Below are 122,264 nucleotides of genomic sequence, written 5' to 3' on the forward strand. Positions count from 1 at the left end.
CTCTCTGCTGTACCTCTACAGTGTAGAGGACCTAGGTCAATTAGTGATTGTGCCCAGGGGAAGAGAAAAGGAATGAAGATAATAAAAATCAACAGAGACAGAAGAAGAAAGAAGAAGAGGAAGAAGAGGAAGAAGAAGAGGAGGAAGAGGAAGAAGGAATAAGAAGAAGAGGAAGAGGAAGAAGAGGAGAAAGGAGGAGGAAGAGGAAGAAGAGGAGAAAGAAGGAAGAAGAGGAAGACGAAGAAGAAGAAGAAGAAAAAAGTGCTGTGTTTAAAAATTTTTTAGAAAATAGATTACTATTGAATACAATTATGTAAATTGCATGCCTTTTCAAAATTCAGTATGGTCTTATTTCCCATATCAACTACTTTGTACCCACCTGGATGTAACCTTTGGGAAATGTTAGTGGAGACCACTATTTCAGATCAACTTTGCCATATGATAGTCATTAGGGAAAGAATAAAAGCTTACTCATCATTACTGAACAATTCTTTCAGCAATTTTTTTTTCTTGCCATAATCAGGAAAAGCACAGTAGTTTAGTTGTGGAAGCACAATGACAGGTCTATGAAATAGACAATGCTAAAGATCTACAGTGGGCATTAGTTTCATTCCCATTCCAAGACTATTTAATAGGCAGTGTATAAAATAAAGGAATGTTCAGGTCTCTGAGTTAACATGCTTAAACTGATCTTTGTAATATGACTATTGAGCTGGGTGTATTCAAAAGGAAAAAGACAGAAGAAAACTCTTTGTGGTTGTTTACCTGGGCTATGTGCCCTATATCTGTAATTGTATTCCTCTGAATTGCATGTCTCATAAAAATTTGGTGTGGTGACTTGCCTTATGAGGTATTGGGCAAAAAATGGTTCTCTGACAAAACTTTCTGAGCCTCTCTTTTGGATTTCCTGTTTCAGAAATCATGGAACCCTAACAATCGGTGGTCTCAAAACCCTGATAGTTTAAAAGGAAACAGCTGGTGAGAGGAAAGATCCAGATCACCAAGAGGCCAAAGTATTATTTCCCTAACATGGGAAAATACACAATTTTCCCCTTCCCCATGCTCTCCCTAGTCATGGCTTCCTCTATCATCCAAATAACAGAGTCCTACTCATCAGCATTAGGACCAGCTTAATGAATAGATAATATATACAGTCAGAAGCACAGTATAATTTGAAAGACACAAAAAAGGACCTGCTGCCACAATTTAGATTGATTTTGAAATGTATTAAATGATTTTTCAACACATTTACTTCCTTAAATTATATTAAGATAATAAATTGTCCAAATTAATTGACATTTCCCTGACTGCAAAACCACAGAATCAAAATATTAGAGCTAGATATAACCTTAGATATCATCTAGTCAAATTCTGTCATTTTTTTAAAAGATGAAATTAAGAGATTGAGACTTGTCCATGAAAACATAACCAATTAATAGTAGAACTGGAACTTAGACCTATGTCTTCTCACTACACCATATTTCCAGATCACAGCAAAAACCATGCTACTGACAAGAGCAAGAAAACAGGCAGCTGAAGTTACCTGAATTAATTAGAGAATAGGAAAAGGATAAGAATAAGATAAAAATGAATTGCCTTGCCTACTAATCTAAAAAAAAAAACCCAGTAGAGAGAAATTCAGATCCAAACTACTTCCAACTCATTGTTGATGTGTATACTCAATGTAAGTGACATTAGTGGTTCAAGGGTAACTTCCTAATCATTGGATCTTTGGGAACTCAACAGTTTTTATAGAATTTGAAATTCTAACTTCTTTCATTTTTTCCCCAGCAGTTAAATTAGAACGATTCATTAAATTTAAATGTTCCCTGTATGAGCTCCTATATTTTGAGGCAAAGGCCACTCCTATGAGTGATTATATGATAAATGTACTAGGGATGTAGGAAAGGAGAAAACTGGCACACAAGACTTATGCCTTCAAAAGAGATTTGTAAAAAGGAATAATTTGTAAAGCTGACCAAAGTTTCAAGAGGCTTGGAGGAGGGTCTGGTATTCTCCAGCCTTCCCAGTCTGCATCTAGATTGGCATAATGTAGAAGCTCCAAAAATGGAATCCTACCTTTATATTCTTGAACAGGAAAAGTGCCACATTTCTAAGGTATTGAAAATGTTCTTCCTTTTCAGACATTCTGCCATGGTGATTAGTGAGGAATTAGTGGCTCTGCTTCCAGAACTATGCTCTGAGATCTTTGAGTATGGTGATTAGTTGGAGGGGTGGGGTGGTATTAGAATATGGGAATAGAATGTTTCCTAATGTACTCACTAATGTACAAACAAAGGGGATATGAGGGTCTTAGCTATCATCCCAGGTATTATGAAGATGTTTAAGCCCAAATTGACACTTACCTATGAAGGTTATAATTGAGGGAAAAGATGGAAAACTTCTTGACTGGTTTCAAGAATGAAAGCAAAAGAAATCAAATAAATCAATAAGCAATTAAAACTATATAAGTAAATAGGTTAGTAGTCAATTAATTTGGATATAGTTCATTCCAGTATTTTTGACAACTAAGTATCAGGAGAATTATCTCAAGTGAGGATAAAAGGAACACTTATGAAGTTCTACATAGTTTTCCCCTTAGGATTATACTTATGAATGTTAACAGATTTAATGAAGAACTAAGAATAAGCTTTGAGTCATAATGATCACAAGAAAGAAAGGTCTTAATTAATATGTAGCTATATTTAAGTGAGTTTATGCATGCACATTTATATTTTTCTGGTAAGAAATATCCTTTATGTCTATGTCCTCAGATCAGATGTTGGGAGGATGGGGCAGGGACCTCTCTTCTTCCCACCTCAGTGACATCATGTTTTCCAAAGAACATATAAGAAGAGCAGTGTTCCAGATAAGCAATAGTTTCTAAAATTAATATTTAGAATGAGAAATAAATGATAAAATGGTCAGAGAGCTGGTGTTCAAGCCAGGGAGGCCTGGGTTCAACCTCTACCTCTGACACCCTTGGGAAAAACAATTAATCTGCTCTATATATGCTCTAGATAATTGTATATTATTGGCAATTGTAGAGAGAGCACCAACCTGTATTATTTGGTAGCAAAAAGGAATCTGGATCTGCATCTTAAGATGTATGACTTAACAGAGAGAGTAGTCCTTGACATCAGGAAGATCTAGGTTCAGATCTTGGCTTTTAACATCTACTGGTGGAATCACAACCAGGTCAGATTTTTCACTTTTACAATAAATAGCCTTTGACTATTTAAAAACATAATGTTTTTTCATATTGTTTAAAAAAGCTTTTAAAAAATTGGAAATTGAGGGGATGCCCATTAATGGGGAAACAGTTGAACAAGTTGCAGTATATGACTGTGTTGGAATACTATTTGGCTAGAAGAAATGACAAGCATGATGCTTTCAGAAAAACTTGGTAAGAATTATATGAACTGATATCAACTCTCTAAAGCTGTAAGTTAAAGACTTCACTAGTAGCTGGTTTCCTAAATTGGACTTGCTTCCCTATATAGATGGAACAATAAGAAACAAAGGAAGAAAGGAAGGTGGAGTGGGGAAGGAAAAAAAGAGAAAAGAAAAGGAAGGGAAAAGAAAAGAAAAATCACCCTGCTTCTAATGAGCTATGGTTTTATCTGGAAAATGGTCTTGGTCTCAAAAAGTCATTGTCTGCTCAATTATTCTGTGACATTCTTTCCTTCCTTTCTAATTTAAAGCACCTCTCATCTTCTAGTAATCCCCTCACATTTTTAAGGGGTTAAGAAACTTGTCAGATGAGAAACCTCAAATTTTATGGTTCTGATGTGATTCTGTGATTTAGCTCTATTACACCCCAGTTCACAAAGAGTTTATAAAATAAAACTCTAGCAGAACAGGTAAAGGGCAATTGCAAGATAAAGTTTATCTGATCATAAAATTTATAAAGTTTAACTAGTCGGTAGGTTAATCTTTTGGTCATGATTGGATTAAGTTCTCTCCTGAGCCCTAGATGTAAAGCCTTGTTTCCTTGGGTAGGATCAACTGTCCATTTTCAACCATACTCACTTATGACTTTCTCTCTAAATAATTAATACTTTGCATCCTAGTACTTAGCAAATAAATGCATTTTATTTATCTTGCAGAGCTGCCATATTTGCTTTTGTATTAATCATGGTTGGAAGATTGCTGAGGAACAATGAAGTAGTTCTGAGTGATTGATTAAAAAAGCAAGGGAACTAAATATTAGTTTTAGAAACCATTGCTTATCTGGAACACTGCTTTTCTTATATGTTCTTTGGAAAACATGATGGCACCGAGATGGGAAGAAGAGAGGTCCCTGCCCCATCCTCTCAACATCTGATCTGAGAACATTGAGTCTAACCAGTGAGATAGAAATTGACAAATAAATACAACCACTATATCTTTTTTCTTTTTCTTTTTTTTTGGTGAGGGATTTAGTGACTTTTTTGGTGGTATTTAGTGACTTGCCCAAGGTCACATGGCTAGAAAAGTGTCAAATGTTTGAAATTGGATTGGGAGGGGGGGCTAGGTGGCACAGTGGATAGACCCTGGAGTTAGGAGTACCTGAGTTCAGATCTGACCTCAGACACTTAATTACCTAGCTGTGACCTTGGGCAAGCCACTTAACCCCATTTACCTTGCAAAAATCTAAAAAAAAAAAATTGGATTTGAATGCAGGTCCGCCTAACTCCAGAATCAATGTTCTATCTAATGTACTGTCAAACTGCCCCCACTTTGCCTTAAAAAAAAAAAAAAAAAAGTTTGGAGACCAATGACTACTATGTCTTCAGTTCCAAGAAGGAGACTATTGTTCTATTGTTTCCTCCTCCCAGGTTCTCAAGAGTTTCTTTAGATTGAATTAAAGGATCCCTGGAGGAGGGGAATCTTGAATTAAGGAATACTAAATCTTGAGTCTTGCTGTGGGCCCCAAGCCAGATTGTTGTATACTGTTTCCTGAGAAAATTGTTCAAGATCCACAGAGAGGGAAGTTTGGAATCTAGGAAATTAGGAGCTTAGAATTCAGTAGAGACAGAGTTGGAGTGGTGGGGGGTGGGGGTGGGGGGCATTTGCCTTGATTGACAACTATGAACTTTTAAAGTCAGAATATAAAATAATTCAGTCAAGCTGAAGGTCTTAATTGATTTTTTAGAATAAGTTCTTAAAAGATTTTTAAATTTAACTTTAAATTGAGACCCTCATTTTGTGTTTCAATAATCCTCCTTCTTGCACCTATTCAGGACAACAAAGGATATTTCAGACTTCAAAAATTTTAATCATATTCTTCTTTTTTATTCTGCATTAAACCCTTTGTTGAGGCAAGCAGCATCACACAAATTATGATTACCATCTAAATGCAAAGAAGCACAATAGTTAATATAAAATATATAGGTACAATAGTATAATCAAGGAATATAAAAATAGAATCAAATCAGGATTTAAATCTCAGTCTTTATCTTCATGGAGTTGTATCACCTGTCTTTTAATATAAACATATTATGAATATGTTCAGATGTTCAGGAATTTAAGTATCATCTCTCCTAATAAAGGCAGATATTCTACCATTATTAGTTAGCATGAAATTCATAACCCATCAGTTCTAGAGAACTTCTATTCTGAGAGCAACCACTTCTGTAAGTCTAAGAAATATCAAGATAAGAATGTTTCTAATTAATATCTCTAGCAAAAGGGTATGATGGGAATATATTTTTAAAATATTCTCCCTCAGAGGTTATTTTTTAATATCAAGTGAATTCCTTAAGGTAGTTGTATGTTATTGTTTTTTATGGGTTTGGACAATTATCAGTCAATAAAACTCCTATCCTTTTCAGAGTAATTTAAACTGGGAGAAAAATCTTTTAGTCAGTGTTAATTTGTTATGGTAATTAAAAGCATTCAAGTCTAAAAATATCTAAGATATAGTGACTATTAAGTTATCATCTTCTGATTCATCAAGAAACAGAAGAATTTACCCACTATTTAGGAGTCTTTTCCAAATCAAAGGGAAACATTATCATATTTGTTAACAGGATACAATGATCTTCTTGTTCAAAATATCAGTCTTATTATGAAAATGTAGAGATCAGTCTACTGAGGAATAGTTAAAAGATAAATATTGGTAACCATGTCTATTTTGTGAACTAGCTGAAGGAAGATCTTGTTCCTTGTCTAGATAAGCTTAATAACCTCCAAAGTACCTTCCAGCGCTTAATCTAACCTATAATCTCATGATTCTTTCATATTAGAAAAGAAATACCATACAAATTGCAAAATGTATAAAATACATTGTTGTTTAATCATCAAGCTACACAGAAATTATATGACTAGAATTATAAATTTTCTTTATAGAAATTGGTTGGTTCTTGTCCTTTGTTATTGAAAAAGACTAAAATGTTATCTTTATGTTGAAGACAAATGACGATGTATCTGACTATGGCTGATTTGACAATACAAGCTCAGAATGCTCTACCACAGGTTGGCACATGTGAACACCTGGGGTGGGTACTCTAAACTTTACATGTGCCACCTTTACTTTGAGCTGCTTCAATTCTGCCTTCCTCATAGAGTGCAGCACCCTCTCTGATGAGGGCATACCATGCTGGGTGGACCTGTGCCATGTCTCCCATGTTCTAAAGCTCTTCAATGAAGCCTTCAGGGTGTCTTGGTATTACTTCTTCTGACCCCCTTGTGAGCACTTGCCTTGTGTGAGTTTTACATAAAATAGTTTTTTTTGGCAAGTATACATCTGGCATTCTAACAATGTGTCCAGGCCATCTTAGTTGCACACTCTGTAGTAATGTTGGAAAGATAGGCAATTTAGTTTGAGAAAAGACCTCAGTATCTGTTATCTTCTCTTGCCAGATGATCTTCAGAATCTTGCTAAGACAATTTAAAGACCAGGTTTCACAAGCATATAGCAATGAGGTCAGCACAACAGCTCTGTAGAACTTCAGTTTGGTAGTCAGTCTAATACCTCTTCTCTCTCATACTTTCTTTTGGAGCCTTCCAAATACTGAGCTAGCTCTGGTAATGTGTGTGTGTGTGTGTGTGTGTGTGTGTGTGTGTGTGTGTGAGAGAGAGAGAGAGAGAGAGAGAGAGAGTCCTGAGGGTCTGTGGAAAATTCTGAGAAAAAAATTAATTGCCTGGAGAAGTTGGTAAGTATTATATGTCAGTTCCATGAAGGCAAGAGTACCTGGGTTCTAAATGGTGGATAATGTTCTTGAGATTTCCCAGTCACTAATGGAGTGAAATAAGGATGTGTCCTTGCTCCCATGATTTTTAGCTTGATATTTTTAGCCATGTTATCAAATGCATTCATGAGGGATGAATATGACCTCAAGGTCAGCTACTGCACTGATGACAAATTCTTCAACTTGAAAAGGCTTATGAGCCAAGACCAAAGTGGAGGGAGTGTTGGTACATTGATCTTCTGTTTGCAGATGATTGTGCACTCAATGCAACCTCTGAAGTTGAGATGCAACAAAGTATGGATCAATTTTCCACTGCTTGTGCTAATTTTGGTCTAACAATTAACACCAAGAAAACCCAGACACTCCATCAGCCAGCATCACACTATCCATTCATTGATTACAGCAAATGGAGAAGTTTTGAGTACTGTGGACAAATTCACTTACTTTGGCAGTGTCCTTTCCAAAGAGGTATACAATGAGATTATAGAAATACAGATCTAAATAAGTGGAGAGATAGTCATTGCTCTTGATTGGGTCATGCCAATAGGATAAAAATGGCAATGCTACCCAAATTAATTTCCTTATTCTGTGCCATGCCAATAAAACTACCAAAGAATTACTTTAAAGATCTTAAAAAAAACCAAAATTCTTTTGGAAGGAAAATATCAAGAATGTCAAGGAAAATACTGAAAAAATATGGGAAGGAATGATATCTACTAGTACCAAACCACAAACTATAAAATAGTGAAGTCAATCAGTACAATAGATTAGGCACACAACCTAGAGAAGCAAATAAAATCAGTAAACTAATGTTTGATAAAAACCAAAGCCACAATGGGGTGGCTAGGTGGCACAGTGGATAAAGCACCAGCCCTGGAGTCAGGAGTACCTGGGTTCAAATCTGGTCTCAGACGCTTAATAATTACCTAGCTGTGTGGCTTTGGGCAAGCCACTTAACCCCATTTGCCTTGCAAAAAACCTAAAAAAAATAATAATTTCACAAAAACCAAAGCTACTGAGGTGAAGATACTTTTTTGATGAAAACTGGCAAATCCTTAATGCTACTTAAATCCAATCTATGTACAAGTTAAGACATCACCTGTTATGCCTTTGGTCCTTTTAAAAAATGAAGGACAAATGGGGCAGATAGGTGGTGCAGTAGACAGAGCACTAGCCTTGAAGTCAGGAGGATTTGAGTTCAAACCTGACCTCAGATGGTTGATACTTACTAGCTGTGGGATTTGGGGCATGTCACTTATTCTCATTGCCTTATAAAAACCAAAAAAAAAAAAAGAAAAGAAAAGAAAATGAAGGCTAAGCAACAATAGAACAACAAAACAACAAAAAAATAGAATGGAACTAATTAATTGGTGTTAAAAAAACAAATTCCCTAAAATTCTTAATAAATAGGTTTCTGCAAAGTTATTAACAGATTCAATTGTCAAATCCAATGACCATTTCTCAATGCTCATTCTATTGACCTCTCTGTAGCCTTTGATCTATTGAACACTGATCCTTGAAACTCTTTTCTCTAAGTTTTAAGGATGCCGCTCTTTTGGTTTTCCTCTTACCTTTCTGACTACTCTTTCTTTGTGTCTTTTGAATCTTTATTCAGATCATGCCCTCTCACTATAGATGTACCTCAGGATTCTGCCTCAGGTCCCCCTTCTCTTCGCCCTCTATATTAGTTCTTTGGGGGATCAGTACGAATTCCCTTGGATTTAATTACCATTACTATGATGATGAGTCTCAAATCTACCTTTCCTACCTGAGTCTTTCTGTTGACTTCCAGTCTTGCATCTCCTCCTGGCTTTCAGACATCTCAAACTGGATGTCCAGTGGCTTTCTTAAATTCAATAAGCTCAAATTTATCTTTCCCTCAAAATCTTCCCCGTCCTACCTTTTCTGTTACTATAAAGGGCAGCACCATGCTCTCAGTATTTTAGGCTCACAACCTAGGAGACTGGAATCTTCCTTATTTCTTCTCCCCCACCCTCCCACATAAAGCAAAGCTATTTCCAAGGCCTACCAATTTCACTTTTGTATCATCTCTCAATTATGTTCCCTTCTCTCCTCTGACACTGTCACCCTTCTAGAGTAGACCCTTATCATAATAGTCCCTATCATAATAGTCTTATGGTGGATCTCTCTCTACTTCAATCTATTTGTCATTCAGCTACTAAAGTGATTTTCCTAAAATTCAAATCTGATCACATTGCCCACACTCCAGTGGCTTCCTATTAGCTACAAAAGCAAATACAAAAATGCTCTGATTGGCATTCAAAGTCCTTCATAACCCAGTCTTCTCCTACCTTTCCTATCTTCTTATACCTTGCTCCCCAACACATACTCTTTGATTCAATAATCCTGGTCTATTCCCTATTCCAGGAACAAAACACTCCATCTCTCAACTCTGGCATTCTCTCTATCTTCCATATCTTGGAATGCTCTCCTCTCTCTGTTCCAGCTGTTGACTTCCTGGCTTCCTTTATGTCCCAACCACCTTCCATAGGAAGCCTTCCCTAAACTCTTAATTCCTGTGCTTTCCTTCTTTTAATTATTTCCTATGTATCTGATAGCACTATATTGAATAATAATGAGCACCCTTGCTTTACTTCCTTGTTTTCTTTCTTATTTCTGTTATCTTTATTGTAAAAGCCCCATTGCAGATAACATTGGCTCTTGGTTTTAGGAAGAGATTACTTAATTTAAGGAAAGATTCATTTAATACTTTGCTTTCTACACAGGAATGGGTGTAAATTATAAAAAAGTTTTTTTTCTGTATCTGTAGAAACCATCATATCATCATATGCTTATAGTTTGCCTCATATAACTGGAAAAACCCCACCTGGTCATGGTGCATATATGTTGACATAGTCTCCTTGCTAACATTTTATAGTTACCCACTCACTCCATTTTGACTGTCCTTGGTTTAGATATTAAGATAATATTTTTCATAGAAGGAATTTGGTAGGATCCCTTCTTTTTCTGTTTGTGTTTTCAAATAACTTAATGTAATATTAGAATGAATTGATATAATTCACATAGAATAACATGAAGTCCTAAGTTTTTTTTTTTAATTTAGGAGTTAATTTATGGTTTATTTTTCTAGGACTCGTTTGTCCTCTGTTCTATTAATCTGGGCATTTTATATTTTTGGAAATATCTTTCATTTAGATTTTAATTTTTATTTGCATATAACTCAGCAAAATATTTCTTAAAATCTTCATTATGAGTACATATTTTTCATTTTTGACATGGGTAATTTGGTTTTTGCTTCTTTTTAAAAAATTGAGTTAGTTATCATTTATTTTATTGTTCTTTAAAAAACCAACTCCTAACCTTATTATTTTTCTTTTTAGCTTTCAATTTTGTTAGCCCCTTCTTTAATTTTCAGGGTTTCTATTTTGAATCTCTAATCATAGATTTTTAATTCATTGATTTTCCAAGTTTTTTTTTTTTTAGTTGTATGGTCAATTCACTAATCTGATTTTTCTTTCATTGATGAAATTGTGTATAGAGACATTTTCCTATAAGGATTGCTTTGACTACAGGTCCAAAATTTATATAGCACCTAGAATATACCAAACATTACACTATGTGCTTTACAAATCTTATTTGATCCACACAACAACCCTGCTTTAAGGCAAAGTTTAAATGATTTCACTAGGTTTACACAGCTAAAAGACCAGTTTGGAACTCAGGTCTTTCTGACTCCATGCTAGTATCCTATCCACTGTGACACCTTGTTGCCTCAATGAAGTTAATTTTTTCTATGATCTGTTCTTTTACCCACCCATTCTTTTTTTTTTTTTGGCAAGGCAATAGGGTTAAGTGACTTTCCCAAGGTCACACAGTCAGGTAAGTAATCATTAAGTGTCTAAGGTTGGATTTGAGCTCAGGTACCCCTGACTTCAGGGCAGGTGCTATATACACTGCACCACCTAGCTGCCCCCACCCACCCATTCTTTAGTTATTTAGTCCAAAAATAATTTTCTCAGTGGTCCTTTGTTAAATATAATTTTTTGTATCCATGTCCATTAAATATGTGTTTATCTGTTTTTCTGAATTTATTTGTGAAGTTTTAATGCCCTAATATAGGGCTGTCTAACCTTACTTTTAAAAGTTTTTATTGAAACAATAAATACTATTTTTTGATTTGCCATTTTAACAAACAAAGCTCAGTTTTTTTTACTAAAAGATTTAGTAAATCCATAGGGGGCATAAAATCACACTGTGGGTTGCATGCAGCCTGTGAACTGCCTTTTGGACAACCTTGACCTAATATATGGTCATTTTGTGAAGGCATCATATATAATGGAATATATGTATATTCCTTTTTATTTTCATTCAGTAATCTCCAGAGGTACATGATATCTAACTTTTATAAAATTCTAATCAATTTAGGGGCAGCTGGTGGTACAGCAGATAGAGCACCAACCCTGAAGTAAGGAGGACCTGAATTCAAAGTGTCTGGCCTCAGACACCTGACACTAACTGTATGACCCTGGACAAGTCACTTAACCTCATAAAAAAGTATTCAAATATTTCTCTACTTGTTTATTTTTTTCCTTATATTTATCTAGTTCTGAGAAGAATAAACTAAGGTATTGAACTCAGTGTGTATTATAGATTTCTCAATCAAGAGGAGTTGACTCCTGGGAGTGTTTGATTTACCAGGTTATCTTTAGATTGGACATCAAATTAAGTGATTAATCAAATTGAAAAGAAATATATTGGCACACAAGGAAGATACCTGATGATATGGAAACTTTTATTGTATTTTTTGAACATATCCCTGGCTGAGAAATAAGATTTGTTTATATAGAATCTCAGTACTGCAGGGAGGCAGATTCATAGATTTGTGTGAGGAGTTTTCTCTTTTTTTACACCTTTTTTTACATCTTTTACTTGGAGACTTGGAGAAGCAGACTACTTTTTCTTCAGTTCTCCCCTGCTGCTAGTCTACTTAAAAATTTTTCCAACTCTTATTTAAGAAGCCCAAAGTAGGGCAAGACTGATCTAGATGGGATCAGTCCAAATGGTGAGAACTATGTGAGTAACCTGAGGTTTCCAATGGAATATAATATTCATTCCTTAGTTTGAAATCTAGATATTGTAGGGGATTGTATGACCTTGACTCACAATTTTCACAGAGTAGGTGTCAAACTAGCCTAAAACAAACCTTATCAGCATATAAGTAGTCCTTTAAAATTTATTACCTAAGAACTCTGGGGTAATGATGCTATCTGTTAAATTTGGACATTAATACTCTGACAATTTTTGTTTTATTTTTCTCTCTCTTTTTCCCCTCCCCCTTTCCTATATGTCTTTTAACTCTCCTGTAGCCACTAGAAATAAACTGGATACCTGTGTCTGGTAGCATCCATTCTGATATCATGGTAAGTATGGTACTGTGATCCAAATACAAAAGCCCCCAATTGAACCACATGACCTGCCCTTATCCAATACTTGTGTTGTATCTTCACATATCTAATATCAAACCTACACCTATTCATTTATAATAACCCCAATTTAATGAGAGAAGCTCCAAAGAGTATTAATTAAATAAACTTTGACAGGGATTGGATGTTTATGGGCCAATATTAGTATCTCAGTAGTAGGAAACCCCTTTTTTTCTCCCACTCTACAAGGTTCTGAAGAGAGTGTTGTATCATGTCTGGTGTTATTTATATATTCTGTTACCTTGGAAGCTTTCTAAGGGCAAAATATAATAGCAATAAAAACTGCTGAAAAATACAGAAAGGAATTTTAGAATGATGTGGGAGAATAATAAAATTTAATACTAGAAACAGTTCTATCAGTTTTCTAAAATCTGAAATGGGAGATTTACTCCCACTTCAAAACTTTTAGTTTGAGATAAGGTTATATGGAATTAAAAAAAGAAAAAACTTCAAGAACTTTCAAATTTCAATCCTAGTCAGATTGAAGTTACAGAGATGTAGTTTTTTTGTTGTTTTTTTTTTCTTTTTCCTAGAAAGCAATTGAGGTTAAGTGACTGGTGCAGGGCCATATAGATACTGACTCAAATGTCTGAGGCCAGATTTGAACTCAGGTCCTCCTGACTTCAGGGCTAGTGTTCCACCCACCTGCTCCTACAGATATAAAGTTAGACAAGTAAAGAAAGGAAATCTTTTTCCTGGTTTGTAGAAATTTTTGGTATTATAAACTAATTAGAGAACAATTTTATAACTGAAATGTATTAACTGTAAATTTATAAATTATAATTTAAGTATTTTTGTAAATGCTGAAATAATTTAAGATTGAGATGAGATTGTGTAATTACCACTGTAAATCTTTTGATTTAAAGCAATGAGCTTTATAATTTGAGGTATTGGCAGCTAATGGTCCTTAGGAAATAAGATTTTGAATGAGATCATTTGTAATATTAAGTCCAGACTAATGTGAACTGTTTTAAAGTGAAATAATTGCTTCTCCCCATTCATAGATCATATTTTAATGAAAATAATTTGATATATGGCATTATAAACTGCCTGAATAAGAATTAAAAGTGAAATTACTCAAATTGATAGATGAAGTGTTTTTATATGATTCCTAAATGCATTATATTATTCCTAAATGCAAACTGATGATATTTGACTGACAATAAATTTTAAAATCTGTAATAAAGTTTATTTTATTGTTAGGCTTACAAGTTTATTTTATAAAGCATAATTTTTATGATGCTTGATTTGATAGATTTCTATTTGATAAGGTTGCTTGGCCATTAATTATTAAAATTATAAATGTGCACCTAGAATAGTATGTATTGAGATTATAATTTCTTTATTATAGCAGCTTCTGGATTTAAAGATTTTATCTCTGCCTTAGGGGTTACCTCAGGAAAGGATAATTGTCTGCCTCAAGGCTTACAGTGATTAGTGTTCTTCAGGATTTTGAGTGACTATATTCCTTATTTGTGTGCAATCACAAAATGTAATTCTTTTCTTAATTTCTAATGACTGATGTCTGCTCCAGGATGACTTTAAACTAAAAAAGGATTTTAGGTATATACATACATAAAAATATATGTGTATATGTGTATATATGACTAGCTTTCTTTTGTACTCCATAGAAGTGATATAGCACATTCCAGAAAAGTTACATAAATTACTGCATTCGTGTTGGATATGAAAACATCTAGGATAAAATTGAAGAGAACTGATGGGAATTGCCATTCCTAGTATAGCTCACTTGTACTACTATATAGATGGTAAAGGGAAGAAGTACTCCATGAGAAGAAATTAAGTAGATAGGATGCTAGAGAGGATATCAGCATCTATGTTGAAGAATTTATTATAATGGTAAGATCTGAGCAAAAGGGAAAATTGAGTCAAATACTAGCTTTTTTTGAGTAAAGGTTACTTATTTTGGGAAAAAGTGAATAACACTTGTAGTACTGCATGAAATGTTCCTAGTAAACTTTGAAATGCTACATAAATATGTACCACTTTGTCTTATTGGGAGCAAGAAAGGCAGAGCTTATAATTGATTCTTTAAACTATGCCTTGGTGTAGAAGCAACCATGATATTGAATTTGATTTCCATGAAAATCAACTGAATGTAAGCTATTCCTTAGAGAAACTTCCAATGTCTCAGGGCCACAAATCTTCTGAGTCAGAACTTCATTAATATTCATCATTAAAAGGATAATTGGTAGATTCTTTGCATCTAAAAAAGGAGAACATATATTAAAGAAATCTCTCCAACTTACTAACTCCAACAACTTTTCTCCAGCCAAACCCAACCTCCTAAAACAAACCCTTTCCCAGATTAAGAAATACAGTGTTTGTCATGATTTGTTTTCTTTAGCCCCCACATCTAAACATTGAATGAGGGCTTAGCCTCTTGACTTGGGTTCAACCAGTTTGTTCAAATAGTTTCCCTAAACAAGAAAGCATTTCTGAGTTACAAGGCAAATAAATGGGTGGTATAATAGAACTGGAGAAGGAAATGGCAAACCACTCCAATATCTTTGTCAAAATAATCCCAATAGGGTCACACAGAGTCAGACATGACTAAATTGCCTCAACAGTAAATATAATTGAATAGTAAACAGCCTAGCCCTGGAATCAGAAAACTTGGATCCAAGTTCTGACTATCTCAATCGCTGGTTGCAAGTCTATGGGCAAACTTCCATAATAAAGCTCAATTTCCTCATCTTTAAATGGGGAATAATATTTTTTGGATTACTAGTTTTACAGGGTTATTTTCAGGTTCATTTGAGTCAATGGGTAGAAAGTACTCCACAACCATAAATCACTATGTAAACATCAACTATTATCATTTAAGAAGGGTCACATAGGAAGGAGTATTTGGAAGGGTCTTACTTCAAAGATCATAGATTTAGGAAACAGAGGGGAAATTAACTCCCTTGAGTCAAACAGGCAGCAAGTGTCAGAGAGAGGAATCACAACTAAAACTTAAAACTTTAACTTCTGTGCTTTTCTCTCATCACACTGCTTGCCTCCACTATGGCTTATCTTTATCCACATCAATCTATAAAACAGGCTTTGCTCTCAGAGCATGGATGGAATTTATGTAGTGAAAGTTGTCAAACTACTATGAACCCTATTACATTCTGATTGCTTGCATAGAATCAGAATAAGAAGATATTCCAAGGGTAATCAATAATATAATATCTATTCCACCATGCAGATTCAGCTGGTCCATAAGCATTTACTACACCACTACATATGTAGAGAAAGCAATAGAAATACAAAGAAAAGCAAAAGAGAACTTCTGCCCTTAAAAGGCAAATAAATAGATAAAATATATAGGAAGTTATCAGAGGGAAGCCACTGGAATTAAGAAGAATTGAGGGGACAGCTAGGTGTCACAGTGGATAGAGCACCAGCCCTGGAATCAGAAGGACCTGAGTTCAAATCTGGCCTTAGCCACTTAGTAATTACCTAGCTGTGTGACCTTGGGCAAGTTACTTAATCCCATTGCCTTTCAAAAACAACAACAAGAAAAAAGAGGAATTGGGAAAGTCTTAAGTGAATAGGTCAGGGGAGAGGGAGTAGGTTGTGAAGGATACTACATGCCAAGCAGAGAATGTTGTATTTGCTCCTGGAGATGATAGGGAGCCACGAGGGTGTGTTAGGTGGTAGCTTAATAGAGAAAGAATTGGAATAGGAAGGAAGATGGAGTAGATTTAAGACAGACAGACTCACCAAAGGCTTGTTGCAATAGTTCAGCTATGAGGTGAGGAGGGTCTGCACCATGGTGGTGGCAGTACAGAGAAGAGAAGGCAGAAGATGTTGCAAAGCTGAAACCAACAAGCTTTGGCAATAGTTTGACTATGAGAAGCGGTGGGGTGAGAGACAGTGGGGAGTCATGGACGACACCTAAGTTGTAAGCCTTGGGGCTAGGAAGAGTAATGCCCTTGATGGTAATAGAGGAAGTTTGGAAGCGGCAAGCCTTGGGAGGGAAGACCTAAAGCATGATACATATCCAAAGATATGAATCATGCTTACTTTAATGATCATGCTTATAAAATTTCCCAGTATTCCTAGGCTAACATGCGACCAATCTCTTAAAGAGACTAAAAGGAGTCATGGGAAGAGGTGTGGAACTTCTCTGAAGCTTACTTCCTGATGAATGATAGAAGAGTACAACAATCATTATAGAAAATGGGGTTTGGGGGAAGTAACACTCAATTTTCTTTTCTTCACTTGAATGTCTTTGACTCTATTCTTTCATGATAACATTAAGGAAGTTCTAGTGCCCATCTTCACAGAATCTAGGCTTTAGGAAACCCTTCAAAGCCTACTTTGAAGACCTTAAAGATTATCTAATCCAAATCCTTCTTTTTCCAGATTTTCTAAGAAAATGTGATTCAGAAAGGTTAAGGGACTTGCTTATTGTCTCCTAACTAGACAGAGACAGAATTAGAATTTGAGTTTCTGATATAAGGTACCACTCTTTTTGTATGGGAGAAGTTTGGTTACAGAAAAAAGAAAAGAACCCTTTGTATGCCAAAAAAACAATAAAATCCATGTATGAAAATATGATTTTTCTATTAAACTATAAAAACAGAGACAAGAGGACTACATAGAGAACTGAACAGTCATGTTTATGGGAAGAGAAATGGCCAAAGTTGCAAATACCTTATTCCAATTTTACCCTTGAGCCTCAATTATTGAAGTGGCTTTTTTTAGACCTGATTCAGAATAAGTACATAGAAGGGGTTCAGAGTGCTACTTCAGATAAAATGAAGAGATTTGATAACTGTTGTAAAACATTTTACTATAAAGTTTTACAACAGTAAACTTATAACTTCTCCATGAAGGATTTGAAAAAGGACTCCTTCCTTTAAAGTATGTCCCTTCAGTCATAGATTTCTAAGATAGAACGTAAGATGCTAAAAACAAAAACTCACTCTTTAAGTGTCAGGTAGCGAAGGTTTTTGTTAAGGCCATCAATGACTTTCATGTCTTCTGGCGTTAGCTGGAAATCAAACACCTGCCAAGGAAGTGAAGATATTATAATAAAAAGGGCCTACTTAGAGATGACTTGTCTGATTGAATCAGTCACACTTTCCACTGAGACTCTTGTAACCCTATCTGATGTTGGAGGTGTTTAGGCTTGCTGAGAATTAGCTACTCCCACTTAAGTAGCCCTCATTTTCTTGTGGGTGGAGTCATCCTTCCTAACCCCTCTTTTTAACATTTGTAGACTTACTTTTTATTTTGAAGTCTCCATTTAGCTGTTCGAACCCCTTGGAGATTCAGGATATTGGTCCAAGAGATTCATGTTGAAAAAAATTTAATTCTACTTTAAGTAGCAAATAATTGCCCAAAATTTGTTGCCCAGTATTTTCTCCCCAGAGAACAAACATATATTTGAAGTAGTATAGGTTTGTTTCTGAAAAAATTCAAAACCATCAGACACACAATGACTTCTGCATCTGAGTGATGGTTATAGCAAATTGACCATCTTGGACAGTGCAGTATGTTCTTGAATTTTCTCAACCTGTCAATAAATTCTTTACAAGCAGCCATGGTCATAACAGAATTCATTTTCATTTTCTCCAAAATGACACTGATTCCAAATTTCCCAATTTCTATATAAGACACCAACAAGTCTTCAAGATTCATAATCTTGGTGTTATCCTCAACTGCTCCCTTGTCCTCACCCCACAAATACAATTAGTTGCAAAACCTTGCTGTTTCTGCCCCAACAGCTCTTATTTTTCATCCCTTCTTTCTGTTCAGACAGCTACCATCATCACTTCTCACCTTCATTATTGGTTACTCTCCAAGTTACTCTCCAGTTTAGTCCATTCTCCTCAGGGCTGACAAAATAATTTTCCTTAAACACAGATTTCACTGTATCATTCCCTTATTCAATAGAATCCTTATTGTCTTGAGGATAAAATATAAACTCCTTCACAATCTGACTTCAATCTATCATTCTTTTTTCATCTCCTGTAGCCTTCCCTTTGCACTGGTCATCCCCTTTGCCTGGAATGTATTCTCTTGTGGGAACACAGGCTATTCTAACAGCCATGACACAAATCATTTCCCAAGTAAACCACCACCTGGACAGTCTCAGGAGCTGGCCCTGAAAGATAAGCTGCACTGGAGTCGTTGGGAGCTGGACATTCTACCCCACAGACCAAGGGCACTAGATACAGCTGTGTTTTACCACCTCCCCCCCTAATGTACCCCCCCTTATCCTTTAATGCAAAATGCTGCACATACCCTGCTTGTGTAACCCCCCAATTACCTCATTATTCTTTGTTCTACCCCGGAAGACCTAACAGTATATATGTAATAGCTAAGCAGTAATAAAATTGAGCTGGAGGCATAAGGCAGTGGTGGCTTGACTCCTTATTCTCAGCTCCCCTCCAGGAGGGAGGTCATCACTGTGGGCCCCAAAGTGAAGTAAGCCACAACAAATGGTGCTGGAATCTGGATCCCCCCCCCCATTCTGAAGGATGCTTCAGAATTGCACTCATCCTTGCTGGCTAAGGTAAGGAAAAACCTCAAGATATTTTACAGGCAGCTTTAGATGCAGAAAAAGCCAGGGCAGAGAGCCCGTGCCACCTCACTGAGGTCTGCGATGAGGGCACTCAAAGTGATGAGAAATCCACTCAGCCCCCTCCTCCTATACCCTCCCTGGATCCTCCAGCCAAACCCCCCCCCCAAAGCATCCTTATCTATACCCTGAGGTGCCTTGGGAAGACAGCTGGATCCAGCCTCCCCTGAAACATCAAGATGCTCCCCCTGCCCCCTCAGCAACAGCTAATGACTTCACAGATGCCTGTCAGATGAGAGATTTTTGCAGGGTCTATTGATAACCATTACCCACCCATCCCCCTTTCTCAAGGGGATTTCAGCACTCCCTGTCAGCACGCTCCCCTTCTCATTTCCCTCCCCTCACCCCATTCCACAGGCTTATGTAGCCTTTATAGACACATACAGAAAGCACCTGGGCAATGTAATCTACAGTAATGGATCCGTTTTATTCACTCACAGGAGCCCCCACACCCAGTCTTTGCAATGGCAGAATTGCAAGCCCTAGCCTTGGTCCTTGCCCGTTTTCCTTCCTCCCCCATTCTAACACAAGGGAGAGGGTTTGCTTGTATTTTTCCACAGACACCCCCACCCCCCCCGTAGATTCCCAACTATCTGATCTGATCTGTGACTCCCCCCCCCCCCACTCTGGCTTCCAGATCTGGCTAGCTCTGTCCCTCCACCTGCACAGTAGCCATGACCAAAGGAATGCAAAGAATGTCTCGCAGAGGACTGAGGGGGAAGAGAAGATCCCCCCAACTTCCCCGGCTCCAGGACGAGCTCTTTACCTTGGCAAAAAGAGCCATGGACTTTTAACCCCAGAGAACACTTGTCTCTTCACCAACTCCTTGTTACTATGCTGTTCCTGCCGAACACCCCCAATGCATGGATCACCCCTCAGTGTGCACTTATCTACTTCCCCCAATTCTTTTACCCATGGCTCATGATGCATCTCTCTTCCTTGCTTACTGGCCCCAGAATTTCAGAACCTTGTACCCTGAACCTAAGATTACCAAACGACCCCAAACCCCACATACCCCTCCCTGCCCTTTTCTCCCTGACACTGGACACTCCCCCTGCTTCTGGTCTCCACAGATCCCCTGGACCCTGTGTAAAAGCCCCTATGCATTTCATGTAGGTTCCCTACTCAGTGTTTATTATGACTATCCAGGTCCCCCAGGCCCTAAATGAAAAACAAGGGGGGAGATATGGGTACACGGGCTATTCTAACAGCCATGACACAAATCATTTCCCAAGTAAACCACCACCTGGACAGTCTCAGGAGCTAGCAAGCCTCCCTGAGAGATAAGGTGCACTGGAGTCCTTGGAAGCTGGACATTCTGCCCCACAGACCAAGGGCGCTAGACATAGTTGTGTTTTACCACCTCCCCCCAATGTACTCCCTTATCCTGTAATGCAAGATGCAGCACCTACCCCACTTATTTATCTCCCAATTACCTCATTATTCTTTGTTCTACCCTGGAAGACCTAACAGTATATATGTAATAGCTAAGCAGTAATAAAATTGAGCTGGAGGCATAAGGAAGTGGTGGCTTGACTCCTTATTCTCAGCTCCCCTCTGGGAGGGAGGTTGTCACTGTGGGCCCCAAGGTGAAGCAAGCTATAACATTCTCTCTTCACCTCTATCTTAAGGAATCCCCTTTTTTTTTACTTTGATATAACTCAACTGTCAACTTCTATATGAAATCCTTCCTGTTTCCTTTTCCTATTAATGCTCTCCCTTCCAAACTATTATTAAACTTATGCATTTATTCTCTTTGTATTATATATGCATGATATAAAGAGTTAACTACAAAATGTGTGCTATATAAACACCACACACAAACTATCTCCTCAGAAAATTGAAATGAACAAGTGGTTTCTGGGAGATCTCTTAAGAACAGTAGAGAGTATGGATGAATTTACACTTCTATTAACCAGATTGAATGACTGAAGTTCACTAGACTCTTCAGGAGTTACCTTAAAGACCAGCTTTCAGCCTTCTACATTTTCATCATTTTTCTCCAACACTTACGCTTTTGCAGCTGTTTAAACCAACTCTGCCCATGCCTCTTTACCTGAAAGTTGTCTTTGATCCGATTTTCAGTGAAGCTCTTTGCCAAGACTACCACCCCTCGCTGAATCTGGTATCGGAGAGCAACTTGGGCTGAGGTCCGATTGTGCTTTTTGGCAATGGCTCCCAGGACAGGGTCATCGAGGAGAACAGGAGAATTTTCATCTACCCTGTAAGGGAAAGCAAATATTTTTTTAATCCATTGCAAGAAAACAGACAGAGTTCAATGTCATGTAGATAGTAATTGACCTTTCTATTAGTCTTTTTATATTTTTCTAAGCATTTCCAAAGACATCTCATTTGAACCATGAAGTGGACAAATTTTTTATCTTCTCTTTACATATAATGAAATAGGGCTTAGAAAGGTTGAATTATTTCTTCAAGATCATGCAACTAGTAAAATGCCAGAGCTAGGAGTTAAATTTACTTAATTATAACTCTATGATCAATGCTATTTCCACTACTCAATGTTGCATAATTTTCAAGCATACAAAAATTTGGTTAGTCAGCTTTATTAGTGATTAAGGAATCCATTCCAAACCCTCTTTCTTACCACCGAGGCTCTCTGTGGGATCCCAAAGCACTGTATGCTACCAATATGATATCATTTGACTTGCAGAACTCCAACAATTTGCTCTGGTTCAGGTAAGGATGGCATTCTACCTGCAGTATAATAAATACTGAAGTTTTAGCTTATAAAAATATGATGGATGCAGTTAAACATTTTAATAATTAAGAGACTTGAAAATAAAAACCCTTTCTCACATAGAATAGTTAGAACTGAAAGGAAGAAAAAAATAGTTTTATATTAAGGAAAAGACTTAAATCAATTGATAAAGGATGTAAGGTTCTGATATTGCCACTGATGAATAGTTTGATGCCTGAAAGAAGTAGGAAAAGAACTTTAGTTTAATAAACACTGTTTAGATGAGTTTTCAGTTATTAATTATTTGAGCAATTTAGAGAATTTGACTTTAGAAAATCAATTGTGTAATAAAAATAGACTCAAATGGCATTATGGAGAAAACTTTACCAATCTGTGAAAATTTTTATGGTTTAAAGGATCAAAAAAAAGTTTTATTTATTAAATAATGAGGAGTAAGTATTGAGGAGTAAGAATGTTTCAAGAACAAAAATTGAGATGTAGGGCCATGGTGAGGATAAGAATAGGAGGGAGTTATGGTTCTTCCTTTTTTTTTTCTTTAGGTTTTTCAAGACAAATGGGGTTAAGTGGCTTGCCCAAGGCCACACAGCTAGGTAATTATAATTAAGTGTCTGAGGCTGGATTTGAACCCAGGTACTCCTGACTCCAAGGCTATCCACTGGCCACCTAGCTGCACCACACTGCCCCTCCTTCCCCCCCCCCACCTTCTTCCACTTTTTTGTAAAGAAGGGGAAGGATAGGAAAGAAACTGTACTAGAAAAGGAATTATTTTACCTGATTGCAGACAGGTTTGTATTTAAGACCAGTTTTATTCAGGATCATTTCCAGTTCCCTGCGATTGAAGTTGGACACTCCTATGGACTTCACAAGGCCTGCATCCTTACATTTTTCCATGGCCTGAGTAGAGAGAGAATGTTGAACCTCTATAGAACCAAGTAGAATCCTTCCCCCACTTATAGACTAGAGTCTTGGTCTCCTTTAGATACAATTTAACCTCTGAGTGTCTGTGTCTTTGTGTGTGTGTGTGTGTGTGTGTGTGTGTGTGTGTGTGTGTGTGTGTGTGTGTGTAGGAAGCCAGAAACTAGAGAAGCAGTTATTAAATGATATACAGGCAGCAAGTGACCAAACGATGATTTAAGTTCAGATTTCTGACTTTTTTCAGAGGACAGCTCTTCACTAAGCGGATTTCTAATTTTTTTTAATTAAAGATTTTATTTATTTTGAGTTTTACAAATTTTCTCCCAATCTTACTTCCCTCCCCCATCCCCCCACAGAAAGAAATTTTTCAGTCTTAACTTTGTTTCCATGTTGTACCTTGATCCAAATTGAGTGTGATGAGAGAGAAATCATATCCTTAAGGAAGAAACAATCAGACAATAAGATATCTGGGTTTTTTTTCTAAATTAAAGGGAATAATCCTTGAACTTTGTTCAAACTCCATGGCTCTTTATCTGCAGACAGCCCAAAACTGTCCCTGATTGTTGCACTGATGGAATGAACAAGTCCATCAAGGTTGATCATTGGTCCCATGTTTTTCTGGTTCTGCTCATCTCATTCAACATCAAGTTCATGCGAATCTCTCCAGGCTTCCCTGAATTCCCATCCCTCATGGTTTCTAACAGAACAATAGTGTTCCATGACATACATATACCACAATTTGCTAAGCCATTCCCCAATTGAACTTGATTTCCAATACTTTGCCACCATCAAAACAGAGCTGTTATGAATATTTTTGTACAAGTGATGTTTTTACACTTTTTCATCATCTCTTGAGGGTATAGACCCAGTAGTGGTGTTGCTGGATCAAAGGGTATACATGTTTTTGTTGCCCTTTGGGTGTGGCTCCAAATGTCTCTCCAGAAAGGTTGGATGAGTTCACAGCTCCACCAACTTTGTAATAGTGTTCCAGATTTCCCACAACCCTTCCAATAATGATCATTATCCTTTCTGGTCATATTGGCCAGTCTGAGAGATATGAGGTGGTACCTCAGAGAAGCTTTAATTTGCATTTTATAGATTTCTAATTTTTAAAAGAAAGATATTAACTGGACTTTTATGTGACACTGAATCCTATACACCTGTTCAGTTAAAGTATGAAAAATCTTAAGGTTAGGGGACTACTTCAGAAATTGAAATTCAAAATCATATCTTGCTATCTCTTATACTTTATGTTTCTTCTTTATGGATATTATTTCTCTCTCATCACATTCAGTTTGGATCAACGTATACCATGGAAACAATGTAAAGACTGGTAAATTGCCTTCTGTGGGGGGAGAGAAGTAAGATTGGGGGAAAATTGTAAAATTCAAAACAAACAAAATCTTAACAAAAAATTCAAAATCGTAGGACCCAAAGCCAAGATATTCAGAAACATCAAATTAAATTTTCATTCTTTGAAATGGGTGACAAAATTTACATTGCCAAGAAACAAAAACAAAATTCACAGCATCTATCTACTTTCTCTTGTCTTGTCTTTTGTTTGTACTTTTTGTTATTTTCTAGCAAACCCATAACTCTCTCCCCTGTCATTCCCATTCAATTTGTCATATATATATATATATATATATATATATATATATATATATATATATATATATTTCCTTATATCTGAATCTGACAAAATGTCCAAATTTCCTGAAATTTGGAAAAAAATTCTGGAGTGTAACTATTTTTTTTTTTTTAGGATTTTGCAAGGCAAATGGGGTTAAGTGGCTTGCCCAAGACCACACAGCTAGGTAATTATTAAGTCCAGATTTGAACCCAGGTACTCCTGACTCCAGGGCTGGTGCTTTATCCACTGCGCCACCTAACCACCCCTGGAGTGTAACTCTTTAGGATCTCATTGTCACCAACAGAGACTGCTTCAACAGTATATTGAAGTACATAATGACTTACCTATCAATCCTCATTTAATCCCACTTATATAATTTTTGTTTTAATAGAGAATAATAGAGTAAACCATTGGGGCAAGAGACTTCACTGTCCTTTAGTCCAGTTGCCCACATGTTTGAAATAGTAGTTTAGAAGATTTACCCAACATCCCCAAATCAGTGCCAGAGCTAAAATTAGAAGTTTAGGGGTTCTGGTCCTGTGCTTATTCATTTAAGAAGTTTTTTTGTGCCTTTTTGTTTGATAAAATTCATTTTCAACTACTTGAGGGTCTCCTCTCCAATCATAATCACTTTTTTATTCAGTACTGTTTTGTTCTCTGATCCCACGAGTTACCTACCTCCCAAGTATCACGCAAATCCACAGACTCGATGATAATTTTCTTATTTTCATCCATTGGGATCTTATCTTTGCCAGGCTGAAATTAGAAAAAGGAAACTTGTCTTTTTGAGTGATTCTATTCAAACATTTATTAAATTCCTACTGTGTATGTAGTTTGTCATTGTGCTAGATGAAGACTTGGAAAAAACTTAGAGATCTTATCAAAATCTATCTTTTTATTATATATTTAAAACTATAAAACTAGTGTCACAAAACATTTCTCAAACATCAAATTAAACCCCATAAAGAAACATGCTTCCTGAAACAATTAAGCATAACTGCCTAATCACATAGTTCTGACTGATAGTACATGCCACTTTTTAAACTGGTAGTCTACTGATATTTTCAAAAAAGAAAACTTTAATAGTTTAGCATTTTTTAATACTGTTGGGGTCATGTATATCCATTCACTCACTGACTCATAAAATATTTATTAAGCACCAGTGATGTATAAGACCCTGAACTAGGCTGAGGCTGTGCCAAAAGTTAACAGTTTACTACTGTTTGGTTTTAATAATTCCTGTTTTGGGAACCCAGCCCAGAATCAAACTGCTAAAACTTTAATTCATTTTTATTTATTTGCTGGTTAAACTGTCTTCCATAGTTGTAGCTTGAAGATATTCTCCCTCTCCGAACACATTCATTTCTCTTCCCTTTGTGACTCCCCTCTTGTCCCTCCTTGGTCCAGTCAAGTCCCCTGTTCATTTTATCCTTTTTTTTTTGATACTTCCTATTCCCAGCATAGATAATTCCTTCATCCCACAACTCTCTGTCTAAAGGATATCTTTTTATATCCTCTGTTTCTCTTTCCTCCTCACTAACTAATAGACAAGAAGGACTTCCCTTTTTAGTATGTAAGCACCGGTTCATAACCCCAGACATTTAAAGCCACTTAAATTTGTTTACATTTTTCAATTTTTTTTGTCCCTAGCATTTTTTTGGAGGCAATTGGGGATAAGTGACTTGCCCAGGGTCACAAAGCTAGTAAGTGTTTGAAATCAGATTTGAACTCAGGTCCTCCTTAATTTAGAGTTGGTATTCTATCCACTGTGCCACCTACCTGCCCCTGTCCCTTTCATTTCAAGAACTATTAAAGAAGATGACCTCCAGAAGCAAAGGAAGGCAGCCTAGTTCCCACATACTCTAGCTAAAGTGAACTCCATGTCACATTGAATAATGAAAAGAAATTAATGAGGAACTATACTAAGTGAAATCTTCTACTCCAGAACTTCACAAAAAGCAGCCCAGAGACAAGAAAATCATACCCTTTTCCTCCCCCTCCTCCTGACAGCAAAGCATTCCAGAGGGATATGGCCTCTGTAGTGTGCAAGGCTCTGGGTCCAGGTTCAGCAAGAATGGAGGGCTCACCTGAGAAAACCCAGGATGTAGACCTTAGAAAGCCTGGGGAGGAACAGTAGCACTGATGTGCTAAGTCAGAACAGTCAAGGCCTAGGGGATCTGAACACTGTTCTGAGATGTCATAGATGGCCCTGAAAACCTTCAAAGTCCTATTTAAAAAACTGAATCTGGAGATATGTAAATCAAATACTCTAATTATAATAATAAAATTATTGAAAATCCAGCAAAAAATAAAATTTTCAGATTAAATATTTAATATTTATAGATTAAATATTCAACATACAGATGCAAATATATCTAAAGTCCTAATATGCAACAAACAAGACTCCAGTTACTGGATAGGTACTCAGTATTTAACAAAAACTGCTGGGAAAATTGAATAGTAGTATGGAAGAAATTAGATTTAGAACCATACCTCATATCTTATGCAAAAATAAGCTCCAAATGTAAATGTGGCCTAGATGTAACATCATAAATAAATTAGACTATCTTGCTGTTTCTAACATCAGCAGGTTTGTTATTCCTAAGGCAATCTGGGGGGCTCACCAGATCTTGCTGGTCTAAGCAGAAACAATGGATAGACAGCTGTTCTACTATAGGTCAGAATTCTCGACCTCAAGCAAATCACCAGCCTTAGCCTCCCCAGAATAAATATGGGGGGGGGTGGCAACAGAAATATTATGTGACATTTTGATGGACCATAAATGTAGAAATCCTCAAATCCCTGGTGGTCTTATTATTCCATCATTGTAACTTTTTCCTGTCCTTCCATAAGAGATACAGATTTTTTCTTTTTTTAAATTTATTTTTATTAAAAATATTATTTGAGTTTCACAATTTTCCCCCCAATCTTACTCCCTCCCCCATGGAAAGCAATCTGTCAGTCTTTACTTTGTTTCCATGTGGTACATTGATCCAAATTGAGTATGATGAGAGAGAAATCATATCCTTAAGGAAGAGACAAGAAGTCTAAGAGATAACAAGATCAGACAATAAGATCAGATTTTTTTTCTAAAAGGAATTCTTTTTCATAATTGTCAAAAACTAATTGTAGTGTAGTGGATAAAACACCAGCCTTGGAGTCAGGAGTACCTGGGTTCAAATCTGGTCTCAGACACTTAATAATTACCTAGCTGTGTGGCCTTGGGCAAGCCACTTAACCCCATTTGCCTTGCCAAAAAAAAAAAAAACCTAAACAAAAACTAATTGTAAACCTTTGTTCTCTTCCCTTTATCCCTTCCTCTTGAACATTTTTTAAAATTCTGTTTGTTTTGGTTTTAGTTTGGGGTTTTTTTTGCAAGGCAATGGGGTTAAGTGACTTGCCTAAGATCACACAGCTAGTAATTATTAAATGTGTAAGGCCAGATTTGACTTCAGGTCCTCCTGACTACAGGGCTAGTGCGCTCTCAATTCACTACACCAGTAAGCTTCCTTGAATTTTTTTTTTATTCTGATAATAAATCCTACCACTTGCATTCCAAATAACTCCTTTTTTTCTATTTGACTGATATCTCAGTCTTTTTCTGTGAAATGTTTTTCTTTTCCATCCTAAATTTCTATACAGTGCTGTTGATTGGCAACGTATTCTAAGCAACCTAAAGGTTATAAAAACCAAATCTATGATAAATCAAAAGTATATGAATTTGCTATCAGCAAGAGCTTCCTTAGCACTCTAATAAATCTTTAAGTTTTTCCCTCCTTTCTTTGACCCAAAGTTATTAGGCATGCTGACAGGCATGCCTCTTGAAGAAGTCAAGAGAATTCCTTACCACAGGGATTAAACCTTTACCACCATGGTCAGCTTCATCTCTTAAGGTTAAATTAAGATATCTGTTTGCTTGTGGACAACTAGTTTAAATATTAGGATACTGTCACTCAATCCTATCAACAATGGCTTTTTTCCCAGTCACAATATTAATCTGCAATTCTCTAGATAAAGCCTGAATAAGAACAAAACATTCCTTCTCTTCTTATAGAAGTAGAGCTCAAAAATGTTAAGGCAGAAAAGAGAGAAATGTGGTAAAATTGTAGATAGAGGGGATACTAGTACTTACTTTAAAAGAGACAGGCCAATGGATAATATAGAGGTCAAGGTAATCAAGCTGGAGGCTCTTCAGGGTCTCTTCCAGGGCTGGCCTGACCAATTCCGGCCGGTGGTATGTACTCCAAAGCTAAAAGGATTGATTGAAGGAATATTCAATGTAACATTGTGTATTCTTTATCAAAGCAATTACAAGAAGGACAGGTAAATTGTGTCAATATCAGGACAGCAGACTGAGTTCTCAGAATGGTCAATTTATAGAAAAATTGTGAAGCAGCTGAAGTTTGTCCTTTTCACTTAATCTCTCTGTACCTTAAAGTTTGTAAAATGAGGAAAAATAAATAAATTCAATCTATCTCCACGAGTTCTTATGAGGTTCAAAAGAGATGTCATATGCTTTGTAAATTGCAAAATTTATCCACTGAGGTATCTTCCCATTCATGTTAATGCTAGAATTTCAAATATTAATGAAATTGTGTTTTGGAAAGCTTTTGAGATTTTCTTCCACAGATGAAAGGAAACAAATAGTTTACAGAATAAATGTCAAAAGAGATGATAGGGCTGGTAGACATTGAAATTCAATACTTTCACTTTTAACATATCTTTGAATAAGTGGCTAATTTTACCTTAGTTTCCTAAGTCTGAACACAACGATGATTTTAGTAGTACACAACAGTCAATACACTAGACTTGCAACTTTCTATGCCTGTAGTTTGGGAGGAAGTTTTAGGAAGTGGTAAGCAATATTGTTATTACCATGATTCCTCATTATTTACTTTTATTTCTATTTCATTTTAGAACCTTTAATACAATTTAATTTGAACAAGGGGTTTTGATTGTTCTAATTCAAACACTTGCCCCCAATAAATTAATATAATGACTAACATCTTCTGCAGTTTTAAGGATGAAGTGCTAGAAACCAGATACCAATTGAGGACCAAAGGAAAAGAATAAGAATGAACTAAAAAAAAATGATTAAGTGTATTTTAATCCTTTTCTTGTTTAAATCCAGTTAAATATGGATGACAAGATAAGACTATGAGAAAACCTTTAAATTAAACATATAAGACTTTTTACTTATAAAGTGATAAATTAATAATTTTTCAGATGTTGCTGAATTTCTATGAAATTTGAATGCACAAATTCAGAAGCTCATGTAACCTTCCATAACAAGAAGGTGCAGTCTACTTTGTTTTTATTTTGTCTTTAAGTCATTGTTCTTTATTTGTCCCTATGATAAGGTACTTTTAAAGAATGACCAATAATCAACTACATATTTACAATTTGTATCCTTTGCATTAAATCTGGAATTTAACTTCCAGACATTTTATTTCTAATTTAGAAAAAAATACAAATTTATCAAACACTAAATTCCACAGTAAGAATATTATTTTTCCACAAATTAACTACATTTTTGATCCAATAGTAAAAAAAATCCACTAATTGATCATGTCATACATTCTTCTCATAGTTGAGTCAAAAAACTTTACATCATGGCTGAAAGTAGGAATATTTTATATTTTAGTTTAAATCTAAACTGTTAACACAATTATAAAATTGTCAGTTCAGAACTGCAAGTCCACTGAATACTAAAAAAAAATTATATTTGGTATGTCATAATGAGAGGAATAATCTCACAACCACTCATTCAGAAAATATGGTCATTGTACCCTCTTAATAATTTTTCCTGGTGGTGCTCATTTCTCTCATAATCCATGAGGTGACTTATTAATTGTTTATTTGGGAAAATAAAATGTCTAATTATATCTCCTTATAGGATTGTAAGCTGCTGAAGAGCAAACTTGTTTTTTAAGGAATATCCTTGTGCAATTATGTATTTTGCTTATTAACTGAGTGGCTGTTCTATGTTTGAAGAAATTAAATTACTGGGAGTTAAATTCTATTGTTTCTCATCAACACAAACTAGTCTTCCTCTTTTCCCTTCTGCAGCAAAATTCATTTTTGTTTTTAGATTGTCTTGGTTGGTGGAATTCCTTTTTGTTTAGGATATTGTTTATGGTTCACATTTTTTTTAATCATTGAAAAAAAACCTCACAAAACTCAATCACTAAGTTCCTCCCAAGAATACCTTTCCAGTGTAGAATATGTCTTCTCTGGTCACTGTCCCATCTGCAATCTTTGCTCGGATTGCCTGTCCGACTTCTTTTTCATTTTCATACAGGAAAGCCCCATCAATATGGCGGTAGCCCACTTCAATAGCCACCTTTGTGGCCTTCTCAGCTTCACCTTTGGGCACCTAGAGATTCAAAGGAAGAAAAGGTCAGTCTGGATAAAGTTATTTTAGGCCAAAGGACCACCTTCCCTAAACATGGCTCTTTAAATATTGCCTCTTCTTTTTTCTACTCTATCTCTCCAGCCCCCATTTTTCTCCCTTGCTTATCTTTTTCTTAGTCAAGTACAACTCAAGTTCTTCCATGCACAACTACCTTTTCTAATTTGCTTTCTTCAGATACTGATATTTTTCCAATTGGTCATTCTAAGAAGTTTAGGGCTACTGGACAACAGGGAGAATTAAACATTAATAACTAGATATCGGTCCAGGTCAACTGAATTCTTTAGCTTAGGCTTAGATCTTTAGACTCCAGATTTAGGATTTGTTCTACATTCAGCACCTTTCCCCCTCCAGCAGTCCATAGTTTAGTAAAATATTATATTCCAGTCTATTGAAAGATAGCAGAGAACTAGCCAGAAAAAAGAGCAATAATAATTCACACTGAAAAGACAATAAGGCTTTGCAGGAGGTTAAAGGAGCAGAAAAGCCATCAACAATGAAAAGCTTGTGGGAAAACTTTGGGAGAATAATGGGGGGGGGAATGAAAAAAAAGATAAACTTAAGAGTATTACCACCAATCATGGGGGAAAAAAAGAAAATTAACTTCTGCTATCTGTGACTATATATTTAAACAAGTTCTAGAATCACCTAAAGAGGCAAGACAAAAAAAGTTTAGAATAGCTGTTGGGGAGTCTATACCTATAAAATCAGTTATTTTACTATAAGGATAAGAGGGCAAAACATGGAATTTAAAAATATTGCTAATGAGGCTTTCCAGCAACCACTTTGGGTAAAATTTTGAAAGATCAAATAATCAGAAAAGAATTAGAAACATCCAACTAAAATAGGCTAAATAATGATGTTGCAGTATAACTGCCTACCTACTCAGCTCAATGTAACTTATTGTTGAATTATTTATAATGTTTTGTATTTTTTGATATGTATTGTTGTATTGCATGGTATTATATGTATACTGCTTATATATATATATATATATACATATGTATGTATTTTTTAAAATATTGCTATAATTCACCTAATTTGAAACAGCTTGTTAAATAGGACTTTGAATTGTGATCTGTATAATATATGTAGACTATGTGTATGTATGGCTTTGAGAGTTGTACTTCGAGGAAAACTAAGTACTACAAAATTGATGCTTTCAAATTGTGGTGCTGGAGAAGACTTTAGAGAGTCTCTTGAACTTCAAGAAGATCAAATCAGTCAATATTTTAAAAAATTAATTCAGGTTATTCACTTGAAGGTCAAATACTGAAGCTGAAGTTTAAATACTTTGACTAAAAATAATGAGAAGATGAGACACAATTAGAAATACCAGATCCTGGAAAAACTTGCAAGCAAAAGGAAAAAGAAACAGCAAAGACTGAGATGGATAGTGTTAAAGAAACTATGGAATTTTTACAGTCTTTGAGAAATAGTGGAGGTTAGAAGGGTCAGGTGCACTACAATCCATGGGGTGATAGTCAGACATGACTGAACAACAAATATTATATGAAAAATTGGGTGAATGTCATATAGTATTATATAGCACTAATAAGCACCAATGAAGATACTATTTCTATATTTTTTGTTAGACAATTGAAAGAAAAAAAACAAAATCCAACAATATATTGTTTATAAGCAATGTAATGGAAACCTAAGACTCACAAAGAGTAAGGAATTGATACAAAAATGTATTGACTCAACTGAACATGAAATAGCACAACCAAAAGCCAAAAGAACATTGTGAGTTGATCAACCTTGATGAATGCAACTCCTCTCAGCAGTTCAGAGACCTAGGACAGTCCTGGTATACCTGTTATGGACAATGCTATCCACAGTCATAGGAAGAAAAACAAAACAAAACAAAGAAAAACCTACAGAATCTGAATGAATACTATGCTCCCTTTTTAAAAACTTCTCTTATGATTTTCTTTCTTTTCCCTTAGTACTAATCCCATACAGAAAATGAATAATCTGTAAACATGTTAAAAACAAAAGTATATATATATACAATGTTCACCAAACTGTCAATGCTGATGGGGGTGGGGGTGGGGGGTGGGAAGGGATAATGGAAGGGAATTATGTACCTTATAAATATGCATATGCATGTGGATGAATATTGAAAAACTTTCATAACATATAATTGGAAAAATAAAATATCAATTGTGAAAAAAAAAAGAAACAATGGGAGCCAACGAGATCACCAAGTGAAAAAGAATAAAGGGAAAAGAGGACCCAGGACAGAGCTCTGAGGGACATCCATAATTAGTGGATATCATGAGCTAGATGAAGATGAGTAGAAGAGCTTAAGGAAGGGTCAGATAGGTAAGCGGAAAACCAGGAGGCAGTAGTATCATGGAAACCTAAAGAGCAGAAGATATCACCAAGAAAAGAGTGACTGATGGAAAACTATAGAAATGTCAAGAATGAGGATTGAAAAACAATTAGATTTGGCAATTAAGAAACTACTGGTAATTTAGGAGAGAAGTGTTTCGATTCAATGAACAGAAATTTGTCAAATTGTAGAAGGCTAAAAAAGAGATTGAGAAGAAAGGAACAGAGATATCTAGATGTACGTAAAGATGTATGTGGGGATAAGAGATAGGAGACAATAGTCAGTGAGAAAGGAAAGATCAAGTGAGGCTTTTTAAAAATAAAATAGATATTTAAAGACACAGCCAGTAGATAGGGAGAGATTGAAGAGAAGTGAGAGAAAAATGGAATGAAATGACTTGGGCATCCAGAGGAATAAGCTTTGGTAAGGAGAAAGATAGCCTCTTTAAATGAGGTGGGGTAAAGGAATGGCAGTTCTCTCAGAGGTAATTGACCTCAATTTTCTCAGTTAAGGACAGGGTGAGAAAAAGCCATAGGAGATTTGAGAAGGGATGAAAAGGTCTGGAAATCCACTAAAAGGATTATCTTACTGTAAGGCAGCTAGATGTCACAATGGATGGACCACCAGCCCTGAAGTCAGGAGTTCATATGTGACCTCAGATATTTACTAGCTGTGTGACTCTGGGCAAGTCATTTAACCCCAATTGCCTCTTCCAAATAAAATAAAAACATATTCTATGAAAACATCTTCCAAGTTGTAACTTATTTTATTAAAATATTGTTTATATTCTATGTAGAATATAATTGTTATTTACAAAATAAAAAATGTAATATGAAGTTTTAGAAATAATAAAAATTTGAAGCTTTGGTAGATTATAGAATATATTTTGTTTTCATAATTGTAGGCAGAATAAAATTTTGTAACTTAAAATTATAAATATAAAAGGTAAATTATAATTTGGAGGTTTGGAGGCAAAATTATTATTATTGCATACATTTAATGAATAAATCCAAAAGAATATTATGGCAAGATTATTAAATAACCACGGTAAAAACATAATGCATTTTTTTGATTTTGTTAAAGGACAGAGAACCTGTGGCTTGGTGGTATGGGAAGGCCTAATGCAGATAACCAACCCTTATACTTTTTAATAGAAAATAATTCATTATGTTCTGTGAACAAAAAATATTCATCGGCTGTTAAATCAATTTTCTGGTGTCTCTAGGTCCGAGAATGACAAACTCAATGCTTGTCACCAGGTTAATAGAAAAAGTGAGAAGAACTATCCCATGATTACTGGATTTCCCCACGTATAAGACACACCCTTTTCCAAAAAATTTGGGGTCTAAAAACTGGGAGCTAAAACAGTGGTTGTAGTTTTTTTACTTGCATTTCCTGCTTTTTTTGGCACTTGTCTTTGTGCCCATTGTTTTCCCAGTTTTTACCACTCTATTAGGTTACATTTTACCACATTCTGTCCAGAAATGGCTCAAAAGATTTTCATACAGAGTTGAATTCAAATGAAAAGTTTGTAAAAGTGAGAAAACAATAGGAGACTGACTACGGAAAGAAGAAACCCTATTGAAAACAACAAAGAAGATGGCCATGAGAGGCAAGTCAGCAAAATGGTCTGATTTAGAAAGAGAACTGAAGATATGGATTGAAGAGCAAAGGGCAATAGGAATTCCTGTGTCCACAAATATGGTTCAGCAATGAGGCAAGAAGAATTGCTGATGAAAAAAAAGATACTGATTTCAAAGGACACAACTGGTGTTTCAGGTGGATGCACCAAGTCTAGTGCAAGTCTGCCCAAAAGATGCCTGAAAGCTATGAGTAGAAGGTCCTTGAATTTCATGATGAATAAAACTTGAGTTCGATAACTTTATGTAATACATTTTTTTCCAAATTTTAGGCCCCCAAATTAAGGTGCATCTTATACGTGGAAGTGTCCTATACATCGGGAAATACAGTAGTTCTTTCCCATATTTTCTGATGTGAATACTTTTTTGGATTTCCTGTTCTAAGGACCTATGAAGGAAGGTGCTATTATTAATTCCATTTTATTATTGAGGAAAACAGCTTAAATGATTTGGCTAAGGTCACATATTTAGTGTTTGGGGGATGATTTTAACTCAAACTTTCCTGATTCGAGGTTCAAACCATTGAACCTTACAGCTTACCCCAGAAGAAAGGGTGAAAGAATTACAACCCAAGAGCAATTTTGTCCAGAAAGCCTTCCCTTATCCCTTCTTTCCCTCTGTCTACTTGGTTATTAATCACTACATAAAACTTCTGGTAATTCTTTGCATTATAACTCTCTAATTCAATTATTATATAGCATATTATTTATAGTTTTCTGTGTTATTTCTCATTTAGGTTGTGAGCTTCTTGAAATGAGGGGGGAGCTAACAAACCATTTTATGCTCTCATACTTGAAGATCTCCAAATACCACTCTGTTTTCTTTTTAGTGTAACGCTGCTTAAAAATATCCAGTCCAGGGGCAGCTAGGTGGCTTAGTGAATAAAGCACCGGCCCTGGAGTCAGGAGTACCTGGGTTCAAATCCGGTCTCAGACACTTAATAATTATAGCCGTGTGGCCTTGGGCAAGCCACTTAACCCCGTTTGCCCTACGAAAACCTAAAAAAAAAATATCCAGTCCAGATTTGCACATAAAGTACACAAGGTTGTGTGAAAACAGAACCAATCATAAAACTTTGTATCCATAACTTCACCCAACAACGCCCTTTCCTATCCTCCCACTTCAGAAATGTCCCTGTTTCAGTTCAGGACTTCAGAAAAGAGACAGACAGTGAATCCTGGGGATGGAATGGTTTCAGAACTGACTGTTTTCCAACAAACTCCAAACTACTTCAATACCTTTGCCACCCTAAATGAAGAAAGAAATAAACTGCTTGCTTTCTGGAGACCAATATAGAGAAGAAGCATGGAGAGGGATGGGACTGGAGGAAACCTATTTTTCTTGGCTGGCTCCTGGCTGTACTCAAATGTTCACAACTGGTTGTTCTTAAGAGGGTCCTTGTCTGTGACTTAGAAATACTTCAAAAAACGGTGCATGTTTATGATAACTTTAGGATTGGCATAATTATGAAAAGGCTTGTAGCTCATGCTCTCAAAGTAAAAGGAGCCCCTTGGGCAAAGTCCCTCTTTCTCCAGTATGGTTCCCATTTTGTCCTCAATCCGAAAACAAGGGACTCCTGAACAATTTTAAGGACCAAATCAACCACACGTGAAAAATATTTTAAAATAATATAAATTAAATTGTACATCATAATTATATTTCATATAATTTATAAATGATTAAAATGTTAAATCTGACAATATTCTTTAATAGAATTTTTAAAAAATTACTATGCAGAAGTAAAGGGCGGGGCAGGAGCAAGACTACGGGTTCCTCATCTGTTTTTCTCTTAGCCCTCGGGCTCCTGGACCGAACCTCCCCACACCTCTCCCTTCATCCACTTAAAACGTCAGCTCTCGTGATCTTGAAGATGGGAAAGGCAGAGACAGCAGACACCATGGGGCACAAATGATCGTCTCCTCTCCTGGACTTTTCAAACTCAGCTTAGTGAAAATCCTTCCTCCCTCCCATCTGAGGGCTGATCTCCCTGGAGTTTTCTTCTCTTAGCCCGGGAAGAAGTCCAACGCCAGGGTCTCTGTGGCCTGCTGCTGTTGTTCAATTCCAGATGTGATACGTTTACCGCAGTGTCCAGGTTTATACAGAAAACCACTATCCTGCATTTGAATTATAATCGCACATTTCTATCCCAAAGTGTCTCTGGAGTCCTACTAGGTTGAAAGGGAGAAGGGATTTGGGATTACATTTCATCTACCCTCCCCGGGATCCACCTGTGCTCACCCACAACCCCCCCCCCCCCCCCAACCTCTCTGTACTTACACTTGAAGGGGCATAAGTACCAAATCCCAGCACCGGGATGGTATTCCCATCATTCATTGTCACTCTATGAAATCTGGAAAGAGCCATTTCTTTTCACCCGACAGGTCTGGTCAATTCCGTGCAAAAACAGAAAGCCTTTTTTTTTTTTTTTTTTTTTTTTTGGTATTTATACTCCCTTGCCCAAAGAAGCTCAGTGGGAGTGGCGTGGGTTTCAAGTTGCTTGGTGGGGGGAGGGCAGTGGAGAGGAGGGAACTACAAGTCATGAATCACCACATTCCAACTTCCCCAGAAATGGAGTTGCTTTAAAAGGGCAAAGAAAGTAAACAAAGTGTCCACAGATTTAAATGTGATTGCGCTATCCTCTCTTTCTGTAGTTTTTCCTAAAGAAAGGTCAGGCTAGGGAATGGTGGAAGAGAGGAGGAGAGAGAGGAAGGAGGAGGGGGTAGAAAAGGGGAAGAAGGAGGCGGGGAGGGTAGAAGAGAGAGAGAGATAGGAAGGGGGAAGGAAGAGATGAGTTTATTTGGGCAATCCCTTTCCCCCAGAAGGCAAGACACATCAAGTTTTGAAAGGGAGCAAAGATCCCAAAGGAAAGTGAAATTGCCCAGGAAAGAAAGAGTTCTGGCTCCTGCACTGATAGCTTGATCTATCTTGCTTGCCAGAATCTCCTTGTGGTTAGATATGGGGTTAAAGAAATTCATTTTTTTTTATTATTATTGTTTGTGCTTTTAAATAGGTTTTTCCTAGTATTCTAGTAATACTTATAGTAATTTAATCACCGAAGATTTTTTTTTACTCTTAACCATTGATGCTTTTGACTTTTGAACTGAATTCACTTCAGCATTTTATTTTATTTTACCTCTATTTTTCCAACTATATGTAAGGGTAGTTTTCAACAATCATTTTTTTTTTTACATTTTTCAACCTCCCTCTCTTCCCTCCCCCTCCCCCACAGAAAGCAATGTAATGTAGGCTTTATTTAACTATGCTAAACATAGATCTATATCATTCGTGTTGTGAAAGAAGCATCACAGCCAATCACAGAAGAGACAAAAAAAGTGGGAAAAAAAGACAAAATTCACAAAATAACTTTTTAAAAATTGAAGATAGTAAACTCTAGTCTGGATTTAAATTCCACAACTCCTTCTATGGATATGGGTGACATTCTCCATCATAAGTCTTTTAGTATTGTGTTTGATTACTGTACTGCAGAAATTAACACATCAACTATGATTAGTTGATTATCACCCCATGTTGCTATTAATGTGTATAATGTACTGGTTCTCACTTCACTAAACATCAGTTCATGCAAGTCTTTCCAGTCTATTCTGATTTCTTATAGAACAATAGTGATCTATACATTCATGTTTATTTAGCCATTCCCCAATTGATGGGCATCCCCCCAATTTCCAATTCTTTGCCACTGTGAAAAGAGCTACTATAAATATTCTTGTATGTGTGGAATTTTTTTACCTTTATTTATTCATGATCTCTTTGTGATACAGACCTAGTAGTGGTATTGCTGGTTCAAAAGGTAGAAAGGGGGGGGGGTGACTAGGTGGCACAATGGATAGAGCACCAGCCCTGGAGTCAGGAGTTCAAATCCAGCCTCAGACACTTAATAATTACCTAGCTGTGTGGCCTTGGGCAAGCCACTTAACCCCATTGCCTTGCCTTAAAAAAAAGGTAGAAAGGTTGGATCAGTTCACAACTCCACCAACAATGGACTAGTTTCCCTACATCCCCCTCCAATAATGAGCAGCTGATAGGTGTGAGGTAGTACCTCAGAGTTGCTATAATTTGTATTTCTCTAATCAATAATGATTTAGAGTTTTTTTCATGACTATAGATAGCTTTAATTTCTTCATTTTAGAATTGTCTTTTCACATCCTTTGATCAGTTATCAATTGGGGAACACATCAGCATTTCTTAATTTTTTGGAAGATTTTCTTTATTTCTTTTTATAACATTTGATGTATATTTTTAAATACTTTTACTAGTTTTACAATGCAATTTTTAAAAGTTTCTAATTTGTTTTCTTTTACATTGATTTTTTTTCTAATGAGCATTTTCCTATATCAGGTTGACCTATAGGATTCATATAAATAAAAGTCTAATGTTCAATTGCTACTAAAATGCCACAAATAATATTTTTCTGAGATTATGCATTAGAATATGCATATTCTAATAAGACTAGTTTGTGTGCTATGTTGTTGAGTGGTTTCAGTCCTGTCTAACTTACTATGACCCCATATAGAGTTATCCAGAGAGTTGAGACAAAGGTGAAGTGAAATGGCTCTATCCATTTTAATTATCCACCTTAATTATATAGTTAGTCAGTTGTGGGAGGCATATGCATGTAATTTTTGATGTTATTAAATGCATTGCTATTTGATTGCTATAAGTATTTACTATATATTTCACTAACTATATAAGTGCATATTACACTGCATGTCTAAAGTGTAAAAAGTAACCAATTTTGGCCCAGGGTACTTTGGGTCATTCTCTCTCATTGTGGGGTCCCTCATCTCCAGGGACATATGAACTAGTCTTGGAGGGGCCTCATTTGTAAAGAAGGGAGAGCCGAGGGTGGCTAGGTGGCGAAGTGGATAAAGCACCAGCCTGGAGTCAGGAGTACCTGGGTTCAAATCTGATCTCAGATACTTAACAATTACCTAGCTGTGTTAGTTCTTTATATTCTCCATTCTGAATACTTGGGGGGGAAATCATTTCTGCTTTATATATGGCTCATGTCACAAAAAAAGGGATTGAAGAGGTACTCGGTATGTGTTGTAAATAAGAATAGACCTATTAATTTCCCCCTCAACCCCAACAACAAAATGTTTTAAACACAAAAGAATCATGGGTTCACACTGACAGAAATCTAAAAAGATGAAACAAATCCATAACTCTTAGAATTTTTTCTTAAGAGGTTGATACTTAGAATTTTAAACTATCTAGAAACTTGGTAGGTGGTGCATTGATAGCTTGCTGGCTCTGGAATCAGGAGGACCTGAGTTCCAAACTGTACTCAGATACTTATTAGTTGTGTAACCCTGGGCAAGTCCCTTAACCTTGATCACCTCCTCATCTGCAAAATGAGCTAGAGAAGGAAATGACAAATCACTTCAGTATTTTTGCCAAAAAACCCTAAAAGGGGTCATAAAGAATTAGACATTATTAATCAATCAAAGAACAACAAAAAGTACTTGCTAAACTGTCATTTCACCTCTATCTCTCACGGTCCTACTCCTGGCAAGCCAGGATATGGCCTGGGGCTCTGCCATCAGCTCTTTTTTTTTGTTTTTTTGTTTTTTTGTTTTTAGGTTTTTGCAAGACAAATGGGGTTAAGTGGCTTGCCCAAGGCCACACAGCTAGGTAATTATTAAGTGTCTGAGACTGGATTTGAACCCAGGGACTCCTGACTCCAAGGCTGGTGCTTTATCCACTACTCCACCTAGCCGCCCCTCTGCCATCAACTCTTACTGAGAATTTAAGGGTAACGGCATGGATACTTCTTGTTCAGTCAACAATTCTACATTGGGCCTTTTTTATTAAACTTACCAAAAGATCATACACTTCTTTCTTAAACCTGTGTCAGGATCTAACTTGATGCTGAGGTTGTCTGGGAAAGACCATGGGCAAGTCACATAATCTGATTGCCTCAATTTCCCCATTTGTCAAATGGGGATAATAGTATCTACCTTACAGAATTGTTGTAAGGATCAAATGACATAATAATTGTAAAGTACAATGAATGTGCTATATAAATGTTAGCTATTAAATAATTATTATTATCATCTGGATCTGTCAATAACCCCTTCCTAAATCCTGCAATTACCTAGGTACAAATTTTGTATTTACCTCCTCCAACCCCAACAACAACTCAGGAGGGAGGAAAGATATGCCATTTTAGGGGCAGCTAGGTGGTGCAGTGGATAGAGTACCAGCCCTGGAGTCAGGAGTCCCTGAGTTCAAATCCGGCCCCAGACAATAATTACCTAGCTGTGTGGCCTTGGGCAAGCCACTTAACCCCATTTGCCTTGCAAAAAAACCCAACAAACCATTTTAGAAATGTTGTGGGACTAAAAGGACAGCTTTGTTTCTTTCTTCTGACCAGTCCATGTCTACAAAAACTCCAAACCAGGACTAAATGACAAGAACCTAAATTTGGTCTAATAATCAGCTTTACTTAAATGGCTGAAGAATGCCCCTTTGGTTGTGTAAGCTCAATCCTGCCCAGATGGATAATAATAATAATAATAATAATAATAATAATAATAATAATAATAATAACGTTTTGGGCCTTCATTTTTGAAGAAGATCATGACATCAGGGAGATGATGACAAGACAAGTACACGAATTGGACTTGAGTGAAGGGGTACTATACTAACTCACTTCCTCCTCCAGAGCCATCTGAGTCCAGTAGCCAGATATGAATCAGAATGACTGGAGGTGGCCCTGGATGTGAGGCAATCAGGGTTAAATGACTTGCCCAAGGTCACACAGTTAAAGCGTCATGTGTCTGAGGTCAGATTTGGACTTCCATCTTTCTGAATTTAAGGTCAATCCTCTATCTATTGCACCACCTAGCTGCCTACCTAGATGGACAGGTGCATAACTAGGTACTATTTCCTGAAGAGGTGAGATTATAAATATCTTTCCCTTTCAGTTTGGTTTACTCTTTTTATTTGATTTCTATCCAGTCTAGGGACTCTGAATGGAAAAACACTTCTAGAAGAGCTTTGTCTTGGCTGACAAATTATTAAGCAAACACTATTTGTAATACATACATTTGAGTTCAATAAGCATGGCACCAAACCACTGCAATAAAACTGCACCCTCATTATTTTATTAAACATTATTTTATGCATTTCTCCACAGTGAATTAACTGAATAAGGTCAATTTAGGTACCATAGCACACAGGTTAACCTTAGCAATATAGGTCGGTATTCTAAAATCCCTCAATATCCTGTCTTCAGTCATTCAGATAGTCTAACCATTCTTCAACTCTTTATATTTCCCAACCAAAGTTGTTCCTCTATACATTTTTTTAATCAAAAAATGCTTTCTGGGGTGGGGATAGTAGAGGAAGTTATCTAGAGGTTAAGATTGATGTCCTTGTACTCGGCTGGGAAGGACACAAGAAGGCCAGTTGAGATCATCCTCAGTATTCGATGTTGAAAGGATAGTCTTTGTGATTTTCAGCACTACAAAAAGAGAGAAAAAAAGATCCTGGTATAAATTTAACAAATAAACATTTGAACTGAATTGTTTCTTTCAGAGTTAAACTCTTAGTGGTTGGCACAGGAGTTAATGATGCAGGTGTGGCAGGAAGTGGAGATCAGAAGGATGGGACTAAAATGATTTCACTGATCTAGGGAATCCCCAGGTAAGGTAACCCCCTCTACCCAATACCTGCCCTGTAATTTAGAGAGTTATAAAGTTGCTTAGAGCAGGGCCCTCTGCCTGTTTTAAAAAACAGTTTACAAATGCAAAAAAGATTATTAATTCAGGTCAAGCTAAAATAGATGGGAGGTTTCTTTTGTTCCTCAGGACCCTAGTTTACCTCCCCTCCCCACCCTGACCCTGACCCTGGCCCCCATCCCCACCTCAGTTCCCAGAGGTTAAGTGACTTGCCCCAGTTTGTGCAACTGATATTTATCTGAGCCGGGATTTGAACTCAGGTCCTCCTGGTTTTCATGTCATCACTCTATCCACTACCCAGCACTGCCTGTTAAAGCAGTTTAATCGATCCTAATCACTATATTAAAAAAAGTCTATTAAGACCTTAATTCCATGTGACAGTTTGCAAAGCTTGGTTTGGAGATGGTTACTTGAACAAAGCAACTTTGGCATACCATTTTAGATTATTTACAGACACTCCCAACCTAAGAAAAGTATAGTTATTTTTGCTGTTGTCATTAATTGATTCTGCAAGACCACAAAATTGATGCTATAACATTGTCAATCATCTGAACAATACTACAGTGAAGCATGGTTATAATTTATTACTGATTATTTTGCAGAACTAATATTTCTTAGATAATAAAATCTCATGTGGTGCATACCTACAAAAGTTTAAAGGTTAATATGAATAATTTCACCACTGAAAAGCTTTTTTAAAAGTTTTTAAAGTACAAAATGCTTACAAAAAAGGCTAGGGGACAATATGGTGTATGACAGGTAAAGTATTGGTTGGTGTCAAGAAGACACGTGAATTCTGCCTCATTACTAGTCAAATGATTTAAGGTTAATCAATTAATCAACCTCTTTAGGCAATTCTTCAATATTTATTAAGTCAGATAAGCAGATTACAGGCAGGGACAGAGGAGATCACAGATAATCTTTCTGTGTGAAATTCAGAAGTTTTTAGATTAACAGAATTAAGGCAATTAGGGTAAGAAGTGACTGTGGAAAAAACTTTGCAATAACCATCTCTGATAAAGGTTTGAAATCCTGGATAATATAGATAACCAAAGAAAAAATTTGATACCTACTAGATAAATGGGCAAAGAATATCAGCAAACATTTTGAAAGAGAATTGCAAACTATGATATGAAAGAAAAATCCAAATTACTAATAATAAGCAAAATGAAGACTTCCTCAACAGCCAGCAAATTGGCAAAGATGACAAAAATTAGAAAGACTCAATATTGTAAGGGCTTTCCCAAACAGGTATATGATGTGACCTAAGTAATAGGGAGGGGCAATAACTCCATGAATACCCAGAAAACACAAAATGTAATCAATCATTTTGTGATTAGCTCTAACTTTTATCAATGACTATTCCCTGGTCTCTTTCAAATTAAATGAAGTAAAATTACAGGTGAGTTATAGTTTTTGACCTTTGATCTGAAAGAGGACCATAACAGAGTGATGCCTGATATGCAAGTCACCAGCCTCACTTTTCCTCCAGAGTCATCTAGGTCCAGTGGTCAAATAGGAATCTGGAAAACTAGAGATGGCCCTGGATGCAGTGGGAAATTAAGCTAAGGTCTTTAGCCTGTATTAGTTTGACTGAGAATGCTCATTCAGTGATTAAAGTTAGTTAAGAAAGAAATAAAACAAAGACTGTCCTCTTTTACCTAGTCCAAAAAAAAAAAAAAAAAAACAATCTGGGAGGGCAAGACCCTCAGGTTTCTAGCCAATCAGGGCCCAAACAATGAACAAGTGGACTTGGGCTTCAAAAGGAAGAAAAAGAATGATCATTCCATTCTTTTGGAGCTCAATTGTTGCTCTCACTCATAGAGGTTGTTGTTTGTCCTTAGTTCTTGCAGAGGACCATGACATTCTACCATTCTATCTGTTTTTGCCTGATCCAGTCAGGCCATCCACCACGAAAATGTAATTGTGGAATCCTGCCTGAGGATTGGGTTAGAGTGAATCCCATTATTCTTGTCTCCAGCTAGAACTGTAACAGTCCCTGCTATGATACAATGTTTCCCCAGGATAGGATATTATGGATTATCAGAAGAGTCTGTTGATGCTTTCCCCCATACCTCACTCAAGAGAATTCCAAACATCAAAGTAGAACCTGAAGGAATATAGCATTGGACTTACTCTAAAATATCCTAACTTTTCAAAAGAACAAGAACTCAAGCTATTTCAACAGCTATAAACCCTTGTTTAACCCCATCCCATGTGTATCTACACTGACAAAGTAAAATATATTTGCATACCATCTGTTTATACACTTCTGAGATACATGTTTAGAAAATAGGCAAGGCAGTTGCTAACAAATCAATGAACAGTTGTGCATTAAGTGTTGACCTAGGTTCCAGTCATTGTGAGGTGCTGCAGTTACAAAATCAAAAGGGAAAGAACTTCTGTCCCCACAGAAAAATATAGCAATTTCCACTCTCAAAATTCTCCTAGAGCATACAAAATGCACGAAAAGAAGTACAAAGTATATACAAAATACAGATATTTGAAGAAGGGGGGCATTAATACCTGGGGGGAATTTGGGAGGGCCTTTTGAAAGAAATAACAATTGAACTGAACCTGAAGGGATCTAGTTCTGAGATGCTGAAGCAAGGAGGGAAAACATTCCAGATATCTGGACAACTTGTACAATGACAAGGAGGTAAAAGAGAAGCAGATGTTACAAGTAAGGAAAACAAAAAGTTCAGATATTTAGAAAGATCAGAAGAAAATTGCTCCTTATTGTTTAAAATGAAAGTACAAGTTATACTTTTCTCTCAGTAAAATGAAAAACTTAGGTATGAAATACTCCACATCTGGTCCCTACTATATGACTATCTGACAATGGAAATGAACCTGGTAGCATGCAAAATTCCATAAATTACCTTGCCTGACATCAGGTAATTGGATAGGATCTGTCAACATATTTGAAGTATTTCAAAGATGATCTTCAATTTAAATGGCTTTTGCTGTGGCAATGAAACCATTAATATTCTCCTCTCTGCTATAAGCAATCATGCTCAATAATTATCATTAACATAAAATGCACTGTTTAAAGCAAAATGAAGGGAAGCTAAACTTACCCAGGAAACTGAGCCAATCGAAGATTCTTATTCAGGCTGAGGAGGGCATCCATGTCTTCTTTAGCGAGTTCAAAATCAAACACCTAAACCCACAACTTATCATAAAATTTATTGCTAATAAAAGACATTACACATAATCTATAGAAAGGCAATATGGTGTAGTGGACAGACTTGAAATTAGGAAGACCTGGCTTGGAATCCTACCTCAAACCCTAGCTGTGTAACCTTAAGCAGCTCTCTGAGCCTCAGTATCCTCATTTATTTAATGGGGAAAATAATAGCTGTCTTGCCATTGAATTTCTATGACTCTGGAAGCAAAAATGAAACTGAAGACTTTGTGCCACTCTGCTTCATATAAATCTACATCATGTTTAAGGTAAGACATTACCCATGATGTTAATTGGTCCTCTTCAAAGGCTTGTTATGAGATACAACAAGAGCATGTATGTACAGGATTTCACAAACCTTAAAACATTAAAGCAATTATCATCAACAAAATCACCATTACCATCACATGGTCCAGCCTCCTCATTTTGAAAATGAGGTAAGGCAGAGAGAGACTAAGTGATTTACCAAAGATAAGTAAGATAGGAAACATCAGAACTAAGACTTAAACCCAGACTCCAGATCTGGGGCTTTTTTGACTTTACTATATATTGCTAAGAAAGGATTTAAAGCCAGAAAATGTAAAACTGGTGATAAATATTTAATGAAGACAAACTAATGAGAGCTGTTCAAAGTATATTACTCCAGGAAACCAGCCCATCCCCATCTGACAGCTCCATATACTACATATCTAGATTCTTAGAAACTTACTTTAATCCTTTAAGCTTTTCTGAAAAAAAAAAAAAAACAACCATCTGCTCTTAGTCTGAACAGTTTGTGACAATTTTTGGCCAAGAATGAACAATTTTGATCTGACCTGATCTGACTTGAACCAATCTAACATTCTTTTTCATACAGGATAGAAAAATATTCTACTACTAAAAAGAATCAGCTTGAATCTGCCTTTCACAACAGATGTCACATTGATGGCTGCTATCCAAACATCCATCATAAGTAGGGAGTAGTTTCTCCAGAGTCACCATTACATAACCAGTGTCCTAAGAGAATTTTAATATAGCTGTTATTCTGCCTGAAACAATTAGTCACAAAACAGGTTAGAGCATATGGAATTTAGCTAAGACACAAAACTTTGGCTCAGTCCAGTGATAGAAGGATTTCTGGCTCAGCTTTAATAAGTGATGCCCAGGAATAAATGCTTTAATTATAATAAATAAATAATAAATGATGCTTTAAAGTGATGCCCAGGAATAAAGATAAGTGCTTTATAAACCTTGTCATATGATCTTTGGCCTAGGAGATGGCTTAATATCTCCTAGAAGCTATTAAATTCTATTCATTTGCTTTCCTGGGTAAAAGAGTTAGCAGCCTGGGAGGAAAAAGGGAGCTGCTCCTCTTCAAAAAGCTCTCTCTCTATATATATATATTTTGGAGGGTGGGGTGGGTGGTGAAGGGAAGCTATCCAAGGTCTTTTCTTCCATTTAATTAAGGAACTACTTGACAGTAAGTTCTATCCATGCTGGTCAGTCATCAGTGAAGTTTATAGAATTAGAGCTGTCTGAGGTTAAAGTGGCTTGCCCAGGGTCTCACACACAAGAAGTTGTGAACAATGATAGATAAATAGATGTGTATTTGACTTATTTTTTAGGTCACCTTTCACAGAGATACTATAGAAGCTTCCTGATAATCAGAGACCAAATTAGCAATTGTAAAAGGTAAATCTTGTCTTTAAGAACAGATAGAAATTTAAATTTGAATATAAAAATGTCAATTTAAGAATAAAAGCTTGTCTTCTTAAATCTCACTAAGATAAGCCTCTATGGCTATTTACATGTTTTGAAGATCTTTAGGATAACCGATAGGGCACTTCCTCCTGGAAAGTCTAATGTTGGGCTCCCCTGGCTCATCCTTGGATTGCTCCTGCCTCATCCTAGGTTGAGGGGCAGTCCTCTTCTTTGTTTGGATAAACCAGAAGTGATGTTTCAGATCCCATCTTCTGATAGTCAAAACTATAAAAACCTACCCTGTGGGGCTCCATTTGGGTGCTTTGGCTCTCTAGCTAGCCAACCCCTTCCTCCACATATATTTGTATAATCTGCAACTTAGAGAAATATCAATAACCTAATTCTGTTTTGCTCTTTCTTAAGGTCAAAACTCTAATAACATTTATCCCTCATCAGGACAAACTCTGGGTTTAACATTTGTTCCTAATTAGGACAAACTCTTGGAATATTAACACATTTATTTTTAACTGTCAAAACTTAGTCCTCATTTTTGGAGGACCTCTTCACAAAATGTCATAGGAACTGAACCCAGGATTTGAAGATTCAGAAAGGGCCCAATCTGACCCTTTAGACACTTAAACCAGGCTAATTTCTATCTTTCATATATAGTCTATCAATTAGATATCTTTTGGGTTAAGAAATTATTTTTTTTAAATCCAATAATTGACCAGGTTAAACTTATCAGTTGTTCATACCCTTACTTTAACCAGATAATAATTACTCAGTCCTTAATATCTAGTTGCTTAATATCTCTGACACCTAGAGAGAAAGGGAACTTTGAATAGAAGATAAAAGGAGTAATATATACTGGAAAATGATTTTGAATACATAAAGGGACAGAGGGAACAAAGGTCTGAGACTAAAGAAAAGTGGCAACATAAAGACACTGCCAAACCCTGGTTCAAGGGGTTTGACTAGAGCTACTCAAAAGTTTTTACTATATCTAATGAATATCTTCAGCTTTCCCAACATAACTGGACCCCCCCCTCCCCCAAATTGGTTGATCTGGTTGGTCTGCCTCAGCTCTGCACAAATCACTTCTCTTTTTCTCTCTGTCACCCCAAATTTTTCTTAACAATGTAACAATGACCCCATCACAGGTTTACAGACTGAGTTGGAAGTGAACTTAAGAGATTGTCTAATTCAAACCCTTCATTTTTACAGGTCAAGATCAAGCCTGGAGGAGTTAAGTGTTCAGAGTCATACAGGTAGTAAGTGGTAGAGTCAGGATTTGAACCCAAGTCTTCTGACTACAATCAGAATACCTTCTATCTCTGGTTCCCTGGTCTAATCTAAGGAGACTGCAGAAGGCTAATTAGCTTTAAACCTTTTGGCCTGATGATCAGTGAACTGTTGACCCATCAACTATCAGTCAGCAATACTTACTTGGAAGTTCTCTTTTATTCGACTTGGTGTGACAGATTTAGGGATCACTGCCACATTTCTCTGTATGTGAAATCGGATCAAAACCTGTGGAAAAGATTCACATATGGAGACTGTATAGTATCAGCCAATTACAATTTTTTCCCTGACAAAGAGTATAATTTTGCTTACTTTAATATTTCCCCATTCCCCAAAATAATCATTCTAATAATAGGTAGTTTTTGTTATATCATCACCAAAGTCTGAAATTAATCAACAATACCCTGCCACCATGCTACACGGGAACTGCCCAGTGAGCCTCAGCACCCTAGTAATTATGACAGTAGAACAAAATGATTTTTAATAATAAATCCTATCCTCTAATATACTTCTTAGAAAGAAGAGATTACTTTGCCGGGGAATACTACAAATACCTCTCTTCTTATTCTAGTATTGAGGGAAGGGATTAAACAAGGTGTTCTAGGAACTGGTAAACCCCTGAATTTGTGAACTGTTGAACATCTGTAGGCCACCATCATCATCATCATCATTGTTAAAATCAAGTTGTTTAAAAATCTTCCTCATTCCTTGGGGAAATGAATACTCTTCTTTTGGAAAAGTTAATATATGGCATCAGGAACTAGAGTTTGTAGAAGGAGCCTATGCTAACTGACTACAAGGTTAGGGAACTGCATATTTTCCCTCTTCTCAAGGTTGGTTTTGATGAGAAAAAAAATGTTAGGCAGAGAACTGTTATGCCAACAAAAAGTTATTTTGTACCCACCTATGCTGGCCTTGTGTTGACAAAGACTGTTTTGTATATTCTGTATTTTTGTGCTGATAGAGCCATGCAAAGTTATCTTGTCCTAAGAAACATCTGGTACTGGTGACTCCAAGTCATCTTGCAGGGATGGGGGGGGGGGCCCATGAAGGATACTGAAATAATGGGATGTTGCCCAGAGGTCCAATAATGAGCAAACTGCCCTTATACAGTCCATCCTTCTATCTCTAGTTCCCTGGTCCTGAAAAAAATATAAAGAGACTGTAGAAGGATAATTTCCTTCCCTTGACTATTTCTGACATAATTCCCTAAATCACACTTACACTGAAGGCATAGAACTAGTTCCTCCCTAGTCCCTCACCCAACCGGCCAAGCTTGCCTCCCCCCCTTAGGCCTTAAAAAGCTTTCCCTTTAAGAGTCTCTACCTACCCTCTCCAAGTTGCTATCTCCCTTAAGGAGTAGTCTGCTTTTTATAGTGTAAATGAAGTTAATATGTCCTTCATATCTCTGAGAATTCCTTCACCACTGCCCCTCAAACCAGGCACCCCAGCAGTTTCAGACTCAGGGCCCTTTAAAGAGTCTTTCAAGCTCTCTATGACTTGGCTTCTAACACCTTGATAACTTCATCACATACTAATTCTGACTTTCACATATGTCATTATCTAGTCAAATTAGACCAGTTACTAATCATCACATGAAAACATCTTGTGCTTTTCCTCCTTTGTGCTTTCAAATATGAGTCTCTCTTCAAGATTTAGCACAAGGAGTCCATTTGGATCATTTGGGGCAGGATATAGAGGGCAAACTATAGCAGGAAGGGGTAATATGGACTCAGTATCTGTGAGCCATTTTGGTAATGCCTAGGGTAGGGCCAAATGGAAAGGGTTACTAAGCCATTCAATTTCATGGTATTTAATATCATAAAGTATTAGGTTTCCAGAAGAATAAAAGATATTTCTTCTCTCAAAATACCAGCTCCCTTTCCAACAACCCTGTATTACATGGGAAGAGGGCAAAATAGTACCTGACAGCTTAGAATAGACTACAGGTAGATGAACAATCATGCCAGTCTCTACAGCTATGTCTGATTTGTCACTACTGTAAAAGACAGTGTCAATCTTGCCTTTGTTCTCTATTCCTGAGGTTGAGAATCATCAGGAACCATTTGTTTTCATCTTGGAGTCTAATAAACCTTTATTGTCCTTCTCTAAGGCTATCTGAACTGTCCATATTATTATTCATATTATGCTTGGAAGAGGGCTTCCTTCCTGTAGTGGTACACTAATGCCCACCATTACATTATTGGCATGTTAACTGAACCAGAGGAGGCTACTGGGTGCTACTAGAGCTCCAAAGTCTCCAAAAGATGAGTATTTATTTCCTCATGAAATAAAGATATTAAACAAATGTGATTGTAACAATGATGCTGATGATGAAGATGAGTGGCCCTAGATCAGATGATGTTTATAGATGAGGGACAAAGAAATTAATCAATCTTAGGAAAACCCAGTCGAGTTTTGGGGGGTTTGGGGGGTATGAAACGTCCGGAAGAGTCCAGGCTCTTTTCAGAATGTGTTATGACCCTGACTTCACCATCATCTAGGAAGGAAGCCCAGAGACTTATTGGACTTTAGGTTTTAAGGGAGCCACATTCCCCACCTGGGTATCCTGTGGCTCTCCTTTACTGAGTCATCTGTGTATATGTCTGTCAAATGAGATCCATATTAGTAAAGTAGCCTGTACAACAGTTTCTGTCCTTAGGTTCTTAGGACCTTGAGAGGCCCTCAGGACTTGCCTTCACCACATGGACCAGACCAAGACTCCAGACATGGTTTTTCAGAAGGGGATAAGAAAGACTTAGGATTTCTGGTTCTTATTCTCCTCCACATTTTTGTTTTAACTTGTTTTCCCCTTTTTCCCTTAGTAATGCCTATGCTAGGAAGTGTCTAGTAAAAGCCCTATAAGCATTTAAATAAAAGGTCCACTAGAAAACCCTTAAGACCTTGCAACAAAGGGTAGTATGTAAAAGGCCAGCATTTCTCTCATGCAGCTTCTGTCCATTTAGAACATAGGAAGGTTTTACTTAAAAGAAAACAAAGCTACTTGCAGGGCTTACCTATGGTTTTACCTTTCTCTGCACCCCTCCTCCTTCAGTCAATACTGGGCAGGCCCAGCACAAAGCTGCCCCAGGACCTGACTGCTCCTGATCATATCAGGGCATAAAAAGTCCCAGTCACATAGAATCTAAACCTCTCAGACATGATGGGTGTCCAAGACCATACAAGTCACTTTGATGACCTGCCAATCATACAGATTACCATAAAGATTGATAAGGGGGACCTTGTCCAGAGCAGCTACTTGCTGCATATTCATTCTGTTTTAGGACAAAGTAAACTTCCTTGAATAAATGTTCGATAACTCACAAAGAATTAATTCCATCCCAATTAAACCTGAACTAAGAAAGTGCTGATATTAGAGCTATACCTCTGACACATGTATATCTCTTATTTCTTCTAATATACTCTGGGATCCCTGAAAGCAGGGACTGGGTCTTATTTATCTTTATCTCTCCCACAGACTCTAGTAGAATGTATTTTACATGGAAAGCATTAAATTAACATTTGTCAAATTTGCTGAATATCGTCCAGCAAATATAGAGGAACTTTTCATGTACCTGAGCTGCAGATTTATTGTATTTTTCTGCAATCTTCTTAATAATGGGCTCATTGAAGATATCACTAGAGAGAGAACACACAAGAGAGTTAAACAGAAGAGCGAATACCGATACCAAGCCCACTCCTTCCCCCCCCCCCCCCAGTATCATTCCTCTGGACTCTTGTAGTAGTCTTTTCTGGGTGCATCCACATTCCCCCTTCTCCAAATGGTTGCCAGATTAGTATTATTACATCAAGGGCTTGACATTATCACTCTCCTACGCAAAAAACTCCAATGACCTCAGGATACAAAAGTTCATGTTTTATATTGAATATTCTTTTTTTTTCTTTTTTTTTTGGTTTTCACAAGGCAATGGTGTTAAGTGACTTGACTAAGGCCACACGGCTAGGTAATTATTAGGTGTGTGAAGCTGGATTTCAACTCAGGTCCTCCTGACTCCAGGGTCAGTACTCTATCCACTGCACCACCTAGCTGCCTCCACATTGTACATTCTTATCACTGGCCTACTTGTCCTATGTCCTATGTACATGCTTATCTTCCAAATCTGTTCTGTACTCTTTCTTCAACTCCACCCTGAATAATCCCTAACTCCTTTCAAAGTTCAGCTCCATGTCACCTTCTACACAAGGCCACTCTTTTTTTTTTTTTTTTTTTTTTTTTTGGTTTTTGCAAGGCAATGGGGTTAATGGCTGTGTTAAGTGCCCTAGGTAAACAAGGTTACTCTTGAACCAGTTCTAGTGCTCCATTCCCATAGGAATTACCTCATATATAATTTGTATTTTCTCATGTGTATACATGTTATTTCCTCCAGCAGAATGAAAGCTTCCTGATAACAGAAATGAGCCAACAACACTTACTTACCTTGTGCCCCCAAGTGGACGATAGGCTGTCACAGAGATACCTTTTGAATGGCAATAATTGATCAGCTTCTCCTGAGTGAGGAATGGATGGCTCTCTATCTAGAATAAGATTCACAATTTATATTAAAAGAGAATTCACAAAGATAATTTTATTAGGTCTGATTATTTTAAAGAACTATATATTACTTTTATTCATACTTTTTGTTTTTAATGTTATATTCATTTCTGAAAATATACCTCCCAGGCAGCTAGGTCACATAGCCCTAGAGTCAGGAGGAACTGAGTTCAAGTCTAGTCTCAGACTCTTAACTTTGGGCAAGTCACTTAACTCCATTGCCTTGCAAAAAAAATAAAGAAAATATACCTCCCTCCAATCTCTTGCAAAATGTTTTTTAAAAAATCAGACCAAGGGTGGAGGGAGGGAAGTAAGATTGGGGGGGAGGGGAATCATAAAACTCAAATAATATCTTTAATAAAAAATGAATAAATAAATTTTAAAAAATAAAAAAAAATCAGACTGAGGGGGGCAAGGGGGAGAATAGTTCAAAAACTTAACCAACACATTGACTATAACTGAAAAGTATTTCATATCCTTAATTTCATAATTACTTCTGTAATAAAGAGAGGCAGGCACATCTCTTTGAGACAAGCTTGATCATTATGATTTTTTTTAAGATTTTATTTATTTTGAAATTTACAAATTTACCCCTATTCTTGCTTCCCTCCCCCCACCTCACACAGAAGGCAGTCTGTTAGTCTTTACATTGTTTCCATGGTATGTATTGATCTAAGTTGAATGTGATGAGAGAGAAATTATATCCTTAAGGAAGAAAAATAAAGTGTAAGAGATAGCAAGATTACATAATAATGTAATGGGGTTTTTTCCTAAATTGAAGGTAATAGTCCTTGGTCTTTGTTCAAACTCCACAACTCCCTCTCTGGATACAGATGGTATTCTCCATTGCAGATAGCCCAAAATTGTCCCTGATTGCTGCCCTGATGGAATAAGCAAGTCCATCAAGGATGATATTGATCATTATAATTAAAGAGCATCTAGTTTAATTTTTTTTCTGTTTATATTGTTTCAAATGTAGATTTTATTTTCTTGGTTCTATTTTCTTCTCTCTGTATCAGTGTATACAAGTTTTATTAATCTCTCAATTTCTTTTATCGTTACTTTTTAAAAATTTTTTTTTATTTTAAGGCAGTGGGGTTAAGTGACTTCCCAAGGTCACACAGTTAGGTAATTATTAAGTGTTTGAGGCTGAATTTGAATTCAGGCCCACCTGACTCTAGGGCCAGTGCTCTATCCACTGTACCACCTAGCTGCCCCTATTTAGCATTTTTTATGAATACTCCATTATATTTATACATTGGATTTGTTTAGCCATTCTCCAAAGTAATGTTCATCTGCTTTGTTCTCTACTCATCTGCTTACATAAAATGCTATTATAAATACTTTGGTGTATTGGACCCATTCTGCCATTGACCTCCTTGATATAAATGCCTAATGTGGGATCTTTGGGTTAAAGTATGTGGACATTTTCATCATTTTTTTTGCATAATTCCAAATTACTTTCCAGAAAGGTTGGACCAGTTCACAACTCTACTAACAATGTATTAATGTGCCTTTCTCTCTAAAATTTTCTATAGTATTGCCTATTTTTATGATGATGGCCTGCTTAGGTAGGATTCTACATCTATCCAAAGGTTCAACCAGTCAGCCCCTGCTCCCTGGAGCCTGACAACATGGGACTAGCACAAACCAGACTTGCTCAAGGACCCAACATGGCCATGCCCTTTGGTATCATAAGCCTAGGCAGGGAAAAAACCTATTTCCAGCCTCCTCAAAAACTTCCAAACAGGATACATTACCTGCCACCTTCTTATTTGCTTCCTTACCAATTGAGGACAATAACATCAAGATTACTACAAAATTGTGCCCCCAGGCTAAAAACACCTACTTCCTTCTCATGACTACTTCAAAGTGGGCTTCCAAACACCTCTGTGGACAGAGTAACAGCAATGTGGCTTTTGAAAACTATGCCAAGACCTTAGAGGATCAAGCTTGAATCTTCTTACCACCTGCCTTTATCAACATACCTCATGATTTCTTTGCCTGGTTATTTGTTGTTCAGTTGGTTTCAGTCTTGTCTGACTCTTTATGACACTATTTGGGTTTTTTTTGGCAAAGTTTACTCTGCCGGGACTCATTCCAAAAAACAAATTCCCCTAGAGGAGAATTTGTCCTCTCCTTTCTCATCCACCAGAATTCTAAACCCTACAAAATCCCACTCTAGATCCATTGTCCCCTTCCATTGTAGCCTCCAAAATGCCTATCACAGAATTAACCAATTCTTCTTATCTAGCATCATTTCCCTTCTACTTTCATCATATGGCAGTCACTAAGACCTGGTTCTCTCCTGATGAAACTGCATCTCTTGCCACCTTTTTGTACCCCATTGTGGTGATAGTAGAATGACTTGAAATATTCCTTGTTCCCCATATTCGCCCTCTAGAAACTTCACTCTGCAACTACTACTTTGAAGTTTGTGCAACTTGAATTTATGACCAATTCTGACTGGTAATACCTGATATCTACCAGAATCAGAATGATTTCCTTTCTCAAATGAATTCAGTGCCTAACTCCTACCTACCTCAATTCCTTCCTCCATTCCAGGGAACTTTAAGAAAATATAGATGTTCCCTTAAATATACTAATTTTCCAGGTCCTCAATCTACTCAACTACCAACTCCTTCACTCTACCTCAACTGTACATTCACAGGGGTGGACATACTCACAAGTGGTTCCTTCCATGTTAAAGAACTCTGAATTTCCCATATCAGGTCATAATCATTTTTTTCTTTCTGTCTTCCCTATGTTTTATTCCTAAAACTATTCATTTTCACATAATCTTTAATCCTTCCATCCCTCAGTACCATTCCAGGCCATCATTTTAGCAACACTCTTTCCCTTTTCCAATCTTGACCCCTTGTTGAAGCAGTTCCTCTTGAATCTCTTGCCCCTTTCTCCTATTGCTAATTATGTCTTGCAAAATTCCAACCTTGTTTACTCTCATCCTCTACCTCCTTCAGTTTTTCTCACATGCTGCTGAATAAAACAGAAAAAAAAACCAATTGTATAGACTGAATACAACTCCAAATTTATGCCAGCTAATCTCTACTGGGAACTCACTGCAGCAAGGCAATCCTGTTCCTATTCTTTAATTGATTTCCTATCTTTCTCAACACTGGTTTCTGGACTAGTCTAGTATCATCTAGTCTCTAATGAGGCCCATGACCAATCCCTCTACAAATATCCTTTATTCCAATCTCTCCTATCTTCTCTAAATTACTTGCATACTCATCTCCCTCTAATCATCAGTCTTTTCCTATCTACTGGTTCCTTCCCTAATACCTTCCTATTCATTAAGCATTCACACACACACACACACACACACACACACACACACACACACACAGAAATTAATTGGGTCTTACCATGTCTGTTCACTATTGCCCTATATAACTCATCTTTTCTCAGCAAAACTACTAGAAAAAGTCATTGCTGCTACATCGTTTCACTTCTAAACTCTCTGCGATTTGGTTTCTGACTTCATCATTCAATTGAAACTGCTCTCTCCCAGGCTACCAGTGATCATTTAATTGCCAAATCCAGTTCTGTCTTTTCAATCCTCATCCTTCTTGCCCTATCTGCAATCTTTGCCATTGTAGATCATCCTTTTCTTCTGGATTACTTCTCCTCTCAGTGTCTTCAAGACACTGTTCTCTCATGGTTCTACTTCATCCTGTCTGACTATGTCTCCTCAGGCATTTCTGATGGATTTTCATCCATGCCATACCCACTAGGTCCACTTTTCACCCCTAGCCCTGTTCTTTTTCTTCCTATATTTTTTCACTTGCTGACTTTTTAGCTCTTATGGATTCAATTATTATTTTGGTGCAATAGGATTCAGATCTAATTATTCAACACTAGTCTCTCCCCTGGGCTACAATCCCACATCACCTCTTGCCTATTGGACTTCTGGCCATACATGGTAGTGTATGAAGAGATGAATAGCAATTTGGGGAGGGATAAATTTGTTTGCATCCTCCTTTGTTTACTATTCCATGGGGTGACATGCAAAGTGGTGATCTGGCAGCACAGTGGGATATGCATTAACTACAGTTGAAGACCTAGATCTGCTAATGTCCCTAGTTTATATAGATTTTCAGACAAAGAGTGGCTGTCATATCACCAGTGGAGGAATGGGTTTAGGAAAAGGTGATATCTAAAATTTAACAAAAAAGATTTATTCAAAATGAGAAATGTAGAATTATAAATATGACTCATTAGTAAGTTAGAGGAAGTCTTTCAGCAGCCAGTTCTAATTAGCACAGGGTGCAATGAAAGCATACTTAAGCATGCTAGTTTTGTGTAACAGGAGTCAATCTGCGAAAGGGATCATAGATTTCTCTGGTTATTGAGTATCTAATCTGTTGTCAGATTTTGTCCTTTCTATCTCTATATGTTCCCTTCCCTTCAGTTGCATTTAACACAGTCACCACCCCAGTTCAGGCCTTCACTACATTTTGCCTGGCCTATTGTTACTGCCTTCTAATTAGGCTACGTGCCTCACACTTCCCCACTCCAATCACAAGAAGATACTCTAGTCCCCATTTCTATGTTTTTGCACTGGCTTTTCCCCATGCCTGGATTGGGTGGAATATAATTCCTAGTCAATAGGGGTATTATCATTTGCTGTATTGTAATCCAGCACACTCATGGTCCATGGAAGGTGCTTAGTAAATTCTTGTTGATGATTAATCATCATATTGATAACCCTCATATAAAGACTTCAATCACAATCAAACAGCAAGGAAATTTCTTTTCCATGGGAATATGATGTCATAGGATATATATATATAGCAAGAGTCTCAGCTGACTTCAGAGAAGCTTACCTTAGAAACAGGTTCTTTATCTAACCTCTTAGTGTAACCAACAATTTTTCATGGCATCTAGATAAGGTTAATTCTGGAGGAAGATTAAAACTAAAAGACCTTTTCATGTACTGGCAAATTCTGTAACTTTTGTACAAACTCACCTGGTTGTTTGTCGGCTTGTATCGTAAATCAGGCTTGTTCAGAAGTCTCTCAATTTGTTTGTGGTTGAAGTTTGAAACCCCTATAGCTTTCACTAGTCCCTCACTCAACAGATCTTCCATGGCCTACAGGAAAATAGAGGGTACATTTAGCATAGAGGAGGAAGGAAGAAAGTGAAGGAAGGAAGGAAGGAAGGAAGGAAGGAAGGAAGGAAGGAAGGAAGGAAGGAAGGAAGGAAGGAAGGAAGGAAGGGAGGGAGGGAGGAAGGGAGGGAAGAGATACTAAATTGGTAATCTTATGAGGTTACCTCTTAACCTCATTCTCCTTAGCACTCACAGAGCAGACCTTTAAAAACTTTCTTGGGGAGAGGAATACTAGTGAATCCACTCCATGTTGGACAGCTTTGTCATAGGGAATAGTTCTATAACCCACTATATGCCATGCTGCTTTCCATGCTTCCTATCTATTCACCCTGGACATCTTGTCTGCCCTGTCAGAGCCATATTTCTTTTTCTACTTCCCACCTCTCCTGCATTCAAGAATTGTGTGGCATGGATAAATCACTTTACCTCTCTAGGCCTCAGTTTATCCATCAGAAAATGAAAAGCTTAAATTATACCATTATTAAGATTCTTTGGAGATAAAATGTTTTGTAAGTCTATAAAAAAGGCAGCTGTTCTCAAACTGGTACACAGACCCTTAGTGTTCCCAAGTCCCTTCTTAGAAGATACAAGAGGTGAAAACTATTTTCATAAAAACACTAAGATATTACTTAGTATTACTAAGTACTTTACTTTCTTAGTATTAGTGAATACTCAGTATTACTGAAAGCATTCCTAGCACTTCTAACTACATATCTGTGAGGCTGGATTTTTCTCATATATTTCCATCCAAAACAACATGATGCAAGATTGAATGCAGAAATAGATATAAGCATACAGTTACCTTCTAGTAAGTCAAACATTAAAGAAATTTGCAAAAATATGTAAAGCAAAGCCACTCTTTTTTTAGGTTTTTTTTGTTTTAACATATAGTTATTTTTCATAAAGAATATTCTATTTAACATGTTAGAGCATTATTCTTATTATTTTTAGCACATTAAAAAATAAATTTTAATTTCTAAATGAAATCTTTTCCAGTCCTCAAACAAAAAGATCACTAAAGACTGAGCGATCTTAGTTAATTAATCGCCTTCTAGTTTATCTTTTCTTGAGGTTCTTGAAGAACAGTTGTGGGCTGGGGCATGGAGGCAGAAGGGGATAGGTTGGGAGGAAACATTACTATCCCTAAAGCTGATGTTATCAACTGGAGGGGAATTCAGTTTCCTTCCTAAATAACAGCATATAGAGATATTTCCATGATTCTGAATTTCTCAACTAAGTGTTCTTTATAATTCTTATGGCAAAATTTATATTTCAAACTGACAACTCCAGTTTGTGGAAAGGCAGTCATTCCTAGTGAAGACTTTACAGCTTCTTAAACCAAAGACAGGATGTAAGCAGTCTTCATCTGTGAGAGTCTGAGCTAACCTCCCATGTGTTCAAGTAGTCTGTTTCACTGGCAATAATCATCCCATTCTGGTCTTTTGGTAAGTCATCATCTCCTGCCTGTAAAGATAAGGAAATTAATTTAGTACAATTCTCTTTTCATTAACTTATCAAGCAGAACAAGAATTCTCTCTCCTCCACTTTCCACATCAAATCAGTTGCCAAGGCTCATAAATTTTCCCTCCATAATCTCATCTCCATCAATTCCTTCCTTTCCATTCCTAGGAAAAAAGCCATTGTTAAGAACTTTGTTACTTCATACCTCTTAGCCAGTTTCCTTTACGGTAGAACCTTGCCCTTCCAATTTATCATTTTAAAAAAATTACTGATATTTTGTTTTACACATTACTATAATATAAATCAATATACTCTAAATAACTCCCCCAATAAAATCCTCTCTTAGCAGAAAGAACACCAGATGAGCAGAATAAACTACCCCAAAGCTGCATCCAATAATGTGTACAATATTCTTTGTTATCAGTTCTCTAGAGCTAAGGTCTTTCAGTTAATCCACAGGTAAATTAATTTTTATTATGCAGAGAGATTCATATCAGGTTGGCTATATAGTGGTGAATTTTTTTTTGTTATAATACCTCTGAAAAACTTATATATAGAGAGAAGGTGATCTATAATTTAGAGAGAAGGTGGAGAAACAAGCACACTGACAAATATACCCATCTTTGATGGAATGATGTATACATAAACCAGTTTATCACTGTGCACAATTTTTCAGATACCTAATTTCCCACCAAAATAAATGAACAAATTCCTCAGCCTGGTGTTCAAGGCCCTCTACAAGCTCAGAATATTAGAATTGGAAAGAACCTCAGAGGTCATTTTCCCCAACCTCTTTCTGAACAAGAAACTCTTCTTCAATATCCCCAAGTGGTCATTCATCCTTTACTTGAAGGAAAATGTTTTATCCCCTTAGAAAAGCATCCCTCTTTTGCATATTTCTAATTGTTAAGAAGTTTTTTCCTTATATCAACACAAAAATGTTTCTTTCTGCAATTTCCATTCGTTTCTTCTAGTTGTCCTGTGGAGCCAACAAAATAAGCTGATAAGGTCACAAGAGTATAGACAAAGCTAAAAAACAGGACCCAACATAGAGCCTTGATGTAACTCACAGTTAGAAGATATGATATGGATGATGATCCAGCAAAGGAGACTGAAAAGAAGTGATTAGAAAAGATAGAAGGTTTATATCATGAAAATCCAGCAAAGAAATAATTTGGCTGTGAAGAGGGGTAGAAAATTGGACAAAAGTTTGAGGTCTATTCAAGATTTTTTTAAAAGATGGAAATACCTGGATATGTTTGTAGATAGCAAGGAAGAAACCAGTAAATAGATAAAGATTAATATTAAGAGCAAATAGGGGATGATTGAGAAGGAAATACACTGAGAAGACAAGAGAGAGGGCAAAGTTGAAATTAAGGGCATCTGTAGAGAAGATGGCTTTGTTAAGGAGAAAAGTCATCTCAGCTTCAGACACTTGAGTAAAGGAAGAAAGATTGGGAAATGATGTCAAGGGATATGAGGCAAAGCCCTCAACTGAGATCAGAAGGGAGAAATATGTAACTAGTTAAGAGGGGAGAAGAAAAGGTCTGGAATAACCTTAGTGGGAAGTATTAAAAAAAACAAACTAGGTAGGAGTGAAAAGATTGTCACACTGTTTTCAGTTTTATCTGATCTTTCGTGACTCCATTTGGGGTTTTATTGGCAAAGATTTTGGAGTGGTTTTGCCATTTCCTTCTCTAACTCATTTCACAAAGGAGGAATTGATGTAAACAAGTTTAACTTAGATAATATAAATTTGTAATGACCTAGTCAGCTCAGTTGTATTGTATTACTTCCTTTAAACCTTTCAGCAGCAAATAGGAACTGAGGAAGAGGAGGGAAGTAAAACACAATTGGGTTAGGTAAGTGGCATAATTTTCTATATGAATATTGGCGATCACAGGTTTTATTTCAGTTGTATTTCTTGACTTTTGCTTCCTGTGACTTTCTAAGAGTCTCTGTTGATTTTCTTCCTGAATTATAGCTAGTTTCTATACTTGACAAATAGAAATGTAAATGGTTTTATTTTTATTTTTCTATCAAAAATTCTTTTGATAAAGTTTGCACAGCTACAAGCAGATGAATTCTCTCTACCCTGTACTGTGTCAATATTGCAAGCCAGAAATCCAAATCCTATTCTCTTGCACCAATCTTCTCATTTAGCTGTTCACTTCCCATAACTGTCTTTCCTAGATAGACTTCATTTCCCCCCCCCAGCAGCAGTAGTGATGAAAGCATCATATGTGGCCTTAAGAATTTTCATTTTTTTGTCTAGTACCTCATAAACTTCACTTGCCTCTGATGCTTATTATTCATGAAAAGAAAAGTAACTTTATCTCCTTGATTTTTGTTCATGTGTTAAACGAGTGTGTTGATTTATCTAATCTCTGAGGTTCCTTCAAATTGTATTTCTTGAACTTATGATCCTATGACCTAGGACCTTCTATATTCCTTTTGATAGTATTAATTTGTATCTGCATGATTCAAGAGAAGTGGTCTTGACAAATTTTAGAAGATAATCTGGGTTCTGAGAACATAGATGACATCTATTGCTAGGTTTATACATAAGACCTTTCCATCTATAGTATATGTCAACACATCCAACCAGATAGTACCTTATATTAAGTTGGCATCACCTTCAAGGACCTGCAATCACCCCTATGTCACAGTGAGGCATCAGAGTAGGAATTTTGTTAGATGTTAATAAATTTTTGTTGAATGGTTACTGGATTTTACTGACAAGGTGGTGTAGAGTAAGGAAACCAGGCTGGCAGGGAGACTCAAAAACCATGATAGTTGATGATTCAGTAGGCTAAAGGCTAGTGATGGAAAAAGGGAGGGAGATAAAGGTTGATGTCCTAGATATACCCTAATGAGAAATCTAACAGGATATATGATCCCAATATAGTGGATATAGAATCGTATTTGATCATTTGATCATATGATCCAATATAATGGATATAGAATCATTTCCCGAAGTAATAGAACCAAGATATGGGGTAGCAGTAAAAAAGAGCAACCACCAGGGTGGTGAGCATCACTGCTTAGGAGACAGTTATAATACATGACCATTTGGGAAGTACAGAGGCAGTGTAAAATGGAGAAATTCAAGAAAGGAGAAGGGTGTATGCTATAGGTAATTATTAGAATGGCCACAACCAAGAAGTTTTTTTGGTACATTTGACTGTTTGAAGAAGTAATAATCCAGGCCCTGGTAAATGTCTCTGAAGTAGAAGGTATACGATTGTTTTATTTGAATTCTCTGAAATGGACTGTCTTTTACAGTAACAGAAATGGGGACTGTGGGTTATTCTGCTTAGGAAACTTTGGCACTATGGTTATTCTTGATACCCTGTAGTTCAATATTTGGGAATTGATAAGGATTTTTTAATTTTCTTTAGGTGATTTCTGATAGCAGCTGAGATTCTGCCCCAACAAACTCAAGATATATTTGAAAGCTCTAGATGTGATATCATAGTAGTAAGTAATAAGTCAGAGAAATTAGCATCAGCTATTCCCAGGAGGGATTGTATTTTTTACTGCCTATTATTGGTGTCTAACCATATTAGTTCTTAAAAGAATCTAAGCTTTAGACAGACTTTTGATAGGAGTATCTCAGAGGATGAAAATTATAAAATGTTAAAGGTGGAAGGCATCTTGAAATCATCTAGTCTAAACCCTACTCTTCCTCACAGGAGGAAACAGAGACTCATAGAGATTAAAAGATTTATATGACGGCACACAGCTAAATCTCACATATTCCCAACTCAACAAATATGTATTTAGTGCCTATTATGTGCAAGATAGCATTCTAGGCACTGAGAATATAAAGACCAAAAAAATGCCATGGAACTAAAGAGTTTACTTTCAACAAGGGAATTCAAATAAATAAGAAAACAAGATAATTTAAGGAGGTGAGAACACTAATAAAGGACAAGATTTCACTGTTTCCTCTGAAAAAGAATCCAAGATTTAAACCACCTATGCTTAGGGATAGGAAAGGAACTAAGTCTAAATTATGAACTTAATTACCATACTGTACCTTAAAACCCATAGGCCAATGAATAAGATAAAGGTCCAAGTAGTCCAGCTGTAGATTTTTTAGGCTATTTTGGCAAGCACGTTTCACAAGGTCCTTCTCATGGAAGGTATTCCAGAGCTATAAAGAATAAAAATGAAAGTATAGCACAAACATGCTAAGAAATATCAGAATGTGGACTCTCCTAGTCAAAGGCATTATCTGAGACAGCAAGATCCATAATTCAAAAAGATTAATGCAAGTTAATAAGCAAACAGGGGACAAAGATAAAATTCATACTCAAACCCAATACAGTAATGCCAAAGGGACAAAAGAGGCAAATTTAACCTATATTCATACAAAAGACTTTTAAGCACAGGACATATAAAACAAATCTGATTTTATAAAGAAATACATTTCCAATTGAATTTGATCATTGTAATGTTTCTGTCAATCAAGAATTTATTAAACATCCACTACTAGGGGCTAGATTCAAAGGAAAAATGAAATAGTTCTTACCTATGAGAAACTATGATTCTATTGAAAGTCAATATGAATATGCACCTACACTTAGCTAAATATACATATGTATTTATGTATAGCTGTGTATTCATATATTAAATGTATATATCTATACACACACACACAAACACACACACACATATATATCCTAGACTATTTGGGGGAGACACTAGCAGCTGAGGGAATTGAGAATGATTTCATGCAGAAGATGGTTCTTGAGTCTTAAAGGAAACTCTAAGAGTCTAAAATGAGGAAGAAGTACATTCCAGATTTGGGAGGCAGACAATGCAAAAGCAAGAAGATATAAAATGGAGTGGCATGGATAAGGGACAGTGTTCCTGTTGAGTCATACCCTTCATTCATCTTAACCCCATTTGGGGTTTTCTTGGCAAAGAGTGGTTTGCCATTTCCTCCTCTAGGTCATTTTACAGATGAGGAAACTAAGGCAATCAGGGTTAAGTGACTTTCCTAGGGTCACACAGCTACAAAGCATCTGAGGCCAGATTTGAACTGAGAGATAGTAAGAAGGTCAATTTAGCTGTATCACAGAACACATAAAGGGTAGTAATGCTTAAAAGACAGGAAGGTGGGTTGAGATCAGATTGTAAAGAGTTTTCAATATCAAATAGGGGAGATAAAGTCACACCTTCTGCAAGAATCCTCTCCCAGTCCTCCTTCATTCTAGGGTCTTCCCTCTATAACTACCACCTGTTTAATCAGCATATAATGTATTTGTATATAATTAGTTCTCTATTTCCTTTCCCTTTGAGAGGTAAATTGCCTCTTAAAAAAAAAGAAATATTAAATATTCAAGTGAAAAGGAGATAGATTGGCTAGTTTCCTGAGACAATCCAATGAAACAAAGAATTTATACTTAGTCGTTTGTATCATGTTTCACCAAGTAGAGATCCTTTTCCCCAGCACTTGACATGGTAACTGGGTCTAAGCAGGCAATTAATAAATGCTTGTTGATCTATTGATTTTTAATTGATAGGGAGCTATGGGAGTTTATTGAGTAAGGCAGTGACAAGATTAGAACTGAACTTTAGGAATATCATTTGTACTTTGCAGTTAAACTTGCTCTTTCTGTTCTTGTAAATCAGTTTGAGTTTTGACCACCCCCTCCCTCCTTCCTCTAACTCTACCACATGAGAAACATGTATTGTTAAATAATAGATAGCTATGATAACTCCATCAGAACCGAATCTGGAAACAATTAACCCACATAATTATTCTCTATTCCCTTTCCTTTTGAGGGGTAGAATGCAAAAAAAAAAAAATAAATTATTCAAGTGTATGGACTGGATAGTTTCCTTAGACAAAAATTCAATGAAACAGAAAGTTTCCTAAATAACCTGACAAGATTGAATCATGATTAGTCCCTGACAAGGAGGATTAGTGCATTCTAGCTTTTGGAGGTAATCAATTTAAAGGCATGAAGATGAGAAATGGAATCAAAGAAGTTCCTTGATTAATCTGATGGGATTATGGAACACAGGTCATGAATGAAGGCAATTGATAGGGCAAAGGGAACTTCTAATGATGGACTAAGAGGCTCAACTATACTCCTTTGCTGATTATTTGGTTTTAGATTAAAACGTAATGAACATTCTAGTCCCATTCTAAGAGACTTGAAAAGACAATGAATTTGAGATTAATTCTGTGGAGGCCATCTTAAATTTTCCTTCCCTACCTCTACTTTGCAGCAGGAACATACATAAGGTTTTGGGAAATATGTGCTTGAGATATGTGTTTCCTGAAACCCAGACTTCTGCATAAAGAAGTTCAGGGAGAGAGCTCTGCCCCAACAAAGAAGAATCCCGTTGTTCAGAAGATGGCAGGCCACAGAGACAAGACACTGAGGGAACTGCCTATGGATCCTCTGGTACAGGTTCTGGTTCTGTAGGAAAGCATCTGGTAATGCCTTAGCTAAGGATGTCAGATGAGCCAGAAGCAGGAGATTTTAGCTGATTTATAATGAATACCTATGCTTTACAGAGTCTAACTGAGCCACAAGCCCAAACTATCCATCTTCCCTAGTGAAGACTGGTTTTGGGGACATCAGGGGTCTTTCAGCACTGGACATGTAAATTATACAACTAGTCATATTCCTCAAAATGTGATTCCCTCATTCTGATCTATTGATGGGTAATGACCCTGAGTTAATTTGGGAGAATGAATGAATGAAAAAGCATTTATCATAGTACAAATATTGAGCTAAATGTTGGAGATATATATATATATATATATATATATATATATATATATATATACACACACACAAACACACACACACACACACACATATATATGCTAGACTATTTGGGGGAGACACTAGCAGCTGAGGGAATTGAGAATGATTTCATGCAGAAGATATATATATATATATATATATATATATGTATGGAGATTTCATAAAAAAAATTGGACAGTCCCTGTTCTCAAGGAGCTCAACTCTAATTGTGGATACAACACATATAACAGAGTTCACCTACAGGGGGCTGGCATATTTACAAACAAATGTTAAGGCCAAGAAGGTTTCAGATCACAGTGGAAGGGCAGATGGTAATGCTTAAAGTTTCTCAGTCTCACTGAAAAGTTTATAGTTCATGACTTTTTTAAGCTTTTCCAAGTTGCAGATGGCTAGGCCTTCTTCTCACCCACTTGCCTCACTGGATATGGAGAGTCAGAGAGCTGAATGGGGAGGAGCAAAGGGAAGGAAAGAATGTCTTATTGAGAGTCTTCTTACCATGCTGTTCTTTTTCTTGAGCTGTTGTCTGACTGACTTTTGAAAGGTAAATATATAAGTGAGAGCTTCGGAGCCATAGTTTTGGGAGTGTGGCCTTCTATGAAGTTTTATTTATAAGTGTAAGTAAATCTCACATAAAAATTTTCTTCATGACATTTTACTCTTAGAATATTGGAGAAGTAATATATTTGCTAGTCATCACTGGAAAGTCATATTTGCAATTTTCATGAAAATTTCTCCAATTTACATTATTCTTGGCTAATTTTTTTTAGTACTTAAGTCTATGGGACTTGCACCTTGAACTTGGGATGGTTGTACTCTAGAGAACTTATCCTAGACCATATTGTATAATTTGGGGAGGCAAGAGCTGGAATTTTCCTCAGGTTTGTTCTGCTGTTATTTAAATTTGTTTGCACTTCCTCTACATATATTAGTTGATGGAAGAGAGCACAATCTGGAAAGAAATACAGGAGCAGGGTGTAAACTAATCTAGGATTAAATATTTTGCATCATCAACAAAACAGATCATCTACCCATTGATAAATAAGAATAAATCATATATATTTGTATATTTAATTCAATAATTCAAGTCAAAGCTTCTATGGAATGCTTATAAGGTAAATAGTACAAATAGCTCCAGGCTATTTTACTCTCAGAACATCAGAGAAATAATATATTTGATAGCTATCACTGGAAGATCATACTTCTAATTTTCAAGAAAATTTCTGGACAGCTTTCCTCAATTTACATTAGTCTTGCCCTGAAATCTTTTAGTATATAAGTCTTTGGTCATTTTACTTTGCATAGTTTTGGGCCAGTAGAATACACTAGAGAAAATAAGTCCCTGAACAATAAACGTGATTAATTAGATCAATATATATTTCTGAATTCTTAAAAAACTCTCCTGCAGAGTCTACAAACTGAGGGTTCAGGAGTTATTTTTCCAGCAAAGAGGGCATACCTTGCTGACAATGAAAAGGTCCTCTCGTTTCACAGTGCCGTCCTTGATCTTTTGTTCAATAGCTTCTCCCACCTCCTTTTCATTGTTGTAGATAAAAGCACAGTCAAAGTGGCGGTAACCCAGGTCTATGGCAGCCTTTATTGCTTCAGTCACTTGATTTGGAGAAGACTGCAGCATGAGAAAAATAAAAATAATTCCAGTGCATTTGTGAGATCCCAACCCTAGGATTACCCTTTTAGCTTTGGTTCTAAAGGTCAGTGAACAAGTGAAAAATTAATTCTATAGGTACATCAATAAGACTCAATTAAAGAAAATAGAAAGAATTTAAGTCAATAAATATTTGTTAAATGTGCCACTGTGCCACATAGGCAATGTAGATTCAAATATAAAATATAAAACAATCACTTCTCCCAAGGTGGTTTGCATTCTAATGAAGTTCACGTAAAAATATTTACAATACAGATATAAAGTTATGCATTTAAGCATACAAACACAAGGTTACTTGGAGGAAGGGCACTAGCAGTTGAGGGAAAGCAGAAAGTTTCATGCAGAATATGATACTTGAGGACTCTGTAAGGCAGAGATAAAAGTCAGGGTCCCATATTTTCAAGTTCCAACAGAAATACAATCAATCAATTAAAAGCAGGACAAATTACTGAGGTAAATCACACGGAATTTAAGGCACTAGTTCAGAAGAATGGAGCAGCCAGGCGGTGTACTGTATGGAGTGTGGTCTGGAATCATGAAAACTCATCCTCTTACCCTGTATTCCTACGTCTACTCCTTTGTTCATAGTTTTCCCTTTGTGAGTCCTTCCTTCCAATTCCAGTTTGTGACCCACATTTTCCTCAAAGCTCTCCACCAACAGCCAACAAAGAGTTCTTTCTCTTCTGAACTTTGTTGTTCATTAGTTTCAATCATGTTCAAATCTTTATGACCTTATTTGAGATTTTCTTGGCAGAGATACTAGAGTGATTTGTCATTTCCTTAAACTCATTTTATGGATGAGGAAACCAGGGCAAACAGCGTTGGTGTTGGTCATGCAGCTAGTAAGTACCTGAGACTGGATTTGAACTCAGATCTTTTTGACTCCAGATCCAGTGCTCTATGCATTGCACCACCTAGCTTCACCTTCTGTTTATTAATATCAATTGAGGTATAAAACAGTGATATTTAGCTTGGCAAAGGGATTCAGCCCTGACATGAAGGGACATGGAAGATGACCAACAAAGTCCAAATCTAAGCGATTCCCTATAAATGGAAGTCTCCAGATGTTCATATTTGTGGATGACATTATGCAGATTGCATCAAGCTCCTGAAAAATGCCATGAAATGAAATCCAAAATCATTTTAATTAAAGAATACTATCTAGCCAGCAAGGAAAAACCAAGTTAATAAAGAATGCCTATGATATTCAGTTAGATATTTCACAGATTTAGGTTTATCAGTACTCATATTTTGGACTGAACCTGCATATGAATAATAAACTAGACTCAGGCCTGACTGAATTTAAGGGGGGTAAGTAGACTAGATTTCCCTTGAGAAATATCACTAAACCATATAGCATATTACTAATGAAGACTTTCATACCAAAGGTGACATTAAAGATACCATTAAAGAGATACATGATTGCAAGAGGAGGTGGGCTGGTTTCATAGCAAGAAAAAGAAGGGATAGACAATGCATGTGCTCCATTGGCATCCATATAATGTCAAGATATCACTAGAAAGGCCCAATTTGAGTAGACCCCCTCCCCCACATGCAGGATATATGGGAGGATATGAAATTGGAAAAGAGATGTACGTTTTGAAGAAGCATGGATGGTTTCCTAATTGAAAAACTAAAAAAAAAAAGTCCATATTGATGAATTCACAGATCCATTTAAAGACTGATGTAATATGATGGCAAAGGGGGAAAATCATATAAAGTGATATGGCAACTAGAGAGCAATCTATTTTGGCACACAATTTGTGATGCCACTCTGTGTCAGCATGAGTAGACATGATTCTTACTTCCCAGGCCTAAAACTGGAACAGATGATATACAAAGCTAAACTATGTTCTTATCTTAAGGGAATGCTCCCAGGCTCTCTGTTATTAACATAATCCAAACAGAGTCAAGATGGTAAAGTGGAAGAAAGCATTTTTGCCTAGCTTGCCTGGATTGAATTCTGATCAGGAAAACCAAGAAAAAGTCAGAGTGAATCATTTTATTAGTCCAAGGCATCTTAGGGAGACAGACAAAGAGGTCTATGGACACTCTATCCAGGAGACCACTCATGGAGGCGGCAGAGAGGAGGATTCCATTACCTAAGGACAAAAAGGGGGCCAAAACAAAAGAAAGCACCAGGGCTGAAAGAGATCCAAGAGGATACCAATTGGTACCATCTGGAAGCTTTGTTGACCATTACCCAATTTCTGGGTCAAAGAGCCAGGGAGGAGAGGTGTGTTCACAAGGTACTTTAGCTGTGTACTAGAACAAGGAATAAATTACATTCAGTAAAGGGCCTTTGAAGGCTAAAATTAAAAATTAAGTAGAAACTAAATAACTTTATCCTAAAGAATAAGTGGTCAGTGAACAAATCATAGAACCAATCAATAATTTCATTATAGTTAATGACAACAATGATATGCTATACAAAAAATTGGAGAATACAGTCATAGCATTACTTAGGGAAACATATCAGTAAAAAGAAGATTGATGAATTGGTCATGAAACTAAAGAAACTAGAAAATCAACCAATTTAAACTCCCATTTGAACACCAAAATAGAAATCCTGAAAATCAAAGAAAAGATGAACAAATTGAAAGTAAAAAAATCCATTGAACCAATAAATAAAACTAGGAGTTAGTTTTTTAAGACAGAAAAACCTAATAAAATAAGTTATTGTCTAATTTCAAAAAGAATAATATCATTATCAAAAATGAAAAAGGTAAATTCATAACTGACAAAGATAAATAAAAGTAATTTTAGGCGTTATGTCAATCAACTATATGCCAAATATAGTTAATTATTAATTATATAGATAACATATATAATTTATATAACATATAAAGTTAATTTACAAAGTTAATAATATACAAAGTTAATTATTATTTAAAAGATAAATTAATTAAAAATTAAAAGGATGAATATTTACAAAAATATAAATTGCACAGGTTAACAGAATAGGAAATATAATTTAAATAACTCTATCTTAGAAAAAGAAATTGAAAAAAAGCCATAAATGAACTCCAGAGGAAAAAAAAATCCCAGGACTAAATGGATTTATAAATGAACTCTACCAAATATTTGAACAGTTACTTCCAATATGACATAAACTGCTTGAAAAAAACAGGCAATGCTCTGAGAATTCTGTTCTCTTTAAGGATATGATTTCTCTCTCATCACACCCAAATTGGATCAAGGTAAAACATGGAAACAAAGTAAAGACTGATGGAGTACTATCTGTGAGGTGGAGGTGGGGGTGGGGGAGGGAAGCAAGATGGGGGGAAATTGTAAAACTCAAATAATATCTTTAATAAAAAAAAACAGGCAGTGAAGAATCCTATGAAATTCCTCCTATAAAAAAAATTGTCTTGATACCTAAACCAGGGAGAAGTCAAAACAGAGAAAGAAAATTACAAACTAATATCTCTAATGAATAATGATAAAAATATTTAAATAAAGCATTAAGAAGGAATTTATAACAATGAAGCATAAAGATTATATATTATTATGACCAGACTTTATATCAAGAATGATTAGTTTGATAATGGGAAAACTATTTTTTTAAAGATTTTATTTATTTTGAGTTTTACAATTTTCCCCCCATCTTCCTTCCCCCCCCCACAAAGAAGGCAGTCTGTTAGTCTTTACAATGTTTCCGTGGTATACATTGATCTAAGTGGAATGTTATGAGAGAGAAATCATATCCCTAAGGAAGAAAAATATAGTATAAGAGATAGTAGAATTACATAATAAGATAATGGGTTTTTCCCTAAATCAAAAGTAATAGTTTTTGGTCTTTGTTAAAACTCCACGATTCTGTCTCTGGATACAGATGGTATTCTCCATCACAGATACCCCCAAATTGGATATTGGGAAAACTATTAATCATAATTGACAATATTAATATCAAACTAACAAAAATTATTGGGATAGAGAGAAAGCTTTTGACAAAATTCAATATCATTTCTTGTTAAAAATACGAAAGCACAGGACTAAACTAAGTTTTCCTTAAAATGACAGGTAATATCTATCTAAAACCAAAAACAAGCTAAAAGAATAAGCTAAAACCTTTCCAACAAGCTCAGAGGCGACACCATGATGTCCATTATCACCCTTATTATTCAATATTGACAGTGAGAAAAGAAAAAGAAATGGAAGGAAATAAAGGGGAAGCAAGTGTCACTCTTTGTTTATATTTTTATATATTTATTTTAATATATTAAATATTTATATATATTTACTTAGAGAGCTCAAGTCAACTAAAAGGTAATTGAAATCATTAACAACCACAGCGAAATTTCAGGCTATATAAATAAACTCACAACTATCATAAACAAAATCCGGCAGATAGAGATAGAACGAGAAATTCCACTTAAAATTCTGGACAGGACAAAACTGCACGTACAGGAATGATCTAAACACAATTACAAAACACTGCCCAGAAGGGAAGACACAGTAAGGGGGGGCACACTGGCACAGCGGTCCTCCGATGCCTGCGCGAAACCGACTCCGAGATGGGGGAGAGGGACAACTGGGGCGAGTGACCGGGCCGGCTCAGGGTCAGACCCTCCCCCTCCCGAGGCAACGCCAGCATCCTTTACCTTCCAGGTGCCCAGACCCAGGAGGGGGATTTTCTCCATCTTGCTCCAGACTCGTCCAGTGGATCGGCGAGCGACTCCACCCGGGCAAAGGCTGGCACCTGATGGACTCACGTGACTGGAGGAGACCTTGGCACAGCCCTGCCACGCTTGCAAGAGAGAACTTCATCCTCCTGATGACCTTGATCTTCGGGAAGGAAGGACAAAGCACAGAAACAGTAACGGAATCGGGCTGCTCGGGCTTCGATTCGTTCATTCATTCATGCATTCATTCATGCATTCATTCATTTTTACACCCCTTTTTTGCTAGGTGGCCGGCTTACTCAGTTCAGAGCTACCTGTGACCATCTCACGCTTAGTTTTGGATGTTTCCAAATTTAGCTGTTTTCGGGGCAGCTAGGTGGTGCAGTGGAGTGCCCTGGAGTCAGAAGGACCTGAGTCCAAATGTGGTCTCACACACTTAATAATTACCTAGCTGTGTAGCCTTGGGCAAGCCACTTAACCCCATTGCCTTGTAAAAACTAAAAAGAACAAAAAACAAAAAAAACCCCAACAACAACAATAACAAATCTAGCTGTTTCCAAAAGGAGAGAAATGCAATGAGGAAAATACCATATGTCTGAAGAGCAGTTAGAGATGGGAGATCAGAGGTCAGGAGAGTTAAATTTGAGAATTATCAACATAAATTCCACTTTCAGGTAGATTGAAGCATACTTTTTTACTTTATTTTTCTTGGTTTTTGTTTGTATTTTCTTTTGCCCAAGGCTATACTATGGAAATGTGTTTTGCATGACTCCACCTGTATAATCCTTATCAAATTGTTTGCCTTCTGAAGGAGACAGGGAGGCTGAAGGGAGAGAGAGAGAATTTGGAATTCAGAAGTTTTAAAAAAGAATGTTAAAATATACATGTAATTGAGAAATATTTTTAAAATATATGTATATTTTTAAATAAGAATCATCAGTATAGAAATGGTAATTAAATCCAAAAAAACCTGAGATTACAAAGGTAAATAATATAAAGAGGAGGATCCAGGCTAATGCCACTCCCTCCATCTATCCTATATAATTTATGTACCAACAGAAAGAGACAGAGAGAGACAGAGAAAGGAGAAAGTGAGAGAGAGAGAGAGAGAGAGAGAGAGAGAGAGAGAGAGAGAGAGAGAGAGAGAGAATGGATTAAAGGATGGCTTAGTCCTAAGGGGGATGTGGAAGGAATAAACACACTAAGGATATACAAAAATAAATGTCTTTTTGCAATAAAAAGAACTGGAAACTGAAGAGATATCCTTCTATTGGGAATGGCTGAACACTGAATTCTGTATAATTGTGTTGGAAGAAATGGTGAAGGAGATGGTTTTAGAGAAACCTTGGAAGACTTGTACAAAATGATATAGAGTGAAGGGAGCAGACCCAGAAGAAGAATTTATACAGTAGCAACTGTATTGTAAAGACAAACAACTTTGAAAGTCTTAAGAAATGACCAAACACAATTCCAAGTTCAGATTAGATATATTTTATTTCTGGACATGAATATTGCTTGAGTGAAAGGGTGTTGTTTTTTAAAATTTCTATCTCAGTTGAGGGGGCAATGTTGGGGGAGGTGAAGGCAGATTTTCATTGATTGAAAAAAACTTAACATTAAAAAGGTGATAAAATAGTATTATATCACCCAAATTATAATGTATTGGGAAATACACTCCAAAAAGATAACCTAATTAACATTAAAGTTTGAAAAAAGAAAAAGAAAATAATACACCAAAATATGAAGCACTTATATTTGTCCTTTATTTTCAGAGAAAACTACAACATCAGGGAGGTGATCCATGACAAGCACATGAACTGAATTTGAGTGAGGGGTGCCATGCTGAGTCACCAGTCTCACTTTCTCCTCCAGAACCATCTGGGTCCAATGGCCAGATATGAATCAGGCAATCAGGGTTAAGTGACTTGCCCAAGGTCACTCAGCTAGTGTCAGCACTTGTAGGATCTAACAAAAATAGGAATTATATCCAGGGAAAGCTACTGAAAGAAAACTTTTATTGTCTATTACTCTGTACTAATGATCTCCTAATTGCCAATCCAATGACCTTTGCTCAGCTCATTCTCCTTGACCTCTCTATAGCCTTTGACATTGTGGATCACTCTCTCTACCTTCATACCATCCCTCACCCCCTATATCCAAGCTGTTGCCAAGGCCTGCTGATTTCACTTTTGCAACATCTCTCAAAAATGCCCCTTGTCTCCTCTGACACTACCACCACTCTAGGACAGACCCTCATTATCTCACACCTGTATTACTGCAATAACCTGCTGGTGGGTCAGCCTACCTCAAGGCTTTCCCTACTCCAGTCCATCCTGTATTCAGCCACACCTCCAGGAGCAAGTTTAAAGCTCTTCATAACCTAGCCCCCTCTTACCTTGCCAATGTTTTTACTCCTTACTCCCTAAGATGATTCTTCCAAGCAGTGATACTAATCTCTGGCAGTTTCACAAACAAGCCACTCCATATATTGGTTCTAGGGCATTTTCTCTGACTAACCCCCATGCCTGGAATTCTCTCCCTCCTTTGCTCCAACTCTTGACCTCTCTAACTACCTTTAAGTCCCATCTAAAATCCAACCTTCTTCAGGAAGCCTTCTATAACCACTCTTAATTCCATGCCTTTCCTCTCAATTATTTCTTGTTTCATATATATATGTATATATGTATCATTTTGAAAACAAATATATAATTTGTTTACAAGTTATTTTCCCATTAGACAATATGCTCCTTTACAGAAGGAATCATATTTTGCCTATTTTGTATCCTTAGTGCTTAACATTATGCCTGGAAAATTGTAGGTGCTTAATAAATATATATTGAATTAAATTGTTTACTTTCAACATATTGCATCCTTCCTTCACTGAAGGTCTGACCAGGAAAGAGAGAAGAAGATGAAGTTGAAAATCAGTGAAGAGAGAAATGTTAATAATTAAAAATTACTATTTAGAATTACTAAATCTTAGACCAAAATAAAACATTAGTCAATCAAGTGATTAATGTGCTTTTGCCTGGAAAGAACTATAATGGGAAAGAAAAAGAAAGGAAGGGAAAGGAAGAAGGGAAAAAGCATTTATATGACATTTTTATGATCAAACATTTTGCTAAATGCTTCACATTTGATCCTCACAATAACCCTGGGAGGTGGGGGCTATTATTATCACCATTTTGTAGTTGAGGAAGCCAAGGCAAATAGAAATTAAATAACTTTTCCAGGATCACACACATATCTGAGGTTGGATTTGAATTATTCTTTCTGATTCCAGTCTAGTCCTCTAACTACTATATTACCTACCTCCTCTAAAATCTACAATCAAATCTTCTTAAGATAGTATTGTTTCTACAAACTTAAAGTTTGAAAAGAACTCAGAAGTCATTTTGTTCAATAGCCCTGACTGAAGTAAGAATCCCCTTTGTCACATGATTTTCCATGGTTCAATGGAAAGAGCCCTGATTCAAATTCCAGCTTATTTACAACCTTTGTGCCCTTTTGAAAGTCACCTGATCTCTCTTGGGCTCAATTTCCTCATATATGACAGGGGTTGACCTTAAGCTCATTTTTGGCACCCCTTCAAATTCTAAATGAATGGTTCTGTGATACTCAATTTTTGGTCCAGCACTTAGCACAGTGCCCCATAGAAAGATAACAAATACGTGTTGATTAGTTGTCCAGCTTGCAAAGAAAAATCTTCAAGGACATCTTCAAGGCAGCCTATTCCTCTGATGTAAAATTTGTTCCACTTATTATAATTTTTTTTTACATTAAGCTGAAATACAACTCCCTAAAGCTTTCACCCAGTATATTTTTGGGGGGCTAAGAAAAATAAGAATTACAGTCAATCAAGATAAAATGGGACCACAGGCAAAGATCTAAGTGTCATTCGAATGTGACCTGGGAGGCTTGACAAAGGGTGAAGGGCATGTTCTTCACATAGGTTGTTTTCTGAATGTGTCTTATCTCCTATGACATGAAATGTAACCATGACCTAGAGATAATTTGGAACTATTGGGGGTGGGATGGTCAGACATGCATTTTAGGAAAAATTACTTTGGCAACTGTGTTGAGAATGTATGCAATGGGGAGTTATAAGACAGAGGCTAATGTGATGGTCCAGGAAGGGACCATTAATGTAGCCTGAGCTATAGTGGTGACCATTATGAATAACCATAACAGGACCCATAAAAGACATGTTGAAAATTATAAAACCTCTCCTATATAACAGGTGGATAATTCTGAACAAGGCTGGTCAGAAGACCCAAATACTTGCATTCTCTTGCTATAAGGACCTCTCGCCCAGATCATGGTAATAGCCCTTCGGTCTTTCCTCCCCTCTAATTTGCCCTTCATAATTAATCTTCTCTGCTTAAAAACCTTCACTGGCTCCCATTTGCCTAAAGAATAAAATACACATTTTTTTCATCTATGTTTTAAGGCCCTACACAGAGCTGTTCCAACTACCTTTCCAGTCTTATTTTCATATTTCTACCTTGACATCTTCTGTGGATTCCAACCCTTCTGAACAACTAGCTGTATTCCAATTCCAACCTGCCTTCTTCAGCTTTTGTGTATTAATGCAAAGTATCCTCCATGCATGGTGAATCTCTTTCTTCCCATTAAATTACACAAATTTCTTAAAACCTTTCCCTGCTGAAAGCAAACTCTCCTCTAACTTTCTCATAGCTATCCATAGGCCAATGAGGGCCCAATCCTTAGAACAGGTTCCAATTTATCCTTTTTGGTTGGTTATACAAAGTTTGCACAGTATTTTTCTATCTGGTTCCAATGCAACACATGGAAGATTAATGGGCTTACTTCTGACCATCAATTACTGAGGTACACACCATAGGATAGAATCATATCATTGGATAAGGAGCCAGAAGGATTGATAAACTGAAACTGGGTTCACAAGCAAAAGGACGAGCTGGAGCCCATTCAGACTTATTCTTAAGAGATGATTGTTAAATTTTTAGAGTGAGTTTTAACAACTCTAAAATCCAAAAATGTTACAAATCAAGGCTTGTTTATTGTTTTGTTGATTCTTTGGACTTAAAAAAGTGATGGCAAAAACATTAATAATACAAATTAAGCTTAAGGTAGCATACCTACAATTTTTCCCCCAGAAAGTCGATTGTTAAACAATTATTAACATACCACAGAATATACTCCTCTCTTGGCCCTTTGGCTTTTTTCCTTCCTGGTGATAAAGAAGGTAGAAATCCCATTAGCTGCTGGGTTAGAGGGCTGTAAGTTATATTCCCCCAGTGACCTGTCAAGATTCTATGAGCACATGTCATCTTTGTTTCTTTTGCATCTATTCTTGTTGTAAGTTGAATGACTACCCCGAGAAGGGATTGCCCAGGTAACCAGTGGGTTTAAGAGATCTATGAAACTATCAGAGATCCTACAAGCAACTAAAGTTGGCGATAGAGTCCACTGGAAGCAGTCGAAATGTTTGACTGATTCAGGTCAACAGTGTGATTGATCTTTCAACCAGCTATAAGGAATCAGTGAAGATGAGCCTTTCTTCCATCATCAATTCCATGCCCAGAAGCAAACAAGAATGGGAACTCTTCACATAGGAAAAAGAACTCTTGGGGTTAAGAATTACAAGGTACCTATCAGCCCCATTTGTTCCCTATATGCATGTCTCATTAACACTGTGATTTAATCTTGAACCCACTCCCCACAGAGACTTTGGGTTGTTAGGGGGAAAGAGTGTGCCCTTGATTCGGGAAAAATATTTTGTATCATTTGCTTGAGGTTCCCTAGGAACCTAATACATGTAAGAGGAAAGTCTCCCCAGATTGAGGGATATTTTTGTGTCTTCTGAACTTATTTATACCTTTTCTGTAAATATCCCATTTATAAAAGCTAATTGATATCACCTGATTGGTTGCTACTGGCAAGCACACAAGCATACTGTTGCTTGTGAGTAACTGTAATAGAAGCCACAATCCTTTAGGCTTATCCCAATTATCTGAGAATCTTACCTGCCAATGCAATTGGGAAAATGGCCCCAGAGAGAGTAACACATAAGCAATTTTTCCAGGACTCTCTTTTACCCTAATTTTTACCTCATTATATTTTATATCCTGCTTATTTGTTTGCAGATAAATATAAATGTATGTCTACATCTATAGCTACATGTAGCCACACAAATAAGCATGATAGACATACATTGAACACACATATATATATGTGTGTATATGCATATATAATATATATTGTATACAATACAAACATTATAAATATAAATATATAAAATTGAACTTGATGAAGACTCCTATCTCTTTTTTTTCAGATCTATCATTTTCTTCCAGTTACCTCACATTCTTGCCAAATTGAGCCAGTCACCTTTCCCTTTTCCCCTTTTGTGGCTTTGTTAATATCTGGAATATTTACTCTACCATCTCCACCAGTTAAAATCCTCCTCATTTTTGTTTTAGGTTTTTTGCAAGGCAAACAGGGTTAAGTGGTTTGCCCAAGGCCACACAGCTAGGTAATTTATTAAGTGTCTGAGACTGCATTTTAACCCAGGTACTCTTGACTCCAGGGCCAGTGCTTTATCCACTATGCCACCTAGCCTCCCCTCCTCCCTATTTTTCAAAGTTGTTAGACTCAACCATAAATTCTCCCTCTAAAAGAAGGAAATTCTCATTTCCTTTGAGGGCATTTTTCTTGGATGCATTATATTGTTTTTATTTATGCATAGATTAGTTAGTTAACAAGCATTTATTAATCATCTTTTATGATAACCAATGGAAAGATGCAAAAATGAACTAGTTCTGTATCCCAAAAGAGATTTAAAAAATAAAAAGAACTTACATATGTCCTAAAATATTTATAGCAACTCTTTTCTGGTGACAAAGAATTGGAAATTGATGGAATGCCCATCAATTGAGGTATGGCTGAACAAATTAAGGTACGTGATTATGATGGAATTATTACGCTATAAAAATGATGAGCAAGATGTTCTCAGAAAAACCTGGAAACACATGAATGGACGCAATGTGAAATGTCTTATATACAAATACACACACACACACACACACACACACACACACACACACACACACACATATATATAATATATATCAACAATACACTGATCCAAAACAACTGAAGGATTTATGATGAAAAATGCTTTTCCTCCCAGAGAAAAAACTGATGGTAATTGGATACAGATTGAAGCATACCTTCTTTTACTTTCTTTATATTTCTTGAGTTTTTTTGTTGTTTTTTGGTTATAACATGATTATTGGAATTGTTTTGTATGACTACACACATGTATAATCTACATCTAATTGCTAGCTTTCTCAATGAGAAGAGGTGAGGAAGGAAGGGAGAAAATTTGAAACTCAAAGTTTTAAAAAATGAATTAAAAATTGTATTAACTGGGGAAAAATAAAATAGTAAGTAAAAGGAAAAAACAAATACAATTACAGTATATAGAAGTAAATAGTGATCAAGCAATTGAGCTTTGATAATTAAGTATAGCCAAATGACAGTAAATTGTCAAACCCTTTCTTGATGCAATGTTTGATTATTATTCCTAAGTCAAGAGCAAGCCCCTGCAGAGTTCCTGGTGTCTTAATGGATTACTGAATGAGACATGAAACATGATCAGGGACTAACTACATATAATAGTTTGTGGTAAATTTTCATCAGATCATACAATAATTAGGATAGCTCAGCCTCAGCCTCCAAAGCTGAGTAAATTTATTCCTCTGGAGTAAGCAGTGGACTCCAAAGCACTTGATCTGGGATGTGATTGTTCCTGGTGGAGAGAAGAAAGATAGGACAAATGGTGAAATTTCCACACTGGACATCTTAGTATGTACTGTATCACTAGATTAAAGGGTTTCCCCTGAACTTGTCTTTTTGAGTTGTCGTATTTTCCAGAAATACTGAATCCAGAGCATGCAGGAGGTCTTGAATATGTCAAGAATGAAGCCCCACCCTGTGATGACTTAAATTATTGAATGCATCCCAATTGGGCTTCCTTTGTGCCCTTGGAAGTCAACACAGGAGATAATTTGCAGTAGGCTAGAAACTGCTTGTGTAACTAGGACCCATGTCAATAAGCAGATCAGCCTAGCTTCATGGTCTAGCAGTTTCCAAAGGAAAAGAATGCTGCTTTTGCCAACACCTTGTTCCTTCCCTTCAGAAGAAGTTTTGACCTTTTCTCACATTTACTGGATCTTTCCACCATTCATTCTTGTGTCCATTTAGGTGGAGATTTGTATTTCCTCCTCCTTCTTTTATTGTACTGTCATAGATATGCAAACTTCTCTATGTATTGTGTTCTTTGAGTTCCACAAGTATGTTCATTTCTCTTGCAATGAACTTCTTTTTCATATACATTTCATGAAGTTGTGATTGTTGACAATATCATTTTTAAGTTTCTTGAGGCCAAGAACTGTATTTATCATAACACCTCTCAAGTAGTAGAAATGCTGAGGAAGATAGTAATGAAAACAAGAAGGAAGAAAGGTAGGAAGAAACACCAAGTTCAATGAAATTTGATAAATAATTATACTTTTAAAATAAACATAATACACAAGATTAAGTTCTCCTGGAACTCTCTGATTGCCTTATAAATAGTGGAGCATGGAAAATACTTTTTAAAAAGTTAACATATTTTAAAGGTAGAAAACGATTCTGTTATTATCTGACAGTCATGGAAGTGGCTGAAGAGCTAGTCAATTAGCTCTCAATCTTCGTGTAAACCAGAAGATAGGCTGTTTCTCCCCTAAGAAGAAGGAATAGGGGGAAAAAAATGTAATCAGTTAATACAAGCATTTGGAAGGACAGTCTAGTGCTAGGATCAATTAATTTCCTAGACATTAGTTTTATAGTCATTGGTAATACACCAATCAAAAGAGCATTTTCTTCTCTCTATTTGTGTCTTTTGTTAATAAAGCCTACAACTGAAATGGCACCCCTAAAAGGCTAGAATCACCACCTCCAAAAAAAGTTATCCCTCCCACTTCAATGTTAAATTATTCCCTAATATCTACCCCATATTAGCACTCAAGAATTTATCTTGTCCCTGAATAATGAAGAATATTTTCTATTCTATGATATAAAGTACAAAGAGAAACTTTTAGTATATGTGAATCATATACTAAATATGAGAAAAGAAATAGTAGGACAGAGGTTAAATCTTTGCAATGTTTTGTTAATATTGCAAATTGACAACTACAATTCATTATTTGATTTGCCACTATTTCTTCTATTAGTCCTTTGATATAAAAAAGGACCATACCAACCAAGTGATTGGAAGCAGGAGTTGCACAATTATGATTATTATAGTAAGGGGTGTGTTGTACAAGGCATCTTTCTCACTTGCCTTTATCAGAATTGTCCCATTCCATGGTCTGATTGATGGGAAACAGGGCTATTGTCAATTTTTTATAATGCATAAAGGAAAAGAATAGAATAATGAATAAAGTGCTCAGCACAGTGGCAACTCAGGTTCATGACACTGTTATCACCAAGGGCCTTATGGAATCTCAAATCTTTTTTGCACAATTGTTGAAAAAACCATTTCTCTTACCAATATAAATAATAGTTTCCATAAGTCCGTTTGATATCTTCCCATGTTACCTATAAGAATGCAAAGAGATAAAGCCAAATGGTCAATATTTATTAAATGTCCAAAGTCCATTGATCCTATGCAACATAGACTTGCTCATTCCCACCATTCACCATTAATGATCCCAAGACCTTTGAACATCTAATTATAGGATGTCTTTTCTGCAAAGTCACCTCTAACTCTAACTAAATAGTAATTTTCCCAGTCTCTTTATCATATAATATCAACTTCATTTAGGATTCATATAACATAGTATTTTGTTAATTCTTCTGACATCCTGATGCTCCCCCCAAATGTATCAAAATTCAAGGACAATGAATTTAAATCTCCAAATCTCTGGAAATGGCCTCTACCAGATAAATTCATCAGAAGGAGTCTTTCTGAGGAAAGCTCTAGACTCTAGACACTTAAAGACTCTAATTTTTAGACTCCCAAACCTCAAAAAGGGACCCCTCCAAATTCCAAAAAGCAGACCCAAAACAATTTTTAGCATCATTGACCCATCTAATATTATTTCTGTTCCATTACTATTCCAGTTAAAGTAGTTTAGCTGTTCTGAAAGTATGGTCAACCTAGTGTAGGAAGCCAGACTCCTCACCCAGCAGACACTGGAATCATTAAAGCAGAACCATTTGCCATCATCAGGATTACAGATATAGGCGCAGTAATGTCCATAGTTGGCCGTCCCCATGTGAGCAACCACAGCAAAAAGATTATACTTCTGGGAAGGAAAAAAAGCACAATGTGGTTGGTACCCCTACCACACTTTCAGATAATAATCTATAGGGAATGTAGAAGGGTTATACAATGTGCAAGAAACAGCTTGTCTCTTTATACTATGTTTTTTTAAAGAATAATAAAAGCACTTCTCTCCTAGGATGATAGCAAGGGTAAAATGAGATATGTAATGTATGTAAAGCACATTATAAATTGTATAGAATAGGCATATAAAGAACTGACCAAACTTCGAGGATTTATATAAATATTAGCTACTCCTGGTGGTAGTGTTGTTGTTAATATTATGCTAGACTGCTAGACTGGGACTAGGAGATAGCTATAGTAACTTAAAAGTTCCAGTCCCCTTAAAAACAATACATTTTCACTGTTTCTAGTTGCACCTATGATCCCTATACCAGCCAGGTATATTTATAATGGAAAGAGTTTTGGATTTGGAGTCAGGCAACCTGAGTTCAAATCCTGGTTCTGCCACTTACTACCTGTATGACCTTGGGCATGTCACTCAATTTCTGGAGATATCAGTTTCTTCTCCTCTGTAAAACAGTGTTGGACAGGCTAGAGATTCTCAAAGGTGTATATATATCAGCTTAGTGACTATATTGCTATTATCATCTTCCTCAAAGAAATGGAGGGTATCTTCTTAGAACAAACAGAGTTTACGCAAAGGGAATGAAATTGAAAAAGAGGAATTCTTCCTATGTACAAATGTACCAATAGTCACTGAAGAGTTTATTAACTGCAAGGTATGAGTCCATAAATAATACCAAGCAGTCACTGCGTCCTAATTACTACAAGCCTCTAGGTGGCACCTTAGTACACAGGCAATTGGGAGTTAGAAAAGCCCAAGTTGAAGTCCAGCCTGAGACTCTTACTACCGCTGTGACCCTTGGAAAGTCACTTAACTTCTATCTGTCTCAGTGTCCTCCTCAACTGTAAAATGAGGATCATTATAGCACTAACCCTATAGGGTTGTTGAGAGTATAAAATGGGATATTTGTAAGACATTTAGCAATAGGACCTGGAACCCAGTAGCTGCTTAATTAATATTTATTTCCTTCCCTTTACCCAAAGACCATTATTAGTGACTAGGGTAGGGGGCACAGGAATGTAGACCAAGGCAGATGCTCAAAAGGTGTCTTCTCTGAAAGAATGAGGTAATTCTTTTCTAGGAGGCTTCTAGATCTTCAGGATTCTTTAATCCAGAGACTCAAAAGAATAGGAGAAAAGAATCATTTCTCTGACCAAGGTAAGCAGCATCCCCTACCTGTCCTTCAGAGTCCTTCCAATCTTGTTCTTCTGGGAGTATCTGACTGAAATCCAGGCTTTGGGGAAAACTTAGAGGGTGGATGATCTTCTGAGTATTTGAGAAGTTCTTGGAGGAGAACCGCATGAGATGCAATGTTAGTGTTGCCGGCATGTGAGTTATCTTTATTGCCTGAGAAGTAGAAACATGAAGACTGAGAAAAGTGAAAATCCATACTAGAAGAAGAAAGGTGCCAGGATGAAAAGTCAGCCCAGCTTGAGAATATTGGAATTCATTCCATTTAGGAGGAAGGATCAGGACTGGAGCAATGGAACATCTCAAGCTAGCCTATACATTTGGCATTTTAGGAAAGATCAGAATTAGCTTATCATGCTAGAAATTCTACCAAACAAAATAAATTCAATCCAAAAACATTTATTATTAGGGGTAGCTAGGTGACACAGGAGTCAGGAGGATCTGAGTTCAAATCAGACACTTATTAATTGTCTAGCTGTATGATCTCGGGAAAGTCACTTAACCCCACTTCCTTAAATAAAAATTAAAAAAAAAAACAATGTTCAAGAAAACCGCATTTATTATTTTCTGATCCTAGTAGGAATTTGTCTAGCATATCTAAGGAGAGGTAGTCCAACCTTCAAGAGATTGTCCCTTCTTGTTCTCCCTTTCCCCCCTTTAGAAACTCCCTTCTTTTCTTTCCTTTTTGGGGGGGTCAAATATGCACAATCATGTTAAACATATTTCCATATTAGAAACATTGTGAAAAAAGAATTGGAACAGAAGGGGAAAATCGTGAGAAAGAAAAAAAGTGATAATATTATGCTTTGATATTATAAATGTCAAAGATCCAACTTTCTCTGGATGTGGACAGCATTTTCCATGATAAATTATCTTGGATCATTATATTATTGAGAAGAGTTAAGTCTTGTTGATCATCACACAATGTTGCTGTTATTGTGTACAATGTTCTTCAGGTTCTGCTCACTTCACTCATATCAGTTCAAGTAAGACTTTCCAGGTTTTTCTAAAATCTTCCTGTTCATCATCTCAATAATATTCCATTACAATCATATCCCACAACTTGTTCAGTCAGTCCCCAATTGATAGGTATCCCCTCAATTTCCAATTCTTTACAACCACAAAAAGAGCTGCTATATATATTTTTTTGTAAAAGTGGATCCTTTTCTCTTTTTATTATCTCTTTGGGATATGTTGGGTATGCAGTTTTATAGACCTTTGGGCATAGTTTCAAGTTACCCTCCAAAATGGTTGGATCAGTTCACAATTCCACCAAATATCCATATTAGTGTTCCAATTTCCCCATATTTTCTCCGACATCTATTATTTTCCTTTTCTTTCATATTAGTCAATCTGATAGGTGTGAGGTAATATCTCAGAATTGTTTTAATTTGCATTTCTTTTTTTTTTGTTTCTTTTTGCAAGGCAATGGGGTTAAGTGACTTGCCCAAGGCCACACAGCTAGTAATTATTAAATGTCTGGGGCTGAATTTGAACTCAGGCCTTTCTGACTTCAGGGCTGGTGCTTATCCACTGTGCCACATAGCTGCCCCTAATTTGTATTTCTTTAATCAAGGTGATTTAGAGCATTTTTTCATATAATTATAGATAGCTTTAATTTCTTCATCTGAAAGCTTCCTATTCATATCCTTTGACCAGTTATCCCTTAGGGATTGAAACTCTTTGCTTTTGAGAATAAAGTGTTCTGATGAACTGAAACCATTATTGTCAAAATTCCTGTCTCAGTTTTGATATTGACATGTCTCCCTGCTGTCATCATAGGTTAGATTCAGGCTAGGGTCCCTGGGAATGAATGCAATGGTCTAAAAACATTAGAAGAAAACATCCTAAACTTCAATCAAGAGCCACATTGAATAAGAAAAAGTCTGGTGAAAGGAGGCAAGACCTCACACAGAGCTAATTACCTGTTGCCAACAAGCCATCTTCCCACAATTCTCGCAGAGACACTTATTTTCACCTGAGATCTCCTTGGGTTGGAAAAAACAATGTAGGGAATCCTCCTGTCCCAGAAAATATAAATGGGAATACAGGGTCAGACAAGTATCTTAAAAGGCATGGTTTCTAAATCATCAGGTTCCTCCTCTTTTTTTTTTTTTTTTTAGGTTTTTGGAAGGCAAGGCCACACAGCTAGGTAATTATTAAGTGTCTGAGACTGGATTTGAACCCAGGTACTCCTGACTCCAAGGCCAGTGCTTTATCCACTACGCCACCTAGCTGCCCCACTATGCCACCTAGACACCCCTGGTTCCTCCTCTTTTTCCTCACAACTGCCCAGCCCCCTCAACTCCGTGTTGCTCTGCCTCTCCTGATGCTATTACATTCTCTTTATTACAATATGGGTTCCCTTTTTTGTGGCAATAAAAACTGGGGAGGAAAAAGAAGATGCTACCTAGTTGGAAAAGGCAGAGCAAACTGAGGTACATGAATATAATGGATTATTACTGCCATAAGAATTGATAAATATGAAGATTTTGGAAAAGCATGGGAAGACATGAACTAATGCAGAGTAAAATAAAAAGTACCAGAAAGCAATATACTAGCTGACAGTATAGATGAAAAGAATAAAAAATTGAATCTGAACATTGTATAATGTCAAAATCAAGTTTGGCCCTGGAAATCGATATGAAAATTTACCCCCCAATTTCTTTAAGAGGTAAAGACTGTGGTTATGGAACAAATGTATACATACAATCAAACTTGATCAATGTTATTAATTAATTGTACACAATTGCTTTTTTCCTCTCTTTTTTATTGAGTGGGACAGAGGGAAATATATTTGAAAGTAAAGGCAGTGAAAAATAAAGTTACTGACTTTTGGTTCAAAAGGTGACAGAGAATATGCTAGAAGAACCCAGGTCACCCATAAATAACTCAGCAAAGATCTAGGGGGACACCAGATTAAACAGTGATTAAGATGACCAAAGAAAAATTCCAATCAGTTCCTCAATTTATTTCAGATCTAAACAATGAGATGACCAGAAGTCTGCTATTTCTAGATGAGGCATGGGAGATAGAAAACAGCATGAGTTTTCATCTATGGAACCTGAAGCCAGTGACATCTTAGTCCTGACCTGTCAGAGAAACTGCACTGGCCAAAGTCAACCTCCATAGGTTACTATGCAGGGAGATGGGGTTAAACAATACAAGCCTCAAGGAAATTCAGTCTGAAACAGGTGTGTAGGCTTTGTATCACACCTAATTCAAATACTATTTCTGAAATCTGATTGGGACCTATTTGGGCTACAGCAACATGAGCTAAGATCCTTGGTTGGGGCTCACCCAAGAAGAAAGACACAGAGATAAGGCCAAGGCCATATTTCATTTTGAGCCATCAAGAGATAATTGCAGAAGCCCAGGATTGTAACAGAGGCTAGGACCCAGTCCCAACTCAATGATCTAGAATTTCAGAGCCACTGGCATCCAGGATAGGAAGAGATAAGGCCAAGCAGAGCTTTCCAACTACAAACAAAAATTCTAGTCCAGGAATTTAGGTTGGTGATATGAGTAAATAAAACAAAACCAAAATTCTAGATTCAATAAAAAAAATCATTGTAATGTGGTATTATGATATAACAGATTAAAGGAAATCTAAGAGGTAACCCTTCCCACCCCACCCAAAGCCCCTCCCCCCAAAATAACTCCACATCAAGTATAGAGTTTGTCCACTACAGAATGGTTTGTCCAAGGGCAGCTAGGTGGGGCCATAGATAGAGCAATGGCCCAGGAGTGAGGAAAACCTGAGTTCAAATCCAGCCTTGATCCTTACTAGCTATGTGACCCTGGGAAAATCATTTAACCCCATTGCCTCACCAAAAAGAAAGAGAGACAGCATAATTTGTCCATAAGGACTCTAAGAGTAGGCATAACAAATTAAAATTCATTTTAAAAATGAAATTCAATCTCTTGAGGGAAAAATAGAAAAATAAATAATTGAAAACAGATGAAAAATCATCACCAAGTAGTATGGTTTTTGACAAATAGAATGGGAAAAAAAACAGAATTCATTGATTCTATGACATAGCAAGAAATATTAGAATGAAGTACAAAAATTAAAAACAATAGGAAGGCATATAAATATCAACTATCAAAAGCATTTGACCTAACAAAATTGAAGAGGGTTGGTCTTCCTAAAAATCATAATCAAATAAATATCTGGATACCGTATTTCAAGCAATCAAAAAAGAAATTGTCCAGATCTATTAGAACCAGATAACTAAGTAAAATAGGTAGAAATTACTAAGCACATCATGAAAGAAAATCCAAATTGAAAAATACCCAGGAACTTTCAGGTTAAATATACTGAACAAGCAACCAGAAGAAACTTATCAAGAAGCAAGGAACCACTATCAAGATCCCAAAGATTATGCTGCAACTAGTTTAGAGGAAATAAAATATTGGAGTATGATAAATACTCCTACAATTAGGGGTGTGTGTTGGTAAATGTTTAACAATTGGGTCTCTGAAAAAATGCATGCATGATCACTTCTAGCTTTAATTTACATTCTCTCCATTAATTGCAATCAAGAAAACAAGTCCTAATTTGTACCATTTAATGATTTCTGAGGTATAAATGCTCACACTGAAAATTTAAGTACTCTCAAGAGTTACTTTTGACTGGCTCCAGCACATTCCTGCTTGCAATGAAGAACTTACTCTCAAAAACTGAGATTAATCCTACAAGGGAAAAAAAAAATGGATCTTCAATAGAACAGAAGACTTCCAAGCATTTCTGAGAAAAGGCCAGGGTAGAGTAGAATCTTTGAAAGGCAAACACAAGAGATGAGTTAACCCAAATCACTCATAATGGCAATAAAATGAGTGACCATCAACTGAGAACTGCTGAACAAATTATAGTATATAAATGAAATAGAATGTCATAAATGTCATAAAAACAATGAAAAGGATGAATTTAAAGAAATCTAAGGGGGTGGCTAGGTGGCATAGTGGATTAAAGCACTGGCCCTGGAGTCAGGAGTACCTGGGTTCAAATCCAGTCTCAGACACTTAATAATTACCTAGCTGTGTGGCGTTGGGCAAGCCACTTAACCCCATTTGCTTTGCAAAAACCTAAAAAAAAAAGAATATATTTTGGATGGTTGCCTCTGCACTATAAAGACATTCTATAATATGAGAATTTCTGAAAGAAATTTTCCTTTCTAGTATGAGAGTCATTTGAAGGAGCCCAGTCCCTCCCCTGTTCTAGTTCTGTCTGATGCTATATTTGAAAACAAAGAAGAAAGACACTGATAACTTATAATGATTCTAGGAAGGAAACATAGCTATATGCTTTTTGAAGCCAGTAGTACTGTCCTTATTTGACATTTGGCTTGTTCCACTGAGATCTCAAAAAAAAAAAAATAGAAAAGAAAAGAAAGGCTTTCCAAAAAGGGAAATGGTCTTCTCTGAGCTATAAAGTTTTAGCCAAAAAAAAAGAGAGAGAGAGAGAGAGAGAGAGAAAGTCAATCTGCACTACATAATGTAGCAGCTATGCTTTTATTCTTGGATTTGTTCATTATTTTTCATGTATTTGTTTTGTCTCCTTAGCTACACTTACAGTGAAGCTCCCCTTCTTTAAAAATCAGGAATTATATCTTATATTTTGATTCCCAGCAAGGATCAAATGATTAAAAGAACACCAGACTTGAAGCCAGAAGACTCTGCCTCCTCTGTTTACTGGTTGTATCACCTTGAACAACTCAAGTTATTTTGCAGTTTCAGTTTCCCCATCTATAAAACAGGGACAAGGAAGCATTTCATTTTGTATACTCCTCGTGTGACAAGCCAGGTCAACTAACCTCTCTGAGCCTCAGTTTCCTCATCTGTAAAACGAATGGGTTAAACTTTCCAGTTCTAGCTCTATTATCCTAAGTAAGGAAATTTTATAATCATAAAGCATGGTATAAATATAAACTGTTACTATTTCTTATACTACACTATATCAGTAAGTATCATATTTGTACTCAGCCAAATCTTTATGTACTTTAACAAGTACATAAATGAAAAAGAGTTGTACTGGATTGGAAGGAAATCACTTTATATAAATCTAATCTAGTAGTTTTCAAGGATACTCAAATTTCTCACGCTCAGCTACATCAAATAATGTCAAAACATAGAGTATCACAACTAGGAAATGCTATGATTGGAAGCTATGCATATTTTATCCTAAGCACAGCCCTGAAGCCTAAAGTGAAACAAATCAAAGAAAGCTGATTATGATAGACATACAAGAAAGAATGGAACTAGAATGGGTTGAGCCTGCAGAAGAGTAGACTAAGGGGTATCTGAATAAATCTTAAAACATAGTAATGGTTCTAAAACAGAAGAAGACAATTGGCTTGTTCTATATTTCTAGTGAGGACCAAACCTGAGAAAAAGCTTTAATCATGAGAAATGTATAATAGATGCAAGCAAGGCATTTTCTGGATGGCAAAGTTTACTGAATACTAAGAAAGTCACCAAGGAAAACAATAGTTTGGTTAGAGTTCTTTAAAAAGATTTTTAAGACAGAATCTCATCTCCCTAAGATGCTTTGTCATTCTGTCTTAAAAAAGAAGGATAAATAAGATGACCATCAAAGTCTCTTCTGGTTTCTCTAAGAATCTTAAAATCTATTCTTGAATTATATGAAAGTACAAGGGTAATCAATAGGAACACAGGACACTGACCATGACAAAGTTGGAACAGAAAATTCTCCAAGAAAAAACACTAACCAGGGTGTTCAGAGGTTGTGAATCAGTATCAAAAAGAGAGAGGGAAAGGGTCAACATGCCGCTATTCCTGTGACTCTTCACATTGCAGTCCAGGCAAACCAGGGACTCCTGTGTTCTGATAATATACAAATTCTTCAGCCTCTCTGACTGAAAAACAAAGAGAGAGAGAGAGAGAGAGAGAGAGAGAGAGAGAGAGAGAGAGAGAGAGAGAGAGAGATCTTAGCAAAGGTTCTAGCAATAGCTAGAACTACTTATCTTTGCCATTTCTACCCTCTACTTCTTCCCAAATGCTTCCCAAACACTTTTTCTCCTCTCTTACCCTCAATTAAAATGATAAACAAAGTCTGTATCTTCCTTGCTCCAACACTTGATTACTATAAATGCCACCCTTCACACTGCCCTGCCTCCATACATTTATTAAAAATTTTCTCAAACACCTAAAATGAACAAGACACTTATGTAAACCTTTTAACTATCTCTTTGCTTCTTTTCTTCTCTTCTTCCTATCTCTTAACCTTCCTCAGAAAACCTTTCCCATTCTTCCTTAATTCTAGTGCCTTCCTAGAACTCATAAGCTTGCAACTGGATGAGTGTTAAAAAACTACCCTTGCATATATAATTGGAGGGGGGGAAGACAAAGCAAAAATAAAAAATTCTAGTGCCTTCCCTCTATTATTGCCAATTTATCCTTTATGTGACTTGATTATACTTAGCTGTTTTCATATTATATCTCCCATTAGCTTATGAGCTTCTAGAGAGCAAGGATTGTCTTTTACTTTTCTTTATGTCCCTAGGGCTTAGCATAGTGTCTGGGATACAGTAGGTGTTTAATAAATATTTATTCACTGACTGGCTCCTAGAATAAGTAGCATTTTAATTTTTTTTTTAATTCTAAGTCCTTACCAGCTCTGAGTCTGTTATTTGCCTTTGAATCAGATTCCAGAGGGTCAGGAAGAGATGGACAGCATCATGCTGAATAAACACTACAAAGGAGACAAAAAGACATATCAGTTTGTCTGAAAGTTGTCCATTGTCCTTCTGTCACTTCTCATTCCTACTGTCCCCCATTTGGGAAGCTGCTTAGACTGGACACCATTCTGACATTTACTTTCACAAAAATGGCAACTTATTGGAGTCCCATTTCTATTCTCCCATCTCCCAATCATAGAATCTCAAAATTGGAAATGACCTCTGTAATTCAAATTATAAGAAACCTCTCTGCACCATTCCTGGAAGATAATCATGAGCCCTTTGTTTGAAAACCTCAAGTGAAGCAGAACCCACTAACCTCCCAAAGGAAGCCCTTTGGGAAAGCTGAAGGTGAGATCTTCTTGACATCTTGTCATTTTTTTTAAACAGGCTAAATCATTTTAGCTATTTTAACTAATCCTTAGTCACCTTATTAGTAACTCAGATCTAAATATACTGCATTTTGTCAATGTCCTTCCTAAAATATAGTACCCAGAGCAGGACATATCTCAGGGCATAGTTTATTGGAAAAATCAGACTTGTTTTCTCTCCCTTATTCTTTTAGTTGCCCTCCTCTGGAAACTCTTGAGTTTATCAATCTCATTTCTAAAATGAAGCCCAGAACTGAACGCTGTACTTCAGCCATAGTCTGAATAGGGCAAAGAATCATAAAATCACAAAATTTGAGATTTGTCAGGGACCTCAGCTATAATCTAGTACAAATCATACCCCAAAGGAATTCTAACAATGACTATCATTTATATAACACTCAGAGGTTTGCAGAACACTTTACATATATTATTTCATCTGAGTCTCCCAACACTCTATGAGGTAGGTGTTATTATTATAGTGATTTTAGAGATAAAGAAACTCAGTCTGAATGAGGTTATATGGCTTGGCCAGGATAAGGAAATCTCTAAGGCAGAATTCATACTTGGGTGTTCCTAACCTGAAGTCCAAACACACCACCTAGCGGCCTGACCAACAAGTGGTCATTGAGTCTCAGTTTAAACCCCTTCAAGGAAGAAGAACCTGGGTGCCCTCAAAGCAGTCCCTTCCACTTTTGACCAACTCTAATTGTTAAGAAGTTTTTCCTTATCAAGCCTAAATCTTGTTTTTTGTTTCTATATTAACTTTCTATTCCTGGCTCTGCCCTCAGCAACCAAAGATAACAAGTTGGATTCCTCCTTCACAAGATAACCTTTCATACACTTGAAAACATCTTCTCTCCTCTGAACTAAACATACCCATTTCTTTTAACTAGAACTCATGTGATTGGAACTCCTGACCCTTCTAGTTGTCCTCCTCTGAATGCTCTCCACCTTATCAATGTTCTTCTTTAACTGTGGGACTATCCTATCTTTTTCTGGAAGTTCTGCATCTCTTAATATAGATCATTAATACTACTACATGGTGTTCATATTGAGTCTGTAGTTCACCAAACCCTTTAGATCTTCTGCAACTCAACTGTTGTCTAACCATGCCTCCCTTTAATATATGAGGGTGATTTTTTTGGAACCCAAAGATAACACTTTATGTTTTTCCCTTTTGAATCTCATTTTAATAAATTTATTATTATCATTATTATTGTATTAAAGCAGTATCATTGTTCAATCAAGTGCTCTAACTTGTTAAGATTCAATGCAGGGGGCAGCTAGGTGGTGCAGTGAATAGAGCACCTGCCCTGGAATCAGGAGTATCTGAGTTCAAATCTGACCTCAGACACTTAATAATTACCTAGATGTGTGGCCTTGGGAAACCACTTAACCCCACTGCCTTGCAAAAAAAAAATCTTAAAAGAAAAAAAGATTCAATCCAGATGGCTATATGGTATGCTAGCTGTCCCTCCCAGCTTTATGTTCATCTATTGATTTGATAAGCATGTCATCTATTTATTTACTCAAATCAGTGATTAAAAATGTTAAACAGACTAGGACCAAGCCCAGAACCCCAGAGTACTCCATCAAAGGCTTCCTGCTATACTAACACCACACCATTAATTAATATAATTAACATCTTGCCAATCAATCAGTTTTAAATCTATCTAAATACATTATCATCAACTAGTACAAATCAGCACCATATAAATATTAATATTTCTATCTTTTCCACAAGAACCAGTGTGAGGTACTTTATCAAAATGTTTATTAAAATCCAGGTAATCAGCTGCTCATCAACTGGGTTAATAATTCTCTAGGTTACTATACATTGCAGAGAAGATGCTGAGCTGCATTGGTAGATGATGTCTCCTCAACTGTGAATTCCCTAGACCTATGAAACCAGAGGTGCCTATCCTCTATCCATTTTCAGGAAAAGGTGATTCTTTTCAGTAGAGATGGTCTAAGTTAGAATTAATGTCTCTCAACCTGGCAGAGCCAAAAGCCCTCTAACTCCTGGATGCAAACAATTTTACTGACCAAATCATCCTTGTATGGCTCTTAAATTCACCCTTACATACGTGCACAAAAATATCCATCCTCACCCTTTTCTGGTCCAACCACAAACAAAAATAGCCAAATGGCTTCCTTACATGAAACATATTTTTTCAGGCACAATGCCAACTCCACAGGCCTTACTGCTCTGAACCGGTTGTCTTGCATCTTCTCTAAGAGTAGAAGTAGCTGGTAGGGGACACTTTTTTCACGCTCCTCCAGTTCCCTAGGCATTGTGATACTGAAAAAAGAGAGAGGTCACATATGTGAAGTAGGTTCTATTATTATCACCATTTTACAGATTAGGAAACTGAAGCAGACAGAAGTTTAGTGACTTACCCAGAGTCACACAACTAGCAAGCATTTGGTTGGTTTTTTTTAGGTTTTTTGCAAGGCAAATGGGGTTAAGTGGCTTGCCCAAGGTCACACAGCTAGGTAATTATTAAGCGTCTGAGACCAGATTTGAACCCAGGTACTCCCAACTCCAAGGCTGGTGCTTTATCCACTATGCCATCTAGCCGTCCCATCTAGCAAGCATTTGAGGACATATTTGAACTCTGGTCTTCCTGACTCCTGGACCAACCCTCTATAGACGTTTAATGAATGTTTGTTGAATTGAAGTAAATTGAACTGAGTAGTTCACACTCATAAATAGAGACAGGATCAAGCACTTGAATGAAAGAAGCAGAATAAAGAGAATTTGAGAAATTCAGTTACAGGAAGGAGTGGAAGATCGAGAGTCAGTGACCCTACCTATATAACTTTGGGTTAGATAACCTCTACATCCCTTCTAGTTTTACATTTACTATCCTAAGAGAAGTAGACAATACAAAAAATACACACTGAACCACTCTTTGCCTAGGTCTTTGGTTGCATGGATCCTTTTCCAGCAGTCAAGGACCTTCCTACAAGGGAAGAGGCCAATAAAGTATAAGCTCTCTCAGAGGGCAGACACTGTCTGTTTATATGTGTTTATATCCATGGATCTGAGTACAGTCTTGATACATGATACTTAATAAATGGCTATCTAATTCAGGATGGTCCCAACTCACCATGAACAATTGAAGTTTTCCTGTAAACATATAAGAAAAGACAAATTTATAATTTACCATTCCCAATCAAAAACTGGTGAATTAACCAGGAAAAAGTCTCACCTCTTCAAAATTTTGACAAAATTCAGGTTCATGATGAAGACTTGGAGTAAAGAGTTGAGGCAACAAGTCTGTCCGAGATTGTACAAACCAACAGGAACTGAAATATGGCAGACACACAAAAAAAAATCAGTAAGATCAGAGCACAAAGGGATTCATTCAACTAACTGTAGCCAGGGTGCTGCTATGGAAGAAGAAGAAATAATCCTGACTTTGAGGACTTTGCAGTCAATTGGAGGATAAAGATCATAAACACATGGAAAATTAAGTAATGAGTGGAGAGATATCACAAGGAACATGTGATTAATTGTAGAAAAAAAATTGTTGAGAGAACAAGGGAGAAAGAAGAAAGATGTTTATAGGGAAAACGAAGCAGGGAATAGCTGGACATTCTCTGCATCAGCTGCTCCACCTGTTTTCAACCCTGCTAAGCAAGATACCTTGTAGGTAAAACTATCACTTCCAACCTCATCCTCAAACTTCCCTCAGCCTCTTCTGCCCTCTGGCTAGAGGACTAGATGATGGAGTACCAAACTCCTCCTCCCAATACCTTCCTTTGTAGAGGATGGAAACTAGACTGAGATTCACTCCATTCTTCTGCTCTGCCTGGTATCATCTCCACAGAAAGACCCCTCATGCTGATTACCCTCTAATATTTTCCCACCCATCTTGCTTTCCTGTCTCTTTTTTTATGTTCCCCTATTTGATTGTAAGCTATTGGAGGTCAGGGACTTTCTTTTTTATTAATTGTACCCCCAAAGTTTCGCTCAGTGTCTGGCACCTAGGAGGTACTTGATAAATGTTTATTGGATTGGATTTATTGAACTTGATCTTGGTCTCCTACCTCTTTTTAAAATTTTACTTATTTAAAGCAATGGGGTTAATTGACTTGTCCAAAGTCACACAGCTAGGCCAGTGCTCTATCCACTGCATCACCTAGCTGTCCCTCCCTACCTTTTTTGAAGTTCTCACTTGCCAGAATATAACAAAACAAGTCCAACTTTGGGTAAAAAAAAAAACAGGATTACAAACTGACTTAGATGTAGGTATCAGTTTCCTCTGAAAATGTCCATTTCTTATGGCACAAAAATGTTCCTTTATAAACATATACCACAGTTTTTTATTGATTTTTTTTCCTTTGAAAAATTATCTACTGATATCCTTTTATTCTTATGAATTTGAGCCAGTTCCTTGTATATCTTGGAAGGGAGACCTTTGACAGATAAACTGTTGCAAAGATTTTTCCCATTTTCCTTCTAACTTTTAATACATTAGATTTGTTTGTATATAAAACTTTTAAATTACACATAATCAAAATTTTATCTTGTGATCTTCTTTATTTAATCTCTGGTTCTTCCACTTTTCATAGAACCAAAAGGCAATTTCTTCCTTGTCCCTTTCTTCCAGTCCTTGTTTTTATATGATTTGATACCCAAATAAGCAAAAAGAGGTATGGCAAAATACTAAATCACATTATTGATAGATCATGCTCTTAAGGACCAAAAATGACATATTAACAGGGGCTGGTGGAAACATAAAGCTTCTCCGTTGATGAAGGGGTCATAAGATGATCATAAGATTATCACCTGCTCCTGGAGGACAAAAGAGAATAGTCTGGAGGTAGAAAAACACATTGGGGGACTTTACAAAATGTCAAGCCAACCCATCCATGCTAGGTTTAGATATAGAATTTGAGTAAAGCAGGATATAAATATTTTTGTCAGCCTTCTCATGGTTGTGCAAGTGAGTCTCATAACTTGGGGAAAAAAAAGTAGTGAACATTACATTAAAGTTCGAGGTACACTATAAGAGCCTATCTATCCTTAATGATTTATATAGAATATCAAACTGATTGATACTGATTGGAATAGACTAGGAGTCCAAATGAATTATTTCTCACAGCATTGCTTTATCAAAGAGTATGCACCCTTTGAAAGCCCTTTGGGCATAGTTTCAAACTGCTATCCAGAATGGTTGGTTCAGTTCACAACTCCACCAACAATGCATTAGTATCAGGGTAGCTAGGTGGCACAGTGAATAGAGCACCAGCCCTGGCAGGAGGACCTGAATTCAAATAAAGCCTCAGATACTTAATACTTAATTAGCTGTGTGACCTTGGACAAGTCACTTACCCCCATTGCCTTGCAAAAACAGAAAAAAACAGTGCATTAGTGTTCCTGTTTTCCCACATCCCTTCCAATACTTATCATTTTCCTTTTTTGTCATATTATTCAACCTGATAGGAAAGAAATAGTGTCTCAAAGTTGTTTTAAGTTGCATTTCTCTACCCAATAGCGATTTAGAGCACTTTTTAATATGACTATAGATAGTTTTGATTTCTTTGTCAGAAAACTGCCTGTTCATGTTCATGAACATTAATTGTACATGTTCCTTGACTATCAATTGGAGAATGACATATTTATATAAATTTAATTCAGTTCTTTATGAATTTGAGAAGTGAAGCCATTATCAGAGATACTTGTCACAAAAAAATTTTCCCCAATTTTCTACTTTCCTTATAATTTTGGTAACATTGGTTTTGTTTATGCAAACACTTTTAAGTTTTATATAATCAAAATGATGTATTTTACATTTTATAATTCTCTGTCTTCTTTGATCTTTATCCACAAATCTGATAGACAAACTATTCCATGCTCTCCTACTTTGTTTATGGTATCACTCTTTATGTAAAAACCATGTATCCATTTCAACCTTATCTTGGTATACAATGTGAGATATTGGTCAATGCCTAGTTTTCTCAGCAGTTTTTGATGAATAATGAGTCCCCCCAACAGCAGGAGTCTTTGGTTTCATCAAACACTATGCTAGTATTTCTGGTTGCTTCTATATGTTGACTACCTGATCTATTCCACTGATACACCTCTCTTTCTCTCATTCTCTCTCTCTCTCTCTCTCTCTCTCTCTCTCTCTCTCTCTCTCTCTAAAACAGTACCAAATGATTGCGTTTTGTAGTACAGTTTGAGATCTGATACTAAAAAAAAAAACCTAGTTAAGAAAGCATTATGTAACAAATTGCTTTCTGTGGGGGGGGGGGAGTAAGATTGGGGGGAAAATTGTAAAATTCAAATAAAATCTTTAATAAAAAAATTTAAAGAAAGCATTATGCAGAGCATGTCTTATTCTCCCTTGAAGGCAAGAACTATATTTTATAGATTTGTATATTTCCACCAGTGTTTTGCACATATTAAGCATTAAGGAAAAAAATCCATAAAACCTAAACCCTGATTAATTTAACACATAATTTTACTCTAAGATAAAAGTGTAGTAGCAATATGAAAAAGAGAAAGGTGGTTGCTGAAAGAGAGAAGGGGACAGAGAGATATGAGTTCCAATGACAAGCTCTATTTCTCAATTTTACCTGCCCTTGAAACTACATGGGGAGTAACAGAAAAAAATATGTTTACCTTGCTAGACTCTTCAGGCCATCAGTAAATGCAATTACTGATATCATAGAGATAAAAGATGTTAAAATGGCAACAAGTTAGAATTTATATAGCACCTACTATGGGTCAGACACTGGATTAAGCTTTTAAATATTATCCCAGCTTCTTGGAGATTCTGTCTATTCTAAAATCACTGTAAACCAGAGGGGACATGATTTTCTAAAATCTTAGAAACACGGAAGTTCTCTGATTTACTCTCTAAGTAACTGTAGAGGCAGGCAATATGTGGAGGGAGAAAGAGTGATGGTGAAGGATTCTGGAGACCATCCTGAATCTGCCACTAACAAACTGAATAGCTGGGAAAGTTACTAACCTTTTCCTTCATTTGTAAAATGAGATTTCCTCATTTATTAAATGAAAGGGCTGTAATTAATCCTCTCCAATCTTCTCTTCCATTTTTAATGATACTTGATTCTAAATTCTTTTACTTTTCATATGACCTTGAGATCAGCATATTCTATACCTCCATGATTATTGAGAAAACTCATCTTTATTCATTTCAGTAATTTTAAGTCACGGGCTTCAAGTGGGGTCAACAGAAAAAAGAGGACTTAATAAAGTGAAAAATATTAGAGGAATGAGAGATGTGAAGTTACTGATTACAGGTTGTTAAAATTATGGGTTTTATTGAAAGTCCATGCTTAGTATATTGCAACAACTTCTGGGTTCTTATGTAACCAAAGAGGAAGAAAAATTAACAGTAATAACAACCTTTATGACTGTCTCCAGCATTGTAGAGGGATCTCAGCTTCTCTGTCTTCATATTCATGGCAGTCCTTTATCCCAAAAGGATTTTGTTCCAAATTCAGAGATTCCACTGATTCCACTTCTCAGGTTCTATTCAAAAGGTAAAAGACCTCACCTATTAATGACCACTAGGAGTTCCCAATGTACCATTCTACAAACATGTCCTTAATATCAAGATAGGAACTAACCACTGAGTAATATTCATAGGAGTCCCCCAAGAATTATCTTTGTGAAACATAAACCAGGGGTAGGGTAGAAATGAGGAGGCAAGTCCTAAAAAGATCATGGCCATGATCACACAAAGGTGGAACCAATTTTTAAAAATTAAGTTCTGAACCCTGATAAACCTTGGCTAGCCCTTAGGCCAAGCTTGCTAGATCCGTGGGAAAGGTCTGTTTTACCAGACTGGAGCCAGACTGGAGCCAGGCTGCAGCAGATGCACACCAGAGCGAACCAGCTCCAGCCTTCCAGGAATAGCCTGCAGGGCACCTGGGTCCCTGGAAGGGGTTTTCAGACATCTTGGCTCAGGGATTATCAGGCTTGAAGAATTGGTAGAAGAACTCTGATATACCAGAGTGAGCAAGGAGCCCGGCCAATACTAGTCTCAGGGCAGTCATGGGAACCTACAGATCCACCCAGCACTTCCAGAGTGCAGCCCACAGATGGAAAAGGGTGGGAAGAGACTGCAGGGGTCTCTCTGCTCTCCCTGTGGCAGGACTCTACTGTTTGCCCACACTCTGGTATCACAGTCTGGGTTCACATACTACCATAATGGAGCAGAGACCCTCCTCACAGTTCCAGGGCAGAGGGGAGGGTCTATGGTCATCCACAGACCAGAGCACAGGCTATGAGAGTGATCAGAGTCTCTCATAAGACCTTGGAGGAATTAAGGTCCCTGTGAGGTGTCCCCAACCCCCCCCCCCAAGCCTTGGAAGTGCAATAAATTAGTCATAGACTAAGGAAATGAGCAAACAACAGAAAAAGAAGAATCTGACCATAGAACATTACTTTGGTCCCATGGAGGATCAAAAGACATACTCAGAAGATGACAAAGTCAAAGCTTCTGTATCCAAAACCTCCAAGAGAAATAGAAAATGGGCTCAGGCTATGATGAGCTCAGAGAAGACTTTGAAAAGCAAGGAAGGAAGGTAGAGGAAAAATTGGAAGGAGAAATGAGTGATGCAGATAAATCATGAAAACCAAAGTCTTCAGCTTGGTTAAGGAAATACAATAAAATACTGAAGAAAAAACATGCTAAAAACTAGTTCAGGTCAAATGGAAAAAGCAACCCAAAAGGCCAATGAGGAGAAGAATGGCTTAAAAAAGTAGAATTAGACAGATGGAAAAGAATCTAAGAAAGCTCTCTGAAGAAAACATCTCCTTCAAATGTAGAATGGAGCAAAGGGGAGATGACTTTGTGAGAAATCAAAAAACAATAAAACAAAACCAAAAGAACGAAAAATCTAGAAGAAGATGTGAAATATCTCATTGGAAAAACAACTGACCTGTAAAACAAATCCAGGAGAGATAATTTTAAAAGTATTGGACTACCTGAAAGACATGACCAGGAAAAGAGTCTAGGCTTCATTTTTCAAGAAATTCTCTAGGATAATTGCCCTGATACCCTAGAAGCAAAGGGTAAAATAGAAATTGAAGGAATCCACCAATTAACTACTGAAGGAGATCCTCCCCACCCCCCAAAAAAACTACCAGGAATATTATTGTCAAATTCCAGAACTCCCAAGTCAACGAGAAAATACTATAAGCTGCCAGAAAGACACAATTCAACTACTGTGGTGCTACAGTCAGGATTATACAGGATTTAGCAGCATCTACATTATGGGCTCATAGGGCTTAGTATATGTTATTCTGGAGGCAAAAGAGCTTGGTTTACAAACTGAGAATCAATGATGCAGCAAAACTGAAATCCTCTTTCGGGGAAAAGGTGGACTTTCAATGAAACAGGGGACTTTCAAACTTTCCTATTGAAATGACCAGAGCTGAACAGAAAGTTTGATCTTCAAGTACAGGACTCAGGTGAAACATAGAGGGGGTGGACAGGAAAGACTAATTATGAGGGATTTAATGATGATGAACTTCTTGTATTCCTTTATGGGAGTATATAAAAAACAAGGCACAGGAAGGAGTTGAATATAATGGCATAATATGGTATAAAGATGGCATCAATGGGTGATAAAGAAAATTACTGGGAGGAAGGGAAAGGAGAGGTAGAATGGGTTAGTATATTTCACATAAAAGAGTCAAGAAAAAGCTTTGACATTGGAGTGGAAAGGGGGGGAGGTGAAGGGGAATGAGTGAGCCTTCATTCTCATCAGAAATGGTTCAGAGAGGAAATAACATATGCACTCAATAGGGTATAGAAATCTATCATACCCTAGAGAAAAAAGGAGAGCAAGGGGTGGGAAAAGGGGGACAAGGGAGGGGTGGAGTAGTTGATAGAAGAAAGGGAAGATCATGGGAGAGGGTAGTCAGATACAACCCCTTTTGAGGAGGGACAGGGTGAAAGGAGAGAGAGACTAGAATAAGAGGGAGTGGAGAGGAATAGAATGAATATTGAAAATATATATATTGAATATAGAATGAAAAATATTGAAGCAACTTCTCTGAATGATTTATGATAAAGAATGCAACCCATCCTGGACATAAATTTGGTGGTATCTGAACAAAAAAAAAATGTGGGGCTGAATGAAAACTACAATGAATATAACTATAAGGGAGACGAATCAGGACAACTTCTGATTGAATTAAAAAACTATTCTAGGAGTGGCTAGGTGGCGTAGTGGATAAAGCACCGGCCTTGGAGTCAGGAGTACCTGGGTTCAAATCCGGTCTCAGACACTTAATAATTACCTAGCTGTGTGGCCTTGGGCAAGCCACTTAACCCCATTTGCCTTGCAAAAACCTAAAAAATAAACTATTCTAAATGACCCCATAGCTTCATATAAATGAGTTATCCAAACAGGATATAAACATCTGGTCAGCTTGAATAAGAGATAGACTTCAAGAAGACCTGCATTAAAATCTAGCTAGATGTTACCATCTGTGTGATTCTGAGCAAGTCATTTAACTTCTATTTGTCTCAATGTGCTCGTCTAAAAAATGGGAATAATAATAGTACCTACCTCCTAAGGTTGTTGTGAGGATAAAATGAGAACTATGTAAAGGGCTTTTTATAACCTTAAAGTATAATATAAATGCTAGGTATTATTATTATTTCTAATAACACAGCAATGTATTAGACTTTAGATGAAAGTGAATAGCCAAGAATCAGCTATGCCTCATGGTAGCCTTTAAAAGATAGGCTGGGGGTGGCTAGGGGGCACAGTGAATAGAGCACCAGCCCTGGAGTCAGGAGTACCTGAGTACAAATCTGACCTCAGATACTTAATAATTACCTAGCTGTGTGACCTTGGGCAAGCCACTTAACCCATTTGCCTTGCAAAAATCTAAAAAAATAAAATAAAATAAAAGATAGGCTAGCCCCATTATAAGTAAGTTCTAAGGAAAGAGTCAAGAAAAGAACCATTCACAGAGGAAGAAGCTAGTTCTTGAGGATTCACTTGTGTGCATTTGAGATAAGGGGAAGGACTCTCCATTTTGTTTCCTCCAGCAACAGTTGTCTTCCAATGGAAGCATTTTGTCATAAGAGACATTTACTTCCATGTTGATTGACAAGGGATAATCCAAGAATATTATTTCTTGAAGTCACCCAAAAAGAATTGAGTTGAATAGAGATGAATCAGGGAGAGGAGTAAATCTATGTGCTGGCCTGATTCACTAAAGAAGTTGAGTTTAACTCTTTCTAAAAAATCTAATCTTTATTTCCAAGAATTCAACTAAAGTTGGTTGCTCTTGGTTTTTTGGTTTCTTGGGATAAGAATACTTTGCCTTTTGACTGGAAACATTAACAGGCAAGATTCTTCTAAAGAAATCACCTTTATTGGTGATTTATTCTGCCCAAGTTGGAATTTTCACAATTTCTTTATTCTCCTTCCCTCTCCCCATTCCCCTAGCATTCAAAACTGACTTACTACAAAAAGGATAATCAATAATAATTTATTATTATTTACAATAATTATTACAATATTATTTATATTTACATAATAATTACAAAGCCAATAAGACAAAGTAGGAAAGGTTTCACTTGCTAGTGAAACTCAATGTCTACTCACCATGCAATACTACCACCTAGTGGAATAAACCAAGATGGCCTTCCCTCTACAGGAAACCTTGAATGTTGACTTCCATCTCCATAACACTCCAAACTTTACAAAACAACCCTGGGAAATATAGAATGTTAATAGGATTAACTTAATTTTACAGATGCAAAACTATTGACTCAAAAAGGCAAAATGACTTGTTCCAAGTTACATGATAGCAGCATTATCTAGACCTAGAGCAATCTGTTGAGGAGCATTCTCTGCCCAGCTACTGTACCATGGGGGAACAAAAATTGAAAGAAAGAAATCTTGTGGGTTTGTTAGGTTGTGGCACATTATAAACGGTGAGTTACAAGGAAGACTTGAATGAACCAAAAGAAGAAGAAGAGGAGGAGGAGGAGGAGGAGGAGGAGGAGGAAGGAGGAGGAAGAAGAAGAGGAGGAGGAAGGAGGAGGAGGAGGAGGAGGAAGAAGAAGGAAGAAGAAGAAGGAAGAAGGAAGAAGAAGGAAGAAGAAGAAGAAGAAGAAGAAGAAGAAGAACCTAGGCTGGATGAAGGGAGGGATCAAGGGACCACCAACTAATAGAAAACCCAGGATTGTCTTCTTATGATATCAAGAAAATGTATGGAAAACTATCTCACATTAAAGAGGTAAAAACTGCTTTCACAACAGAGAAAGTTACTCTCATCCAAATGGGTTCATATATTCATAGTTGTTGGGTATAGTTGACTATAGAAATCTATCTGACCTTATGGAGAAGTAGGAGGGGAAGGGGACATGAGAAGGAGAATGCGGTGACTGATAGACAGGAGGGAAAGTGGAGGTCAGAAGCAAAATATTCTTGAGGAGGACAAGATGAAAGGAGAGAGAAAAGGTTAAACAGGGTGAAAATAGGATGGATGGAAGTACACAGTAATCATAACTAAAAAAATTACAGCAAGTTAATCTGATAAAGGCTTCATTTCTCAAATACTTAGAGAACAGAGTCAAAATTTATAATACAAGTTATTCCTTATGAACAAGCAGTTTTCAGAAGAAGAAACCAAAGCTTTCTATGGTCATATAAGAAAATGATCTAAATCACTATTCTTTAAAAAATGCAAATAAAAACAATTCTGAGTCACCAGCTCACCCTATCAAAAATGACAAATATTGAAGGGCATGTGAGAAAATTGGCACACTGATGATAATATTTGTCCTTCATTCTTCTTTTTTTTTGTCCTTCATTCTTTTTTTTTAGGTTTTTGCAAGGCAAACGGGGTTTGTCCTTCATTCTTGAAGAAGAGCATGACATGAGGAAGGTGATGCCATGACAAGCACATTAACTGGATTTGAGTGAGGGGTACTGTGCTAAGAAACCAGCCTTACTGTCTCCTCCAGAGCCAACTGAGTCCATTGGCCAGATATGGATCAGGAAGACTGGAGATGGTCCTGGATGTGAAACAATTGGGATTAAATGACTTGCCCAACATAGCTTGTAAGTATCGGAGACTAAGATTTGAACTCAGGTCCTCCTGACTAGTGCCAGTGCCACCTGAGTCACTAATACACTGCTGGTGGAATTTTGAAGTGATTTGACAGTTCTGGAGAGCAATTTGAAACTATGCCCAAAGGGTTATAAAATTGTGAATATACCTTTTTCATGTCTATAAAATCTTTAATTGAATGATTCCCACATGCATTGAGGGGAACATTTTTTAAAATATTGAACTTGATAAAGTCCCAACAACCCATGAGCATTTCTATATATAACATAGGACCAAAAAAAGTATTTGTGCATATACTTTGATCCAGCAATGCCACTACTAGGTCTGTATCTCAAAGAGATCAAGAAAAAGAGAAAAGAAAGAAAAGGATCTAAATGTACATGAATATTTATGGCAGCTTATTTTGTGATATCCTTTCTCCCTTATTCTTCAAGGGAGCCAAGTTTATTGCTGGTTTTTTTAGGGTTTTTTTGTTTTTTTAGTTTTTTGCAAGGCAATAGGGTTAAGTGGCTTGCCCAAGGCCACATAGCTAGTAATTATCAAGTGTCTGAGGTCACATTTGAACTCAGTTCTCCTGACTACAGGGCCAGTGCTCTATCCACTGCACCACCTAACTGCCCCTGTTGCTGTTTTTTTAAGAAAAGAAAAAAAAAGAGGGGGTGGCTATCTATTTGAAGCTTACCCTGGCATGCCATTTGATTTATGCACAATTTCTGCCAGAATACTTTCCAGGTTTCCCAACAGTTTTGTCAAATAGATTCCAGTAGCTGGGATCTTTTGTATTTATTAAAAATTGGGGGGGGGGGGCACCTAGGTGGTGCAGTGGATAAGAGCACTGGCCCTGGAGTCAGGGTACCTGAGTTCAAATCCAGCCTCAGACACCCAATAATTACCTAGCCGCGTGGCCTTGGGCAAGCCACTTAACTCTATTGCCTTGAAAAATCTAAAGGAAAAAAAAAAAGAAAGAGAGAGAAAAAAAGAAGCAAAATTGGTCAATAAATTTTTCAAAGTATGCAGTGTTCCACATTCATTCCTTCTCCCATCCCCCATCTGTGCAAAGGAGTGGGAGGTGGTATCTTTTTTGTTCAAACAACTTATTCTTTGTAATTTCACATTTATTTTCTATTGTTTCATTATTATTGTTTTTCCATTAACATTGTTATAGGTCATTATGTATATTTTTGTTTTGGGTTCTGCTCACTTCAGTTTTTGAATGAATACATATAAGTCTTTCTAGGCTTCTTAGCATTTATCATATTTATTGGGCTAACAACTTAATTACATTCATGTACCACAATTTGTCCAGCTTTTTTTTTTTTACTACAAGAGTGGCTATAAATATTTTATTGTGTCAAGATGACTCCTCTCTTTTTATTATTAGGAGACCCCTTGTTTTCCAGAGCTAATTGTCACAAAAAACAATCCTTTGTGTTCACCCTTGTGATGAATTCAAAATCTCAGAATTGTTTCACATCAGCACCTGGTGGTCCCTGAACTTGGCAGATTTTGTGATGGCACAAAATTAGAAATTGAGGAGATGCCCATTAATTGGGGAACGTGGAATCATATTGTGCTAGTACCCAAGTTCTGGTCACGAAGCCCTGCTATTAAACAGACTTGTCTCACTGTTGCTGTTACCCCTCATTGTCAGTCACTAGGATATGTGTTGAAATTTGCCCACACTAAAGCAGTTCTACAAGAAAAGGCCTCAGCACATGTGTCTAATTTCCCTCCTCTAACAGAATAAAGAGAACTCTTTGCTTATGGTCACTATTAACTCATTGGTTTTATTTTGTTTTTATTTTATTTTATTTTTTCAGAGTTAGTAGTAGTTACATAATTTCTGTGATTCTGGTCATTTGCTTTCAAAGTTAACAAATGAATATGGGAACTTCTTTTTCATCAATAACCACCTTGAGGCATATGCCTAGTATTTAAATTCAGAACCTAGTAATTAAATTCCTGGGGCAGAGTATGAACATTTTAGCTACTTGTTTGCGCAATGCCAAAATGACCTACTAATTCACAATTCCAAAACCCTTCCATCATAGACTTTGTCATCTTTGCCAATTTGCTGACTGTGAGGTTAAAATTCAATGGTTTATTAATTTGCATTTCTTTTCTTATTAGAAATTATATGACTTGGCTATTAAAATTATTGTTCACAATTCTTCTGAGAACTATGTGTTCCTATTCTTTCACCACATTGCTATTGGGTAATGACTTTTAGTCATGTTGGATACCAAACTCTTATCTGAGAAATTTAAGACAAAGTTTTCCCCCCCATTTGACTGCTTCCCTACTTATCTTAGATGTATTAATTATGTTTTGCAAAAGCTTCTTAATTTCACATAATCAAAATTATCTGTTTTATGTTTTGCAATTACCTCTGTCCTTTGATTAAAAATACGTCCCATAGTTGTGGTCATTGATTAATTTCAACAAACTTCCCTATTCCTCTTTTTTTGTTCTTTACTATAAGAAATGGTTCTCTGAAAGGTGGAGGGAGATAGATTGTGCTGCTGTAAGCAATGGAAAAACCAAAAACATTCCTAAAAATCTATTTTAAAAAATGTTTTGAGTATTGAATTGAGTGGAGGCTTTTTCTATGATACAAATGCATTCACTAGCAAAATATTCTCCTAAGTAGCTATTTGTAAATGAGGCAAAAGGGGATTCCTCCAAGAAGTCTTGGGTACTTCCCATTTCAATTGACCTTTGTTCAGGTCCTTTCCTAAAGGATGCATGACCAGAGGTTACCAATTGATCCCCAAGGTTTCAGTCACTGAGGACTATGTCAAAGATGATTGACATCTGTGCAGGAAAAGCTAGCTGCTCAATTGAACATGGAGCTTTATATTCCAAAATTCTCCCTTGGACTTCTGACAGGGGTTGATGGGAGGCCACCCGAAACCCATGGGACATCTTGTTCCCACACAGGACTCTTGCCCTAGACTTCTATGGACCAGGTTCAATCTTTGTTGAGACTGAACTACCAAAGGGAGAAGTCAAGCATATTTTTTGATAGTCTATGGTTTATTTTGCCCCTTCCTAAATTTCATTAAGCTTGGGTTTAGCTGTTAACAAGATCCCTTAAAAAAAAAGTTATTTGACATACAAAGTAGTAATTTTCAGGAAAAGGAAGCTATTTTCTACACTATAAAAGAAGTGCTTATAATAAAATACTCATAAGCATTCACTAGCAAATGCTGAAAACATAAACTAATAACCCTTCATTCTTAATATGCTTTCCCCGGGAATAAGAGGACTCTCAGGATACCTGACATTTTGCTAAGAATATTTTACTTTCACCTCAATCTGCACTATCTGAGCAGTAATTTATGTTCTAGGTATTCTGGTCAGCCAGGGCATGCCTCATTCTCCTAGCAAAGGTAGCATCTCCTCTGGGAAAGTTATGGCTGCAGAATATACCTCCTCCTGCCAGCCAGTACCCAAGGACTTCCACCCTCTAGAACAAAAGAGCCAGGCTCCAAGGCTAAAACTATCCACCCCAGTCTTGCTTTGGAGCACTTGAATTCAGGAAGAGAAACAAGGCAGAAAATGAAGCTAGGGATTGTCTCCAGCTCATTGGTTGTACAGGGAGAGTATGTAAAGACCTGTATCCACTATCATGTGCACATAACCACAATAGCTGTCACTGGGTGGGGGAAGGGGAGAGAATACACCCTAGGGCTTGGGAAGGAGGGAAAGAGACAGACAAATAGATAATCTCTGGCTTCATTTTTAAAATCTATTAATCCAGGCATAATTCTCTTTAGCACAGTCTCCCACATATACCCCAAATACAGGGCCAAGGGACCAAGAAGAATCATGGATGCTCTTTAACAAGGAAGATGAAACCCACTAGAAGGGACCAGGGTATAGGTTCCCCTAATTACCCTATTATGTACCAATCAGCCAAGGGATCTATATTCAAATCTGGATCTTTTAGGTTTAAATCCATTCTTATTTCTACCCTGCCTCTTCATCAAAAGTCCTAAAAAGAAAAAAAATCAAAGAATGCTAGCTTTGCTTCCTCCAAATGAAGATCTATAGTTTTTAAAGAATAGTTACACCTGAGTCAATGATCAAAATGATTGAAAGATCAATGATTAAAAGATGTGAACAGTTTTTGGGTGACATTATCAATGCTATCTACTCAAATAATTTTTTGAACTGTCCTAACTCACTATTGACAGAAGAAACAGGGAGGTGGAACAATTCTGAGGCACTACCTTATACCTATTGGATTGACTATTAGGACAGAAAGAGAAAATGACAAATGTTGGAGGAAATGTAGGGGGAAATGAGACATTAATGCACTGTCAGAGGAAGAAAAAGGACTCAATAATTCTGTAGAGCAATTTGGAAGTATGCCCAAAGGGCTATAAAACCATGCCCATCCTTTGACCTAGCCATGCCACTAGGACTATATTCCCTAATAAATGAAAAACAGTAAGGAAAAGTATATATATATATATATATATATATATATATATATATATATATATATATATATACATATACATATATATATATATATATATATATATATATATATATATATATATATATATACACATATATATGGATATTTATAGCAGTTCTTTTCTGGTAACAAGGAACTAGAAATTAAGGGAATGTTTGTCAGGGGATGATTGAACAAAATGTATTATGTAGGTATGTAATGATGAAATATCATTCTGTTATAAGAAATGGTGAACAGGATACTCTCAGTAAAAATCTTACATGAGCAGATACAATGGAAAATATACAATAGACAAAGTTGTAGGATGACTTACCTTTTCTCAACAATGCTGTGATCCGGGACAATTCTGAAGGACTTATGATAAAGAATACCATCCATCCCAAAGACAGAGCTTATGGTGTCTGAATACAGACTGAAATGTACTTTCTAAAAAAAAATTTTCTTGATGTTTCTCTTTTTTTTTTTTGGAGGGGAAATTATATTTACTTTTACAATGACTACACATTTTTAACCTATATCAATTAACTTACTTTCTCAATGAGGGGAGGGAGAAAGGGAGAGAATTTGGAACTCAAGATTTTAAAAATGAATGCTGAAACTTATTTTTGCATGCATCATGGGAAAAATTAAATTAAAAAAAATTTTATTTTAGTTTTTTCAAGGCAATGGGGTTAAGTGGCTTGCCCAAGGCCACACAGCTAGGCAATTGTTAAGTGTCTGAGGCTGGATTTGAATTCAAGTACTCCTGACTCCAAAGCCGGTGTTCGATCCACTGTGCCACCTAGTCACCCCTAAAATTTTTTTAAAAAAAGAATAGTTAGACCTGATTAACCTATTTTGAAGTTTTGCACTCTACCAGAGGCAGCAGGAGTAGCAACAGAGAGTTGGCCTTGGCATCAAAAAGACTTGGTTTCAAATTCCATCTCTGACATTTACTAGATATAAATGTGCCTCAGAAAACTCTCTAGAATATGTTCATGAAATCGTAAAGAATATAGAAGAATGTAAATAGTTCCCACAAGACAAAATTAGAGGTCCTTTCTGTAGCTATCACTCTGAGCACAAGACAGTCTTAGGAGGGATAAAAGCAATAACTGCGTTCCTTTTGTAAAAGTGTTTTCTTTTCTTTCTATTTTCTAACATAGAAAGGGTCATGGAAAAAAATTTGAAATAGCTTTGCTAAGGGGTGGCCAGGTGGTGGTGCAGTGGATAGAGCACTGGCCTTGGAGTCAGGAGTACCTGGGTTCAAATGCGACCTCAGATACTTAATAATTGCTTAGCTGTGTGGCCTTGGACAAGCCACTTAACCCCATTGCCTTGAAAAATCTAAAAAAAATAAAAAATAAAAAAAATAAAAGACTCAGAAAAATGTGTTAAATTTATAACAAATTACCCAACTTATCCAGAAAATCCAGTTAATAAAAAACAGGGGTCCCAGAACTATTTCAGCAAATTAAGGCGTTGCCCGAATTCTGTATAGATTGGCCTCAATTATTCTCTGCTTCACTTTGGTCAGAGTCAGATGAACCTAGATATTTCTGTGACCAACGCTAGCTTTCTAGCCACTCTTCAATTTATAATTATAAGTAAATACAATTTTTAAAGTTTTTGGCATAAATAGCTGAAGGCAAAATCATTTACTTACCAGTCTAAGGATCCTCCTCTACCATTTAATCAAGGTATATGTATTAAGTATCTGCTAGGTACCGTGTGCTAAGTGTTGAGGGGATACAAAAAGAGGCAAAACACAGTACTAGCCCGCAAAACATTTACAGCCTATTTAACTTTGAGTGGAGTAAAAGTTTTATTTCTACAAAGCCCATATTTTCAGTATTTTTGTGTGTGGGTTTTTAAATTTTCATTTTTCCCAGATAGAATTTTTTTTAAAAAAAAATTTCTTAGGTCTAAAAAACAAGATAAGACCTGTAAAAATTAGTTCCTTTAGAACCTTTACCTATCCAAATGGTTTCAGTTGCTGAAAAACCCCGAAGTAGCTTCGGATCCATCAAATTTATTCCGTAGACTTTTGGGGAAATAGTTCTCCAGTTCTTAGCCCTGGACCACTGCAAGAGACAAACCGAGTACAAGAAGTACGGGGCGATCCCTTACCCGCTGCAGGCGATTAAAGAAGGTGGAGGAGCATCCGCAGGGCCGGCTCCGCGTCCCAAGACTTCCCTGAGCATCTGGAGGGAAAGCTGCCCTCCTCTGTGCCTTCCTTGAGGATGTTCTGCGGCTTTTCTACAGAGGGCAACTGTGAGCTCAGCTGAGTTTTGATTTCCCCCAGAAAGGAAAGCGAAACTCAACAAGCCGCAGTGGCGCTGTTCCTCAGCCTTGCCAGGAAACAAAATTTCTTCTAGTTGAGAAGAAAAGAGAGGAAAGTCAAGAAAACCATTATTTACTTTGCTCCCAGCACATCTCTACCTGGAAGCCTAGGGCAGCTCCGGGTACCCTGCCCCTGGGAGAACGGGAACGGGATAGAAGAGAGTGTGAGAAGTAGGCTTAATTCTTTCAGGATTCTGATTTTACACTTTGATATATATAATGCACAGAAGTATTTTTATGTGAATGTGCATGTATGTGCCTGTAACATATACATTAAAGATCTGAAGAAACAAATGATGATCCATATACTCTAAAATAGTCATAGTTAACCCTTTCTGTGGTCATACACACAGAGAAACAGATACACACACACACACACACACACACACACACACACACACACACACACACACACACAAAATGGAAGTCCATACCTTGGGAAATAGCTAAACAAATGATGTTATCCTTAAAAAGGGAAGAATACAAAAAACTCAGATGCCTGGGAAGACATAAATGAACTGATGTAATGTATAATCAAAGAAAACCTGGAAAAATCACATGCACAATTTAAATGGAAAGATCAAACCAAACTGAACAAAGTGACATAATTATAATGACCAAATTTAACTCAAAAATGAGTTGAGAAAATTTTTGCAGAGGAAATATGTAAGTAGTGAATAATAATGCATATAACATGGAACACAGTTGTGATGACTGTTTTAATAGAACTGTTTTTAAAGACTTTTATTTTTGTTTTTGTTTTTGCAAGGCAATGGGGTTAAGTGACTTGCCCAAGGCCACACAGCTAGGTAATTATTTAGTGTCTGAGATCAGATTTGAACTCAGATCTTCCTGACTCCAGGGCCTGTGCTCTATCCACTACACCACCTAGCTGCCCCTTAAAGTCTGTTTTAAAAGAACCTTTGTTTTATTCCTTGTTAAATAGAATAATTCCCCAGCAAGAAAAAGAAGTTCAATATTTTTTAAGGGAAAAAGAAAATATATATATATAACATATATATACATATATATGTATAGAGAGAGAGAGAAAGAGAGATTCCCATTAATATGAACAATCAAATAGGAGATGGTCTAGATCTCAAAACTATTAATACAACCACATATAATCTAGAAAAGGAGAAAAAGGAGGTAGGGTTGCCATGGAAAGAACACTCTGAGGGAGTTCATAGACTTAGGTTCTAAATAATTAAATTTGTAACTTTAGAGAAGTCACTTACTTCACTTGTCTTGGTCTCTGAGATCTCATTTGTTAAGGAACTTGAGCTTATCAAGTTCTGAGCTCCCTTGCATTTCCTTTTATACCAATGGGACTATGTTGGGTTAGATGAATTCTCAACAGCCTCGATTTTTTTTAACCATAAAAATTTAAGAATATTTTAATAGAAGTCAATAATCTCCAAAATACCTGGAATGAAAAATTTCAAAACAAAACAAATAGAGACCTAAAAAGAAGAAATTGGAATTGTCTGGGAACAGGACATCTCATCCTTATCATTTTTTATTTTTGTAAAAAAATTATTTTCCCCAATTACAAATTAAAACTTTTAAACACATTTTTTCTGAAGTTTTGAGGGACAAATTCTATCTCTTCCTTCTTCCTTTCCCTCTCCCTTCCCTGAGATAGTAAGCAATTTGGTATAGGTTAAGTATGGGCAATCATGTAAAACATTTCTATATTAGTCATTTTGTACAAGGAAACTTGAACAGAACAAAAAAAGAAAATGAAAAATCATATGCTTCAGTCTGTATTCAGATGTCAGTTCTTTCTCTGGAGACAGATCACATTTTTCATCATGAGTCCTTTGGGATTATCTTGGATCATTATATTTCTGAGAACAGCTAAGTCATTCATAATTCATCATGCAATATTGCTGTTACTGCATACAGTGTTCTCTGGTTCTTCTCATTTCACTTTGTATCAATTCATACAAACTTTCCACATTTTTCAGTTCTGAAATAATCTTGCTTGTCATTTCTTATAGCATAATAATGTTCAGCCATTTCCCAATTGATAGGCTCCCCTCTAATCTCCAATTCTTAGCCACTAAAAAATATAAATATTTTTCTGAATTAAGATCCTTTTCCCTTTTAAAAAAAAATCTTTTGGGGCTATATACCTAGCAGTGATATTGCTAGATCAGAGGGTATGTTTTAAATATTGTAGAAATGATTTACATTTATAGTTTTATAACCCTTTGGGCATAATTCCAGATTGCTCTCCAGAATGGTTGGATCAGTGTTACAACTCTAACAGTGTATTAATGTCCCACTTTTCCTATATCCCCTCCAATACTTACCAATTTCCTTTTTTTGTCATAGTAATCAATCTTGTGGGTGATACCTCAGAGTTGTTTTAATTTGCATTTCTCTAATTAGCAGTGATTTAGATAATTATTTCATATGACTATAGATAGCTCTGATTTCTTCCTCTGAAATCTGCCTATTCATGTTCTTTGAACATTTATCAATCAGAGAATGACTTGTATTACTATAAATTTTGACTCTGTTCTCTATATTTGAGAACTGAAGACTTTATCTGATAAAAGGCTTTTCCTACCCCCTCCACCCCAGTTTTCTGTTTGCCATCTAACATTGGTGTATCGGTTTTGTTTGTGCAAATCTTTTTTAATTTAATGTAACCAAGATTTTATATCCCAATATGCTCACTAACTCTTGTTAGGTCATAAATTCTTTCCTTATTCATATATAAGACAGGTAAATTATTCTATGCCCCCACCCCAGTTTGTTATTCTAAATCATGTAACTGTTTTGACTTTATCTTGTTATACAGTGTGAGATGCTCATCTATACCTAGTTTCTTCCAAACTGGTTTCCAGTTTTCACTGCATTTTTTTTTGTCAAATAGTAAGTTCATTTCTCAAAAATTTGGATCTTTGAGTCTCTCAAACACTAGATTATCATGATCTTTTACTACTACATATTGTGTCCCTAATCTATGCTGCTGATCCACCAGGCTATTTTTTAGCCCATACCAGATTGTATTGATGATTACCACTTCAGTTTCAGATACCGTATGGCTAAGTCACCTTAATTCACATTCCCGCCCCCCCCACCCTGCTCCCTTGATTCTCTTGATATTCTTGACCCTTTGTTCTTCAAGATGAATTTTATTATTATTTTTCTCATTCTATAAAATAATTTTTGGTATTTTGATTGGTATGGCACTAAATTAATTTAGGGAGAATTGTTATTTTATTATACTAGTTCAACCTGCCCAGGAACAATTAATATTTTTTAGTTCTTTAGATCTAACTTCATTGGTATGAAAAATGTTTTGCAGTTATATTCATAGAAGGGGGTAGCTAGGTGGCACAGTGGATTGAGCACTGGCCCTGAAGTCAGGAGGATCTAAGTTCACATCCAACCTCAGACACTTAATAATTGTCTAGTTGTGTGATCTTGGGCAAGTCACTTAACCCTATTACCCTATAAAAAAATTTTTATGTTCATAGAGTTCCTGGGTTTGTCTTAGCAATCAGACACAGTCAAGTATTTTATATTGTCTACAGTTACTCTAAATAGAATTTCTCTTTCTATATCTTGCTGCTGGATAGTGTTAACATTATATAGAAATGCTGATAATAATATTCTGCCGCTTTTCTTAGGTTGTTAATTATCTCAAATAGTTTTTTAGTTGATCTCTCAGATTCTCCAAGAATAACATCCTTCCATCTGCAGAGTAATAAATTTATTTCCTCATTGCCTGTTCTAATTCCTTAAATTTATTTTTCTTTTCATATTACTATAATTAGTACTTCTAATACAATTTTGAATATTGGTGGTAATAATGAACATCCTTGCTTCACCCTTGTTCTTGTTGAGAAGGCTTCTAGCTTATCCCCATTACAGACAATTATGGCTGATAGATATTATTTATAGATATCATTTATCATTTAAGGAAAAGTTCCATTTATTCCTATTAATTTTAATAGGAATGAACAGTGGTGGGATTCAAATAAATTAACAACTGGTTCTCTGCCCTAATAACCATTTTAAGTATACAAAAAGATATTCTGAAAGGTAATTTAATATTTCATGTATTTTATATTCAAATAAGAACAATAAAAGAGGTACTTAAAGTTAGATTATGTTATATTACTCACAGTATATTACTCACATGGCTTTATGGTGCAAAAACGGCCATGTGGTCACAGTGCCCAATGTTGGAACATTTGCAGACCTCAAACTTATTCTACCTGTTCTAACTCTGTTTTTCTTCTATTTCAGCTTCTGAAATGGGCAATAAGATAACTCTTGAAATCTATATTTCTTTTGAGTCATTGTGTCCCAGCTTCCTATTAGTTTCATACATCAGGGAACAACAATGTACTCATTAATATCTTGGGGGAATTTTGAGTGTAACACAGAGCAGAAACAAATGACAGCTTGACACCTCCTGGTTGTTGGCACTTTTTTCTCTTTATGTTTATTGAAGTAACAAAAATGAAGGAATTTAAATGTAGTATTTCATCAAAAGTATAATGAGTTTTAAGAAGTGAATAAATAAATATTACAAGCAAAGTTCCATCGACTTTTTCACCTAAAGACAAAATGAACACTACTTCGAGTGCTTAGAAAATGCTGTTGTGCAGATGAATACTAAAAAAGAATACGGAACATAAATTTGTTATTTCCACATTGGGCAGCTGCCAAGGTGCCCACCTTAGAGAGAGAACACTTATACAAGTACCATTTTAATAACTGGTTCTCTGAACTCAATTTAAAATTAGGAATTGTTTCATCCATACAGGCTGAATCCCACCACTGGAATTTGAGTGTTGTATTTTGGCAAAAGCTTTTTCTGTATTTATTGAGATCATCTTATGATTTCTGTTGGTTTTATCATTGATATGGCCAATTATACTGATAGTTTTCCTAAATCTTCTCTGATCATTGTATATAATCTTCATCATATACTTCTGTAATTTCATTGCTAGTATTTAAAATTTTTGCATCAATATTTATTAAGGAAATTGGTATAGAGTTTTTTTTTCTCTGTTTTTGTTCTTCCTAGTTTAGGTATCAATAATATACTTGTGTCATAAAAGGAATTTGGTAGAACTTCTTTGACTATTTTTCCAAATATTTTGGTTGGCTGATTCTTGTTCTTCTTTATTGAAGAAGACCAAAATGATAGCACTATGTTTCAGACAAGTTACAGTATGTCCAACTGTGGCTGATAAGACCATCACTATCACTGGTCGGGCACAAATAGTCCACATGAACATCTGAGGCAGGTTCTCCAAACTTTTGCATCTAATGTTTCCTTTGAGCTGTTTCCATTCTGTCTTGCTAAAGAGTACAGCACCCTCTCTGATGAGGGCACACCATGCTGGGAAATCCTATGCCAGTGTCTCCAATGCTGCATAGTCAGTTCTAAAGTTCTTAAGAAATACCTTGAGAGTGTTCTTGTACAGCTTTTTCTGAATCTCCCTCCTCCCCCATGAGCACTTGCTCCGTGTGGGATCTTCATGAAATAGTTGTTTTGGCAAGTGTACATTTGACATTCGAACAATATAGCCAGTGCCATCAGAGTTGTATTCTCTGCAATAACATTTGAATCCTTGGCAGTTTAGCTCCAGAAAGGACTTTGGTGTCTGATGTCTTCTCCTGCCAGATGATCTAATTTAAATGGAAGCAATTCAGTTTTGTGGCATAACACTGGTAGAATGTCCAGGTTTCACAGGTATACAGCAATGAGGCCAGCACAACAACTCTGTAGATCTTCAGTTTTGTGGTCAGTCTAATACTTCTTCTCTCCCCCATTTTCTTTCCAAACCTCCCAAACACTGAGCTAGATCTGGCAATACATGTGACAACCTCATTGTCGATGTGTACCTCCTTGTAAAAGCCACTGCCAAGGTAAGTGAATGTGTTTTCTTGGTGACAATTGTTATACCAGAATTAGTACAAGCAGCAGAGAATCAGATCATACTTTGTTGCATTGAGTGCACAATCATCTGCAAACAGAAGATCATGCACCTACACTCCTTCCACTTTGGTCTTAGTTTGTAGACTTTTCAAGTTGAATAATTTGCCATCATGCTAAAAAGCATGGAAGCAAGGACATATCCTTGTTTCACTGCAATGGTGATAGGAAATCAGGAGCGCATTGTCCACCAAAACCTGGACATGCACATCATCATGAAACTGATGTACAGTATTGATGAACTTTTTTCAGGCAACCAAATTTTGACATAATTTTCCATAAGCCCTCATGACTGATGGCATCAAAGGCCTTGGTCATTTCTATAAATATTGTATACAGACCCCTGTACTGCTACTGCCATTTTTTTTCCAGAGTTGTCACACAATAAACACCATATTGATTGTTCCTTGGTCCTTTCTGAAGCCACACTGGCTCTCAGGGAAGTGATCATCTTCTGGGGAAGAATCAGCCTATTGAGGAGGAATCTTATGAGCAGTAACTAAGGAGAGAAACACACCCTGAATCGTCACAGGACCTTTGTCATCGAACTTTATAGAGATGGACAATGAAGCTATCCTTGAATTTCTGGGGGATAACCACCTCATGGTATATAACTTGGAAAATTTCAGTCAGCTTTTGTATAACAATGGATCCCTATCTGATAACTATCAGCTAGAAAAGAATCAGGTGTTTGCTACATGAACATTCAAAGCCTCATCTTCAGTTGGAACTTTAGCCAGGGACAGATTGATTTCAGTATGAGGGAGCATTGACTGATGATGACTCACTCATTCTTTAGAATTAGATTATTATTTATGAATTCCCAGACTCCAAGAAGGAATGGAACATATACATCCCTCTCTTGGCAGGTAGGCAGAGTAATGAATCTTAAGAGAAAATGGGAACTGTGACAAAGCATTGTGGGAAGTATAGTTTTTTTACCCTTTATTACCCTTATCTACTTCACCCCAATTTTTCCACTAGTGAAAATGAAAGAATTTTTGAATGATAGAAGCAGAAAGATTTGATTTGTACTGGGCCCTGGAGGAAAAGGAGTTAAGTTTAGAAAGAATAATCATGGAATTACTGAGTTCTCATCTTTAAGGAAGTTAGTTGGCTGTACCTTCACCCTTCTATTCAGTTGGGCCCAGGACAGCCTCTGAGATATAATTTTTCCTTGGAAGGACTATCTATTATCCTGTGTGGTTGGGGCTTCAACCAAAGTCTATGTGTTGTGGGGGATGCAAAGAATTAAATTGTTTTTATCCCCCACCTCTTCCTTCTTTTTCCCCTCTCCTCTTCCCCACCCCCAATCAGCTGAATGACACAGTTTCTGAGCTGTTTTTTTTTAATTCTACTAAAGTTTGATTTATTGGTTGTTATAGTAGTTTTATTTCTCATAAATATCTATAGTTGACCCAGAAATGAATTTCCACATGTTCATTTGCTAAAGATGTAAGTTAGGCTAACTACAAAAGGAAATAGATTAGTTTTCTTCCTAGTCTGGACTAGAATCCTCAATCCCTAACAGAGGCACACTCTGCAAGTCATTTATCCTATATTTGTGTTATATTATAAGATCTCAAAAGCAAAAACTTGGGACCCTTTCTTTCCTTAAGATTGAAGTCATTTTGATTCGCTAGAAAGCCCTGAGTCAGCTTTGGGAATGAAGAAGGATACAAAATGGAAGAGATTTTATGATATTGGAAGGACTTAGAATATAGCCCAGAAGATGTAAGAACAGTCAAAAGTATTTTCTAGCAAATCACCAATCCCATGAGTTCCAGTTCACATTGGATTCTCCAAATCACCAACCAGCTTAAGTTCAAATTCATATAGGACCCCAGAGTTCAGTTGCCATTCCTCTGAATAAGCTGAGAACCTGCCCAGTTGTATAGGAAACAGGCTGAACATAAATGTACATCCTATATATCCAATTCATATGGCCAGGAGAACTACAAGAATTTAAGAAACAGAAAATTTATAGACTCTTAGTAGATGTTTCTACACTTTTATTATGCATAAAATATAGTCTCACTGTACTCTGTATAGAGCAGAATTCCATTCTAGGTAATTCATTTTAAGCATTAAATTGGCAAAGTGGAGAATACCTTAAAGATAGTAAAGGCTCTAGAAAATTTGTCATGTTAAAAATTAATTGTGAATAAAAATTTGGTGAGAAATGTAGTCATTTCTATACATTTGAAGGGTCTCAGGTCCACTAGGTAAAGCAAAGGATAGAGTACTAGACTTTTAGTCATGAAGACTCATCTTCTTAAGTTTAAATCCAGTCTTTGACAGTACTAGCAAGACCCTAGGCAAATCATTTAACCCTCATTTTCCTCATCTGTAAAATGAACTGGAGAAGGAAATGACAAACCATTGCAGTAGAAAACCCCAATAGTATCATGAAGAGCCAGACTCAACTGGAAAAAAACTGAAAAACAACAATAATAATACATAAGAGAAGGATTATAATTAATCTGATTATTTGTAGAAGTTTGAATTAGAAGCAATTGGTTAAAAGTGGAGCCAGCATAGGTAGAGAACTGGCCTTAAAGTTAAGGAAGTCTGGCCATGTTCTACTTTTGTTCTCATCATTCAATTAAAACTGCTTTCTCTAATGTTACCAATGATCTCTTAATTGTCAATCACCCTTTTCTTCATGATACCCTCTTTCCTCTAGGCTTCTGTGAAAATCTTCACAACAACTTCTTCTCTGTCTTTTTTTGTTGAACCTTCATCTAGGACATGCTCATAAACTTTGGATGTTCCTCAAGTATCTGTCCTGACACCTCTTCTCTTCTTCCCCTATAATATTTCACTTGGTTATCTCTTCAATTCCCATAGATTCCATTTTTATCTCTATGTACATGGCTCTCATTTATATTTATCTAGTCCTCTTGAATATCTCAAACTGAATGTTTTTGGACTTCTTAAACTCAATAGGTCAAGAACTGAATTGATTATTGTTTTCCCTTACTCATCCCCTCTTCTTAACTTCCTTATTACTGTTGAGTAAACCACTGTCCTCGAAGTCATCCAGATTCCCATACACAGGAGAAACCCAATAAGATTAAATAACTTCTCTGAGGTCACACAGGTCAGGTAAGTAAAATCAGGGTTCAAATTCAGGTCCTCTAACCTAAAATATTTCTACTCCCAGCTTTCTTTTTCCTTTTTTTTTTGTTATTTTCCATATGAATTTTTAGAATTTTATATCATGATATTGCATGAAATTACCTATCAATCTATTGATTGCCATTGTGTTAAATCTGTAAATTAAGTTGGGTAATATTAACACTATAAATTATATTTGTTCAGTATAAACATAAATAGCATATATTCAGTGCCTTGTCTAGTGTACCACAATACTCTTCAAAAGCAGTCTTCAAAAACCAGTCAAAAACATAGCATGTTAAAGATGGGTGGGGTACCTATTTTAAGTTTCTTTTTCTTGGTGTGAAGGTTATCTGGTAGGAAAACTAAAAAAAAAAAATCATTGACATGGTTTCATCTATTTCCCCATCCCCTGTTACCCTTTAGTGTCTCCCACAATCTGTTGAAAGAAAGAATGATTTCTCTCCCAACACATTCAATTTTGATCAATAGTATGGAAACAATATAAAGATTACCAGACTGCTTTCTGTGGGGGGATAGGGGGAGGGAAGGGTGGGGGGGAAATTGTAAAA

The 122,264-nt window shown here is 36.5% G+C and overlaps 3 protein-coding genes across 5 annotated transcripts; all 3 read right to left on the reverse strand.

The window, feature by feature from the left end:
* Positions 1 to 6,261: 6,261 nt before the first annotated feature.
* On the reverse strand, positions 6,262 to 37,326 carry LOC141493489 (prostaglandin-E(2) 9-reductase-like). Its single transcript, XM_074194919.1, has 9 exons — positions 37,176 to 37,326; positions 30,717 to 30,884; positions 28,641 to 28,757; positions 25,187 to 25,264; positions 22,732 to 22,854; positions 21,847 to 21,956; positions 21,298 to 21,463; positions 17,581 to 17,663; positions 6,262 to 14,867 (listed from the first exon to the last, which is right to left on the reverse strand). The coding sequence occupies exons 1-9, from the start codon at positions 37,260 to 37,262 to the stop codon at positions 14,825 to 14,827; spliced, it is 975 nt and encodes a 324-aa protein (XP_074051020.1). The 5' UTR covers positions 37,263 to 37,326; the 3' UTR covers positions 6,262 to 14,824.
* Positions 37,327 to 38,150: 824 nt separating this feature from the next.
* Positions 38,151 to 73,084, reverse strand: AKR1E2 (aldo-keto reductase family 1 member E2). Of its 2 annotated transcripts, XM_074194920.1 has the most exons (10): positions 72,976 to 73,084; positions 68,165 to 68,332; positions 63,957 to 64,073; positions 59,840 to 59,917; positions 58,313 to 58,435; positions 53,209 to 53,306; positions 52,346 to 52,409; positions 48,915 to 48,998; positions 45,682 to 45,764; positions 38,152 to 42,384 (listed from the first exon to the last, which is right to left on the reverse strand). In XM_074194920.1, exons 1-10 carry the CDS (start codon positions 73,012 to 73,014, stop codon positions 42,342 to 42,344), a joined length of 897 nt encoding a protein of 298 aa, XP_074051021.1. In that variant the 5' UTR covers positions 73,015 to 73,084; the 3' UTR covers positions 38,152 to 42,341. The 2 variants fall into 2 exon arrangements, with proteins under 2 accessions (XP_074051023.1, XP_074051021.1); XM_074194922.1 differs by lacking the exon at positions 63,957 to 64,073 and having other exon boundaries at positions 38,151 to 42,384.
* A 1,449-nt stretch (positions 73,085 to 74,533) lies between these two features.
* Positions 74,534 to 113,138, reverse strand: USP18 (ubiquitin specific peptidase 18). Of its 2 annotated transcripts, XM_074194923.1 has the most exons (12): positions 112,389 to 113,136; positions 104,317 to 104,424; positions 100,088 to 100,213; positions 95,916 to 96,012; positions 94,860 to 95,002; positions 92,264 to 92,343; positions 91,361 to 91,507; positions 86,555 to 86,650; positions 84,615 to 84,785; positions 83,211 to 83,333; positions 82,574 to 82,623; positions 74,534 to 81,766 (listed from the first exon to the last, which is right to left on the reverse strand). In XM_074194923.1, the coding sequence occupies exons 3-12, from the start codon at positions 100,143 to 100,145 to the stop codon at positions 81,721 to 81,723; spliced, it is 1,011 nt and encodes a 336-aa protein (XP_074051024.1). In that variant the 5' UTR covers positions 100,146 to 100,213; positions 104,317 to 104,424; positions 112,389 to 113,136; the 3' UTR covers positions 74,534 to 81,720. The 2 variants fall into 2 exon arrangements, with proteins under 2 accessions (XP_074051024.1, XP_074051025.1); XM_074194924.1 differs by lacking the exon at positions 83,211 to 83,333 and having other exon boundaries at positions 112,389 to 113,138.
* Positions 113,139 to 122,264: the final 9,126 nt, after the last annotated feature.

Source organism: Macrotis lagotis, chromosome 7, assembly GCF_037893015.1.
Source record: "Macrotis lagotis isolate mMagLag1 chromosome 7, bilby.v1.9.chrom.fasta, whole genome shotgun sequence".
Taxonomy (NCBI): domain Eukaryota; kingdom Metazoa; phylum Chordata; class Mammalia; order Peramelemorphia; family Peramelidae; genus Macrotis; species Macrotis lagotis.

What these genes read in the sequence shown, in the direction of transcription:
- LOC141493489 (XM_074194919.1), bottom strand. Translation starts at nt 37,262, where the DNA reads ATGGCTCTTTCCAGATTTCATAGAGTGACAATGAATGATGGGAATACC. An exon ending in ACATATTCTACACTGGAAAG is followed by an intron (nt 28,758 to 30,716) that starts GTATTCTTGGGA and finishes CAATCCTTTTAG; the next exon opens with CTTTGGAGTACATACCACCG. An exon ending in GGATCAAAGACAACTTTCAG is followed by an intron (nt 17,664 to 21,297) that starts GTAAAGAGGCAT and finishes CTTCCTTGGCAG; the next exon opens with GTGTTTGATTTCCAGCTAAC.
- AKR1E2 (XM_074194920.1), bottom strand. Translation starts at nt 73,014, where the DNA reads ATGGAGAAAATCCCCCTCCTGGGTCTGGGCACCTGGAAG. An exon ending in TGGGTCTGGGCACCTGGAAG is followed by an intron (nt 68,333 to 72,975) that starts GTAAAGGATGCT and finishes CTCATGCTGCAG; the next exon opens with TCTTCTCCAAATCAAGTGAC. An exon ending in GAATAAAAGAGAACTTCCAA is followed by an intron (nt 45,765 to 48,914) that starts GTAAGTATTGCT and finishes TTGTGGGTTTAG; the next exon opens with GTGTTTGATTTTGAACTCGC.
- USP18 (XM_074194923.1), bottom strand. Translation starts at nt 100,145, where the DNA reads ATGAATATGAAGACAGAGAAGCTGAGATCCCTCTACAATGCTGGAGAC. An exon ending in TGCTGGAGACAGTCATAAAG is followed by an intron (nt 96,013 to 100,087) that starts GTTGTTATTACT and finishes GCCATATTTCAG; the next exon opens with TTCCTGTTGGTTTGTACAAT. An exon ending in CCTGAAAAAATATGTTTCAT is followed by an intron (nt 92,344 to 94,859) that starts GTAAGGAAGCCA and finishes TCTCCTTTGTAG; the next exon opens with TGTTTATTCAGCATGATGCT.